We start from the raw sequence: 144,179 nt of genomic DNA, 5'->3' as shown, positions 1-144,179 counted from the left end.
AGACGACCGATCATTCCAGGTCTTTGAGGACAATTCCATTTCCAACAGTATGTTGTTGAGTTGTGGGGTTCCTCAGGGCTCGTCCCTTTGTCCCACCCTCTTTAACATTTATATGAGCCCTCTGGCCGAGATTGTAACGCCCTTTGGCATACACATCGTCACGTATGCAGACGATACCCAATTGATTGTCTCCCTTAATCAATCGGAGAACGGGGCAAATAATTTTGCTGACTGTTTTGAAAAAGTATCGGCAAGGATGGAAGGCTCATATCTACAATTGAATGGAGCAAAAACTGATCTGATGTTCTTGGGTAGTCCTTCCCCACTAGGCCCTAGCTCCCTATGGACTAAATGTTTGGATAGTATGCCCCTCCCAAAATAACAAATCAAAAGCCTTGGAGTCTGGCTGGACCATAATCTAGACATGAAGGAGCAATCCCGGAAGATAGCAGGAACCTGTTATAGAATACTTAAAATGGTTATGCCTTTCACTGCCAGGAAACTGTTGGTTCAAGCCTTAATTCTCTCACGTCTAGATTATGCAAATGCCCTATATCTGGGCTCCCTGTGATCAACGATAAAGAAGCTACAGATTGTGCAAAATTGTGCAGATCGCCTCCTTTTACAGACCCCCCATAGGGAATCTGTGCGATAATCAATAGCCTCCCTACAATGGCTCCCAGCTGCTGAGAGGATTCAGTTCAAGTCCCTATGCATTGTCCACAAGATTCTTTCTTCCAAGGGCCCACCAATGCTACACTCCATCATTTCTCCTTATTGTCCCAATAGGGCCCTGCGCTCTGGAAATAAGCGCATGGCAGTAGTCCCTAGAATATATAGGTCTAGGAGTGGGGGAAGACGTTTCTCCTACGTCACCTCCAAGAGCTGGAATTCTCTTCCAAACTACATTCGTCTTGAGGACGACTAAATGTCCTTCCATAGACAGCTTAAAACGTCCCTGTTCCCGGCCGCTTAATGCTTGTCATTTGTGTAGATTCTGTTCCTATGTGCTGGGAGGCCTTCTGGTACCCATGCGCTCTACCAATGCCAATTAATTTATTCATTCAGAATCCTCCATCACTTCCTTTATCCCTCTTACTATAGTCGAGGCAGAGACTGTCTTAATGGTTTCAAGAAAGAGATCAAGAGCTGTTCTTCTCCTAAAGGTCTACATCCACGAACCACTGTCTGACCCTTAGATATACTCTACTATCCACCATGTAAGATGTGACTAAAAGGTAGAAAGTAGAGCCACTCATCTGCATATATACTATGACAACGTAGAATATCTGGTGGGCAAGAAAACAGACACTCAAGAAAACTCATAGAAGGTGAACACATGTTTAATGCAAAAACACCTAACAAGCATCAAAAGCATTCTAAGTGCAATTTGCAATAAGAGACCTGCGCTACATTCTGATAAATTGGCGCACATAGTGCTGAGTTCTATACATTTTCACGCTAATTTTAGACTGTTTTCTCAAGCAGTAAGTCGGGGACAGAACCGGTGATCAAACTGAACTCCCAGGTAGATACTGACAAACAGTTGACTAGCTCTTCCCATGAGAAGAATGTGAGAAGGCCTTGAGAGAAAGACACAGGAAGCTACAGAAAAAAATATTTCACTAAATCTGTGGCTCTGTCTTGGCTATGCCCAACTTCAGAATGAATCATTAGGTGGTGACACGCCCTTTGCGTGTCACAGAAGGGTAGCACAGCCCGATCCACGTTTGTGATAGACATATTCACGTACTCGATTGCTTATCCAAATTCATCTAGTTTATTGACAGTTTTATTTCTTCTTAATCCGTCACGCCAAAGACACAAAGTTACATAATTTCTCACATCTTCACTTGCTCAGGAATTGCCCATCTGGGCCTATTCACGGGCACGTAAACGAACTTCATTGCTCCATATTATTAAAATCACCCAATGCATTTCGGTCTCTCAAAGACCTTCTTCAGGGGTATCTACAATAATTAAAAAATATACATCATACCACCGCAATTGACATTCTATAAAAGTGAAACTTATTATAAATGTCTTTTTGAACCTCTTTTAAATCAAAACAACGTGCGTAAATCACCCAGTTTGTATCCACAAATGACTGCCCACACAATTCCCTCATGCCCGCACTCTCCCCCGTGACAATCATACCCACACCCTGAACTTCAACTACAGAAAACCTCAAAACGACCCAAAACAGATGAACTAAACTTGCACCCTTAATAGTTGTACCGCCTGCATGCCAAGCGCTCAACCCCCCGCTTACTACTTCCCTAATCTTCCCTCTCCCTCGTGATAGAGTATTTCAATCCCCCTTATTTTCCTGACGGTCACTTGCAGCTTGATGAACGATTTACTTGCCCCAGAACTCGAACGCCATGCTCAACGCAGTCTCCTTGCGTGTTCCTATCTAAAATGAACTTCAGAATTAGGCAATTCTAACTTGAACAGTCAGAATAAATGTGTAATATGCATCTTTGGAAAACAAAATGACTGCATTTAAGATATGTATCAATGTACAGAACGGGTAAAGCTGAAGCAAGGCTTTAATCCGGTATTAAAGCAAATTCACATGTGTAAATACAAACAACTAGATATATATAAAATTGCAGGCTCACCGGGAACACCCCCTGAATTGAAGATAAAAACCTGTGACCTGAGCTAACAGTCTTAAATTCACCCAGTCCTTGTATATTTTTCTCTTGATCTTCTAAGCCTTTTAAAAGGTAATTTCTCTGTTGCACTCACCTCAAAATCCAGGAACTTGGTGGCATATTATCAAGGACCAGTGTTAAAATTATCGCCGTTTTATCGGCAGGAAACTGCCGATAAAACGGCGATAATGGACTTGATAATACACTCTTGTTAATTCCCATAGAAGCCATGTTAACATCAGAACATGGGCTTCTATGGGAATTAACAAGGGCGTATTATCAAGCCCATTATCGCCGTTTAATCTGCAGTTTCCTGCCGATAAAACAGCGATAATTTTAACACCGGTCCTTGATAATATGCCCCTTGGTCCTTACATCTGATTTCAAAACAGACTTTTCCATACTGACTGCAGCCGCGGTCCATGCAGGTAACAGCGGTGGGGCAGTGAGGCCGCGTGGGGGGATTTCGAGGGACGATGCAGAGGGGAATTTAATTATTTATTTAATTTTCCCTCGATATCGTCCTTCAAAATCCCCCCAACCAGGCCCCACAGCACCACCGCCGTTACCTGCATGGACCACGACTGACTGACTGTGAAACCAAGATCATCCAAAAACAGACAGTTCCTCTCTGTCGTTAGACGTTACCAATATATCATCCAGATACACAACCATCCACACTCCACAGCTATCTGACTCCCCCTTGCTGTGGGTACTGTGATGTGAGCATCTTTCAGATACAATTTCACCAATCAATATTTCTCCTTTAATAGGTCCCCATAAAAGTGGGTTGGCTCTATTTTGAAATGCCTGTACACCACATATCTGTTGAATGATTTCAATTGTATTATTGTTCTCCACTCCTTGACTTTTCTCCCGACTAAAACCTGCTTACTGCACCTATCTCTAAAAGTGTATCCCTTGATTTGCCTGCCACACTTGTTTTTTAGATACAAAAACAGAAAAAGGAAGAGAAGAAGGGAAGGATACAGCTAATATTAATTCTATGAATTAAATCAATTAATCATAGACACAGCTCGAAAATTATGAGATCTTTCTTTAATTGGATCTCTCCAAGTATTAAAATTGTATCCTGATAGATATATAGTTGCTGCAAATTGTGATACAACCAACATATAAATTATACTATGTACAAAAAATTAAACAAGGATAATGCAAAACATTACAAAAACTCAATATTACATAAATTAAAGTCCTTTTAGGAAGACTTCTATCTTCCACACATCTATCTATATGAGGTTGTGCATCCAATTCCTGCACAATTGCTCTCTGGGGTCCATGTATATGTGCAAAGCAAAAAGTCATTGACCTTAACACAACACACAGTGCATTTGATACATTCAATAATCCAGGCCTTCCTGAGACTTTGATATTGCAGTGTCAACGCGTTTCGGCCCTTCACTTATTGGCCTCTTCAGGACATAAGAAGGAGAACAAACATATCTAAAACTTGGAGCAAGCCAAGAAACGAAGCAGCAACAGCAAAGTCCTTAGCCATGGAAAGGGCAGGGATCAAATCCTCAGCCACGTAAGACACGGGGTGGTTTTTTATTTTCTTCAAAACCCTACGGCAGGTTTTACAGAGCTCTTCTGCCAGCGTGTGGTTGGTTTCCCGGGCACAGAGAAGTAATGTGGGCGGAGTGTAGCAGAACGAGCCTCTTGAAAATGGGCTTTGCTACTCTCAAAACAGTCCACTGCTGGGCTCTGTGACGGCACTGTCGGAGCATGCGTCCAGAATAGGGAGGCGATTTGCAACACGTCACCTTCCCGTTATGTCAGGCTTACGCCACATTAATGAAGAGCTTGCTTTTTTAGAGAATACTACATTTCTCAGTTCTCTTGAACCGGTAATGCCAACCACTCTATTCTTTATCATGAAATTGTCTCTAGTACCCATGTGTCTAAGAGTTTACTTTGTCACTTCTTACAGAATTTCCATAATCTTCTTCCTACCTTTAAATAGAAATAAAACAGAATGTGTCTCCATCTTCACCCTGGGGTACCATCTTGCATGTCAGCCTTTCATCTAAGCAGTCTGTCTCTGCTTTTTCTTCCTCTCCATTTAAAAACTGGATTTTCCAATAAATTCCTCTTCCTTTTGGCTGGTAGTGCGATCTTTTGGTAACCTGGGATGGCAAAACTCCCAATTTTCCAGCCCATCCAAAGACACCATGAGCTCAAACACACATTGTATAACATTTTGTGCCTTATCCACCTTTCTAAATGTTGACACAAACATACTTATAGATTTAACTAAATCATATCCACCCTTCCTCCCTCCATAGACAGCATGACACAATGCCTCTCTCTGCTAGTAACCCAGTTGGAAATCCTTGATTAGAGGCTTGAATGAAACTCTATCCAACCTATCCCTGACCCGAAGCCCACCCAGCCACCCATAGAGCTAGCTAGTCTCACCCAACCCAGCCTAGGTAAGGTATCTCCCCCCACTGAACCTCACGTCCCCCCAGACCTCAACCGGGGTCCCCCACGAAGGGGAAGGATAGCTCGTTTGAAAGACCTAGAAGATCAACCACCTCACTTTCCCCGCAGGAAACTACACACCCAGCCGCACCCTATGACCCTTCGATAAATTCCTCCCCTAAATCCGCTATCCAAGAAATCACGGGATTCAGAAGCAAACACCCTCCTCCGAGAGCCCCCAGACCCCCTGCCCACCTTGCCCTCCTACCAAAAGTCCAATCGAATGAATACAAAGAACAACCCCCCCATCAACTGCATGCTCATAAACTGCAGATCAGCCTCTAAACAGGCATCTGAACTAGCGGAAGCCATCTTCTCCCATGACATAGACATAGCATTCATAACAGAAACCTGGTTCAACAACCTCTATTACCCTTGAATGGACCTCTCTAACCCCCATGTTCTCCCATTCTCCTGTATCACATATTTGTACATTACTGTATATGCTGTGAAGCGCTCTGATACCCATGGGTCCGGCTAGCGCTATAAAAACTCCTAAAATTAAATAAAATATCCTAAAAAGGTCTATAGCATCTGTGCTAACCTCCTTACTAATCATATCACATCATTTAAGACTGATACGTAACAGAAAGGCTTATCGTCTTTCTGTATTTATAGCCGCAATAGCATTCCCTCAAAAACATAGAGCTCTTTCACACTAACATTGAGCAGTGAAACACTATATATATATATATATTTCACAAAACAACTGCCCAATGTAAGGAGGCCCTGTGGTGTTTGTTAGCACATAAATCAGGACTGTCAATATGCCCAAGGATGAGAGACTTGATAAAGCGCCACACTCGAACATGCGGGTTTTCACCTACTGAGGATTAATTCAGCGGTAAGACATGATGCGGCACCCACTGGGGCTAATAATTTGGACTGCATATACCAGCGCTCACTGGGGCAAGATAACCACGCCCATCGAGGCTTTAATGTTGAATAAAAGCAGAAATACTTTATCAGCCGCTCATTTGCCTTATTGAGCGCATGGCCCGTGAACAAGGAAGCAATTCCGCAACACGTAGGGCTTAAGCATTTGAAAAGAGGTGTTTTCGTGGCTGCATGCTCCATCGGATGAGGCAGTTCATTGACAGAGTGGGCCTCCTTACATCGGGCAGTTGTTTTGTGAAATATATATATATATATATATATATATATATATATATATATATATATATATATATTGCTTTTGTCGCCCTAAATGGGAACGGTATGCCCAGACATGGGTCCTGTGCTCACTGCGCCACTTGTTTCAAGTTAGCCTTTCTGATGAAAGTGGTCTCATGATGCTTGTATCCGCTCCAGGGAGGACCTGGCTTGGCAGTGCAGGCTGGACTGTTCCCATGAGGAGCTGGGTCAACAATGATTTTCATATGGCTGGGTTCAAACTGGGGTGGAGTGGTGAGCAAAAAAACAATGGTTAAAACCCAGATCTTTGTGACGGGGGGTTGAATGTTTGCATTGCTCAGCATTGCGTACATCACTTGTTCTTTTTGTCACCTTCTAAAAGTGGAATCTCTAAAATACTAATGTAAACTCCAACTACACCAGTAGGCAGGATTTATCACTACCATTATAAACATATCAAACATGGCAACACCACTTCTATTAGATCAGGAATTACCACTTAAATATAAATAAGGGAATTCCCAATGGTAGCATATGGAGGAGTAGGTATCACAGTGGTGAGAAACAAATAGGCTGTTTGTCACTACAAGGACATGCCACACATAAAGACACATGCCCTACCTTTTATTTACACAGCACCCTTCCCAAAGGACTACCTAGGGCCTACCTTAGGGGTGACTTGTGAAAAAAAGGGGAGTTTAAGTAGATTTAAATGGCAAGTTAAAGTTGAAGTAAACTGTGCGTACAGGCCCTGCAGTGGCAGGCCCGAGACAGGTTTGAAAGGCTACTTCTGTGGATGGCACAAGCAGTGCTGCAGGCCCACTATTAGATTTAATTTACAAGCCCTGGGTATATAGGATACCACCTTACAAGGGACTGATAAGTAAATCAAATATACCAAACAGGTGTAAACCAATCATACTTTGATTAGAGGAGAGGGCACATGCACGTTTGCACTGATTTCCAGTGGTAAAGTGCCCAGAGTACTTAAGTCAACCCAAAAGGTCAGAGAAATAGGTGGAGGAGGGCAAAATGTTTGGGGATAACCCTGCAAAAAGGGCCAGGTCCAACACTCAGAAGAGGCCCTACACAGGTTCATAGAGCAGATAAATATGTAATGTTATACGAATATTGCAGGTGCTGGCCTCCTGCTGTAGTCCTGGTGATAATGTCATAAAAAGCTGTAATAATATACATGATGACATGAGTCTACACGAATCATGAAATCACAGCAATATCAGCAAGTGCCCCTTGACAGAAATAGAAACAAGAAGTATATTCAGCTCAACATGAAATATTCCTTAATATCAACCAACTAAAATGGGAACTGCAATAAATTTGTCTCCAGGCACCAACCTAACAATTCTTACAAGAATGACATATTGGTTCCCAAATGGCAGCTTTTGATTAAATAAACCAAACTCTCTGAAACAAAATGCTTGTGTATTTTTCAATGTAACATTTTGACATCACCAGCTTTTCATTTATTGTAAATGCACTTGTTTTGTCCCCAAATAGTCAAGTCACGTAAAACTAAGCTTTATTCGAAGTTACACAGTGAGTCACAAAAGCTGCAAAATACATCCATGTCAAAATCTAAAAATCAGTTTAAAAGTATAAAAGAATAAAAACAGAGATCTAAAAATGGCCTTGAATAAAAACAGTTGTACCCTGCACAATCAATAGCATTTCTACAACTGCTTCCTATAATTAATAACAGCCAGCAAAAACCAAGACAATACAGCACATAAGTTTGGAAGCATTTGTGGGTACATAAAAGCTGGTTTAATAAAGTGTTTTCTCAAGCCACAATAGTATTTACAAAAAGGAACAGTGTGCATGGTACTCTGCATGGAAATATCATCACACAGGCATTTCACCAGGTTCAGACGACCAGTTGTCAATGGTGGGAAAGCTGGTTAGGTGATGAAAAGTATCCAGCCGAAACTGGGTCAACACAAACCTATGACGCAAGTTGTACACATTAGCTAAGTAAAATTGCATAGAGTAACTAGTCAGAATCATCTGATTCTTCAGCACAGTAGGTTTTGTAATCTCTAAGGATAATCGTGATTCCTCTAGTAATATTAGAGATTTCAATTTAAGGGCTTTTCTTTGAATGGTAATCAGGCACTCAGGATGGTAAAAAAACTCAGGATGACAAATGTCTGCCAAAAAATTGTGCACAAATATGAGCCAAGGGATTTTAAGTGCAGCCGTAGATCTAAGACAGTCTACAATGATGCATTGATTGAACTTAGTGTATTCAGAGGACCAGATTTTATGCCAGAGTAAGACTGGCTGAATCCTAATCAATGAAAAACACTACAGAACACAGGGAGTCTATGAGCCAAAACAGATGGCCCTGCTGCCAAAACAACTCTCAACGAGTCAAAAGGGTACCCTAGTCGCCCTTCAACAGCTTTGGAAGATTCTGGGAGCACCTTCATGCTTGAGGGGGAGTGCCCTGACATTCATTAAAGTAGTAGCTCTGAGGACACATCATCTTATTTTAAGTTACTAGGGGGCATATTATCAAGGGGGTTTATCTCCGCTTTTTTGGCTTTAAAAGCCAAGAAAGCGGAGATAAAATTATCTCCCTATTACCTAGCTGTCGCTAACACCAGTTAGCGACAGCTAGTAGGAGATAGCGACCATCTTGGGCCCCACTTTGCATGTCAGTGATATTTATCACTAATGACATGCAAAGTGGGCGTGCCAAGATGTTAGCGACTGGAAACAGTCGCTAACATCGCTATCTCCTATTACCAACTTTTGGAGATATTCGCGCTAAGCGCGAATATCTCCAAAAACTAACACCTGCCCTGAGCAGTTCTTAGCCATGTTATCCAATGAGAGGTGGATAACATGGCTAAGAGCATTAGCTCGGTAATGCATGAATATCGCTGACTTTTCAGCGATATTCATGCATTGCGGCCGTTTTTTATCGCATTTGCGATAAACCTTGATAATAGCAAGGTTTATCTGCGATAATTTCTGACGATGCTTAGCGTTAAAAAATTCGTTGCTAAGCATCGTTAGCGATAAATATCGCTTAACGTTGGTAATATGCCCCTAGGTTTGTTTATGTTGCACTGTATTTTCACTATACTCATAACCATCAAAAAAACAGCCATCAGAAGGCGGTTCATAGTTCTGTGTGGACCTGATCCAGTACCATGAATCAACTGTGTGGCATGTGGTCTCGATGATCAAGGGACCTGCCGATTCACAAGTAGGACGGCCAGATGATGGGACTGATCATTGAGTCTGTTTGATGGTTATCCACGTCTCGATGGTTTTGGATCTTGTCGACCAGTTTTTACTCTATTTAGAGATGGATTTATTCAAGCATGAAGGTGCTCCCAGAATCTTCCAAAGCTGTTGAGAGTTGTTTTGGCAGCAGGGCCATCTGTTTTGGCTCATAGACTCCCTGTGTTCTGTAGTGTTTTTCATTGTGTATAGTTGGGGATGTGAACCAGGTAAGGGCCTTTAAACTTTGTATCCCTTTGACCCTCTTTCCTCGGTTTGTTATGAATCCTAATCAAGCCTGCTACACAGGGAACTCCTACTTCCGAATGACAAACATAAGTTGAACTGCTTTTTGAAGGGCAAAGAGATTCCTTAGGAAGCATTTTCTGCTAGTTGAAGGGTATCAGCATTCGCACGTCCCCAAAGCTCAGATCCATACGTTGCAGTAGGTCTTCATTTGGCCTTGTAGATAGTCATCAGTTCCCTCGGATTTTTAATGCCTAGTTTTCTGGCAAAATTCAACAAGGCCATAGTGGGTTTAACAAAATGGAGCCGCCTTGATTTAATTGCTCTTGACCAATTTCCAGCTTGATTGAATATGATCCCTAAATATGAAATGTGGCTGAGAACTGAATTTTAGAGCCCTCGATAAAGATGTGACAACGAGGGGCCCTATTCCCAAGTTTCATTGCAAAAGTTTTGCTGATGTTAATTTTTAAACCACGGTTCTGCATGAACTGGGCAAATTCATCAACTAGTCGCTGGAGGCCAAGTGGAGTGCAAGCCATTAACATGGCATCATCTGCGTATAAAAGTGCTGGATTTGGACGATGTCCCACTTGAGGTAAATCTGCACACTTACTTGCTAATGTACCACCTATGCTGTTAAGGTAGAGGTTAAACAGAAAGGGGGCAAGCACGCAACTTTGAAGTACCCCTCTTCCTATTTTAAATGGATGGGTACAGATGCCGTTAAGGCTGTAGCATACTCTACCCTGTCCTAAGGCGTACAGATCTCTAAGAAAATTAACAATAGTACAGTCCACGCCCATGTTAGCCATGATTGACCATAGTTTGTCGTGTACCACAAAATCGAAGGCAGAAGATAGGTCTACAAATACTAAAAACATATTACCTTCTTTAATGTGCACGTTTTTCCCAATAAGTAGGTCCAGATGAATGGCCTGTTCTGTGGTCCCCAACCCTTGCCTAAAACCATACTGCAGATCTGAGATGACATTATTAGACTCTGCCCAGTCCTGCAGTCAGCCTAGAAGGATACGTACAGCCACCTTAACTAAAGAATCCAGAAGAGAAATAGGCCTGTACTGTGCTGGGCTGTTACTGTCTCCCTTCTTAAATATAGGGACAATAAGAGTCTCCGGCCAAGTAGACAAAAATCCTTGGTTCCGACAGGCTCTGAAGAGCAAGGTCCCCAAATACCAGCTTAATACTCTCCTCAATGTACTACCATTCTACATGGACAGGATCTATGTTACCTGCTCACGTGAGGAATGCCTCTCACATGCTGCGGAAAACCATCATATTTCAAGTCTGTCTTCCATGTCAGGATGCACAACAGAAGCCATGGGTGGTTAACCTAAAGAAAAGGCTTGAGATTGCAACAACAACGATACAGATACTGATATTTTGCAAGGCATCACCACCTGGTGCCACGGTAACCACTATGCCAAAGAGAGGTAATGGTCCATTGAGTAGATTACCCTTACATGGTGTAAGAGAGGAACAAAAGTGCACAGCTGGCCCGACAATTTGGTGTAACTTAGGTAGAAGCACACATAGTCGATTGAGTCTGTCCTCCATCGCTTGTGTACTTGAGATAGCGGTAATAATGGTCCATCGAGTCTGTCTCCATCACATTGGGTGATGGAAGAAAAGTACACATGGTCGATCAAATCTCTGGACCACCACATGGTGGAACCTGTTCAAGGGTACCCATGTTACATTGAGTCTTTCGCCCACCAAACGTTGTAATGAAGGCTAAAGAACCATTGGTGCATTAATTCTGTCCACGACTAAATGGTGCAGCAAAGACAGAAGTACCCATACACCCTGGGATTTCCACAATAGGCCAATGAGGGTCACCTTATGCCAAGACTACCACAGCGCCTTGAATGGCCAGAGTAGGCCTCAATAAAGTCTAGAATGGTAAGAGTATGCTGCGGACAGCCACTTCACGCCAGGGCCACCATTCGTTCTAGAATATCCAGATGCCAAGGACGACAACTATATGTCAAATCCACCATGATGTCTACAATGCCCACAGTATGCCAAGCAGTGCTAATGTAATGTCTAGAATGCACACAATATGCCACCGGAGTCATCAATGCCAAGACCAATATAGTGGCCAATCTCTGCTCGATCATTGTCACCTCATGAGTTCTTCTCTCATCTCTAACTGTCTTTTGTTCTCTCGACTCAATTCTCGCAGCTTCACCCTTCCCTGAAGTTGTACCCTTTTATGTCTCTAACTATCTCTTTCATTTATGTTGTCCACAACCAAACTCCTGATTCTGCCTCATATTTACTCTTCTTTGTATTCTTTTCATTGTTTTTATATATTAATCTTTCCCTTCTTAGTTTTCTTTTCTTTTCCTTTCATCAATCTCCCTGCTGGGCCATGGTGTCCTTCTGCCTCCTTTACACCATGTGGTGGGGAAGTAACTCAATTGGCCATGTTTACTTTTAGATCAATTCACACAATGTGGGGCCAGATGGGTACTTCTGCCTTTACTGCACCATTTACAACAGAGGCAGAAGTTGCCGGTTGACCATAGATATCACTATCTCTGGTACACGATGCAGTGGGAGTCAGACTGAATTAACCAAGTGCCCTTTTGCCTCGGTCACACCATGTTGTGAAGCCAGATGGCTACTTTTGCGTCTATCAAATGACAGACTCTATGGTCACTGGGTAACCTTGTCCCTGGTACACCAAGTGGCAGAGAAGAAATATGATGGACCATGTGCACTTCTTCCTTGGTCACTCCCTATATGGTCGTCCAAATGGGTACTTCTGTTTCTCTTGCACCATGATATGGGGATGCACTTCATGGACCATGTGTACTTCTGCCTCCATTCACCATATTGTTCCAGATGGGTACTTCTGCCTCCATTACCCCATGTGCTGGAGGACTATGGGCACCTCTGTCTCTGGTACACAATTTAATGCGGGACAAGCTTAATTGACCATGTGCACTTTCGCTTTGTATGGCCAGATGGTTACCATATCAGAAGGCCAAATGGGTACTACTTACTGTATTACACAATATGGGGGCGGTACTTCTGCCTCCTTCACACAATGAGATGGGAACAGTCTTGATGTAGCCCTCTCTCTGGTACATCTTTTGATAAGCAATATGCTCATTCAACTATGTGTACTTCTACCTCGGTGCCACCATATGGGGAGCCAGATGGCCATTTCTGTCCCTCTTACACACTGTGTTGCCGATTACACTTGGTGGAACATGGGAACTTCTGCTCCATTGTGCCGTGTGGTGAGGGACGGACTTGATGGACCATGGGTGCTTCTGTCTCCATAACACTATGTGGTGGGAGAAAGACTCATGTTGTTGGACCATGAATATTTCTATCCCTGGTATACCATGTGGTTGGAGAAAGATTTGATGGACCATGGTTACTCTTGGCTCCATTCCGTTAGGTAGTGAGGGACAGACTCACTGGACCATGAATAGTTAATTCTCCATAATACAATGTGGAGGGGACAGACTCACTGGACCATGCCTTGTTCTTTCTCCATAAAACAATGTGGAGGGGACAGACTCACTGGACCATGAATTGTTCTTTCTCCATAACACAATGTGGAGGGGGACAGGCTTGATGGACCATGAATAGTTCATTCTCCATAACACAATGTGGAGGGGGCAGGCTTGATGGACCATGAATAGTTCATTCTCTATAACATAATGTGGAGAGGGACAGACTTGATGGACCATGAATAGTTCATTCTCCATAACACAATGTTGAGGGGGATAGACTTGATGGACCATGAATAGTTCATTCTGCTTTACATGATGTGGAGAGGGACAGACTTGATGGACCATGAATAGTTTATTCTCCATAACACAATGTGGAGAGGGACAGACTTGATGGACCATGAATAGTTCATTCTCCATTACATAATGTGGAGAGGGACAGACTTGATGGACCATGAATAGTTCATTCTCCATAACACAATGTTGAGGGGGACAGACTTGATGGACCATGAATAGATAATTCTCCATAACACAATGTGCAGAGGGACAGACTTGATGAACCATGACTAGTTCATTCTCCATAACACAATGTGGAGAGGGACAGACTTGATGGACCATGAATAGTTCATTCTCTATAACACAATGTTGAGGGGGGTAGACTTGATGGACCATGAATAGTTCATTCTCCATGACATAATGTGGAGAGGGACAGACTTGATGGACCATGAATAGTTCATTCTCCATAACACAATGTTGAGGGGGACAGACTTGATGGACCATGAATAGTTCATTCTCCTTAACACAATATGGAGGGGGACAGATTTACTGGACGATGAATAGTTAATTCTCCATAACACAATGTGGAGAGGGACAGACTTGATGGACCATGAATAGTTCATTCTCCATAACACAATGTTGAGGGGGACAGACTTGATGGACCATGAATAGTTCATTCTCCTTAACACAATATGGAGGGGGACAGATTTACTGGACGATGAATAGTTAATTCTCCATAACACAATGTGGAGGGGGCAGACTTGATGGACCATGAATAGTTCTGTTTCTGTCACACCATACGGTGGGTGACACGCTTGGTGGACCCGAAGTATTTCTGTCTCCATTGTAGCATGTGGTGGGGAGAGACTCAATGAAATATGAGTATCTCTGCGTCTTTGCACCATGTGGTGGTAAAGAGACCATGATAGATCATGTGTAGTTGTACCTCAGCTCTGTGGGACCAGATATTTATTTCTCTCTTTCCTACAGCTTGAGGTGGGGGATCAGACTTGATGGACCTTGAGTGCTTGTGCGTCTTCCCACCTTATGATGGAGAAGAGATTTGATCATCTAAGAACACTCCTACCTCAAATATGCCATATTTGGGACCAGAGGGTTATTTTCTGCCTCTCTTAACCATGTGGCAGGGGTCTGATTCGATGGACCTTGAGTATTTCTGTCTCTTACATTATTTGATGGAAGAGAAGTAGACTAAGAACACTCCTACCTCGAATGTGCCATATTTGGGACCAGATTTTAGTTCTGTCTCTCTTCACCATATGGAGGAGGTCAAATTCCATGGACCTTGGGCACATCTGTCTCTTTACATCATTTAATGGAGGCGGGATAGACTAAGAACTCTTCTACATTGGATATGCCATAAGGAGGGAACAGATGAGTATTTTTTTTCTCTCTTACACCAGGTGGTAGGTGATACACTCAATGGACCATCGGAACTTCTGTCTCTCTTACACCATGACATAGGGACAAACCATTTAGAGCCTGTGCACCTCGTCCGGTCAGACATTATGTTGTGATGTTTATGATCATCTTCGGTCCAGCAGGATGCCTTATGCCCCTGTTTGACCATACACTTGTATAACATATTTTTGCTTGTTGCGTGGTTTCATTTCACAATGCCTGTCTGCGGCACAGCTGTTTTTCCACGTAACCACTTCTGAGCATGAATCTGGAGTCTGGCCTCATCGGACGGCGTTTATGTGTGAATTACACAAAGTCTGTAGATTGTGTTCCATGACGACGACTCAATATACTAAAATGGGAAAGGGCCTATTTTCTTGCTCCATAGCCCACTATTCAATGCATTCCTCCATTGTTTGCTAATGTCAACACCTCCTTTTAACCCGTTAACCGCGGCTGTTTTTTCGAGGCAGTGCGGCCGTTTTAAAGAACGGGCGGGGCTGCGTCGGCCGTTGAACGTGCGCAGCACCAGCCAGGTAGAGCTCCGAACGTTCAACGGCCGACGGCAGCACTTAACGGGTTAATACACACTACAAGTGCCATCTTAACACATGGGCACGCTGGGCAGCTGCCCGGGGGCCCCACATCAAAGGGGCCCCATGCAGACCCGAATTTTACTCTAATTTTCCTTGAAACATTTTTAATCCTGTGAGTGGTTGTGTAGGCAGGGCCCAGTGCACTGCTTTCCCCAGGGGGCTATAATGGTGTTAAGACTGTCCTGCACTCAATCTTTGTCCAAGGAGCCCCCCCAGTCCGTCCAGCTCACTTTTCGTGCCTCCCTTTCAGCCTCACCCATCTCCCTTAAGCCCAGACTTCTCACTGAGCCTCGGCGGAGCCAGGGGGAACGCACTTGGAAACAATGTCTGCCTGCAGCGCCTGGCTCCCCGGTCGGATGTGACCGAGGCGTGGGGCGAGGCAGGCCTCCGAGCTCTGCTCCAGGGCGGCGCCCCCGACTGCGGACGCCCCTGGCTCCGATCCCTCCTGGATCCGGCACGGGACGTCAGGACAGCTGCACATTCCAATGGCATTCATACCTTAAAAAATGACATTTTTATGAGCCAAACGCATAATTTAACTTCTCGGTCGTGCTTTTGAATGAACGGCAGAGCTGTTTTCCCACCTGCAGTTACTGATGCGTGTGTGTCTAATGTTACCCACAAAGAAGGCATTGTCCTTCGTCAATGTCAGTCACTGGAAGTAAATCAGAAAACAAGCATTGGCAAAGCCATTCGCTCTGGCTTGTTTTTTTTCTTTTAAAGAAAATGTTATTGTTGAATAAGCTGCCAGGTCTTCACCAATCTAAACTAATAAAAACATTGAACAAGAAATTGTCTAAAAAAGCTCATGTTGCCACAGTTGTCCCAGGCACTTGGGAAACGTCTTTGTTTGTTGATGTGGCCCTAGTGAAAGGGTGAAATGCTGTCACTCAGAGTGCAGTTAGGCAAAGTATGCTGTAGTGGGCGAAGAAAAATGTGAATGACACAATAACAGACCAATGGGTGAAGAGGGCTGCCCGAAAGCTGCTACATGTATACTGTATATTTAATTGTTGCGCCAGACCCCAAAAGAAGGGCCATAACACCTTTCCCCTATTCCCTCTAGCTATCTCATGTCACCCCACTCCTTAGTACTTTTTTTATAAATATGTCTCCCTCTAGCTATCCATCTATCTAACAGGCTCATTGTGTCTTTTCCCTATAACTGTCCTCTCGATACATCACTCTATTTCTATCAAAATTGTCTTTATCTATTTCTTTATTTCTAATAGTGCAATTGAGGGGTACAGGTGACATCATAAACCATGAGTTCGTAGGCCAAGTGGTTTGCAAATGGTGTCCGAATCCTGAGATTGCAATATAAGACCATATTACATATTACCTGTTATTCATCTTGTTTATTAGATGTATATATTATTAGCTTGGTAAAGCTGTTTTCTTCAAAGTGCAGCTAACAAAGGGCACTGATTGGAAATAAAAGGTAGGTATTATTCTATCCTTCGTTCTATCTTTCCCCACAGACATGTTCATCGATCTAGCTGTCATTTCACATTTTCTTTATCGCCTTGTCTCTCTTTAGCGTTCCACCTTAGCATCCCTTGCTGTTTCCCCTGTCTTCCACATTGGTTTTCCATATTTTCCCCCCTTTAAGCATTGCAACTTTATATAGTATCAAGCACTTGCTTGGTTAAAGTTGAAATAAATAATAAGTATTTTAAAAAAATTCTTTAATAGTCAGGTAGGTACCAGGGACCAAAAAAATGCAAGTATCATTTTGCTGCCTAGTGCTCTAGATAGTTGAGTCTGGTAATGTCTTAGAGCCTGATTTAGATTTTAGTGGATGGGTTATTCTGTCACAACGGTGACGGATCTTCTGTCTGCCGAAATATAAATCCCATTATATCCTATGGTATTTAAATTTCAGCGAATGGAATATCCGCCACCGCTGTGCCGAGTGACCCGTCCGCCAAGATCTAATCAGGCCCTTAGTGCTACAAAACACAAATATTGTTAAATTCCGTTAGTAACTTCAGAGGAAAACTAACGTAATTCCATAAGATAATAAATCAGAAAATTTAGTGCATAGTTACAAATAAACTTAAAAAGAAACTAGAGCATCTCTACAAGAAATGACCTGCCTTGCAGTAAGAAAGGAGTTTATAGGTAGATACAAGGTAGGGTGGATAAGCAAAGAGGATTGCAGATATGGTACTTGTTAGATTGCTAGTGCAGGAATAAATTGTGAAGGATGAACTTAAGTGAACTCATTGTTTTTCTTTAGTATAAGGATGGGTTGGGTTTTTGGGCATAGCTTTGAATGCAGGAAGGTAATGGAGCTCACAGAAGTTATGCTATGAATTGAAATGAGGGATTTATAAAGCTTTACACAGACCCAAGGGTATCTAGGCACTAGACAGACAGGCAGGCAGAGAGGTCGAATTGTCTGGAGAGTTAGTATAGCCAGGTTTTTAAGCGCTTCCTGAATTGCAACAAGTTGGGTTCAATTTTGAGAAGAGTAGGCATGTTAGGCTAATAAATTTGTAGTGCATGCTGATATCTTCCAAGTGTCCTGGCACTAAAAAGACCTTAACGAAAGGGCATTATTGCCTGTATAGACAGGTATTTAAAGCCACGGCGGTATAAAAGACCTAAAGTTTTTGGCAGCGTCACTGGAAGTGTATTCCACATCTTTGTGGCAGCTTAGGAAAAAGATCTTCCCCCAACCCGTGCGCACTTAAATCTTGTAACAACTCCATAGGAGGCATCAGCAGATCTTACATTTCGAGTAGGAATATATTGAGAACATTTATTTTTTAAAATACCCGGGTCCAGGCTCATATAGTGCTCTGTGTAGAAGGCACATAGATTTAAAGCTAATCCTTTTTTCCCACAGGAAGTCAATGTGAAGAGTCTATAGCTGCTGATGCTGAGGAGTGTCTTGGTAGGCCCAATGCAAGTCTTGCAGCAACATTTTGAATTCTCTGTAGTCTTGTCTGTCGCCCAGCTGGACACTAAAATTAGAGCGTTGGCGTAATACAGTCAACTAAGAATAGACCCCTGAACCACTACCAGGTGGACCACAAAGGGGATAAAGGATTCATCTTTCTCTGCAATTTGAGCAACAAAAATAGGTAGAAGAGAGATGGATAATCTGTTTACCAAGAGTCAACTTCTCATCCAGTAAGAAACCGAGGGGGATATTACCAAGGGCATTATCGCCGCATTAGCGGGACTTTTTCCCGCTAATGCGGCGATAATTTTATCGCCCTATTACCAAGCTGTCGCTAACACCAGTTAGCGACAACTTGTAGGCGATAGCGGGCATTTAGGGGCCCACTTTGCATGTCAGCGATAATTATCGCTAATGACATGCAAAGTGGGCGTGCCAAGATGTTAGCGACTGAAAACAGTCGCTAACATCTCTAACTCCTATTAACAACTTTTGGGAATATTCGCGCTAAGCGCGAATATCTCCAAAAGCTAACGCCTGCTAAAAGCAGTTCTTAGCCATGTTATCCAATGGAAGGTGGATAACATGGCTAAGAGCATTGTCACGATAATGCATGAATATCGCTGATTTTTCAGCGATATTCATGCATTTTGCAGGATTTTTACCGCTTTTGAGATAAACCTTGATAATATCAAGGTATCTCAGCGGTAAAAATCCTCGGTGCTCGGCGATATTTTTTTCCCGCTAACCAAGCAATAGCGATAATTATCGCTATTGCTTGGTAATATGCCCCCGAGATCCTTAACCATTTTAGTCAAGCCTGGGGGATTACCAAAGGTCTGCAGGAAAAGAACACATGGAAAGGTTGTCTCTATTCCACAGTATGTGTTTTATTTTCATTAACTTTTAGGGCATTTTCTCTTAACCAAACAGTGACTGCCATCATACCCTGATGAAAATTCTCAAAAGGAGCATTACCCAACTCAATAAAGATTGAAAATGATGTCCAGTGCCATATTCTGGTCGGAAGCAGATTGCACTTATTCAAGGACCTTGTGTTGCTCATGAAATTAGACTATTGACATGTTTTTTCAAAATTTGTATTGGAAAGGTAAAAGCAAGATTGGTCTAAAATTGGAGAGGACTGATTGGTTAGAATCACGTTTTTAATGGCTTTCTAACAGAAGTTTCATGGGTATGAGTTCTTGAAGATGGGGGGGGGGTTGAGACTCTGTGCTGTATAGAGAGGATTTATAGGGATAAGAAGGTTAGGATTGGGAGGTTGTAGGAGCCGGAGCATAAGAGGAAACGACTTCCAAGAGATAGTTGGTGTTGTGACATTTACCGATTTGAATAGTGATTCTGTCGCTTTTACAGCATCTTGTTTTTTGCTACCAGCAGTCTGCTCTAACAGCAAAAGAATGGGGTACATGTATTCCATGGACATTGTTTAGGATTCTCCTAGTGAACTTTGGCCGTATCCTGGGGAATAAGGAGTGGAGAGGGAGGCACACAAGAAACCTATATCAATAATCACATTTGTTATGTTACTGGGCACTGGTATATCATATCATTCCCCTAACTTTTTGTCTCTTTGTCGCTTTATGCAGAATGTGCGCCCAAATACATAAAGATGTTGTCTAGTACAAGAGCTAAATTCCCTTCCTGAATCCTGACTTTTCCATTCCTAGCAATGGGCTTCAGCCACTAATGATCTTCTGGTTGCAAACATCAACCTAGAAAGTCAAGAATGAGGTGGACGGTCTCGTCCATACTAAGACGTCTTAGTCATTTCCAAAGACGTTGTTCCAAAGGTGATCATACTTCAGTGCTCATTATTGCAGTTATTGACTCATAAGTCCTATAATGGGTTTTATGCCACAATATGGTTGACAAAAATATAATTTGACATAAACGTGCTTTAATATTGTTTACAAAAATATTATCCTATTGAGTGTGTTGTATGTTATGCGTATTTGTAGAGAGCGATATAACCTGTGATGATATCCTGGCGCTGAGCAGATGAACGGGGCTAGAACCGAGGTTGCGGGGGGTTACTTAAAAAACCAGGTCTTCAGCTTCGTGCAGAACTCAAAAAAGAGAGGAGGAGGTTGTTCTGATTTGTAGTTGGAGGTCGTTCCACGCTTTAGGAACGACCACTGAGACGGCTTAACTTCAGGCCTTGTTTCTGCATATATAGACTTTCTATTGGTAATTCAAAGGTGACCCTATTTTCTAAACAGTATTAGCATGATATCTTTGTCAGACAACAATACCAGGTTCTACACTCTAAAATGGGGCTTCAATAGCCACTGAGTAAATGGAAGGTTATGCGGCCTTTTTCACATAATATAAATGCCGCTCATTGTGTTAGCCTTTGCCTTTGCCTGCCGTGCCTGATTTGGAGGACACCGGAGGGACTTTGTTGTTACTGTTCACGGCCCCCGCTCCGCGGGAGCCGCTCACGGGGCTCAGACTTGTAAACTACCCACACCGAGGTACTGCGAGGACCAGCAGGCTATTCCACCCACAGCTGCAGCCTCTTCCCTCAGTGTCCACGCTCTCTGCCTGGAAGGTTTATAATTACCTCTATCATCCTGCGACGCGGGACGCTTGCGGGTGGGCGCCGGGCGAAGCCCGGGCAAAGGGCGGGCCGTCTGAGGCAGTCCGAGGTCGTTCGAGGCCGGGCTGGGCCCCCTCCCTAAATCCCGGGTTGTGCTGTGCTGAGTATTATCATTACATCTTAGGTTTTTACTCTATTTATACTGCTGTTTTTTGTGTCAAAGCTCTAGGTCTCCAGTTATCATGGCACTACGTTCTGGGAAAGATAGAACAGTACATGTTTCAACTACGAGCGGGGTGGTAATGGGAACCTTGGACCAATTCTTTAAACGGGCAACAGGAATCTTAGAAAAAGAAATAGCCCTCACCGAGAAGCATTTGTCCCTTGATCTCATAACGGGAAAACGCTCGTCCCTAGGTCAAATTGGGTCAGTAGTATCCCCCATTCCACCAAGTATAATAGTCCCCTTAGCTAATCAGGGTTCTTGTCCTAGCCTCATGCCGGTAACATCTGACAACGAGGCGGATCGCTCCACACTAAATACATCCATAATTAGTACGGTCTCGAGTGGTTAAAATCACAGAGTCTGTAATTCTCCTTTGCTACATAGACCCGTTTCAAAAGTACAAAATAAGGGTGCATCAAATAATTCCAAATCCAGTAAAAGTAAAAGAGGGGGTGGTACTCAGAAGGGGGGCACAGCTAAAATCTTCAAGAAAAATACCATAACTCAGACCTCACAAGTTATAATCCACCCCCCCCCCCCCAGTCCACCCACAAACTCCACCGACTTTGTCGAACAATATCCTATTTGCAGTGTAGATGTTGGGTTTCTGGGTAAAATGGAAATCTTAGTTAAATCTTTGATGTTACCCCTATTAGAACGAACGAGGATGATTAATTCTAAATTAGATCAGCTGGAGAAGTTAGTCACAACTAATTCCAATACGCTGGATAAACTAGTAAAGTGTATGGAAAACCCTAAGGGCCTAGGCATTGATTCCCAAGTTATAGGGACTGGTGATGGAACAAGGGTGGCTCTTCCAGCCACTTTTGATACACCTAATACCCAGTTAGGACGACCATGCTCGGAGAAACTCCCTGTATGTAAAAACTTCTCGCCCATTACCAGGGGCAGGGACCTGGTAGCAGGCGCGGTGCCTAGAACACAGTCCGCAGCCTGTGTACCAGTTACAGGTAGGCAGTTAAATGGGCATTGCTCATCGGGGAAGGAGGTTATCAAACAGCGTCTCCCATGTGTTAACCTACCCCCAGAGTCTGCCCCCTACACGATTATATTGGTGGGAGTTCCAGCCATTGAGGAGGAGAAATTGGAATCATACAGGGAGTTGAAAAATAAAGTCATTGTTTGGCCTAATAAGAACAGAACTCTCCCTCCCTCTTCCAATACGGAGATATTAAATGTCAGAAGGGTAAGCTGGGTGGGACATTGCCCAAAAGATTTAGAGGGAGATTGCATCATAATAAACTTTAGGGTCCCTTGGGTGGTCGATTTTGGGTGGGTGAAGTTCAATCACTAGCCCTCAACTACTTTTATCCTCCAAGAAATTGTGGTCCTTTTTATCCCCTACCTAACCCCTGAAGGAGAAGTCCTATTGGTGGATACCCCTTAGATCGGTTAGCGCACTTCCTTCCCTTGTTTAATCGGTTTAAGCCTCTTTTAGGCTTAGAGGGGGTTGACTGACTCTCGAAGTCGCCTGGTGGCAATACTCAGCCCAAGAGATCTGGAAGGGATTCCCTGGGGATATGTACATCTGATGTTGGAGTGGCTGTTGGTAGCGATTCTGCACATCGCAGATCTATAGGGGTGGTTAAGGTGGGACAGGATGTTGGCCATGGGGTGGGATGGTCTCCCCTGGGTTCCTAGTTAGAGAACCCCCAGTTAGAGAACTCCCGATAGAGGGTGGGTGGTCATTAGGATCTAACCTGGGGGTGCTAGATCAAGGACAATCAACCATTCAGGATACATTGCTCAAAATAGTCTTGTGGAACATTGCAGGGCTAAAAGGTAATATAGCCATAGAAGAGTGGGCTGATTTTGTAGATGACCACGATATTCTCATATTTCAAGAAAGTTGGGCGCCCGACCCCATTTATCGTCTGGGGTATCTCAACTTCCATAAACCCGCCATACGGGGTAGAAAAGGCAGAGCGTCTGGTGGCTTAACCATTTGGGTGAGGCAGTCCCTCAGCTATAGGTCTACAGAAGTCTTAATGCACAATTCTGTTATTCTTGAGATTAAGCTCAGTAGGAATAATCATCAGGAGATCTTTATTGTTAATATTTATGCACGTGGCCTCCCCGGAGGGCGGCGTCCAACGATTATTGACGAGCTCGATCTCTTCCTTAATTCGATTGGTAGAGATAAGTTCGTAGTCGTGGCTGGGGACCTCAACTGTACTTTTGAACCCCTTTTATGTGAGGGAGAGGACATTTATGCAGAAGAAGATGCATTATGGAACGTCCCACACCTTGATTTAAACCCAATAAAGAAGGGGACTGAGGCAGCACTTCATTGGTTGGGATTGTGCCTTGAGTGGGGGCTGAGAGCGGTTAATGGCCATTCACATTCTGATAAAATAGGCCGGGCAACATTCGATAATGGTATCAGCACAAGTCGAATTGATTATATTTTAATTAAAATTGAGTATTGGTCGCTACTTGAGGACATGTTAATTTCCGCTCGTCCCGAGAGTGACCATAACCCTCTGGTTCTAAGTTTAAAACTTGAGGATAGACCGGGAGCTTTAGAGCCACCGAGTGTGTCACAGCAGAGGCTATCCTAACTAATGATAGACGTAGGGTTCGGTGGGGTAGAGTAGTAGAAGACCCCGCTACCTAAGATAGGATTTCCCACGAAGTCTCATCTACCCTGGGTGCCATTCAGGCATTGGCCGATTCTCCGGGCCACTCAGTGCATATAAGTGCACTCCATGAGCAGCTTTTTGGTACCCTGAAAGCACTTTTTACCAAAATCCACAAACCCGGGAAAGTTTCGGTATTAAAACCAAGGAACAAATGGTACAATAAAGCGTGCCGACAGGCTCATAGTTCCCTGATTAAAGCCATAAAATCCAGAGTGGTTGTAGATATTAGGATGGCAAGGTTAGAGTACAAGAAGGTCCAAAGGGAGGCTAAGAGAAATTGGGACGACAGACGCTGGCAGGACTTATATGAGGCAAGTAGGTCTTCAAATCAGATCAAGTTCTGGCAGGTTGTCAAATGGGGTGGGAACCTGGACTCGCTAACCCCAGCGAACCATGTTTCTGCTGAGGATTGGGTTGATCATTTCGCAACCCAGTTTAGGGGCCCTGAGTTAGAACTCGCGTGTGTTTCAGTCAACCCTCCCCCAATGTTATTAACGTCATGCTCTCCCTTGGTGTTTGAGAACAAAGATGCACTGGGTCTGGTTCAAGCCGGTAAAGCTCCAGGTATGGACTGTATCCCGGCCGACTTATTTAAGTATGATTTGTTGATTTGGGTGCCTTATATTACGATACTAGCCAATGCCATCGCGAACGGGGCTCGGATCCCGGAATCCTGGAGAGGGGCCGAAATATTACCGATATTTAAAAAGGGGGATCATTCGGCCCCGGGGAACTATCGCCCCATCAGCTTAATAGATGCAATCCAGAAAATCATAGCTAGGATGGTGTTGGCTAAAATCCAGGTCTGGATGGATAATGAGAACATTCTATCCCCCATGCAGGCTGGTTTTAGATCTAGCGTCAGCACAATCGATCAGGTGTTCAGATTTATCCTGATATACTGGAAGGTGGTGTTCTTGGGTGGAGGAACTATTTATGCAGCGTTTGTAGACCTCAAGTCCGCCTTCGATCTCGTTCCAAGAGACAAATTATGGGCTGCCCTAGGAAACATGGGAATGCCGCGTGAACTTTTGGATTTAGTAATAAGATTACACAAGGCTAACTTTGCGAGGGTTAGATGGGGCAGGCAGGGGCAGGTCACTGAGCGATTCCCTGTTACTCGTGGTGTCCGCCAGGGGTGCGTTCTTGCACCGACTCTGTTTCTGTTATTTATCAATCGAGTCGTGCAGTACTTCGTAGACACACCAACTGATGCCCCTGTCCTGGGTGGCACAAAGTTCCCACTCCTTATCTTCGCGGATGACACCCTTATCCTATCTAAAACACAGAAGGGACTTCAAACAGCATTAAATAAGTTCGAGGATTTCTGTAAACATAATGACCTCCAGGTCAACGTGAGTAAAACCAAATTCATGGTACTAACCAAAAACAGGCCGTTGATGGGTCATGCCAGCATGAATGGTATCGAGCTAGAGCAGGTGGAAGTTATGACCTACTTAGGGGTTGTTTTAGAAAATAGGCTTGGATGGAAACCGCAGCTTGATGCAATCTGTTTAAAATTTGCCCAACTAACAGGGTGCCTAATTAAGGAACAAAGAACTTCACTAACTAAAAGGTGCCCGCACTAAAAATATATAATGCTAAAATAAGTTCAGAAATCCTGTACGGTGCAGACTTATGGGGCTTTTCGGACCTATCCTCGTTGGTCAGAGTTCAAAATAAATTCCTTCGCAACCTGGTCGGCCTTCCTCAATCTAGCCCTATAAAACCCCTGTTACTTGACCTGGGTTGTCATTCCATTGATGATGTAGCAAGGCTTAGGACGGTAGCATTGTGGAGGAGAATATGGACAACTCCGGAACTGGCACCTTTTGCCAATGAAATTTTAGATCTTAGATCTATTGTGGGATCAGGTAATCTTCCCTGGTTTAGAAATGTGAAATCTATATTGGGAAACATGGGCCTTAGTCAGCTGTGTTTGGCCCCTGGAAATAATGCTTTTCCTTCTAAAAAGGAATTTAAAGCACTTTATTGGGCGACCGTAAGACGCCAACTTGTTGTCCAGATAGATTCCGCCTCTCTGACTGGTAGCCAGGTACCTATATGAGAGTTGATAATTTGATTGTTTTTAATTGTATTAAATATTTAGTACGTCTTTAATTGCAAATTTAATCATGTTTTATGCTTCCTATTTATTTAGTTTGTATGATATGTTGAACACTCCACTTAGCGAAAATCTGAGTGTTGAAATTAATATATGTACACAAGGTTTTATTAATTAGTTTTAATGCTTTTATTATTAAGTAGGGCATATGTTGTATATAATCGAGCGTAGAGTGTTTTTATGATTGTCTTTTATGATGGAATATCTCGAAATAAAGACGTATGAAACCTGAAACCTGAAATAACAAATGGTCCACAACTCATTAGAGAGCACCAAGTCAGTGACTTTCAGAATTCAAATACACTTTGTTGCTTGAATGATCAACACATGGTAAATAATACATAGCGATAAAACATTTTAAAATATAATTTAATTAATTTTATTTATCAACTTTAATATAATTTAAGATTGTCGTTGGCCTTAGACCCCAGTATAGAGAACCTTGATTCCCAGGTGTCATGTCTGAAGAATGATAAAGTATAGGTCATCCTTTTTTTACTATGTCTGTAAGGTAAATGTTTTTAGGTAATTTATTTCGTTTCATAAACTTTTATCCGATTGCCATTTGTTTTTGCAACCATAAAAAGTACAAAAAGCAGCTAAAAACATTTTTATACATTTTAAAAAACATTTACAGAATAAAACAATCATGATTTAAGGAAGAAAATTATAATTACTCATGATTGCGTCGATATGTGATACAGGTTTTTAAAAAGTTTGCAATGTACTTTGCTATAAGACTTGACTCCAAGAATTGCAAGGACAGGTATGCAGATTTACAAGATCTGAGACCTACTAGTTTAAGAACAGGCAAAATCCAGACCTTTCTGGGGAAAGAATAAAATTTACAAAAGAATAAAACGTGCATTGTTGATTGGGATGAAAGATCGTCACAGGGACAGGGAATAAGTGTATGAGACCAGTCTTGAGTATTAGGGAAAGTAACTAACCTGAAAAAAAAGATTAAAACGAAACCTAGTTAGGAGATACTTTTCATAATTATTTAAATAAAAAGTCAAATATGGTTGTATACCCAGATGGGTCTGGACAGTAATAATTTGAGAGTTAGTAGGTTTTGCCAGTTCTGTTGCACTTCGGAGAGCTCTAAGGTGACTCAAACACAGTTTTTTTAGCTCTTTTCTTGAAATGTCACCCATTGAGGGAGGGTCTGAGAAGAAATTGCTGCGGTCCATATCTCGGCTAAAGTTCCGTATGTATACTAGCCAGGATATTTTTTCCCAGTTGTCAAGGGCAACGCAATCCAGGATCAAAGATCGTGTTAGGTGGCACTCCTCTTTGGTCCATATGCGGTGCCACAGGAGCATAGGATGACAGCGAATAGTGTCCGTAATGTAGTCCATACCTAGTTCGGCTAGTGAAGCATAGGTTGGGGCACTAGATGGTAAGGACAACAGGTATTTGGCGAACCCGTTTTCTACTATTTGTAGAGGGTTGATTGGACCATAACCCCAAACACCTGCACCATACGTGGCCACACTGTGGCATTTGGCATAATATATTTTGAGTAATTCCGGAGGAGCTGGTTTTCCCAGTTTCCTGGAAAAGGAAACTAGGGCAGATGTAGTTCTCTGGAAGAGCAATTTTTTGCTTGCCACCGACTGCCGCCAACTCAAAGATTCGTCCACCAGAATTCCAAGGTAAGGATAAGCACTAGTTCGTTCCAGCTTAGTTTTGTTAACAAAGATGGTTTTAGGATGTTTTAGTGTCGGACCAAAATGCATTACAAAAGTCTTTTTGATGTTAACTTTAAGGCCCAAAGAATCCATATAGGAACAATATTTGTTAAGTTGTACTTGCAACTGGGTCAAAGTCCTGGCAAAAATAACAGAGTCATCGGCATATAAAAGTGTTGGTATGGGACGGTGGTTGATTTGTGGGAGATCCTGGCTCCCCTCTAGTAACGCTGCCTCCAACCCGTTAGTATACAGGTTAAACAAGAAGGGAGCCAGTACACAGCCCTGTCTGACCCCCTGTCTGATTTGGATGTGGGAGGTAAGTTCTCCGTTGATCCCATACCGTACTCTCGCCGTTGCGTTCGCGTACAGTTCACGCAGAAATACAATAAGGGCAGAATCGACGCCCATTTCCTCGAGCAGGGTCCAAAGTTTACAATGCTGTACACAGTCAAACGCTGCACTTAAATAAACGTAGACTACAAATAGATGGCCCTTTTTGGCATTCACATACTTTCCGGTCAGAAGAACAAGATTTAAAGTCTGTTCCACGGTCCCAAGACCCGCCTGGAACCCAAATTGGAGGTCAGTCATAATTTTCTTAGATGTTGCCCACTCTTGAAGACGCACCAGTAGTATTCGACCTACTACCTTTCCAATGGAGTCCAGGAGGGAGATAGGTCTGTAACAGACCGGATCGTTCCGGTCACCCTTTTTGAAGATAGGGAGGAGAATAGATGATGACCATGAATCAATAAGGCCTACTGTTGTTACTGCTGCCAGGACTTGGGTGAGAAGTGGAGACCAAAGCTCGATGTTGTGAGTAAAAATGTCTACCGGCACCCCGTCCGGCCCAGGGGTAATTTATTTATTTATTAAGCACTTTGCACTTCCAGAGTATGGAGCATTATAGACAGCCATGAATCAATTCTTGCTTTTTGCACTTTCCCATGATAAATTAACTCGACGTGTATCTTTTTTTTTATTGCTATTGTTCCAAATTTAAAATGTATTTGCTATGTTCGGTGATTGTACTTTTGAGGTTATGTGAACCGAAATAAAGTCTTTTGAAATGAAATGAATGAAATGAATTATAGCAATATAATTGATGATAATTATTATTGTTACATTATTATTGTGGTATTGTTCTAGTTAATAATAATAAAAACAATAATAGTAATAATAACAAGGATGATAATAATAAGAATAATACATTTTATCATTATTAGTAGTTGCAGTAGTATTGACATTACTGTTACTGTTGTTATTATTGTTAATTATTAATGTTATTGTTGTTGGTTTTGGTAATGATGGTAATAATGGCAACATTATTAATGATAACTATTATTATTAAAATATTATTGTTGTATCGATCTTGTTAACACCTTAACCGCGGCAGCAATTCCGCCATGGTGTGTTCCATGAGTGGGCGGGGCCGCGTCGGCCAACGGACGTGCGCAGCACTACGGAGGTAGTGCTCGCCACGGGCGTTGGCAGATGGACGCAACTAAGGGATTATTAAAAATAACTTCAATAATTATAAAAAATAATAACAATAACAACAATAATAACAGCAATGTTAATAATATTGGTATGTGTTATTAGTATGATTAATATTGTTGTTATTATTATTAATATTGCTGGTGTTGTTCTTATTATTATTATGTTGTCGTTACTATTTCCCCAAATATGACAGCCGGATATCTTGCTGAATCTCTTAAACCAATAAAAATCTGGCCTGTGAGCAGATATCATCCCGGGCATATACTAAACGTGTGGTGTTAAAAAACACAAACCTGTGTGGGATACTCAATGTGAAGTTTAAGGCACAATATAAATTCAGTAAACCTTGTGATGTACCGTGAAATGTATATAGCGCGTCATAACCCTGACACGATACCAAAGCACAATGGTTGGGGAGCTGGACCTCTCATTTTACCCTGCAGAGGGAGCGCTGCGGGGTGGTGGGGTGGGGGAGGGGCAATGTGTGGAGGGTAGTGGAGTCGGACATACGACGGCCAGGAGTAAAATAAATAAATAAATTAATATTTACCTTGCGCTCGCTGCATCAACGAGTTGGCGGTGCATCGAGCGCAAGTTAAATAGTTTTATTTATTTATTTATTTATTTTACTCCTGGCTGTCGTACGTCCGACTCCACTAACCCCCCACCCTGCCCCTCCCCCGCCTCACCACCCCGCAGCACTCTCTCTGCGAGCCGCCACTGCTCACCCTTCAGACAGCACCCGTCTAATAGATCGTGTTTGCATGATCGATAGGTAGGTGATCGATAGTTACACCTCCCTGTGGTTTAACCGTGTGAGCGGAAAACTCTTCGGTAGGTTTTGGACACAATATGAGATGCAGGACTCAAAAAAAGAAGCGGCGTCCCAGACTTGCTAATACTTTGCGCCATTATAAAGTGACCGAAAGTGGTGCAAAGCAATGTATTGCGATTTGCTTTCTAACACAAAAAGTATTTTTTCCACTTGAAAGTCCCCTTTTTTTCAGTGCAAAAAGATCTTAGTGCTGGTTTGCATCACTTTGAATGAAGGGGCTATTACTGAGGCATTACAGAGATATTACAGTGCACATACCTATAGATGCTGATACTATCTGATCACTAGGATAGCAAGACTGTGTTTTCAGTCAAAAAATAACGCCGTCTCCTTGAAGTAAGCGTTAACAACAAATGTTTTCAATTCTCAAAAAACCTTGCATTCCATGTGTGCAGGAGTTCATAGCACATATCCATTGCGCGTGATCCTTATATGTTTGTCTAGACATCAACATATGTACTGGAAGGGTATGCTTCCAGTATAGATCCTATGGCGTACAATGCACACTCACCTTTGTGAGGCTTTTTGTGTGCAAGGCAGACTCCAAGAGACCCTGCACAAAGGAAAACAACAACAGGGAAATCTTATCAGATATGGTTCCAAGGGATGTATGTCATCATAACGCATGCTTTTACTACGCATGCCTTTACAACGCAGGTTCTACAACGCAAGTCGTTACAACGACTTGCGTTGGGGGGGGCGCTGGATAGTGGAATAGTTTCATTTACTATTCCAACTCCAGTCCCCGTGAATAGTAGGGAAGGTTTTGGATAGTAAATTAAACTATTCCCTATCCTGCAGCGCCCCCCAGCGCAATTCGTTGTACTGACTTTCGTTGTAAAAACTGCGTTGTAAAGGTACTGCGTAGTAAAAGTTGTGTTGTAAAGGATGTTTCCCGGTTCCAAGCATCATTGGGGTGGTGATTCACCATCTTGTGGACCAGTGCTATAAAAGGGAATAACACCCACATTGCAATATTCAGTATTGAGAGCATACCCTAAGTACCTGTCTCTTATAAAGTCCCCCCAAATCTTTGCACAAGGCCTGTTTCCAGGGCAGTAAAGCGATAGGCCATTGGTTGGCCCAGAGCAGTAGTTGCTACAAGAGATAATCAAGGGCCATCTGGCCATTGCATTACAGCTTTCATGCTGTGTCAGTCTTCTTGAGACCTGGCACAAATGTGAAGGAATAGGACTTGTGAACTCATAAACTAGTTGTGCACCAGAATACTGAAGTGCTTGCCTACATAGGTGGCATGGTTCGCGGTGTAGGGTGTACGTTGGAAGGTTGTTGTCTTTGTTCTGTTCCTATGTAGGAAGTGTTTCCATGTTATTCCTGAAAACCACCAAAGTGCAGTTATTGTTTGATGGAATGTAGCACTTACCAGTGTCAAGGATGTAGAAGTGTGAGAGACGTGCATTTTCCGTAAGGTGGAAGCTTTGAATCTACAGGTCCCTTTAGTCACAGTCCACAAAGCTGTTTACTGCACAGGGTTAGGTTTATGTTTCTAGGCCTGAGCATGCCTTGGCTGGAGGGAGAGACTGTCAGGAAATCTGATGGTATGTACTTTGTTAGTATTATCTCATACATGATTGTCATTGTGAGATGTCAAGAAGTGGTCATAATACTCAACTACTTGGGACCTGCAGTGGTGGATTCTCCCAGTGATATGTGGCAGTCCTCTTCAGTTATTACATGCCTGTTCAGTTGGTGATGGGTGGTTTATTTCTGTGGGCTGGTACAGTACTGGGGGATATACATGACACCTAGGGCTTGAGTCTTATGTGGGTTTAAGAGGTCGAGCAGTATAGGGGAATTACTATGCAGCATTTTTTAACTACAATCAGTATCGCGACTGCTGAGTGTCATGGTATAAACATTAGTCACAGTCAGGAAAATTAAACATGAATTGCTATTACTATATATTACCCAGGCTAGACACAGGTGAGACCTTCATAACTTCCCTGGACTTAGAAAGTTGTGTGCTAGTAGGGCGGTCCCATATCTGTGAACTGTAGACTGTAGTTTGTAATTTGAAGGAGAGTTTATTGTTCCTGGTTCTAGTTCATGAGTTTTATGGACTAGTGTAGTTAGATTGGAAACAGCAGTCTTTTCAACTCTCTTGTGAACTATAAAGGCTCCTGAATGCTTTGAATCTTGGCTGGTTATGAGTTCCAGAGCATTGTGGCTTGTACAGAGGTTAACCACAAACCCCAGCTTTCAGTGTGAGGTACACCAATGACCTTGGAGGCTGTGGCCCATGCAGAGTTCTAAGTATGTAAAGAAAAGATTATAGGAATGATGTGGGTGGAGGTGTGAGGATGCGGAGGTGGGGTCGGTGGGTGTGGGGTTGGTCAGAAGCATGGCGTTAAAGAGCAAAAAGTTCTAAAACTATTTTGTTGGTCTTTTACCAATAGGTATCTGCAGGTGAATGATCAGCACAGCTATATGTGTAGCTAATACACATGGTTAAATGATTTCTGGAGCATGGATTTTGGTCATTTAAACACATTCACATAAAGCGAGAAGCGTTCAATTAAATATTAGAACATTGGAATGTTGGGAGCTCCATTGAAAACAATGGAGTGCTACGGGCTTATAATGGCTGGTATAAACCTCGAGCTCCAACATTCCAATTAGTATTTGTTCACAGCTCTGGCTGTGAACAAAGGCTTCATGGACCCTGAGAGGATTCCAATCCCTTCACGCACCCATAAGGCTTTGTTCTTTTTTGTTGGAACATTCTGCCCTCTAGTGGCAGAATGTTCTAATAGCCTTATAGCTCTTCGTAGCTGGGCTATACCGGCTATTAAAGTCCCTCTCCCTTGTTAAAGGCCCTCGCCTTCAGCTCGGGGCCTTTAACGCTGGAGAGGGCCTTTGATAGCCGGTATAGCCCTCTACGCGGGCTATAAGGCTATAATAACTGGTCCTGTGGGCTAGGTCTGTGGAATGAGGTGTAGTGGTAGTTCACAGCCCATATAAACAGATCACAACATACATCCATTGGCAAGGCTGCACTTGTCTCCAGGGCATTAAGTGGGGCAGATTCTGTCGGGCCTCATATTCAACATTAATTAAAAAATGACTTTGAAATGGGTCCCTCTACGTCTATATATTCACCTCCTTACCGTTACTGGCAAAAACTATTTTAATTTTTTGTGACTGTAAGAATCCTTCAGATATTTCATGTCACTAATTCAGTCCCTATTTGCATTTTAAATGTTTTATTTCATCTCGTCTTCCCTGTGAGTATCTGCTTTACATGGTCTGGTTTGAAAGCTTAGCTGTCACCTGACAATTATGTCAGAATCACTAGAGGCGGGATTTGGCTCCACCCACATGTCGGGAGTCAGGAGTACATGTTTTGATTGGGCAGAAGTTGTGCATCCACAAAAAAAGTGCTTGCTCTCCACACAGCTATGATCATTGTGTTTATTTATCCAGTTGTCTGAGCTTGAACTTTCAGGGGCATGCTATTAAAGTGTCTTATATAACTAGATAATGTATAATGTTTTTCTCTGGCAGCAGCACAGATGGGAGATGGGCAGTCAGTAACCTACAAGGGTGTTTGGTCTGACTTAACAGTACAACTGTCACCTGACCTTTTAACCTACACCAATATTATTCTACAGTTTTTTTGCTTCCACTCAAATATATATCCATTCTCTTTCTACTTCTAATGCTTCACATTACCACACAACATTCACTTGAAGCCAGACCTATTGACATTGCCAATGCTTGTTTGAAGATGGGGTAACTCTGTTGTTGTTTTTAGCAACATATGAATTCTACTTAGTTAACACTTTGAAACAAGTCTCCTCCTGGTGACAGAGTGATTCCAGATTGTTTAAGACTGGTCTGGTGGCTCTGTTGACTAATGCGTCCACTGCAGCGGGCTGTGTTTGTCCTCATGGTCATAGTGTAAAATCCCGAAAGGTCCACTCAGCTTTTCATCCTTCTGAGGTCGATAAAATGTGTACCATTGAGTTAGGTAACACTTAATATCAGTTATTCAGTGCCAAGGTACCCTTTCAGTGACCGGGCGCTTTACACATACATATTATGAAAGGGTCTTTACTGGAGCGCATGATTGAAAGTTCTGAAATTGAGGCTGAAGGCCTTGCGAGATTCTTACAGTGCCTGTCAGCTTGTCAGAAAGGTAAGCAGGCTACATGCTCATCCAATCCTTGGACTCTCTGCAGGGTGCACAGAGCAATGGTTGCATATGTGCCATCTGTAATTGTGGAAGTGTATGAAGGAGGTACACGGCTGTCGAAATATGTCAGTGGGTGTGGTTGGGTGGTTAAGTGGAGGAGATGAAAGGAAGTTCAGAGGGAGAGAGTGAAAGGACAGTGCTGAAGAGGAAAGAGAGTGTGAGACGTACAGATGATGGAGGATTTCAGAAACTTGTGGGGAGGAAAGGCCTATGTGCCTAACAAGAAAGTGATATGAAAGGACCCTTTGAAGGCCTCCAATCCTTCCACAGCCTCATGTTTCTATAGCCGAAACGTTTTCAATTCTAATTATTCACAATGGAGTTCTTCTTGTTATTCATTTACCTTGTACTGCTAACAAGCATTGGCAAAGCCAACAGTTGAAGCTTATTTTCCGTATATGTTTCTTGTTGTGTAATATATACCGATACAAAAACATACACCTCCCAGAGCAGCACTGTAATACCGGTTAGGTGGCATGCTGTGGGAAGCACAGGATTTTAGTTTACATGTTTTAAGTCATGCCATTAATAACACAGGCCACCCTTCTTTGAAAATATTCCTAATTAGGCGTCATTCACCATGTCCCTTTAAGAGACCCCCCCTCGTCTTTTTCATCCCACTGCATGGCTCCAAGCAGGTGCATGTTATGATTTAGGTGTGGTGGCTCCTAACTGGAAGGATGGTCTGTGGATTGCAGTTATGCAATCTCAGTGGATTGAGTTGTCGGCACTGATGTGCATGGGTCTCATTCAGGATCAGTGGATCCAGCATTTCAGGACTGATGCACAGGCATGGCCGGAATTAGTGCGGGTGTTGCCCGATACGACAATCTTTTTTGGCACCCCCTCCCATATGACCTTTTCCTCAGATTCCCTAACTACCACCCCGCAAACATGCCCCTCATCTCTCCATAGCCCATCTCTCCAATACATTTCGGGGCATATTTACAATAACTGGCGCATCCCTGCATATCAGCAGGGATGCGCCAGTTATTATGCGCCACAGCTCCCCCATCATGGATGCGCCGCATTTACAATGCGTCGCACCATGGGGCAAAAACGGCACAGATGCGTGACGCATCTGTGCCGTAAAAGTGGCGCATTGCTGGAGTTGTGTTGCAAGCGCGACGCAGCTCCAGCGATGCTCTGGGGGCCCTATCGAGTTAATGCTGCGTGAATCCTTACGCCTGCTTCAGGCAGGCGCAGGGTTTTGACGCAGCATGGGCCTAAAAGTGACTGAGTGAAATCTTGTAGATTTCACTCAGTCACTTTTAGGAGGCGTTCCTGCGCCTTAACGCCCCCCCTGCGCAGGAACACCTCCTTCTGGTGCAGGGCATTACAAGGTGATGCATCTTCCAGATGGTCACGTTGTAAGTACCCCGCACCATGGCGCAGGATTTGCGCCACCGCTGCGTCAGAAAAGTGACGCACCGGCGGCGTAAATGAGGCACAATGGGCTTGTAAATCTGCCCCTTCATTTGTTTGAAAGTGCTGGTAAAGTCTGGCTTTACTAATTCACTCACTCTCCACCTAACATACAGATCTTTTCTTTGCATCATGTGCATTAATCCTCTGTGCTACTTTATGGAGAGTCAAAACTGCCCCTAGACAAAACTCTGATCTCTATCTCTAGCAGGAACATTAATCACAAGAGTTATCCTGACATTTCTATTGCTGCCTGAAAGCTGGACAAGGAACTCTGCAGTTTGTGCTTTTAAATGGTGAGCTATTCCTAAACACAGCTTCCCCTGTGAGGTCAGTGCCACACCTTCCAGGCCGCCCCCAGTGCAGCAGCACCTCTTGCAACGCCCTAAAACCAGGCCTGCCGACATGGAAGGAAAGAGAGGGTTTGTGCGCGTGCACGTGAATGCACTAGAGTGAGTTGTCTGACTGCAAATAAGGACTGCACTGCACGAAGAGGGCAGTGTTTGGGTGCTAGTTCTAGGGTAGGATGGGTTGAATCAGTGCTCAATTTGTGAAAGAAAGAGTGCCGGTACACAAACCTCTGCTCAATAGCCTGTGTTTGGAGCACTTAAACAAAGGCGCACCCAGGGCTTTGAGTGGGCCGGGTCTCACCGGGCCTGAGCACCGGCAGTTTTTTAAAGGGGGCCTCGAAACGGGTCTTTATCGGGCTCTGTTTTGTGCCCTGGCACAGAAGGTCAGATTTTTGTAGGGGAAGGGAAATCCTTTAAAGAGAGTCATTTTCTCTCTGGATTTCTCTTCTCTTTTCAGAACTAGGGAGCAGCAACATTGTCCTGGTGTCACCAGGGCTTTATGTGGAAGATTTTTCAATATTATTTACATGCCACAGTTGCTGCTTAATTATCTTATGCAACTAACAACCATTGACAAACCCAATAGTCCTGACTTGTTGTAAGTATGATGTGACTTGTATCATATATCTGGATGCAATGACAGAAACAACAAAATACCAGTCGGGCGGCACACTATTCTAAGCACAAACTTTTAGCTTACGTGTTTTTAAGCCATGCCCTCAATTACACAGGCCACGCCCCCTTGAGAGACCCCCAGTTTTTTCATCCCGCTTAAAACCCTGGGCGCACCGATTTCTTCCTTCACGATGATTTTTTCATCTTTCTCTTCCTCCGTTTTTCCGCTTTGTATGCTTTCCCTCGCTAGCGGTCAGGAAATGGCTAATGTAGACAAATAAGTGCTGGTCCCCAAAGATAAGTGCTGTGGTGCAGGGCCGTCTTGCCAGCACTATAGCCCCCCCCCCCCCTCCTCCCCCCGCAAACCAGTGCACCGGGCCCTGCATACACAACCACTCACAGGAATAATGTTTAAGACAAATATTTGTGTTAAATACTGCTGTGGCCCCCACCGGCAACCACTGGCTCTAATTAAGCACTAGGTAGAATGAACAGAGAGTGCGGTCAGGTGTGAGGTTCATTGAAAAAGATTTCTCCAAGTCCAACCACCAAGACAGCCAAGGTGTGAAGCTGCACTGGATGAGTGGGGTCTCTTCTGGTGCTGGGATGCTCCAGGCCAAGGCTGAGGTACATTTTTAGAGTCGTGTATGGGTATGAAAAAAAAAAAGAACATCAGAAAATGTTACCGGTCAGGGTTGAGATGCACTGAAAGAGCAAAACTGAGCATCAGTGTTGTCACATAGGCTAAGTGAGGAGTAAACCTGTCTGGCATACACCTGCACTCTCTAGCTAAGCGAGGGGATATTGTTATGTGTGTTGGCTTCATATGCTGACGTAAGACCATAGTTGACGTGAGCATGCTAAGAATGAGGTTGACTATGGTACGTAACTGTTACTACCATTTTCTTCCTCTTTACGGTCTCCCTTTCTCAGCAGCCAGATTCCTACTGCTCCTCCCCCATCATGGTGCAAGTCAATCACTCTGGGGCATATTACCAAGGCAGGCGAAATGAAATTGTCGCGGCTTTTGCGGCCATTTTCGACAATTTCATCGCCCTATTAGCAAGCTGTCGCTAACATCAGTTAGCGGCAGCTTTTAGGTGATAGCGAGCGGTTTGGGGCCCGCTTGCATGTCAGCGATATTTATCGCTAATGACATGCAAAGTGGGCGTACCCAACCTGTTAGCGACTGAAGGCAGTCGCTAACATCGCTATCGCCTATTATTAACGCAGGCGTAGCGATTAGAAAATTTGCGCTAAGGGCGAATATCGCTGAAAACTAACGCCTGCTCAGACCACTTCTTAACCTGTATAGTCAATGGGAGTTGGATATTCAGGTTAAGACCCTATTGGCGTTAATGCCTGAATATCGCTGGATTCCCAGCGATATTCACGCATTTTGCCGCTATCGCTGGATATTTTATCGCATTGGATATAAACGTTGCTAATAGCACGTTATCTCTGCTATAAAATCCGGCGATGCGTGGCGATCAAAATTTTTTCGCTGAGCTTATTTAGCGATAAATATCGCTAGTTGTTGATAATATGCCCCTCTGTCCTTTCACAGCTGGAGCTAATGCTGCCCAAAAGTGGACTTTTGAAAATGTTCAGCAATGGCTCCGACAGTCATCACCATTTACCAAACATGACCAGGGAATAAGGTAGACCACATTTGTTTTACCGCATCCACTGGCAACTGGGATATATCAACTTTTTCCAGCTACAATAATAGTTTTATAAAGAACTGACCCGGATTGTAGTATTATAAGCCACTGTCTCAAGGCAATGAGATACTGTCCTCCCTGGACAGATGCCAGTGTTAAAAACTTTCAGCACCATGGTCAGCTCCTGCGCTGTTCTGGGTGCTGAGGTCTAGAGGAATAACAATGGCACATGACAGCCTGTGAGAGTTGCCTGGGGTGAATCCAGTGCTTTAGATGGAAATATAGAAGTGCGGGTACTCACTATTTAAAGGACCTGTCTTCTCCTGCGAATTTCTGGTACTCTTCCATTAAAAGTATTGCAGGAGGGCTGAGAAGTGCAGCAACCCTCCCTCTGAAATTAAATAAGTGCAGGTACTCAGTAGCGGACAGCACCTGCCCATTTAAAGCACTGGGTGAAACGGAATAGGGAACAGACCTGAACTAGAGCGCAGAGGGTGGACCAAGGCCCTAGCCTGGACACTACTTCTTTTAATGTTGTTGGAATTCTTAGGGCTGGTGGCTTGAATTCCACACCTTTTTACGATTTGGCTCTAACTCTAACTTACTTCTTTTCTTTGTGTGTGTGATCCAAACTCGGTCCTCACAGTGTTGGTAAACCCAGTCAAAGCCAGACAAACGCCATCTTTGTGAGGTCCATTGCAATATGGGACCGGAGCAGTGTGTTTAGGTACCATGAGCGAGTGCATAAAAATACATTTAAAAAAGCTGTTATATGTGCTTTGATCCACTGTATAGTTTTAAGGTGGGCGTGGAGTTAGAATAGTAAATATAAGCTCCATTACAGTACCTGGCAGATCCTCGTATATTAATATGACAGTGTGTGTCTGTCTTAGACCAGTAACCCAGCAGCTTGGTCAGTAGGGAAAACATCCCATCTTACCTAGGACACGGCTAGCTGGTAAGCCACAGCCACATAGGGTAAAGCAGGGTTAAGCCACTACCATAACTGTGTAAAGCCAGAGGAGACCCAAAAAGACAGCTAAGATATCCAAAGAAAACCAGGTGAGTGAGTGGATACATTTGTAGAGCACACTGCAGCAGGAAATTGGCCTCACTGATACATCTGTGTTACTGGTAGAGTGTCCATTGCTTAATTTGAGCTGGTGTTTTCCAGTGCTCAGCACTGGCACTTAATTCTTAGCACCAGTGCTTGTGACAGTCTGCCACATGGTGGTGCTGTCTGCCACATTTGGGTATGCACTCAACAAAAGCTGTTTATTCATTTAATATGCATTAACAATCAGTAACATGTGATGCCCAAACCATTCTTACAGCTTTAACCGCCTTGAATAGCCTGAATTGTCACACTTGTAGCAGTGTGAGGGTTATTAGTTGTGTTGGTACTGTCATTGGCAGCGCTGGCAGTGGTAATGGGTGGTGCAAGCTGCCATGCCCTCCTGACAAGAGCCCTGGCACTTAATATTTTACAAATTAACCACTGGAGTTAACCTATGGCAAAGTAGCATATACATATCAAGATATGATTCGAGTAAGCGTATCAGTGTCAGTGCAAAAGGATCGAGGAGGTCAGTGATCACATAGAGTTGCAAGAAGCAACCTGGAGACAGGGCAAGACAATCAGTAAACTTTTAAACTCCCTATGTTTTGCTAAAATTCGGTGAACAACCGTTACAACGCGGTCATTACAACGCAAACTATTACAACGCATTGCTCTGGGGGGCGCTCTAGGATAGGGAATAGGTTAATGTACTATCCAATAACCTTCCCTAGTGTCCACGGGGACTGGAGTTGGAATAGTAAATTAAACTATTCACTATCCAGCACCCCAAAGCGCTATGCGTTGTAATGGACTGCGATGTAAAAACCGTGTTGTAAGGCAGGCGTTGTAATAGCCTGCGTTGTAACGTCATACATCCCTAAAATTCATCACTCTCTTGACAACCTGAGGTTCTGTGTCTCCTACATTTTCAATGTGGATTCTCTCCAAAACACTACACTGCTGGCCTGTCCTGAGTCCCTGCCTTCACCCAGTCCCTGGGCTGCCCACCTGCCACCACACCCAGCAGACTCCCATGCATGACATAGATGTTTCCATTCTTTTGTAAGTAGAAAACAATTTCCTTCTCTTGCAACAATCCCAACTTTGACATTTCCAATGTTCTCATTGAACTGATACACTCCTTCCTGCTCCTTCTCTGTTTTTTAATCGCTGGATAAATCCCATAAGTGCTCCTCGCGGAGCTACAACCGGCCAAAGAATATGTTATGTTGAAGGTGATCCCGGCCAAGAACTTCCAACAAAAGCGATCATCTACATCCTGAAGCGGTGACATCATGAGCTACTTGCACATGCTTTCCATCTCAAAGTTTGGCCATTGAAAAAGATTTCTAGAATAATGGTCCAACTAAATGAGAGGAAATAATGAAGTTATCCCTACTCAATCCTGCATCCACTACTGTTGCTACCAACAACCATCCCAGAATGTCCCTTTAATGAGGGGGGCTTGGGTTACACAGGCGATCATAACATCATCTGCGATGACCATTGTGATGAAAATGCTGAACATTGCAGACCCAGCTTTGAGGTTTAAGTGTTACACTCTTAGTCCCGGATAATTTTTGGATCATGTCTATGCTGGAGGTAATTTAGTTTTGTCTCGTTTACGTCTATACACAAGTGGCTCATGTCTGCGACTATAGGGCAAAGACATTCGAGCTTAAAATGGTAAAACTGTAGACGTGGACTTGCCTCAGATAGCATGGAAACATAAGGAATTTAACAAATTCTGTGAATATGGGCATGAAGATGAGACATATATTGGGCAAATTATGAAATTCTATTCTATTCTATGCACATTTGTAGAGCACATGGCTACTCTGGAGCATCCCAGCGTTAGCATCTGTAACACAGACTGACCATCACACACTGTAGGGGTTAGTTGTCAAACAGCCAAGTTTTTAGGGGGTTCCTGGAAAATCAATTCATTATCAATGAGCCGTACTGTATAGGGGAGGGAGTTCCACAGATTGGCCATAAGAAGCGTCCTCCACTGCTCGCTCTACGAATATGGGGAACTGCAGCCAATCGAACCTTAGTTGATCAAAGGGGTCTGCCAGGGGTGTAGGGTGAAAGCAGAGGCAGAAGTAAAGGGGGGCTTTTGTTTGAAGTGCCCTGTGTGCTATGCATAAAGCTTTGAATTTCACCCTCTGATCTACTGGGAGCCAATGGAGAGTGACCAAGGCCTACTGGGCTGATTTATGTCTAGGGACATTGAGCAGGATGCAGGCAGCCGCTTTCTGCACAACTTGAAGTTTCTTAGTTACGGATTTAGGCGCTCCTAAATAGAGCAAATTCCCATAGTCAAGCCAAGAGAGAATTAGTCCCTGGACCACGAGCAATCTGGATAGAAGGGGAAGGAAGCGTAACTCATGCTGGACTCTGCCTCTCTAGGGTACTCAATCAGGAAGGTGAAGAATTTCTGGGTCACCCACTCATTCGGATAGGCTCGATCATATACAACAGTGGTTCCCAAACTTTTTAGACCTGTGGCTCCCTTGACCTAATTGGCAGTTGGCCGTGGCTCCCCACCATTTTTTTTACAGGTGGGGGGATGTAAGCCCGACCTCGGGAGTACTTCCAGTTGTCTTCCTGAAATTAATTGGGATGCGATGAATGTATTATAATCATATTTATAACAAAATAAAAATCTAACAGTTGTTCAATAAGAACTAGTTAAGTGAGAAACGATACAATCACCTGTTGACTTTATTTAATTTACCAAATTGTTGTTGAATATGTAATTTCTTAAATTGGAAACAGGGTAAAATCGGTAATAGAATCATCATTTTTTTCAAGGGAAGACTAGGAAATAGAGAGCCCTAACTTTTTTGTTCAGCTCACAACTCTGAATATGTCTGTGAGTACTCTTTTTGATTTTCCAATTGATGACAAGCAGAGGAAGTCATGTTTTGGAGCATTTTGTGATCGTTAAAGGTTCCCCGCAGGCCAAAACAGGTCAGGTCAAGTCAAGTTACCACAAAGATGGGTTTATGCCAGGTGATGCAGTGACAGTTGCATGCCATGTCACTGTGCACGGGCAGAGTCAGTCACCTAGTAAAGGTAGTACAGTAGGGATGGAGTAGTCAGTTGGATGGCAGACTGGGAGGGCTGGTGAATAGCAAGTAATATACTGTCAGTGGGGCCAGGTCAGCGAGCATTGGTAGAGCTAGTAGGCAGACTGCAGGTCACAGGGGCTGAGGCAGAGCAGACAGTAAGGTTGGGGCCAGGACAAGATGAATGGCAGAAGACAGGGCTGCGTAAGATCCAGCCAGCTCAGTGGGGCTGGGGTAGAGCCAGTCTCATGGCAGGAAGAATGGACGGGCAAGAGGCAGTTTTGTAGCATGCTGGTATGAATAAGGTAGTCAGTTGCACAAGGTGGAGGTGGTAGACCCAGTTACATCCCAGGTCAGTGATGGTCAGTTTAAGTTATGCATGGCATGTCAGTTGGACTGACACTGAGACCGATTGTATGACAAGCAAGAAGGACTTGGCCAAAGTCAGTTGGAAGGCGAATAAGGGGGACCAAGCTAATTCTGTTTGTAGGGCAGACAAGTAGGTCTGGGATACAGCCAGGCACAAAGCAAGTTCATGTGGTGAGCCTGTCACATGCCACGTCTGCTGGATGGTAGGAGAAAAAGTCACTTTGCACACCTCCAGTCCATCTTAAGCGAGCAAGCCACATGGCAAGACAGCAGGGCAGCAGAAGATCAAGTGGCATGAGAGGCTAGTACAGTAGTAGTAGAGGCAGGTCTGGGCTTCTGCCAGTTGCTTCCGGGAGTAGAACAAGCCTAATTGTGCATTATATCCTGCAATACAAGAGCCCTAATTAAAAAATATTTATTACACTCCACATCCACATCTCTGGATTGCTCTGTATTCATGTGCATTGGGTACGGAGGGCACTGATATATTCCTGTCTTTTTAATTAGAGAGGCTTGTGTCCTTCAATTCTGGGTCACAGGCTGCTCCGGTTAATACAAGACACAATGCGTGCCTCTTAACAGTGAGGAAACAATCCTTTCACCCTCATTGAGTGGGGAGAATGACCACAAATTTCAGCGCTTGAAGCTAGTCAAGTGTAAGAAATAGGGACGGGTAGTACCAGTCCCAGAAAAAGTTTTGAAACATGGAAAAATGTATGGAAGGTTAGACTGGGGTCAGGAGTAGGGCTGTGAAATGAATCCTGGCTGCAATGTGGTCTATTTCCACAGCCACGAGTTTGCCCACTGGAGTTTCAGATTTATGAAATCAGGCCGGTGTAGGAAGGAAGGAACCTGAAGGAAGATCTCCCATTACTGAAAATTCTATTCTCCATGACTATGGAAGTGCCCACCCAGTGTGTTCTTGTGGTTTGAGAGCCTGCCATTTATTGCAGTATAATCCTTCTACCTGTGTTTGGTACTCTTTTGTAACATGCACACGTCACTTTTCTCTTGTAACACACTGTTTTCTACCTCTCACATGTTGTTTGCATTTGATACTTGCACAAGTGCCACCATTGCCTACGTAACGTTTGTTCTTGTGCCTGAGTGTCATATATTGCAGTATGATACCTCTAATTGTACTTTGTTTTCTCTTGTAACCTGCACATTTGTCACTTTTTCCTCCCGTAATGCACCGTTTGCTACCTCATGTATTTTGTTTGCTCACAATTGTCACTTTTACCTCATGTAACTTAACGTTTGCTTTTGTAATTTGTTCACTTGTAATTTACTCCTCATGTATCACTACGGTTTCTGTTTTGAAGCGCTCTGACGCCTTCAGGGAAAGTCCACGCTATATAAAAACGCATCAAATGAATAAATAAGTTTACATAAAGTGCAGGAACAGCAGCCAGCATATAATTATACAAGGGCTGTGTGAAGTAGCAATATTTGAAATCTTTATGTGCTGTGAGAAGCCTGCCCTACTTGTTCTTTAAGATGCTGACCTGTTTTCCGACGAGACTGTGGGCCACTGCACAGACATGTATTTAACACTTGTCCCGTTCAAACTCGACTTGACAGAATAAATAAGTTAATCATGAGAGAGCAGTGAATCTGCCCTCTTAACCTAAGTAACTTGAGAAGAGGGGCCCACAAGGCATGGCAGAACACGGCGGGCAGAAATAATGCTCAACAGTCTACTGAGCATTACGGGGTATGCGGAGGCTACGTCTGTGAATGAAAGCACGTATGTATGCACCTATGTACGTATGACAGCACTGCGCTCTTACTGTGCCAAACCATGTTCCTGCATTATGCAGGTGGCCTTTCTTACTCCCCGTTATGTTGCGCTGCGGCTGGAATAACATTCAATTGCTCACTACATTCAGGCCCTGGTAGAGCGTCTTGTTCAGCACATGGCCAGACGCTATTTTCCTACATCGTGCGCGGCGCCCCTGGCAACTCATAGCGGCGCACCAGGGCGCCGCGGCGCACAGTTTGGGAACCGCTGATATACAACAAGACTAGGTTTGAGTTAAAAACTCTGGTGGCTGATAAATCCTTGCAGAGGAGACCTCCGCGGCCCGCCTCTTTCGAAGTGATGACATTGACACTCACTAGCATTTCATTCTGTTTTATTTCACATTTAATAAATACATAATAAACAGTAGCAACATCTTTACAGACAGAAGCACCCGCTCGTCTCATTGATAAGTCTATGCACACACGCGATCGTCCATTCATTGTAGCAGGGACAATCTACTGATGGGTTGGAGGCAGCCTATCTCCAAAAGAAGTCATTGGGGAAGTCTCTCGCTGAAGGAATCCCTACTCTTAGGGATCAAGTTCTTGCATAATGGAAAATTGACTTCTTCGTGTGAGATCCTACCCCAAGTAACTGGAGGTATCATATGTGTGAGAGAGCACTTTATGGATGTGTATCAGACCATCACCGGTGGGGTGTCTAATAGGAGGGGATGGTCCCTCACTTATGGAGTTTCTTCATGTGTAATCACCACTTGTTGATGTACTCTCTACAGACGATGGTCTGTCCATCACTGGTGGGGTCATATAAGCCCCCAACCATCCCGAACACTTTTAGAATTCCCGCATGGAGGGGATTGACCATCAATGCTGGAGACTTCACTTTTTTCGGGACTCCTTACTTGTGCAAAATGTGCATGGGCAGGTTTGTCTGTCACTGGTGAAGAATTCATGTGTTTCTGTTCAAGCCTTACAGTTGGGATCTGCATATGTAGGGGATTGTCTATTCCTGGTGAAATCCATATCTCGCTGACCACTCTTCGTCTTGGAATATGTTCATGTGGTGGACTGCCCATGCCTGGTGGAATCCAATAGGCAATCACTTCCCAAAAACAGCTTTTTACATGTATGTCGGATATTACCCTATCACTCATGGGACGTATCAATGTGCACAGTCATCATGAACTGATGAGCCCTTTACATGTGTGTTAACATCCATCACTGATGGGACATTTACATTAGAGCAACAGTCTCAGAGCTTTGTGAGTCCAACTTTGCAGACGTGAAGGCGCCTTCCTCACCTCAGAGACAGAATCTTTGCAGGCCAAGGTTTTTCCCAAGCACGCAGACGTGATAAATAAACAAGACAAAAATAAAAAAATAAAAACAACAATTTACAATATTTACAAGGTGGCCTTAAGACATTTGTTGGGATTGGTCCACACAGCCTCACCAAATTTTTTGCCTTTCTCAGTATAAAATATGGTCCATAATTGAGTTTTTAAAGGATTTTTGAGGTAGGATCCAGCCTACATCCCTTTGTTTGATGTGAATGGCATTACAAACGTGCCTCTTTATGCGTTGGTTGGTGAAGATGCATCAGGGTTCCTTGCTTTATGGACAGCGTCCCTATACAATTCTATATACATCTGCTTATGTCTCATCGCATGTATACTAGGCGTATCATGCTTTTCCTTCATCCTTGGCCACTGTGTTAAAGCTTTCCCCAGTGCTACAGGAGAAAAAGTCTAAGTGGTACAGGCGGTGTGTGAATGGGCCTCTTTGTGTACAGGCAGCGATGTATCAGCGTATATGTGCGCTTGTGTTCAAGTGGGTGACAAACCGCGGGCAACAGAGTCTGAGAATGCAAGCAAGTCGATACCCATGATGTAACATGCCCTTTTGCAGTTCTTTGCTGAGATGGGCCCTCTAAACTAAACCTTTCAGTTGCAACTGTGTGCTATGACGAAGACCAAAAGCTGCCTCGGTGGAGTGGGGGGCAATTGCCGATACCTTGGGAGACAGAGAGACATCACTGTGTAGATGTACAACACCCTTGGTAAGAATGATATCGCTCCTTGAGCCTGAACGTAGAAGGCCGGTGACTGTTGCTTATGGCTGCCGTTTAACATGGCTGTGCATCCCTACTTCAGCATACACTGGTCCAATCATAGGCATAAATAGCCCATGCTGAGGTGGGTGAGGGTATCCGTGTATGAAATTATCATTCAAAGCACTAGTTGTCTCTTCCTAAGCACGATGAGGCCTTTTGACGCAAGTTCAGAGGGATAGTAGCCTACACACAGAAGTTGAGGCTCACAATAAGGCTGCATCAGGGAGCAAGTACTTGCCCCTAGGTTGAAGCAGGGATAAAATGTAACAATGAACCCCTAATGCATCTTGATTCAGTCCAAAAGAAGAACATCTCATAAACTACTAGTACTTCTTTGGCAAGTCTTGGTGCAGAGCTGAGGCCCACAAACACAACCACATCGCCCATCTTCCATTCTGCGGAAGTCCAACATTTTGTCCGGGCACCTCTTTTCCTTCAGACAAGATAAAGTACTCTGTAGCACCTCACTCTCTCAATTCAGAGGGAGTTCATCATCTTGAAATATCTCATCCTCCAATCAGAGGAGCTTTATATGAATCCAGTGTCTTGTCACCTATGTCCTCCTCCAATCAGAAAGGGTTAGAATGAGTGTAGAATCTCGTCACACTTCCTTCCCTCATCCATTCAAGAGGGTTCAAAGGAAGCTAGTGTCACATCATCCACCTCTTTCTCACGTGGGGTGGGTGCTCGCATGAGTCCAGTGTTGCATCACAGTTTCCCTCATGTGGGAAGTTTCAGGAGTCCAGTGTCTCGTCAATATGTTTCCAGGCTCAGGTTTAGAAGCAACAAATGTTGTGTTTGCTTCCGATTTTCATTCTTTCGTCGACTCCCTTGTTTGCAGCAATCCTCATTCTCCGACAACTTTCATCTCTAAGAGCTCCAGGTGGGTCTACGCACATCATCTCTGGCTTTATCACCTTCGTCATCCAATGAGCTTTCTGTAGGAAGTAGACAACAAGGTGCGTTGGTAAAAAACATATTACTCATATTAAGCCACAATTGAAAACTCGCGATAGTAAGAGACATATGAAGCAGCATTAAAGCATAATGTTAATGACACACGTCTCAAATGACTCATGAAATACACTATCACTATCCGGAGCAGGTGAGATGCCAAACACAACATCTGAAGCGAAGTGTAAAAAAAAGAGTTACAAATCTCATGCCACATATGAACAAGGACCTAGGGATTCACAACTCAAACCACAAAGCATCTGCTGTCTATGTTACTGAGATCAGGTGTGTACTATAAGTCTGTGAAGTTTAATGTCATGGAATGGACATGACATCGAATAGACAACAAGAAATGAGCATGACATGGAATGGACAACAAAAAATGGGCATTACATGGAATGGACAACAAGAAATGGGCATGACTTGGAATGGACAACAAAAAATGGGCATGACATGGAATGGACAACAAGAAATGGGCATTACATGGAATGGACAACAAGAAATGGGCATGACTTGAAATGAGCATGCAATGGAGTAGACAACAAGGAACTGGCATGACATGGAATGGGCATGACATGAAATGGACATGGCATTAAGGTTTTTCCTATTGTAAGGAATGCAAATGTTGTAAGGCTGAAGGCATGTAAATATGTACACATATATATATATATATGTATATATCGAGAGAGAGAGAAAGAGAAAGAGAGCGATCGATAGAACGACAGACACAGACAGACAGACAGATAGATAGATAGATAGATAGACTTATAGACAAATAGATAGATAGATAGATAAATAGATAGATAGATAGATAGATAGATAGATAGATAGATAGATAGATAGATAGATAGATAGACTTGCCACCAAACCTAGATTCAGATATACAAACACATAGACGAAGACAGTGCACTGCACAAATGTAAGGTACACATCACGGACTGCCATGAACATACTGACCTCTGCACTTGGAGCAGCACCTGTTCTCGCGCTTGTTGCTACTGCAGGACGCTGCAGTGCACTCCTGGCGTTTGCACTGAGGCACTCCATTCTACAGGGAGGAAGAGAGTGGGGAAGAGAGGTAGAGAAGGAAAGCACAAAGAGAAGAATAAGGGAAGAAAAGGCGATAGCGGGCGATAGAGGGGGAGAAAACGGGGACAAGGTGAGATGAGCAAAAATAGTGCATTAATACACCAACATTTATGAGGTATTTCAAAAGTAACCTTCCTAATGACTCTTTATCTGAATTTATTGATTTTTGTTTGGAGGCTCCGGATATTAGTTTACCTTGATCTTTAGTCGAATAACAAACATAAAGCGCATGTTCACCCCTTAGGGCATCTTGGGACTGAATACATTTTTTTTTATTTCTACCCAACTCAATGGTACTCATTTTATTGACCTCATTAGGATGAAATGCTGAGTGCCCTGCTGGGATTTCAACGGGTGACCATAAAGTCATACACAGATCCCTGGAGAGGAGCCCGGGACAGGACAGTCCATTGAGGCACCAAACCTGGCCGCAATTCACCGTTTCTCCCTGCGCGTCTCGAAGTTATATTTTTGTCCAATAAATTTAAAGGGACAGTTTGGAGTGAACAAGAATTTCAATGTCAAAATACCCCATTACAACAGTGAAACTATGGGGGTGAGTGCTAGAGATCGAACCATTCCCAACACAAGTTCACCTAATTCTACGGTACAGGAACCCTCTGATCGACAACGAGATACTTACCACACACCAGCAGGTGATACACTTCATCTCCCCAAAGGGAGGCACGGTGGGGTGCCAGCTTTCGTTGTTGGGGTACCAGTGCCTTCCAAACTTGCAGGCCCGGGGCCCATCTGACTGCATCATGTCAGTCATTTCAAATGGGCTCTTCTCGACCACTGGAAGAATGAGAAAAAAGTAAGGTAAGTATTGATGCACGACGTACGACATGTGAGCAGGATCAGGTGAGAGGACCTGGAGTGGAGGTTGTCGGTCAATATTCTGGTGCACTGATGCATCTGTACTGGAATATCAGTGGATGCTGCTAGTTAGAATTGGGTCATTTGGCAGAGCTCTGTGTAAATGAACAGCATCTTCACAGCACGTGGGGCCAGATTTACTACGGTAAGCGTTGGCGATTACCAAATAGCAAATGTTTGCGATTCACAATTTAGTCATCGCAAACGGCAATGCCCAAATGTATATTTAACACATTTTGCGCAACTCAGTTAGTCGCACATAGACCTACCTCATTAATATTCATGAAGTAGGTCCTGGTTTGCAACCCATTGGGAATTGCACAAATCACAGGGATGTTGCCCTGCTAGGGTCAGCAGACCACCATGTCTGTGATTGCTTTTCAATAGAGCAATTTGTTTTTTTGGGGAAATACAGCCAGGAATGGACTGGGAACCAAAACGGGCCCCGGCAAAGTGCTCGTCCGGCCCTCGGGGGGGAGGTCTGAACTCTTTGCCGGGGCCTGTTTTCAGCCGATTTTGTTGCAGGGCCGATTTTGCAGCTTTGCTGCATAAACGGCCCTGTAACAAAACTGGCCACTAGGGGCCCAAAACCGTCCCAACCCTTGCGGCGCACCGGGGGATTGCCCGGTGCCTGCAACGGTCAGTCCGGGCCTGAATACAGCCTGTTTTCCTTAAAGGATAATGGGATGTGTTTCAAAAAGAAAAATGAAAAGTTTTTTTTCATTTTTTATGAGTAGGCATTAGTCCATTGAACCACTGCCAGCTCTTAAAAAATGTTTTTCCAAACACTTTTAAAAGTGAAGGAGTCACTTAGTGACCCCTTCCCATTTGCGAATGAGTTACCACCTACCTGAAGATGGTCAAATGTAATCTTTTGCGCCCGCATTTTGTTCACAAAATATTCACATATACCACTGCGATTCGGTATTATGAAGGGACGCCCTAAACACACGGCTTCCTAATAATCAATCGCAAACCCAATTTGTTACCGAATCGCAAATTGGACCTTTGTACATTACAAAATGCTTTTTTAAGGTCGCAAGCGGCCCGGTTCTGTGAATCGGGCCATTTGCGAGCTCAAAAAAAGCTTTGTACATCTGTCCCTTAATGATTTACGTCCCAATTAAAGAGCACTCATAGGGCTGCATGTATGCCTTAGTATTGGAATAGCTGTAGATTCTGCAGGCCAGGTTTAATTGCTCCATCTCAGCAACTCTGTGCAATCGCAGGGGTTGCTTCGAGTTATTATCGGGAGCCCTGGTAGAGACTTGTCGGGCTGCAATACTACAATAACAGGGAGGGTTGTCTGTCAGAATATTGTAGACAGAAATAGATTCTGGCATTAATATGATGTCCTGAATATAATTTGCAAAAGTATTGTCACATGCAATGGAACGGATGTCACATTAAGGCTTTTCTTACTAAGGAATGCAAATCCCATAACTTTGGATGTACATTTTATAATGTTATCTTCGATTGGGTAATAATTTTGTAGACGATATTTAGCAGACAATATTTATGTCAGATGATATTCTAGTACCACACCAACAGGGGGCACTGCGGGTCAGGTTTGAGGATCCTCAGTAAAGCTGTCAATGGACTAGAGTCTAGAACAGCAGGAGGTTCTGCAGAGTGGAGAACACTGGGTGCATTAGTCCTGTGCAGGGCCGGACTGACGGTAGCGGGTGTCGGGCGTTACCCCGAGAGGCTGGAAGGTTTCGGAGCTTTGGGGATCGGTTTTGTTTGCAATATCGGCCCCCAGTAACAAAAGCAGCAGTGATTCATACTTCCACCCTCCGGGATGGTCTGACAATTTTGCCAGGGCTACTTTGAGTTCCCAGTCCGGCCCTGGTCCCGCAGATACCCACCTGGACATTGCTTGCAGCAGTCGGAGGGGGCAGCACGCACAGGGTTGGCACAGGTGAGACGCGGACATTGCACTTTCTCACAGTGGACTTCACCGGTAGATCCCTAAGGAAAAACAAATAGATAATTACACGAAGGAGTGAACAACAGCAAGAAGCGTGTGTACAGAGAGTGTGCCATGGGTAGTAAGTCACAGGGAGTGAGGTGCAGAAAGCACTCTACAGGGAGAATCTACACTGCATGCGTCAGGTGGATGCCACAGGCGGACGCCATTTGCATTGGGGCAATAGAACTACGGACGGCTTGGCAGATATAGATTTAAGAAGAAGGGTAAGCGAGGGTAACTATATACCTCTTAGGTACACTTTTTAGAGGGTCTTAGGGATCGTGAGGGGGTCTCATTGAAGTTAACGTTTTTCTGACGGGCCAATAGAGGCGAAAGACCCAATGATAATTAGACTTACTTGCAGGACATCAATATGCACATAGGGCAATTTTGGGCTGTTACACGTTTCTTACCTTGCAAGTACATATGGCACATTTAATTAGTCCAAAAGGTGGTACCACTGGGTGCCAGCGGGTGCCAGCTGGCCGCCAGCTCTTGTCTCCATCAAAGTAGCATCCTGAAATGCAAGCGAAGGCGAAATATTACTCATTTACTGAACGAGAATTCATAATATTACATTAGTATTGTCAATATCATTATCACAACTTTATCAAGATTATAGCAGTATATACAGTATTATTTCTAACAATGTTAAAAGAGTGTTTCTAAAGTGTGCTGTTATAAAGCCATAGAAGCAATCATAAGGACAAGCTAACACAAGAAACTCAAATGTGTGATGCCTTTAGATTGTTTACTTCTTTGTGTGCTATAAGGCAAAGGCCACTGCTTAACCAGGGAGAAAACAATTCCTTAAAGTGGGATATCACCTGGAAGTGCTTTTGAACCCATCACCCAGGAGATGACAAGGCACGTGATATTCAAGTAGCAATCTAGGGTGGACCAGGCTCGTGAGAATGAGAAAGGGGTTTGTAGATAATCATGAATTTAAGATTAGTAAAAGAAACTGGTTTGACCAGGTTCCTAATTTTGGAGAAGGGTTCTGGCGCTGACCACACTCATGGTATTGGAAGAAGATTGTAGAGTGGTGCAGAACCAGGGTACCCGACTGCAAATTAATGACGTGACCAAAACAAAAATACGGTAAACGTTTCCTGCATATTGTCCAGACATGTCAGACCTTGTACGTGTAGTTTTGAAAAGAAAATTTGGATTCGCCGACCTACAAACTTCTCATTGATTGATTGACATAATTTGAACAGTGCTTACCCTCATTTGTCATTGTTGGTTTCTCCACTTTCTTCAGTTCTTTTTTCTCTGAGGGGGAGAGAGAAGAAGACTGTCAGGAAAGGAATATCAATCCCCAGACAAAAGGTGGCATGGTGGAGCATGAGAGGAAATTGACTAGGGTGATGGGAGATGAACAAGCACCACTTGGTCTATGACAATTAGCATCCTATAAGAGGCGGTCCTATATCCCCCATTCTCTAGGAAAGCAAGAACCCAGAAAGAACAGGCACGATGCAGCCTTGACCTAAAGCAACTCGAAGACCAGGATTACAAGGAGCAGATAAAAAAGAACATAGTAAACCAGGTGAACAAGAACCACCTAAATCAGGGTTCCAGACAATGACCGGAAGATGGACATTATGATGCAGGCTTAGATGACGACACAAGCCAAGGCACCAATAACCCCAAGAGCTAGGGGAAATGGATGTGCACTCTTGAGTTACTGCAAGATGGCCAAATGGACTTCTCAATCGATCTTTGGAATCCCTTAATCTATGATCCCAAACATTCAATTATCCAACAGAACAATCCCTGCGTAAGTCAGGAGAATTTGTCCTTGAAAGAAGGTCATCGCACAGCCTAGAGAACCTGCACTGTTCTGGAAGACACCTGGGTTCAGTCTCTTGAGAATGTACCCCTTTCGCGACCTCTGACCTGCAAGAGAGCCCTTACCTTCACAGACTGGACAGCAGCGACCTTCAGGTTGGACCACATGGGTGCAGTTCAGGGGCTGGCAGATGATGGGGTCGCAAATCACAGTCCGTTTCTGTAAGAGGAACAAGGGAGGGATGGCATGGGAGGGGGGTAGAGAGAGAGAGAGAGAGAGAGACAGAGACAGAGAGAGAGAGAGAGAGAGAGAGAGAGAGAGAGAGAGAGAGGGAGAGAGAGAGAGAGAGAGAGAGGGAGGGAGATAGAGGAGAGAGGCAGAGACAGTGAAAGAGCAGCAAGTTAAAGAGGAGAAAAAAAGGGGGCAAATGATGAAATAGGAGGAACAGAGAAGAAATGAAAATGAAAGGTGTGGATCAGTGAAAAAGAAAGATGGGATGGTGGAAGGGACGGAAGAGAGAAAATTATCAGTTAAAATTCCATACCCTCGCATTGACAGACACTTCTTTCTGGTCTCTCATGCCCTGCATTTCACCACCAGCATATGCTACATCGTTTAACCCCTCCCATGCTGGTGACGGATCCGCTCCGTCGCCAGCCACAGATGCCCTGTGCTGATGACGGAGCGGTTCCGTCACGGGCCGCTCGGCGCGCCTGCGTGGCGCGGATTCCGCGCCTGCGCTGGACGTTCCATTGAGCGAGCGGGGCCGTGACGGAACCGCTCCGTCATAAGCACAGCGCACCCGAGGCACGTGACGGAGCGGTTCCGTCACGAGCATGGGAGCGCCGCGCGGCCGCCCCACCCCCTAGCGCTGCGGCGGAATTGCCACCGCAGCGAAGGGGTTAATTATGTGGTGCAGAGCATGTGGCTAAATGCCCTTCTGCAGCAAGGATGCGGCACAAAGGCTGCATAGCAACACACTATTATCTGCATACATTTCTGTGTCTGTTACAGCATTCAATAGAACAAGGGCCCCGTTGAATACATTGGGGGCCCCGGACTGAGATGGTCTCCCAGCAGGTCACGCGCTTACCTGGCAGCTGCACACTGAGCACTTCCTGTCATATTCGGGGGCCCATCTGGATCCATGGGCCCTAGTCTGGCCTTCGAAGAAACAGGAGTTGGGGTCCTTGTTCAGATCCTCGGGGTCCCTTTGCTTCCCTTCGTCCAGAACTTCGAACTCAGAATCGGGGCCCCCGGGAGACACAGCCAGGCGGCCGGACTCGCAGGTGTTGGGAATGTGCACCTGCAAGAGAAGGCGAGAAGGTGAGAACATGGCGGCAACATGGGTGCTCAGAGAGGGAAATTCAAAATGGAGGAACCCTGACGGTGACACAGCTCAGCCTTTTGGGCCATCAGTTTACACTTAGAATCACAAGGTACTCTAGGAAATTTGAGGTCACCCATAATGACATCACAACACCCTTAATGAGATCACAACACTCTTAATGGCATCTCAACACCCTTAATGGCATTACAACACCCTTAATGGCATCACAACACCCTTAATGGCATCACAACACCCTTAATGACATCACATCACCCATAATGACATCACAACACCCTTTATGACATCACAGCTCCATCTTCCCATAGGAAGTATCTGAGGCCAACATTGATCCCTAGGGTCCAGGTGAGGTCAAACAAATGCCCATATTAATTAAATCAGGGAGGCAGGGATAGATCTCATTTGCTTTGAGTGAGTTCTCCCATTATGTTCTACAAAAAGGCTCGTGAAAGATAAGAGCAGCCTTTGGACAGCCTTTTGAGGTCCTAAATATGTTGGTTGTATGTCAATACAACGCGGGCTTTTACCCCACATGCAATTACAACGCGGGGATTACAACGAAAGTCGTTACAACGACTTTCGCTGGAGGGCGCTGGATAGTGGAATACTTTAATTTTCTATTCCAACTCCAGCCCACGTTGACAGTAGGGAAGGTGTTGGATAGAAAATTCAACTATTCCCTATCCAACAGCGCCCTCCAGCGAAAGTCGTTGTAACGACTTTCGTTGTAATCCCCGCGTTGTAATGGCAGTGCGGGGTAATCCCCGCGCTGTTATGGCTGTTCTCCAAATAGGTTAATAACTCATTCACCAAAAAATTGTAGTGAATGTCGTCTACTCAGATGGACGGTCAGTGACAAGCGGGGCTCAAGACACTTCTTTTTTGGGATTGAACTCATTGAGTGTCCTCACAAGTGAGATTGAGGAAGTTCTGCAAGGGAGGAGTTGCCTGTCTGCAAAAATCTTAAGAGCTGCAGCAGGGCAGAGGCATGGCTGCATGGTTGGAAGAGGATGTTACAGATGCCTTCTACTTTAGGTTCTTGCAAAAATCAAATCCTAACTTTAAATTCTGCCTAAAAACGATTAACGAGTAAAAAAGTAGAATACGCCAGCAGGGAAAGGCAGGTAGGTGCTCGTGTACATTGAGAACCAGCAGGGATGTTGTGGTTTTGAATCTTGTCCAAGTCATTAGCAATATCCGGTCTGGAGCACTTTGTCCATCTCAGGGGTTGCGATCCAGGAGAAGAGAGAAAATGGCTCAAAATGCTGCAGGCCAAGAAATGGTGACCCAACAGTGAAATATGTAAGGAGCCATCATGCTCGCCGACAAGGGCGCTTTGATGAAAATATCCACATACCTCAATGGTTTAATTCAATCCTTATATTAAAACTTGTGCATGAAAACTGCAAACAAATTTCCACTCAATGTTTCACAAAAAGCACAATTTCACAATCGATGATCGGTTGCGGGATAGGTCAGATAAATTCATACGTTTTCCTAAGCTTGTGATAATTTAAAAGTGATGCTGCTGGTAAAATGTGGATGGGAAAGACCTTCTCTGAGCACAGAGGGTGGATAGAAAATCTTGTTCTGCTTTAGGAACAGCTCGCCATTTCTGGTCCGCTGAATACAATGTATGCGTTGGCTAATGTAGACCAGCTCAGTTGGCCAAGCATAAAGGGGTTTTGCCTTTCAGGCATGTAGAGGTCAAACCCAAGACTTTATATGTGATTTTAATTCCAGGTGCTAGCAGATATAAATTCCTTTGAAATGCAGTTAGCGAATGTGTGACAGACCGTATATCAAGCCTACATCTGCAGCCCGGGACCCTTGAAGATGTTGTACTTCGTGTCTGGTATCTGGCCAACAGAACATTCCCTTTATCAAGCCTGAGTTGACCAGTGCATGAACAACAATCGCTGCTTAGGAGGGGAGGAAGCATTAGCACATGTGGGGGGAGGGGTGCACGGAGTCATGGCAACCAGAGCTAGTGAAGACTCAGGTGACCACTCCTAGCAGAGGAGGTAGCCATGAAGCAATCCCGGCATTGGTCAATTCACTGAACAGCCACAGCGAAGGTGCTTATAAGTCCAGAATTTATGAAGGACTAATATTGAGGTCCATTTAAGGGGGAGGATGTGGCACAGGGGCCAGAGCTGCCGACTCGGGAGTTGGGGCTCCGGGTTTAAGTCTCAGCGTTGGCGCAACATCCTGTGATTCTGGACAAGTCACTTGATCTCCCCGTGCCCATGGACAGTGCCTGGATACCTTCACGGGTGATAAGCCGTGCTATATAAAATCTCCAAATTTCAAACTTTTGTGGGGAAACAGGGTAACATCTGTGGATTAGCACGAAGTAGGCAACTGGGTGGGCGACCAGAACTTGCCATTCATTGTTATTGCCCCTACGGGCACCTTATAGTCTGCTTTCCTGGAACACAGCAAAAAATGACATTAAATGAACAGCCTGGGGCCTCAGTCGCCAAGGTGTGATGTCGCTGTGCGTCTTGGTGTCCGTCAGCCTCTGAGGTCCCTAGGGATGAGGGAAGCCCAGCTTACAACCCCAGCGGGTAGATGTGTGGTACTTACTCTGCCTCGGATCTCGCCCAGGGGGTTCACTTTGGTGCTGACTTGGATGAAGGCGGAGCCCTTGGCCAGGTGAGTCAGGAGGTCTTTGTCCAGGTCCTTCACGATGCCTTGAGTCTGCGAAAATGAAGGTGAGGAATGAGTGCGCGGTTTATCTCCAACACCTCCCACTCTGCCCAGAGAGCCCTCCACCCCTCTCCAGGATCTGCCCTGCTCTCATTCTGAGGGTCCTTCATTCACCCGTGCTCTATGGATGTATGACGGTACAACGCGTGCTTTCACAATGGGTACCGTTACCACGCAGGTTTTACAACGCAAGTCGTTACGACGACTTGCGTTGGGGGGCGCTGGATAGTGAATAGTTTAATTTACTATTCCAACTCCAGTCCCCGTGGATAGTAGGGAAGGTGTTGGATAGTAAATTAAACTATTCCCTATCCTACAGCGCCCTCTAGCGCAAGTCGTTGTAACGACTTGCGTTGTAAAACCTGCGTGGTAATGGTGCCGCGTTGTGAAAGTTGCGTTCTAAAGGATGTTTCCCGTGCTCTATCCAGATAATTTCCCACATGGCCTCTCGTGTCTACGACCATCTATTGTCCTTACTATTTGCTTCTTTCTCATTTGCCTCCAGGTCTCCCCTGTCCTGAGTTCCCTTCTCTTGCTCTTCTACCTTTTTTTAATTGAAATGTGTATTTTTCCCTCTATGGCTACCTACCCTGTGCTCCCATTCTTTCACTCTCATACTCCCCATCGCCTCTCCTCCTTTCCCCCTTTACTTCATCACTCTCCCATCTCCTTATGTTACTCTTTGCGCCTCTTCGTTCTTTTTTCTGGCGCACCTATCTCTCTGTTTCATTTCCCTTTCGTTTTCTCTCTCCCTCAATCCCTACATGCATCTTTCTCTCTTTCCTCTCCCCTCTCCTCCTGTCCCCCTCGTGTTTCTCTTCTTCCTCCATATCTTTCCCCCTTCATCATCTTCACTTTAATTGGCACGTCAGGCCTCCCAGGCCCTGCCAGAGTTTGCTTTGAATTATGTAAACAGGCATTAAAGAAGTCAGAATTGACTATAATTTATATCTGTACATTCCAGGCTGTTTCTCCCTGTACTAAGCCCTCTTCGACTCTTTCCACTTCACCCCCTCCCCTACTTTCTCTACACTCGTCTTGCATGTTACTTCCTTCGCTCTCTCCTGTCCTATTTTAGTTTCATCCTCCACCCCCTCCTCATTTCATCTGCCCCCACTGTCCCTCCTTTCATCGTACCGTTCCTCCTCTACCTCGAATCTCTTGTCTTCCTTGCCCTCCTACCCTACTGTTTCTTTTAACTTTTTGCCCTCTTCTTTTTAGGTCTGCCCTTACCTCTCCACCTCCACCCCCCTTGTTTCTTCGCCACTCTCTTTGCTTCTCTCTCTTTTTTTCATCACTCTTCACCTCTGTCCAAAGCCCCTCCATTCATCTCTGCCTTCACCCACCCCTCCTCCCTCCCTCCAGGTGTCCCTCCATCTACTTGCTCTTCCTCCCTCTCTCCCATCTCCCCTGTCTCACTACCATCTCATCTCCACCCGTATTTGTTCTCAGTGTCGGCCCCCCATTAGGGCGGAGAGGCGTCGCCCTCCTGATGCCAGTGCCGCAAAGGTGAAAAATAAAAAGGCAAAAAAATTAATGACCATTTTATTTTTCACTGCTCCCAACCCGAGCAGTGTTTGGGGGCGGGCATTGCTGCTGACTGGCAGCAGGAGAGTGGTGCTCACTCCCCAGTTTATGTCACTTTGGCCGGCTGCCTTGCGATGGTCAGCCTGACATGCGCAGTGTAAACCTCTCCACCTAGCTGTCTCAGACAGCTGGGTGGAGAGCAGGCACAGGCCCCCTATGCCTGTTGGAGCGTCAAGGCAGCCCGCCCCAACCAATCCTGGTGCAGCTCTCATGCTGCTCATCTGCAGCATGAGAGCAGCATCGGGATTTGGAGAAAGGGGTTGGCTGAGGCTCCGTGAGGTTCCATTGCTTCAAGAAGGAAGAAGAAAAGACGGAGGAGGAAACCTAGGTAAGTACATTTTCACATTGTTGTTATGATCTTTTTGCCCCACTGATAGGCACTGTGAGAAACCCGCATTGCCTTGAGTCTTAACTCCAGAGCTCTCATTCATGGCCCAACCAGTCATTTATTTTATTTATTTATTTTAAAAGTTTTATATAGCGCAAACAAGATCCCGAAGGATATCAGAGCGCTTTACAATATGATGGGAGGAAGAACATAAATGCAATATCAACATCCAGTAGAGAGAGAGAGAAAAAAAATGATTGAGAGATTTGGCATTTGAGCCTAATCGGGTCCCATTTCTCTCTTAAACCCCTACTCCCAACCGCCCCAATTCCCTTGAAACCTTCACCGCCCCTTTCCCTGCTTTCCTCTCTCATCCACCCAACTCTCCACTACCCTTTATTTCCTCTCTCACTCCACCTCCTCGCGCCTCATTCTCTCAGGGTTCCTCCCCTGCCCCTCGCTTCACCCTCCACTCCTTCACTGTGTTTATTTCTCTGCACACAGACAGCTGTGCTGGGAATGCCAAAGCACACATGTTTCCCAGGGTTTGCTGTGTCATGGTGGAGACTTGTTTTCCAGAAGGGAATCCTGTCTCTCCCCCCTGTGGAGTTACCGGCACTGACGGGGCTGGAGCCCAGCCCCACCGCTGCCAGCCTGCCCGAGACACCCTGCCAGAAGGCCTGTTAATGTCCAAGGTGAGAGTGGCCAGCTCCCGCGACACCAATCACCCTTCCTATGCCCTTTCACCACCACCCTTGAGCCACCCTCTATTAGGGCTCATCTTCATCACCCTTTCAGTCCTAACTGGCTACGGTACACTCTTTGCAGGCCCTCCGGCTGCACAGCTGTGCCCACTGGCAGCCCTGGCAACCCACTTTCTGTACCACAGGGCTCCTCCTCCACTTGAACCACCCATTGCCACTGCCAGCGCTGCCAATGACAGTACCAGCACAACTACAGACCATCACACTGCTACAAGTCTGACAATTCAGACTGTTTGAGGCCCCCAAAGCTATAAGAATGGCTTGGCCGGCTATTATTATTTATTTTTAATGTATATTGAATTAATGAACAAATGTGGCTCTGCTCGTCTTTGAATTGTACAAACAGCGCCACCATGTGGCAGCTGTCATATGTGCTGGTGTTGACAAATAAGCGCTGTTGCCCAGTACCGGAAACCACTGGCTCAAATTAGGCACTGCTCCCTTCAGTGCATACCCCCTCACCTCGGAGCCGTAGAAGCCCTTCAGCAGGCGCTTGTACTCCTGTCTGTTCTCGTCCGTCTCTCCGATCTCGGCGAAGCCGTGCAGGTGGGCATTCAGCGTGGCATCGTCGGGCTTGCCCAGGCCTGTGACCACAATCTCGTAATGCAGGTGGCAGTGCTCATCCAGGGAGATCCAGGCGTGGCCGGCCGAGGCAGTGCGGATAGGGGGGATGACGAACTGGCCTGCCAGGGGGATGGGCAGTTCTGTGGAGAGACATAAAACAGAGAAGGTGAGACACACATCACGGGCACGGTGAGGGCAGGAGGTGTGGGTGAGAGGCCTCTCAATGAGAGACAGGACAGGACTGGACCACACACCTGGAGTGGTGACAAAACAGCGTCTCTGACAGTGTCATCTTTGAGAAATGACCAACGCTGCTAGCTTGAAAAGGAAGGGAACCTCAGTATTGCGAATCTACATTCACACAGGACGCCATTGACTGCCAACCAGAAGTCATAAGGGTTTACCTCCCACTGCCAGCATCTAGTTAAAGAAAGCCCTATTACTTCCTACATGAATTCAGAAGAGGGTCCCACGACAGCCCACTCCACGACTGCCCATATGTATTCAGAATGGGCCCCACCCCTGACCACTCCATGACTGCCCACACTAGTTAAGAAATGTAATTCACTCTCTTTTATCTGAAGGAAGACCTTCCATTATAGAAAATTCTATTCTCCATGACTATGGAAGTGCCTTCCCAGTGTGTTCTTGTGGTTTCAGTGTCTGCCATTTATTGCAGTATTATCCTTCTACCTGTGTTTGGTACTCTCTTGTAACATGCACACGTCACTTTTCTCTTGTAACACACTATTTGCTACCGCTTACATTTTGTTTGCTTTAGATACTTGCACAAGTGCCACCATTACCTACGTAACATGTGTTCTTGTGTTTGAGTGTCTGCCATTTATTGCAGTACTATCCCTCTACTTGTACTTTGCACGCTTGTGTAACCTGCACACATGTCACTTTTTCCTCCTGTAATGTACCGTTTGCTACCTCTTGTATTTGTTTGCTCACGATTGTCTCTTTTGCCTCATGTAACGTTTGTTTTTGTAATTTGTTCACTTGTAATTTTCTCCTCATGCATCAGTACTGTTCCTACTGTGAAGCGCTCGGACACTTTCGGGTAAAGTCCGCGCTATATAAAAACGCATTAAATAAATAAATAAATAAATAAATGAAGGGGCCCCACCACTGCTAAACTCGGGTGTGTCCATCCTGACAGAGGGCGTGTCAATAAAGTTCCCTGTCGAAGGATACCCCTGAGGGGCTGTTTTCGGGGACGAGTGCCCTGCTAACGGATAGGACTTGTTACAGGCCCTGCTGTTTTGGAATGCCTTCCTCTTTTATCCCGGGAGCCCGTCTTTCCATCACCCCTACAGTATCCGGCTCTGTGGTACCCTGGCCCACGTTGCCATGGCGACGGCTTGACGCCGCAGCCAGTGACAGCTCTGCTGGTCAGCCGCACTCTCTGACAGAGCCGGAGCCGCGGCCAAGGATTTCAAACAAGGAATTTCAAAGAATAATTTGAACATCTCGGAAAACTTCAGCCAAGAATGCGACCATCTGTGCCAGCAAATAGGATCAGCGTGTCAGGACGGAAAATGAAGGCCAGATGTGATGCGCGCGCGCTCAGCCTGCCTGTCTCTGCTGCGCCCCGCGCTGCTCCGGCTGTCTAACGCTCTAATCCACCCGTACCTTCTCTGTCTTGTAGCATCTTGACTTCTCTTTCTCTTCATTTCCCCTTGTCTCTTTCTTTCTTTCTCTCTCGTTCCTTCTCTCTCTTTCAATCTCTCTGTGCCTGCGCGATTTCTCTTCCACTTTGGCTCTTATGACTTTCCCTTTCTCCCCCATCTTTCCCACCCCTCTCCCCCTGTCTCGTCTCTCTTCTGTTATTTCTCCCATTTCATATGTACTCGGTCGTCCTCCCGCTCTCTCTGACATTCAGTTCTTTCAGAGAATTTTCTCTTTCACTCAGGCCTTCCTCACCTCCCCTCTCTTGTGCATCTTCCAGCTTTCTTTTTCTCGATTCGACTTCTTTAGTCCTCTTTGTATCTGCCTGCTTCTCTCTCCCTATCTTACTCCCCTTGTGTTTTTTTCTTCTTTCCTTTCCTGCTTTAATTCTCCCAGCCCTCTCTTTCTCTAAAAGTATCTGTTTGTTTCCCTTCCTTTTCATTTTACTCCTCTAGTTTCCATGTTTCTCTCCTCAGGATATAACTCTCTCTCTACCTCAACCTCTCCTTCATTTGTTCTACCTTTCCAGAATCTCTCTTCCATGCTCTGTACGTACTTTCATCTGTTGTCTCTTCCTCCCCTTTTTTTCAGGTTTTGCCTTTTTAAATTCTATCTTATAATGTACCTGTCTGTTTCTGTCTGTTTCTGTCTGTTTCTTTCTATGCTGCTACCTTCTCTCTGCGTTTTTACCTCCCTCCTTCTCTTCATCTTTTCTCCACTCAGCCTGGACCTCCTCCATGTCTGCATGTCCTCTCCCCTCCTCCAGGCTGGTTACCCCACTTTACCTCTGACATGATCCGGATGGAGCTAAGAACTGCCCCCCTAAGACCGTCCGGCGCAGCTGTGTCTCTCCGGGACACTGACTGCTTTCCGGGACCGTCTCGGCGCTGACAGCTCTAGGATGCTTCATCTGCTCTCGGGGGTCCAACTCTCTCCAAAAGAGCAGCCCAGGTCTCTCCCTGCACCCAGGGCCCTCCTCATCCTCAGCAGAGCCAGGGTCACTGTCAGTCTTCACAACATCCAAACCTTCCTCACCTCTCACTGAGGGCCGTGATTATACCCTGAACATCACCAGCACCCCTCCTCATCCTCAGTGGGAAACAACCTTTACAACGCAACTTTTACAACGCACTACCATTACAACAAAACTTTTACAACGCAACATCTATTACATCGCATGCCATTACAACGCAACCATTACAACGCATGACACTACAACGCATACCACTACAACGCATGTCATTACAACGCATACCATTACAATGCATAACATTACAACGCATAACATTACAACGCATACTACCCTTACACTATCCAACACTCACCCTACTGTTGCACCCCCTGGAGTTAGAATAGTAATTTTTACCCCTACACTATCCGACACTTACCCTACTGTTGCACCCCCTGGAGTTAGAATACTATTTTTTACCCCTACACTATACAATACTTACCATACATGCAATGTAATGTTATGCGTTGTAATGGTATGCGTTGTAAAGGTAGTATGCGTTGTAATGGAATGCGTTGTAAAAGTAGTTTTTAAAAATTCATTGTAATGGCATGCATTGTAATGGAATGCGTTGTAATGGATGTTGCGTTGTAGAAAAATGCGTTGTAAAGGTATGTGTTGTAAAAGTATGCGTTGTAATGTCATACAACCTCCTCAGCAGAGCCAGGGACATTGCCAGACTCCACAATATCTGAGCCTTCCTCACCTCTCACTGAGGGCCATGATTATCCCCCTGAACACCAACAAGAGCCCTCCTCATCCTTCTACAGGCATGTGATGCTACAGGTGAGTCGAAGGTTCTCCCTATCCCTCGTGTTAGGGTACCGATATAAAATAAAGTTTGACCACTAATCAATTTACCTTGATATCGGGCCCACAGCCCGCTGTAGGGAAGAGATGTGATCTGGCCCCTCAGTTCTCCTTCCTCGTAGTTTTTGGTCGCCACGTTGATGAAAAGTTCGCTTTGGAGTAACATGTGCAGATCCCGCGCATTCATCTCCTCCCACACGCCGGAGGCCTAAAAAGACAAATGGACAACCATGCACTTGGTCAACTGGGCAACATTGACTCATCTTTGCAGCATTCGCTCCAGAGTTGTCCTCATCCAGACATAAAAAGGTTAGCGACATCCATCAGCTAACTTGGTAAACAATGTCCTCATGAAAGGTGTTCTAGAAATGTGTGTTGTTACGAGCTAGTGGGGGCAGTGGGTGTGTCAAATGATGGAACATTGACCTTGTCTAAAAGTACATCAGCAGATATCCAGTCTTCTCTGCTAAATGTTTGCAGTTTCTAATGCATGTTAAAGATGATAAACTATCTATATCCCTCCTAGATACTGAGAAACAATTAGCTGAGATCACCAATGCACTCTTGAAAATCAGTACATATATAAACCACAATGAGGTGCAACAGTCATGTGTTTATCTACACAAAGGATATAATCTGGGCCCGAATGGTGGCCTCCAGCTCAAATTCACTAGTATGACTTCTCTTTCCAGATCTGAACAGAAGACTGTGGAATTTGTTGCACTGATTAATAAATGTGTCTACTGTAGACCAAGTACATGAGAATTGAAAAAGTGGAAAAAGAAGGGATCAATATAAAGATAAACTACTCTAATTAAATTACAATAACCGTCACTACTGTATGAAGACGTGATTACATACTTAATTTATTGTAATCACACGGAATTAATCTCTATAGATTTTTGCATCAAATTTTACAATATACAGACATATATATACACATATGTACACAAATATATACAAAAGACTAAACACAAAAACGCATAAAGTTTATACAAAAAAAACACAAATTCATGACTATTTTCTTCTTCACCCAGAAAAAAATATGTTTAGCAACAGCTAGGTGTCCTCCTATCAAGTCTAGGAGGTACAACCCGAGGAAGTCAGACACAAAAGATTCATGGAGTAACTCAAAGGAACCTAAATCAGAACAATGTGTCAATGGCATTAGTTCCCATCATATTTCAATATTAAGACTCCTCTATATTGAAAGTGTCAGACCAAGAGGCGGCTTTGCAGATGTCAGCTCCTTCGCGGTTGATGAATTACTAAACATATCTAGAAGTAGTGTGGGTTGGCCACATGAGCATCATTACAGCATCAGTTGAGCCGGCCCTGGTCCTTAAGGGAAACAGATAAAGTTGTGAGCCAGAGAGTAACATACATACTCAGTATTAAGAATCCTGAAACAGACCTGGCTCAGAGAGGCCAGATTTGGTGAGTGGACACAGAGGGAGGCTGTTGTCTGTCTCCCCGGGCTGCTTCTTTGCAGACAGTGAAACGAATCCTTCTCGTAGCGGGTTCTCTCACTTCTACTAGCATGTGATTCATTGTATTTGTAGAGCACGCAATGTACAATCTAATGGCTTTCAGATACTTGAGACTGTTACCTTTTATGGCATAGGCTGCTGTGTCTATTTCAGGAAATGACCTTAAATGTTTTCATTGCATTCCAACAATTCACACATCACCCCAGCGGTAATTTTTCACACAGCCACACTTTCATTCCCTGGTCCCTTCCCAACATTCTCTCAACATTCTCTTAGGACCACCCCCAGTGTGCATCCTTGTGCCACCCTATTGTTTCTGCCCTCATAAGTGCTCACCAGCCCATTGCTGTAGTCTCCGCTTATGTCATGCAGGACGTTGCGTCTGGTTTTCCTCCTGGGTTTAGTCTCCAGAGTGATCCCGGTTACTTCGGACTTCGTCCCGGCCACTTGCACCTGTCAAAGAGAAAACATAATTAGACACATGGGAAAGGGAGAACTGGAGACCCCATGTGATATCACTGGACTGGCATAAACCAGAAAGCATAATTAGACACTTGGGAAAGGGAGAACTGGAGACCCCATGTGATGTCACTGGAGTGGCATAAACCAGAAAGCATCATTAGACACATGGGAAAGGGAGAACTGGAGACCCCATGTGACGTCACTGGACTGGCATAAACCAGAAAGCATCATTAGACACTTGGGAAAGGGAGAACTGGAGACCCCATGTGACGTCACTGGACTGGCATAGACTAGAAAGCATTGTTAGACACATGGGAAAGGGAGAACTGGAGACCCCATTTGACGTCACTGGACTGGCATAAACCAGAAAGCATCGTTAGACACTTGGGAAAGGGAGAACTGGAGACCCCATGTGACGCACTGGACTGGCATAAACCAGAAAGCATCATTAGACACATGGGAAAGGGAGAACTGGAGACCCCATGTGACGTCACTGGACTGGCATAGACCAGAAAGCATCATTAGACACATGGGAACGGGAGAACTGGAGACCCCATGTGACGTCACTGGACTGGCATAGACCAGAAAGCATCATTAGACACATGGGAACGGGAGAACTGGAGACCCCATGTGACGTCACTGGACTGGCATAAACCAGAAAGCATCATTAGACACATGGGAAAGGGAGAACTGGAGACCCCATGTGACGTCACTGGACTGGCATAGACCAGAAAGCATCATTAGACACATGGGAAAGGGAGAACTGGAGACCCCATGTGACGTCACTGGACTGGCATAGACCAGAAAGCATCGTTAGACACTTGGGAAAGGGAGAACTAGAGACCCCATGTGACGTCACTGGACTGGCATAAATCAGAAAGCATCGTTAGACACTTGGGAAAGGGAGAACTGGAGACCCCATGTGACGTCACTGGACTGGCATAGACTAGAAAGCATTGTTAGACACATGGGAAAGGGAGAACTGGAGACCCCATTTGACGTCACTGGACTGGCATAAACCAGAAAGCATCGTTAGACACTTGGGAAAGGGAGAACTGGAGACCCCATGTGACGCACTGGACTGGCATAAACCAGAAAGCATCATTAGACACATGGGAAAGGGAGAACTGGAGACCCCATGTGACGTCACTGGACTGGCATAGACCAGAAAGCATCATTAGACACATGGGAACGGGAGAACTGGAGACCCCATGTGACGTCACTGGACTGGCATAGACCAGAAAGCATCATTAGACACATGGGAACGGGAGAACTGGAGACCCCATGTGACGTCACTGGACTGGCATAAACCAGAAAGCATCATTAGACACATGGGAAAGGGAGAACTGGAGACCCCATGTGACGTCACTGGACTGGCATAGACCAGAAAGCATCATTAGACACATGGGAAAGGGCGAACTGGAGACCCCATGTGACGTCACTGGACTGGCATAGACCAGAAAGCATTGTTAGACACATGGGAAAGGGCGAACTGGAGACCCCATGTGACGTCACTGGACTGGCATAGACCAGAAAGCATTGTTAGACACATGGGAAAGGGAGAACTGGAGACCCCATGTGACGTCACTGGACTGGCATAAACTCACCGTCAGAGAGGAGAGCCCGCTAACCCTTGCCAATGTGTGGCACCTCGAAGAGCATCAGTTGAAAGGCTCAGGTCTCAGGGGCCCAAAGAACATACAAACTACTGCTTGTATCTACTTATAGACACATATGTGTGGCGTCTAATACACAGTATCCAAACACCCTGGGATGGGTGCTGTCGAATGCTCAGATACCCATAGGCAGACGGTGAAGGCACAGGCACCTCGCAAGACTTAGGTAACCAGAGGCAGAGGTTAAAGGGATTGGCGCTCCCCAATGTTCAGATATCCAGTGGCATATGATGAAGAAACTGGCATTGCCAAATGTGCAAATACCCAATGGCACACAAAGAAAGTATTGGTACTACTCATTGCGTGTGTACAGTGAGCGCACTGTCCGGTGTTTAGATACCCACTGAGGCACAATGAAGTATGTGGCACTGCCCATTTCCCAGATCTCCATAGGCACAGAACGAAGGCACTTCCAGCTCACTGCTCATATATGCAGGGGACCACAATGAAGGTATTGGCCCTAGCCAATGCTTGTATGAAATGAAGGTATTGGCACAGCACAAAGAGAGGGCACCCATTGGCACAGGCTGCAGCTGTGATCTAGTGTTGACCATGCAGCGACCATGTGCTACACCAAGGTGTGCCGCACGCATACCTGGTACTCCAGCGTCCCGTTGTCGTATAGAGTGAACTTGGCAGACCCCACAGCTCCGGTTCTGGTGGCACTCAGGGCATCTCCTCCAGATAAAACACTCTGGATGGCTGAAAGAGGAAGACAGAAACGTGATGATGATGATGTCAGCAGCAGAGCGATGAAGTAAAACCCACCACCTTGACGTAGCCCTCCACCTTCAACATGGAGGACTCCATTCACACCGCACAGTACCTTCGGTGTGCAACACAACTCCCAATCCTGAGCCTCCCTGTGTGCAGCCCCTCAAACCCCCCCTTTATGCAGCTCCAACCCCCTCCAAGTGCAGTTCATTCTCCCTGCATACATTCTATCCAATCATGACATCCTATTCCCTACATGCAACTTTTCTCTCCCTCCGGAAAGTTGGACTGTCTCAATTTGCACTTGTATCATGCCGGCATGGAGCTCCTCTCGTACTATACGAAGACATTCTATAAACTCCACTCCCGTCATATGCATCTTCTTTCTCCCAGTCTATTGGTATTATATTTCTTCAATGTACAGATTTATAAAAATCTATTGTATTGTAGTGTAATTGCATTTATATAGTGCTTACTACCCCTGACAAGGCGTCAAAGCGCTTTTTCGGCGAGTAGCACGCTACTCTGGAACCCATAAAGGATAAGTGGTGAATTAGTATAGTGAAACATGCAAGTATGTCATTTTAAGTGGTGGATAGGTTAGTCAGTTATTTGGATTTGGAATGATAGCAGAAGGATAGAAGAGGGAAAAAAAGGCTTGTATTTATATAGCGCTTGTTACCCCTGACGGGGTGTGACGGACACTATTCAGGAAGCCCATAAAGGATTAGTGGTGAATTAATATGGTGAAATATGAAGTAATTTCAGTGGTGGATATTAGTCAGTTATTTGGAGTGAGAAGGATAGCGGAGGGATAAAAGGGGAAGAAAGGTTTGCATTCATATAGCACTTGTTACCCCTGATTTATAAAAATCTATCACAGAACATCAGATACATCTCTAGGCAGCCCCAGTATGTCCTTGCAAAATTCCACATCTCCTTTCTGCAATCTTCCAACTCAGCTCTTGAAATATAACCCACAGCGCCCCCTGTCTGCTGGGCCCTCACGTGCACTCCCTCAGCAAGTTCCGCCACGGACGTGACAGTGTTTTGTGACGTAGCCACGCTCCCAGCCGCCAGCGCGCCGCCACTTACTGTCACAGGTCTTCTTCCCCGTGATGTAACCGGATATCCGGTGGCTCTGCTTCCCCTCCGTTTCCAGGGTGATCCGAAGCTGACGGTGGGCCAGCAGGTACATCTCCCGCGCAGACAGGTCCATCAGCACCTCGGCAAAGTCCTGGTCCTGAGGTTAAGGGGGAGAGAGGAAGGTTGAGGTGGAGAAGCACATACAAGGCCGCCAGGATGCATAGAGAAGGTGGACAGCAGCCAGGGTGAGCCCGAGGCCCATCTTCACTGCCATCCCGAACTTAGGCAGAGTAACCCTAGACATCAAACTATCAAGCAGTGCTTAATTTGTAAAAACAATAAGTGCTAGATCCCTTGGCAGGAGGCCGCTAAATTTTGAGACTCATAGCCAGCCACCGCTGCCAATGACTACCTACACAACTACTAATCAATCAATCAGACATTTGTAGAGCGCACTACTCACCCGTGAGGGTCTCTAGGTGTGTGTGGGGGGGGGGGGGACGTTTAGAGCTGCTACTGCTCAAACAACCAGGTTTTGAGAAGTCTCCTGTAGGTCACACTGCTACAGGTGTGACAAATTCAGACTGTTCAAGGCCCCTGAAACTATAAGATTGGCTTGGGTGGCTGGTATTAGTTGTTTTTAATGTATATTGTATTAATAAACAACTGTCATTTTGCTCATCTTTCAATTGCTCTAACGGCGCCACCATGTGGCAGCTGTCATAAGTGCAGGTGCTGACAATTAAGTGCCGGTGCAGAGCACCGGAAACCACTGGCTCAAATTAAGCACTGATCAAGGGCCATGGCAGCCTCCCCTGGGTCACCCACAGGCACAGTCTTGACGTCAGTTGTAGGAAGTGTGCATGCACTCAATGTTATTTTGGCGGAATTAGTGTGTGCACTGATTCCAACAGCGAGTGTTGTTGTGCACAAACTGACTTTAGTGGTGAGATGCTGGCTCCAATGGTGCTAATAAGGATTTAAATATCAGGCGTTGTTGTGCAAACACACATTCCAAAGAAGAGAGGTTCTGTGCACTCCTGATTCCATAGTGAGCAGTTCTGCGCGCCGATTTTCTGAAACGCTGATTCTTTTTGTGTAATGATTCCAGCTTTGAGTTGTGTGTGCACTGATACCATGAAGAGTGCATTAGTGTGTGCACTGATAGCATGGAGAGTACATTAGTGTGTGAACTGTTTTACAGCCTTCGGAGGTTCTCGGTGCGTATTGAATCAACCAGTGGATGGTTTTGCGCGAGTTGCATTACAACGCCAAAGGCGTTTTGTGTCTGCACTGGTTCAAATCGTGAATTGCTTAGTGTGCACACGGATTCCATTAGTGAACAGCGTTGTATGCAGGGCTCGAGTCGGGGTACCACGCGGGTGGACGGCGTCCCCCCACTTATTTTACCGGGAGCTCGATTACTGGAGCAAATGGAGCCACACATTCACTCTTTGGCCTCTCTGGGGCGAGATCGGAGCTCATTCAGAACGCTGCTCATGCGCTGGCTTCTCTGATGCAATCGCATCTAAGTGGTGAGCGAGGGGAGGTAATGAGTCTGATGGTGCAATCACCTTTCGTGATGTCACTTCCTGTCATGACATCAGCGTCCCACCCACTTCTTTTTTTAGGACTTGTGTCCTGGTTGTATGTGTGCACCTGTTCGACTAGTTTGACATACTGCGTGTTCTGGTTCCACTGTTTCATGGTGATGTGTGCAAACAGACTGTTCAATGGTGAGGGGTTCAGCGCGCAATTAATGGGGGTTGTTTTGTCTGCACATAGATTGTGTTGGTGAATGGTGTTGTGTGTGCTATCCTGTTCCAAAAGTAAGACACGATTTGCTTATATGGGTACCACTGGTTATCTGTGTTGGTCGCACATGTACCAATGGGGAGTTGTTTTGCCTGTGCACGATTTAATTTGTGAATGGTGCTCTGTGCCCCCAAATATTCCCAGGGTGAAACGTATTGTGTGGGTACCGGTTACACTGGTTAGTGGTGCTCTGTGTGCAGTTACTGCAGCCCTAGACGGTCCTGTGCATGCATTATGCACTTATTCCCACAGTGAGTGGTTTATGTGAGGTTGCATTGGTGAATAGTGTCGTGTGCACACATCTGTTCCAGTTGTGACACGTACCCTCCGTGCACTAGTTCCACAGTGCAGCGCTGCGGTTTGCGCCCTGGTACCGGTGACACCGCACCCCCTGCACTTCCCGACAGCCCCCAGCAGCCGGTGCGGATGCGGGGGTTGCACCGCGCCCAGGGAAGGTGCAGCCAGGGGGGACGTGTCATGCTCCCCTCCACCGGCTCCAGACTTCAAAGCCAACCCCCGACACAATGCAAGGGCCTTCCTGCTCCCCCGCCAAGCCAATTACAGTACAGGGGGGTGCAGTCAGGCAGAGCCCGCCAGATGCGGAACAGCTGCACACATGTGGGAACCGCTGCACGGCCGCACATGGGAGGTAGAGGGTCTCCGGAGTGCGTGAAGGGGACCACTCCGGTCTTGAAACGGGGTCTCTGGATGGGGCCACGTGGGGCCCCTTTGATCTGAGAGTAGGGCCCCTCCAGTGTTAGGCAACGGTCACCCCGATAGTAGGCGAGGGTCCCGCCAAGTGTTACCCGGGCGTTTCCATCGTCAGACTGTGACCCCGCCCTATTGATCACTGCGGATGTCTTTCGCGAGTGTTTAACTCGCTGAGCCGCCCTGCAGGCTTAAAAGAAGGTACTGGGCTCACTCAGGCCAAAAATCCTCGTGTGATCTATGTTGTCGGGAGCTATCTGCTAGTGAACTTTGGGGAGGGGGGAGGGGACAACAAATTGTGGGACCCAAGTCGACCTTGTTCAGATGAACTGGGAATATTTTTTTGTTTTCAATTTCTGCCTAAAATTACACAATTAGCACAAACAGTCCTTGATAACATCTCAACTCGCTGTTCTCGCTGTGAATAACTCTTCTTAAAGCTTCGGTTGAACTTCTTTTTACCCTAAAAGCAGGGGATGTCCCACTTTAGGGGCAGGAAAGCAACATTACTCTTTAGCAATTCTGAGTATACACATAACATCCATATATTTTGCAGATAGTCTAAATTAAATGTATTTACATAACCACTGGTTACCCTGAAAGTTTGACCAGGGTCAAGCCCTTCTGAGACTAAGTGGGACACACCCGGCTTAAAAGAACCCACACTTTGTTTTAATGTTACCCCCCATTTCCACAAGTCTGTGCATTTAATTGGGTATGTGTTTCAAATTCCATGGTTGTTCTTCGTGGGCAGAAGCAGATGTGGAAATGGTATGGATATTTGGGGTGGCTTAAAGCACTTACTGCGTGGGCAGTAAGCGTACAAATAAATGTATGACACACTTATTCTAAGTCACAGGTGTGCAACATGGCTCCAGGTAAGCAGAGGGATCCCAGCATTGCAGGATTTGGACATGATACTTCTACACATTATGAACCCCTTAACACAGTGGTCATGTTTAAAATCTAGCAAGTTAAGAACTTTGGGAAAGCCCTGCACCCCGAAAAGCATCTTAACCCCTTGTGTGCTCATGACGGCTCCATGCCGTCATGAGTCAAGGTAGGCGTGTGCTCATGATGGCGTGGAGCCATCATGCCGCTGCCGCTTCGCCCACACGGCACTAATTCCCCGCCTATGCAGGCGAATTGATGAGTGGGCGGGGTCATGGCGGCACCACGCCATCATGAGCACACGCCGCCCATGACACTTGATGGTGTGGAGCCATCATGAGCACCGAAGCACCACGCCCTAGCCCCCCCCCTGTGCCGCGGTGGAATATGTGGCGCAGAGAAGTGGTTAACGCCCCGTTTCCCTGAACGCAGTGCACTAGCAATGGCACCAGCGCGGCTCTCCGCATTAAAAGTAGACCTGGGTGTAAAATTCCGCTCCGCTCACTGAGTTTTTTCCATTTCGCGTTCCGCGTAGCGCCCAGAGTTCCCAAAAAACTCTGTGGCGCGCAGTATTTTCCTTGTTCGCTAACGTTAATTTGGCGATAGAGGAAGTCTTACTCCAGACCACCTCCCCGTGAGATTTCTCGACGTGGGCGGTCGCTGCCACTTGCGTTAAAAAACCTTCAGTTCGCGTTGAGGAAGCTGCCACCTGGGTAGAACATCTACTTGAGCGTCAGAAAGAAGCAGCACTCTCTTACACTGTGCATGGTGCCGTTTGTGCTGATTTTACTGTTAGGGACAAACACCCGGCACTATAAATCGGCACAACCGGCACTACGTAATACACTTCGCCACTTGCGGAACTCCACGTAGCGCGGCAACGTTTTTAGGGCACTCAATACTTGAATTGTGACACCACTGCAACATTTTCACTGAAATAGTGTAGAGCATTTTTCTGGACAGGCCCCCTAAGTGAAAGGAATGCTATTTCTCTAGTGACTAAACCCTCTCCAAAGGGATAATGTCTCACTGAACAGTGATGCTCACCTGGGCAGTGATGTTGGCATTCACCTCGCGCAGCACCTGGTCCTGGTGAAGGATCTGGAGTTGGACCGGAATCATCATGCGACCTGTAATGGTAATAGAAAAGGATCACTTGATGTCCTGGTGGCTGTCCATCCCAGGGCAGGGACAAGCTCCAACTAACGATCAGTGAAAATGGATCAGAAATACAGTGCAAGCATCCCTCACATGCGTAGGTCAGGTTCACGTGTAGACTCATAAGCTACACAGAGTCTTTGGGTGCCCAACCAAGAAATATTTTAGGGGCCTCTGTTAGGAACAACTTTGAATTATATTACCCATGTTATGCTAATTCAAGCTCTATGGTGCCAAACAATATATAATTCTATATCAAAGGTTGAGACAGAGTAATAGGCAGGAGTGAGATAGAGAGAAAGTTCAATTTCCCTGGGGCCCCTTGGATGGCCATAGCACTACTACCCTTCTAGTGTTTCAACAAATGAGGTGGCTACCTCTTGACTCGGAACTGGACCGAGGCCACGTTCTCCCCTGGCACGGGCATCAGAACAAACTTTCACAAAACAGCAACTTATGTAGTCTGGAAGTCCGGACTATAATTGAACCATCAGCTTAAGGAGAAGGACCGTATGCCAACCGTAGATACATTACCCTATGACAACCCGTTGATACATAACCCCGCGCCATCCCACATACCCCGTGTCATCCCATATATGCATGACCCTGTGCCAACCCATTGATACATGACCCTGTGCCAACCCATTGATACTTGACCCTGTGCCAAACCATTGATACATGACCCTGTGCCAACTCATATATCCATGACCTTGTGCCAACCCATTGATACTTGACCCTGTGTCAACCCTTTGATGCATGACCCTGTGCCCACCATTCTTACATGACTCCTTGCTAACCCACTGATACATGGCCCTGTGCCAACCCATTGATACATGACCCCATGCCAACTCATTGATACATGACTCTGTGCCAACCCATTGATACTTGACCCTGTGCCAACCCATAGATACATGGCCCTGTGCCAACCCGTTGGTACATGACCCTCAGTCAGGATAGGACAGAATGCAGAGATGCCCTCCAAGGAGCAGGTCTACCTTCCATCAGACACCACCACCTCATCAAGACGTACCTTTCCCTCCGCGGTCCAGCAGCCCCTTGGACATGAGGATGAAGTGCAAATTGTCGTCCACATCGCTCAACGTCAGCATGGCAATGCCCCCAGTGCCCGGGAGCTCTTGGTCCTCAGGGGTCAGGATGGCACTGAAGGTTTCTGTGTGGAACAAAGAGAAACTTCAGCCACCACTTCCAGAAAGAGACAAGTAAGATGATCAGAGAGGGGGGGGGGCACAGGCGATACACTCAAGGTGAGATGAATTGCCCTTAGTGTAGGTCTGGCTACAATAAAAATTTACTCTTCGACAAAGTAGTGCTACACTAACAAAGGGACAGAAACAGGGGGTAGTACTGTGTCCCAGACATAGATGGCCTATATTTCACTTAGCAGGGAGTCCTCCTGTCTACACTCATTCCTGGCTGCCTACACTGTTCACATGAAACAACGTAGGTCATATTTACAGCACCCTCAGGGTGATTAGCACACTCTACAAATACTGATTGGTTGATTTATTGATTGACAGCCAGCCTAAGAGTGTGGCTGCATTAGGAATATGATGCAAATTGTACTCAGTTCCGTACGAAGACAAGCCAGGTGTTTTGATTCTATAAATGTTTTATCAGTTATTAATACATTCTCAGGTTCCTATCACAGCCTGGTTGAAGCAGGGGCTCTGCAGAGTCCAAGAGATCAAGTATTCTGAAGTAAGAGTCTTCGTAATCTGGACACCAGTGCTTAATTTGAGCAGGTGCTTTCCGGTGCTCGGCACCAGCACCTAACTGTTCTTAGTGTGCTGTTGACAGTCTACCACATGGTGGCGCTGCTAATCTAATTTAGAGATGAGCAGAACAACAGTTATTTAGGAATACAATATACATTAAAATAGTGCTAATACCTGCCTCCTCAGCCATTCCTTTAACTTTTGGGATCTAGAATAATCTGAATTGTCGCATATACATGCAAGAGTGATGGTTAGTAGTTGTTTTGGCAGCGATGACAAGGACAATGTGTGGTGCAAGCTGCAGTGGCATCCTCATCAGAGCCCTGGCAATTCATATTTTACAAATTAAGCACTGTTGGACACTTTGTTATATCTCGACCCCACATCTCTTCCTAAAGTTCCTCTGCTCAGGGAAGCAGGCTTGACTTCCATGTTGGGTCTCTTGAGGAGTTCATCGGACCCTCTCTTACCTGCGAAGAGTGCGCGGTGCTTGATGATCCGGCCCCCAATCTCACCCTCCGAGCGGGCCGCCATCACCAGGGTAACCTGGATCTGAGCCGTCTTCAGCAGGTGCAGGGAAGATTTGTGGACATTCCGCCACATCCCACAGATCTACAGGAAGCAAAGAGAGGAGGTGGGCTTACTGGCGTGGAAAAGGGAGGAGAAGGCTGTTCAAGGGTGTAGGGGCAGGAGGAAGGGGGAGCAAAAGCAGCTATGTGGTTGCAAGAAACATAAAGGAAAAGGAAATGCTGAGTGAGAAAGGAAGAAAACCAGAAAGATCGAAAGTGATAAGAAAGAAAAAATAGAGAATAAGAAAAGGAATTTGAGAGAAGTTAGAGAGAGACAAATAAACAAAGAAAGAACAGTAAAAGTGGATTGGAATAATGAAGAGAGTAATTGATAAAGTAAGAAAGACTGAAGCAGTTAAATAAAAGTTTAAAGTATGGCAGAGAGAGAGTGGAATAAAAGGGGAGATAAAAAGACATATTAAGAGAGAGAATATGGCAGATACAGAAGCTCTGAGAGGCTGAGAAATTATGGAGGAATAGAAAGAGAAGATGGAAGCTTTGTTCGGTCCAAATTTAGTCCTGGACTATTTATAAAGGACTTTCACTGAAATATAACTACTATACCTTTTCACCTTAGCTCAGCCCTTCCAACCCACCCATATTTACTCTTCGCTGGGTGGTACCCAGCATTCCACGGTGCACCCACTCTCCTATGCATACCAATTTGAACTTTTGGCATGTCCACTCTCTTTCATCCAGGGACCCCCACTCACCATGTTGGCCTGTGGAGAGGCCATTCTGTTAACCGGATGTTCAAAAAGCACTGTGCCGTCCAGGTCGGTGAAACGGACGCGGGCAGGTCTTCCCAGCCTGTCAAAGAAACACACAGTTCCATCAACCACAAAAACTGAAAGATCCAGGGATGTCAGAGCTCAGCAGGGCTGACAGCAGCTAAGGGTATCAGTGGCAACTAGGCCGTAGAATGTTTTGTCAGCTAGGTTCTTCAAAGACAAAGTTGGCTACTACCTAAATGGATCAATTTCACAGGTCAGTTCAGGAAGTAAACAGCCCTACTTCTGCTGTTGTAGTTTAAGTAAGTTTTTGAGTGGTTGGGAAATTTAGTTGTAGCTGGGAAGAAATGCTGAGTGATCACAGATTTGAGATTGTCAATCGGTCCAGCCTAAATCTGGGCAATGAGCTGGGGAATTGATTCTGAATCAATAAATGATCTTAGGGCAGAGGTTAAATGAGTGAACAGTGGACTGTAGGAGGTCAGTGTGTGCATCTTAACAAGGAAAACTCAGTTAGTCCAAAAAAGGTATTAAAACCCCTGGAGGATCTTGGGATCAACATAGTTCGAAAAAGGTTCTGGGTGGCTTGGTCTTCAATGTCGAATTGAACCACTTTGTAAATTAACGCAAATGTTCAAAAAATTGACCCACTGCCTTAAAGATGAGCGAATCCGGTCAAATTAAGACATTTGGGGCCAGATGTAGGAAGGGTATTACCAGTCGGTAATGGCTGAAATCGGCCGTTACCGACCGGTAATAGGCTTTTGTGATGTAGGGAGCCAATTTACAGATTCGGTAAATACCGAATCGGTATTTACCGATTCGGAATTTACCGAATCATCATTTACTGATTCGGTATTTACCGAATCGGTAAATGACATGTAGGAAGCACTTTAAACAGTGCTCATGTGCTTTAAGGATTCGTTATTTACCACCAACTATTAGTTGGTTTCGTAATCGGTATTCACTGATTCGGTAATTGACATTCATTCCTATGGGCCTACAGGCCCATAGGAATGAATGTCAATTACCGAATCGGTAAATACCGATTCGGTAATTACCGAATCTTAACGATTCGGTAATTTTTACCGATTTTTTATCTACATAGCAATTACCGATTCGAAAATACCGAATCGGTAAAATTCTGTATTTTCGAATCGGTAATTTACAATTACCTACATCTAGCCCTAAGTGCTCCATATCATCCATTTATTGTTTTGTTTAGAGACATGAAATAGGCATTAAACCTAAGCCTTTTAGATTACTGTAGACTTGTCACATGTTAGAATGGAGTTGAGGTTCAATCTTTCATATGAAATGCCATTTCATTTTTTTACTGGAATTAATTCTGGTGGACTATATTCATGTCATATTTCATATGATGAGTCCTATCCTGGGTACAATTGATTCGCAGTTCGAACTAATGCAGAAGGCGGTCTTACCTTTCGTAGCTGATCGAGAAGAGGAGGTTGGCGCGGAGCAGGGTGAAGCGAGCCTTGGCCACGCCACTGGTTGCCGGCAGCCAGGACTGCACGGGGCTGGTCAGGAGAGCCACAAACTCTGCGAAGAGAGACAGAAGGATCAGCAAAGAGACACTACTGCTCTTCAGTAACACAACCTAGATCATCTGTAGGCACCATACCACCTCCCAACATCCCTACCAACCATGATCAGTTCCAGCCCAGCCCGCATCCCCAAATCGAGGAAGGAATTACCAGTGCGGCTGTCGTCCTGCGACACATCTTCTGAACTCAGGTAAGAGCGATCGTTGTAGGACTTGTGCAGGTCGTCGTCCTTCTCCTGGAAGTACTCGAAGCCATCGAAGGTGAACTCAGACTTCTTCTCATTGGTGCTAGCAGGGGCTGTACCAGTGAAAGAAAAGAGGGTGAGTGTGTGTGGCAAAGTGGCGGAGCCATCACTGAAGGATAGCGGATGTAAAGGTGGGGAAGAAAAATACTACAAGTTGGTTAGAAATAAAAGAGACACAGAATGAGTCAAACTAGAAAGTAAAGAAATGTCATGCTGAGGAAAACCGAGATTAGAAAAAAAGGTGAAGACAAAGAGGAAGAGAGAGAAAATTTTAAATTGAGAAAAAAGGAAGGAAAGAGTGAAAAAGAGTGATAAAAGCGAAAGTGTGTATATGTATATATATGTGTATAAAAAAAACGAGTACATCTCTCCTTTCGGACCCTCTCTGTGAGCAAGTAAAAGTCTGTCTTTGCTGCCTATTGAAAACACTGTGTCATGTGACCACGCTACTCTGCTTTTAAAAATGAATTGTGTTCATGGCGACTGTTGTGTGATCAAGGCAGGTGGGCCGAAACTCGTAACAGCGTATATGGAATAAAGCGAGAGATGGAACTGCCAACTCTACCCCTTTGTCGGTATCCAATTCTTTAGGGGGATTCGGAGGTGGTGCTTATATATATATATATATATATATATATATATATATATATATATATATATATATATATATATATATATATATATATATATATATATATATATATATATATATATATATATATGTAAAGGATAAATGTTATAAATTGTGTGTATATATATGAATTATGAATTTTAACCAGATCAAATGTATTTATTCATTCATTTATTATGGTTTTTCCGGAAACCAAGTGATAGTATGTCTTTTATGTTGATTACTACTGCCGTGGCGTCAATCTGTTTTTGCACTGTATTTAAGCACCAGCATTGGTTCCTTCTGGTCATGTGATCAAGGCTACCGTGTTGTAGCCGAAACGCGTCATGCTGGAGACTTGGGAGCATTAAAACTACCTTGAAAGAATGTCTTTGCGTTGCTGTGGTCTGTACCTGCGTTGTTGGATCGGCGTCCAGAGCCGATCAGTGGGTGTGGCGAACGGATATATATATATATATATATATATATATATATATATATTTTTTTTTTTTTTTTTTTTTTTTTTTTATTTATTTATCTTGAAGAGGGAAAGAGTGAAAAAAGCGACAAAGGCAAAAAAAGCTAATACATGTACATGTATATGTTTGGGGGTGGGGGGGTAGAGGTGTAGTGAGAGAAAGTAAGACATAAAATGGCAAGAGAGTTATCGGCAATAGGAATGCACCCATCCCAAAAACACAAAATGAGATTGGGAGGAGTGAACATGCAGCTCGCATACAAATATAGGGATAACAGTAACGAAAGAACAATAAATAAACCTAAAACGGGTCAAACTCAACAGGGCTCAGAAAACATTGACTTCAAAACAGAACAGAAGGCTACAGTGGCCTGGCCGCACAGTAGCCTGGGTCACAGCTGGGGTTAACCACTTCCTGCCCCTTGATTTCAATAAACAAATCAGCGTGTGCAGTTAGAAGGGACGTGGGGCCTAATGAATTGAACCAATTAGACTTAAGCATCTGATAATAATGATTAGTGAAAGCAATGAAAGGGCGTCTTGATAACGTGGGTCAATCTAATCACACCTATGGTGTGTTGTATCTGTGTCAAACTGTACAATGTCAAATTATTTTACAATTCAGAGCCTCGTTTCCAAAGACGACTACAATATATACTGGGCCGATTTACAAGGCCCTGGCGCCACTTTTGCGTCATTTTTAACATGGGAAAAGTGACGCAAAAGTGGCGCAAGGGGCTTGTAAATCTGCCCCTACGTGTTTACGCCTCTTTCTGGCCCAGCGCCTAGTGCACTAGACTTTGTTCAAGCGATTTGTGACGGAGCCACGTCGCCAGGAGGATGACAGGTTATTATGGCCGTCTTTAGAGTATTCGCTGCACAGAAATAGAGGTTTACGGGCGGGTGCGGGGACCGGATGAGTTGAAGCGACCCCTCCAGGAGTGACCTCTCCTGTATTCTTACCCTTGGGGCAGGTTCTGCAGCAGTGACCCGGAAGTAGAACGGGGTGGGCACAGGTTGGGGTCGGACAGTCATGCTTGATATTCTTGCAGCTGACTTTGCCCACGGGTTTTCCTCTCCGATTCCGTTGCTGCGGAGAAACAAAAAAATATATTAATTCGAAGATGTTATGAACTTTTTTTATAGCGCCTTCTGTCTTGGGTCTGGTTCTGAAGCGCTGCGCATTTAAATACAAACTGAGCCATTTACACCACACAAGGGGAGGAAGGGAACGAGGAAAGATACGTGGGGGAGCCTGTCAAGGAACAATGTGTGGGTGTGGGGGGGCTTGTTTTTATTGCCATTGTCCAGGCGCTATGGAAGGAGGCCTCTCGGCGCGCCCCCGCGTGCCTCTGATGGAGAATAGGCCCTGGCAGTGATGACCTCCCAGGGTGGGGGGCACGGAGAGCCCGCGCGGCAGGAATGTGGATTCTCGCCCCACGCTGACTAATTGTTCCTAATTGGGAGAGAATGGGGCCCGTCACGTCGGACCCGACTAATTTGAAGAGGGAAGCGCCCGGCGAGAGGCCTTTGTTCGAGGCTCGCTCTGTTCACCCTTTTCATGGAGCATTAAACGCCGGCCGGGCTGGGCGCGCGAGGCTCCGGGGCTCTGGAGCTCGAGTGAGGGGAGAGGTCGGTGCATGTCCAGAGCCATAGGACATGTCTGCGAGGAGGAAGGCCGGGGTATGGCCAGGCACATGAGGGGTGTCTGTGAGGGGAAAACAGTGCATCTGTAGGCCCCTGCGAGGTGTCGATGAGTGGAGAGGCCGGTGTATCTCCAGACACCTGAGGGGTGTCTGTGTGAGAGAGGCCGGTGTATCTCCAGACACCTTAGGGGTGTCTGTGAGGGAAGAGGCCGGTGTATCTCCAGACACCTTAGGGGTGAGAGAGCGCAAACTGAGATAAATATATGAGTACATCACACTTACCTATAGTGAGCACAAGTCATGATGAGAAATGCCATGAGTGCTAATAGTATCTGAAATTATATTCTAAATGTATAGCTAATATAGAGATTTAAGTAGAAGTGGAACTAATACAGAAATGTGTGACTTTATATGATTTTATTAGACGTGATTATTTTGAATCTATGTCGTGTAGCTGTTAAACATATAAGATGGTCTGTGGTAAAACGCAGAACGTGGTAGGCCTCAGGGCCAGAGCTGGAGCTAAAAGGGAAGGTGTTTCTTTTCACGACACAGATTGTTTAACGTTTTTGGTCATTGCATTAATGGGCCGTGATTTAGAGTAATGTTTTCTAAATAATAGAATAAGAGTTTAACATGCTTTAATTAAATGAAGAATTTGAATGCTATAATCATAATGTGAAATATTGTAGGCCTGAAATGTTTTAGCAGTGATTTACACGTACATGTCTGGGCTGAGAAATGTTGCAAGCCTTTTTAGAAGTCTATGAGAGTTGGGTTCTTGGCGGCAGATATCTGTCTGCAACAGGAAAGGGGGGATCCAATTATAAGTGAATGAATAGAGGTCTGTTCAGTAGACGGCCCAGACATGGAGGAGGGTTCTGGAATGTTTAAGGGGTATCAGCGGGCCGGAGAAGAGACTGAGAAGCAAGGTCAACTCTAACGTCTGAGGCCCAATACAAAGCATCATGGAAAAAGCCTGAAGTTGCACCACGTGAGAGGCGTTTCGCAAGGGGCGTCTCAAATGTTGTTGACTGTTTTGTATTAGGGACAGCACCCCTGGGTGGAGTTAGAGCAGAGACCTGAGGACCCTTTAGAGAGCGGATGGGTAGGCAGTGAGGGGTCATGACTGGAGAACTTTAGGTTTTCACCAAGAGACTTAGAGTGGGTGACTTCCCTTGGGGGTCATTCATTGCTGACACCTTTGTTAGGTTGGGATTTGGTTAAGTAGGGATACCATCTAGAACAGGGTAGGGACGCCTAACCTGTGTTTGTTTTCCTCCAACCTAAATGAAGGAGAGATATGCGTCTATGCTGATAGCTTTGCTATTTTTAGAACTTGTGTTAGTGATTTCTGTTGCTCGTCTGAGGGCTTTTCGAGAGCACATGTATGTAATTGGACCTGTGTATCTCGTGAATCTCATTCTGAGATGCTTGTATTTGCAGCTCATTATATCTTTACAATAAACTTTTGAAACCAAGAAGTTGTCCGTGATCTTTGAGAGTAGAGTCCTTTCTTGGGTGAACTAATTTGCTGATAGGTGTACTGTTTCCTTCCAAGACAGGCAATAAAGGTTCAGTCGACCAGATCGAGGTTTGGATCAATAGATATAAGGTATCGATCAAAATCTCGCCCTTTCAGTTGGTAGCAGAGGATGGTTGCCTTCTTGAGGACGGTGACCTAGGCCAGGTTAGCTTACCCCAAGGCCCCTAGAAATCGATGATCGGAAGAACAGCCCGCAGATGAAGATCCGGATGACGTGAGACAGAAAAAGCAGCAGTATCAGAGAGAGTGAGTATAAAGGGTTATGCGTGTTAGATTGCGGTGTTTTGTATTGTATCTATGTTGTAATGTCTGGCGGAGTTGAATGTCTGTAGAGTGACTGTGGAACAGGTTGTGAGCGCGCGCAACCGGTGGAAATCTTAAGTTCAAGGAGAGCTTAAGTGGTTCGGGTGTATCGGACACCCAGAGTAATTGTCAACTAGTGTGAAGGGGGTCATGAGGTACCATTGATCACCCGAGAGACCGAGATAGGGGGAACGTAAGAGTGAGTGCGTGAGTAACGGACGCTGGTCGGAAGTTACTGTGTGTGTAAGTAACCTATCAGAAAGACGATAGACATCTCGTCAGTTGTGTTGACAATTACAGATAGACTGTGGACGTACAGTCGAGAGAAGTGACCGCTTGGTCGGAAGTAGTCATTTTTCAGTGTATGAATGGGACGCATGCATAACCGGGAGACGAGTTGAGAAAGGAGGGGTGCTGCTGCGAAGCGGAGAAAAGAGACGTCAGGTGGTGTCGCGCAGTGATTGGCTGACCGGAGAAAGACCGCGCTGTGATAGGCCAGCTAGCGAACACGTCATACAGGGTCGCGACGTGATTGGCCGACAGGAGAAAGACCGCGCTGTGATAGGCCAAGCTAGCAAAGCCGCGACAGGATTGGTGGAGTGTCATCAGGAAGTAAACAGAGTAGCGAGGCTGGATTTTGTGCGCATAATTATGAAGTGTTTTAAATGGTTGAAAGCGCTGTTTAAGAAAGAGAGGGGAGGATCGTATGAAGGGGAAGAAGCCCCGCCGGAGGGTACGCCAGCTCGTTATATGGCAGTAAATGTTGGGTTGCATACGATCCTTTGGATATCAGAGTGGAGTAAGATTACTGAAGGAAATGAGGAACTGACGTTCCCGAAGTACGGGACGTTCAGATTAGAGGTGTTACATCGATTGAAATCAGTCATGACCTCAAAGAGACCCTTGCCTAGACCAACCCAGTTTGAAGCCCTTGAAGCATGGCTTAGGGCAGCGCATGAAAGGAATATGAACAGACGGCAAGAAAGGGTGAAACGCTCGGTAAGGGCAGTGCAGGATGCCAGGTGGGATGCGGATGCTAAAAGATGGAGAGTGCATAATTTGGAAATAAATAAACTGTACCCAGTGTTAGAGGCGCCAGTAAATAAAAGCCCCATAGAAGAAGATGACGAGAGCGAAACAGAGGACAGCCTGATAAACAGATTACTGACAGACAGGCCACCCCCGTATAATAGAGCAGGGGGAGAGGTCGAGAATACTGAAGGAGAAAAGGGGGGCAATGCAGGAGAGCATAGACTGCTTCCCAGTTCAGAGTGGGATCCTGAGCCAAAGAAAGAGTTGCTCCAGCCTAGTCAGGTGCAACAGGTAGTCGGTAGGTTTGTGGTACAAAGAGCGCCGGAAACGGAAAGCGCCACATCCTACCCATTACCAGATGCACTACAGGTACCTGTTACCATAGGTCCTATAATATCGATATATGACCAAGAGAGAGCAAAAGGGGAAGAACGGAAACGGAAAGACAGAGAAAGAGCAGAGCAGGCAAGGAGGAACGATACCACTAATTCCCCAAGTCAGATGCCAATACCCAGAGAGTGGAGTACCCCGATGCACACAGCAGGGGACCCAGGAGGAGATCCTGGGGGCCCTAGATGGCCAAAGGATCTGAGGGGATCTGGACGAAAATCCTTTCAAGAGCTAAATGAGTACATGAAGCAGTGGGATGAGGCAGTGAAGGCTCAAAAGTGCATCAATGCTGCAGAAGCAGAAAGGGAAAGTCAGGACAGCAGAGCACGAACTCACTGCGGGGCTGGGGAGAGTAGCCCGGAGTGGGACTGTAGAGGGAGTAGGGGAGTCACCCATTGGGCCCGAAATGGAGGTAGAACAGACCTGGAGAACGGGGGCCCCGGGAATGGAGGGGTGGCGTGCCCAATACTCAGTGAAGGGGAGAGGAGAGCGCAAGAGTACAGGAACAGCTTTAAGTGTCCACACTGTGTGCCTGGCACCAGAGAACAGAATGGGAGTTGTGAGAGGTCGCACCATAGTCCCTGTGATGACAGAAATGAGCGCAGCCCAGGGAATATGGGGAACCAGGAAGGATCGTATCGGATACTGAGCGATACGAGGCAAAGGGAGTGTAGCGACCAGAGGGAAAATAACAGAGAGATGTGCGGTGAGAGGAGAGAAGAAGACGAGAGTGGGCAGAGAGAGAGTAGGGATAAAAGGCCCGTGTTCCATCACCTTCCAAGATTGGATGGCCGAGCATGGGACCTGGAGAGATGGGAGCAAGGGAGGCCACCCATTAATTCTCCTGAGCCCAAACGCAGAGCTCGAAGTTGGGATGGGAGGGAGACCAGTGAGCCCCCTTCAAAAGACATATTGCGAGCTGAGATAAAAGCCAAGAGACTTGATGTCTCCAGCTTAAGGTCAGATCTGGATGACATGGTAGATGGTACCCTGCCTTTAGAAAGAATGGAAATGTATGAACAGGATGAAATACTGTATATGGCAAAGGACATCACACGAAAGGCGAGAGCAGTCCATGAGAAGTTAGTCGAACTAGCAGGCAAATATATGGTGGACTTGTCAAGAACCAAAGCATTACAGGGTAACCACAGGCTACATTACTCAGATCGAGATCTAGATGAGAGGAGAACGATTGGACTGAAAACACACATAAGGGAACTGATTACTGGAATAAGGACATGGAGGGCACTAGATAAATGGGAAGAGAGGTGGTCCAAGAAAGGGACCGGCAGAAGAAGCATGATTGGTATAACACCAGGACAGCAGGGAATAGAAGCTTACCCTTTGCGTGAAGTTGCCAATGGGAGCTATGTACATGTCCCTTGGAGTAGGGGAGATTTAGCTGCTTTTACCACATCTTTCCCCAAGTTACGAGAGAGCCCCGTGGAGTGGTACAAGCAGGTCGAGAGGTTTGTAAAGATCTCAAAAGTCCTATGGATAGATCTGAACACGCTGTTTGACATTGTAGTACCAGGAGATCTGTGGACAGCATGCAAGGTTAGCGCTGAGTGGCCCACAACGGAGCCAGAGAGAGATGCTAGGACTAATGGGCCGTCCGAGATCGTGATGGCAAAATTCGAGAGAGTGATGACTTGGCTGAAAGAAAAAGTGCCAATGCAAGACATAGATTGGGTCAGAATAGACAGGACGAGACAGGAACCCAAAGAGACAGTCCATGAATATTACGAGAGATTGCTGAAGGCGTTTAAACAGTATAGCGGCTTGGATGTAATGGATCCAAAGGACATAGGGCAATTCGTGTCCAAGTTCGTCCTGGGACTGAGACCGGATATTAGTTTAATGATTCAGCAACACTCGATTTGTTGGCAAAGTAGACCCCTAGATGAAATACTGAGATATGCTAGGTACTGCTGTGATGAGGTAGACTCCAAGGCTAAGAAACTAAAAGAGAAGCTGATGGTGGTACAATTGCAGGCAGCAGGAAAGGGGGGACCGCAACAACAGCAGCAAGGGACAGGTACAGGAGGTAAGAAGCAGTACAGTCAGAACAAGGGTAATGAGGAGAGTACTACCTTCAGACCCAGAGTAGACATAGCTACCTTGAAGAAAACGACTAGGTGTCACCAGTGCAACGAGTTGGGGCATTGGAAACGCGAGTGCCCTTACAATGTAGAGATAGGAGAGCAAGAGATAGAGGAGGAAGAGGTCCAGAGCGCACCTATGAGAGGGGCGACGCCATACCAAGGAAAGGTGCTCAAAGGGGGGGGGGCTCCTCCCCGAGCCCAGTTCCCGCAACCTCCTCGAGTAGGGAGTATGGGTAAGACCTATAGACAAATGCCCCTGTTTGTGGAAGGTGAAGAATGCTATTATGTGGACCCATTAACCGGACAGAGAGTGGAAAAAGAAGACTGCATCCTTGGGGCAGCCTTAGAGGTAGATCAGAGGGGACCCTATGTGGAAGCAGAAGTAGCAGGGTGCCCTACGACATTTCTGGTGGACACAGGAGCCACTAGATCCACGATCAGATCAGCTGCAGTTCCAGACCTGCCCATGTCTGGAGAGACCATACAGGTGGTAGGGGTCGCAAACAGGAGAATAACCAGCCAATTGACAGAACCGGTACAGGTGAAAATAGGGAAGTACAGCGATGAGCACCAATTTGTGGTTTGCGATTCAAGCCCTGTGTGTCTGCTAGGAAGAGACCTGTTGTGCAAATTGAATTGTACTATATATTGTACACCCCAGGGAGTGGAGGTATTGACTAATGATGATGATGCAGATTTCAAAGTTGCAAACTCAAGAATATGTGTGGAGCTGTACCCTACTTTGACAGTGGACGAGCTTCCCTGGGATTTGAGAGAGACAGTGGCATCAGAGGTATGGGATTTCACTGGGGAAGAGATTGGATTGGTCAAAGGGGTGGACCCAGTGAAAATTGTAGTGAAACCGCATGCTGAGTTCCCAAGAACACCCCAGTATAAATTGACTCCAGAAACGATTGCAGGCATAAAACCCGTGATCGAGTCCATGATTAAACAGGGAATACTGAAAGAAATCGTGGGTAGTCCATGTAACTCCCCGATTATGGGTCTGCAGAAACCAAATGGGAAATTTCGGATAGTGCAGGATCTTCGAAAGATTAATAACATAGTCGTTTCATGTTGTCCAGTGGTACCGAATCCATCAGTGATACTGTTTCAGATTCCATTCCAAGCTGAGTGGTTCACTGTGATAGATCTTTGTCAGGCTTTCTTTTCGATCCCTTTGGACGAAGATAGCCATTTTCTTTTCGCATTTAAGCTGGAAAATCGCGTCCTAACATGGTGTCGTATCCCTCAGGGGTATACAGAGAGTCCATCGATCTTTAACCAGCTTCTGAAGAAAAATCTTGAAAGTCTAGTGCTGCCCCAGAAGTCAGTTCTGGTCCAGTACATAGACGACCTCCTTGTGGCGTCAGAAACAGAAGAAGCTTGCAGGGAAGATTCCATTGCTTTGTTAAATCACCTAGCTGCCAATGGGCACAAGGTGTCCCCGGGAAAATTGCAGTACTGCCTGACAGAAGTGCAGTACTTGGGACACAGAATTGAGAAAGGCAAACGAAAGGTGTCACCAGACAGGATAGAGGCGATCATGAAAATGAACGCGCCTCAGACACAGAGAGAGGTCAGGATGTTCCTAGGGATGGTGGGTTATTGCCGACAGTGGATCGTGAACTTTTCACTGAAAGCAAAGCCCTTGCAAAAACTGACGCACAAAGAGGTGAGTGATCCGGTACCATGGGACAAAGACTGTTTGATGGCGTTCCTACAGTTGCGAGAGGACCTGTGTCGTGCTCCGGCATTGGGAATGCCTGATTACAATAAACAATTCTTTCTTTACTGTTGTGAGAGAGAAGGTTGTGCGTTGTCTGTGTTGGTCCAAATCCATGGGAATGCCCGTAGACCAGTTGCTTATTTTTCAGCTACTTTAGACCCAGTAGCCGCAGCGTTGCCCGGATGTCTCAAATCCGTTGCTGCAACGGGTGTCAGCATTGAGAGATGTGAAAATATCGTTATGGGGCACCCGTTAGAGGTGTGCGTGCCACATTCTGTTGAACTGTTGATGACCAGGACCAAAACACAGCATCTGACCAATAGCAGGCTCACGCGCTATGAGCAAGTTATTCTTGCTGCAGAGAACGTGACCCTCAAGAGATGCTCTGTTTTGAACCCTGCTACCTTAATGCCACTTCCAAATGATATTGATGATGATGATGAATATACAGACCATGACTGTCTCGATGTGACTGAACTATGCACCAAACCCAGACCCGACATCGTAGATGAGCCACTGACCGACCCAGACGAAGTTTTCTTTGTCGATGGCTCATGTGTAAGAGACGAAGTTGGGCAGTTGAGAGCAGCTTATGCTGTTTGTACAATTGAAGGAGTTGTGGAAGCAGGGTGCCTGGAAGGAGTACACTCCGCTCAGGTAGCCGAGATTATTGCCCTAACACGTGCTTGCTTAGCAGGCAATCAAATTCGAGTCACCATCTACACCGACAGCCAATACGGGTTTGGGGTAGTTCATGATTACGGGCAGTTATGGTCTCAAAGAGGGTTCATGACTTCTTCAGGCTCTCCCATTCGCAATGGAGAGTTTGTGCGCTTGTTGTTAGAAGCATTGCAATGTCCAGCAAGTATCGCAGTTGTAAAGTGCATCGCACATACCAAAAATGAGGACTTTGTTTCGAAAGGCAATAGATATGCTGATGAAGTTGCGCGGTATTGCGCAGAGCAAGGTTACTCTTTCACAGAGGTGGAGGTGGGTGGAATAAATGTGAGAACTGAATTAGCCATGATACTGGAAACTGTTGATACTTGGGATGAACTGTCAACCATGCAAGAAAATGCTCCTGATTCAGAAAAGGAAACATGGGAAAAGGCAGGATGTGTAATGGGTGAGACTCATTTTTGGGTCTCAGCAGACGGCAGAGCAGTGTTGCCCAATGAGATGGTGAGTCCAATGGCTAGACTCATACATGGTCCAGTACACTTAGGGAGAGATGCTATGCTGAGAGTGTTTAGACAGACTTGGTACAATCCTAAGTTTAGAATAGCAGCAGAAGCAGTGTGCCAGCGTTGTGTGACCTGCCAGCAGCTGAATGTAGGGAAAAGAACACCAGTTGCACTAAGTCACATAGGAAGGTCTGGAGGTCCATTCAACAGAATGCAGATAGATTTCATTGAAATGCCAAGATGCAACCGCCTCCGCTATGTCTTGGTGGTTGTTTGTGTGTTCTCCAGGTGGGTTGAGGCATACCCTACACGTAGGTGCGACACCCTCACAGTGGCTAAGTTACTGCTTAGAGAACTTATCCCTCGGTTCGGGGTGCCGGCCTTTTTGGAATCAGATAGGGGAACACATTTTAACAGCGAGCTTGTGAAGATGATTTGTGTTGCACTGAATATCGACCAAAAGCTCCATTGCAGTTACCGACCAGAAGCCTCAGGAATTGTGGAACAAATTAATGGCACGATCAAGTCCAGAATAGCGAAAGTTTGCTCCTCAACGACCCTGAATTGGCCTGACGCCCTGCCATTAGTACTCATGAGCCTTCGTAGTACCCCAGACAGAAGAACAGGGTTGTCACCACATGAGGTGTTAATGGGGAGAGCAATGAGACTGCCATCTATTCCAGCTACTGCACTGTTAAATATCACAGATGATATGATCCTGGACTATTGTAAGGGGCTGTCTGACGCCATGCGTTCTGTGTCCCTTCAGGTGCAGGCTGCAGAGGTTCCAGCGTGCCAGGGCCCTTGCCATGACCTGTATCCTGGGGACTGGGTCCTGGTGAAGAAACATGTGAGAAGAAGCTGCTTGGATATTCGTTGGCGTGGGCCCTACCAGGTCATCCTGATCACAAGTACAGCTGTAAAGGTGGGAGGCCTGCCCAACTGGATACACGTGTCGCATACGAAAAGGGTTCCAGCACCTCTGGAAACAGCTCCTCTCTCGGATGGACGTCCAGCTGAGGGCCAAGAAGCCATAGAGGGGGCTAGCCAAGCTGTAGAGGTGCCAGTGGAAGCAGGGAACGAGTCTGACCAAGCTGAGGACGGTCAGTACAACAGCGAAACAGAAGACGCTACAGAAGGAGAAGACAGCTGGGAGTACGAGTCTGACCCTGACAGGTCTGAAAGAGAGCGAGAACAGACCAGAAGGAGAAGGAGTAGAAGGGCACGTGGAGAAGCAAATTGGCCACAAAGAAGAAGTTCTAGCCTGAGGTCAACTCCAGAAGCAACCCTTCCTCCGATATCAGAAGACTCAGACCCAGAAGAAGGTGCTCAGGGCGCTGAAGCACCAGACCGAAGGAGGTCAAGAAGAGTGCGTGTGCCTAACAGAAGATACTCCACACCTGAGTGGACATATCTGGCGACAAATGTCTGTGAAACCGGAGACAGGGAGGATCCGAGCGGTGGTGGTGTCCAGTTCTGAGCCCATTATCACCGTGGAAATACAACTGTTGGTACCCGGTGTCGAACAAGAAGGGTCACTAACATTCGTGCTCCCCAGACCTCCCCGCCTCAGCAAGTTAAAACACATGTTTCTTACAGAATTGAAATTCCCCGACTTTGGTACCACGATAACAGCACATGAAGAGCATACTCTTCGCATGGAAATATTGAACTATGCTATTGAAGCTGCAACCACAAATCTAATAGTCGATTGTTAAAGGACTTTGTAAATAAAGCAAGCAGAAGAAAAGAAGATTACCTAGCGCCCAGGAAGCAGAGAATTTTAGGGAACCCCTTGAGTGGATGGAGAAGGGCTAGGGTTGTCTTTTTGAACTGTGAAAGGACTTTTTGCGAAAAAGGCTGTCAGCCTCCAGCTGTGTGGATTCTAAAGACAAAAAAAGGATTGAAAGAGACTGTAAAGGAACGAGAGGAAAAGAACTTTTTTTGCAAAGAGAAAGGGAAAAGCTAGATTGTCTGACGAAATGGAGGCCGGCACCCCGAATCGCAGAGCTAAATGTATAATAGGTACACTAATAGTAGGAGTGATAATATTAATAGCTTTAGTGGTAACAATTTCTTATGTAAAGGGACATGAGGAAGAGGTAAAGGTAACTGATGCGAATTCTGTAGTAACACTTACACCCACTGTTGCAGGTGAGAAAAGGGAAAACACTCAAGAGAAAGCGTTATTGGCTGCAGAAGCCCGCAGGTTACATGTAGACGAGTCCCAAGGAGACTTTAGGTCAAATGCTTATGCTAAACTTTTGTATGAATACGTGGATGCCATGGGGGTTAAGGATTGCTACGTCTGCATGCAGTTGCCTGCGTCTGTAGATGAAGGAATTCGATATCATCACCTCCCTCTGACATATGGCATTACATGTAGCTTATTGCTTAGTATATTTTATGAGAGAGATAGTTTTGAATACTATTTCTCCAATTATGATTCTGTGTTGCCAGAAGTCCCGAATTATAAGCAGATGAATAAATGGGACTACTGGAAGAGTGAAGACAGATTGGCCAAGTTCTTCATTCCTTGGATTACCTTAGATACTTCACATGCCCGTAGAAATAATCTGACATGCAAGGTGTCAGAAGTCGAGAAAAAGTTCATAGGGCAGGTGGATGATCGTTACAGGAGACAAAAGATTTTGAAAAAATCAGGACAAGGGAAATTAGATTGGACCGAGGAAGAGAAGTCACACAAGAGAAAGGGTAGTAGTGGTCCAATAGCTTTAGATAAAGCGCAGAAAGGAAAGTTATGTCTTCACCGAGCCAAAACGTATTATGAAAATGTATACGTGGGTGAAGTTGACTGTGAACATGCTTTTAATTTAGAGTACTACACTAAGGATTTCCTGAAGGGAATGCAAGTGATTCCAAATGTGTATTTTGTATGTGGAAGAAATGCTTACGTGAGACTACCTGACAACTGGTATGGATCATGTTACTTGGCAATTGTCTTCCCCAAAATATATCATGCACAAGACTTATTGATCATTGAGGGCCAGACATCATCGAGGGGAAGGAGAGATTTAGGCGATGCAGAAATGGTTGGAGATGTCTTTGGAGCTATGTTCCCTCTTTTGGGAATAATCCTTAATGATGTTAAAATTAGACGACTGGCAACAGTTGTCGACAGGTTGTCTGCCAGCACTGCTCAGTCCTTAATGCTGGTAGAAGGAGAGATGCAATCGATAAGGGCTATGGTTCTTCAAAATCGGCTTGCATTAGATGTCTTATTAGCAAAAGAGGGCGGAGTCTGTAAGGCTTTGAAGGTTCAGGAATGTTGCACTTACATTCCAGACCTTTCAAAACCCCTTGAGAAAGTTATTAAGAACATAACTAATATACACAAAGAGATCGAAGACTTGAGTAGAGAAAATGTCTGGGAAAAGGTGGGCCATGGAATGAGTACAGTTGGAGGGTGGTTTTCCACCTTAGGCAAAAGCTTTATTTGGTATATCCTAAAGCCTATCATCATAATATTGATCTGTGGGATAATATTGTGGGGATTGGTGAGGGTATTCAAATGGTACAGAGCAAGAAGGTCAGAAAGGGCCCAAAGAGAACAGTTGCGGAGATTGGCTGCCATACAAGATAATCAGTACAGGAGCCTGAGAGCTCTGGAAGCACAGAGAATGCCAGCAATAACTGCAGTTTAAATGTTAGTGATGACCCCGAGAGGTCATCAAAGGGGGGAACTGAGAGAGCGCAAACTGAGATAAATATATGAGTACATCACACTTACCTATAGTGAGCACAAGTCATGATGAGAAATGCCATGAGTGCTAATAGTATCTGAAATTATATTCTAAATGTATAGCTAATATAGAGATTTAAGTAGAAGTGGAACTAATACAGAAATGTGTGACTTTATATGATTTTATTAGACGTGATTATTTTGAATCTATGTCGTGTAGCTGTTAAACATATAAGATGGTCTGTGGTAAAACGCAGAACGTGGTAGGCCTCAGGGCCAGAGCTGGAGCTAAAAGGGAAGGTGTTTCTTTTCACGACACAGATTGTTTAACGTTTTTGGTCATTGCATTAATGGGCCGTGATTTAGAGTAATGTTTTCTAAATAATAGAATAAGAGTTTAACATGCTTTAATTAAATGAAGAATTTGAATGCTATAATCATAATGTGAAATATTGTAGGCCTGAAATGTTTTAGCAGTGATTTACACGTACATGTCTGGGCTGAGAAATGTTGCAAGCCTTTTTAGAAGTCTATGAGAGTTGGGTTCTTGGCGGCAGATATCTGTCTGCAACAGGAAAGGGGGGATCCAATTATAAGTGAATGAATAGAGGTCTGTTCAGTAGACGGCCCAGACATGGAGGAGGGTTCTGGAATGTTTAAGGGGTATCAGCGGGCCGGAGAAGAGACTGAGAAGCAAGGTCAACTCTAACGTCTGAGGCCCAATACAAAGCATCATGGAAAAAGCCTGAAGTTGCACCACGTGAGAGGCGTTTCGCAAGGGGCGTCTCAAATGTTGTTGACTGTTTTGTATTAGGGACAGCACCCCTGGGTGGAGTTAGAGCAGAGACCTGAGGACCCTTTAGAGAGCGGATGGGTAGGCAGTGAGGGGTCATGACTGGAGAACTTTAGGTTTTCACCAAGAGACTTAGAGTGGGTGACTTCCCTTGGGGGTCATTCATTGCTGACACCTTTGTTAGGTTGGGATTTGGTTAAGTAGGGATACCATCTAGAACAGGGTAGGGACGCCTAACCTGTGTTTGTTTTCCTCCAACCTAAATGAAGGAGAGATATGCGTCTATGCTGATAGCTTTGCTATTTTTAGAACTTGTGTTAGTGATTTCTGTTGCTCGTCTGAGGGCTTTTCGAGAGCACATGTATGTAATTGGACCTGTGTATCTCGTGAATCTCATTCTGAGATGCTTGTATTTGCAGCTCATTATATCTTTACAATAAACTTTTGAAACCAAGAAGTTGTCCGTGATCTTTGAGAGTAGAGTCCTTTCTTGGGTGAACTAATTTGCTGATAGGTGTACTGTTTCCTTCCAAGACAGGCAATAAAGGTTCAGTCGACCAGATCGAGGTTTGGATCAATAGATATAAGGTATCGATCAAAATCTCGCCCTTTCAGGGGTGTCTGTGAGGGAAGAGGCAGGTGTATCTCCAGACCCCTGAGGGGTGTCTGTGTGAGAGAGGCCGGTGTATCTCCAGACACCTTAGGGGTGTCTGTGAGGGGAGAGAGTGGTGTATCCAAAGACCCCTGAGATGTGAGGGGAGAGGGCGGTGTATCTCCAGACACCTGAGGGGTGTCTGTGAGGGAGAGGCCGGTGTATCTCCAGACACCTGAGGGGTGTCTGTGAGGGGAGAGGCCGGTGTATCTCCAGACACCTGAGGGGTGTCTGTGAGGGGAGAGGCCGGTGTATCTCCAGACACCTGAGGGGTGTCTGTGAGGGGAGAGGCCGGTGTATCTCCAGACACCTGAGGGGTGTCTGTGAGGGGAGAGGCAGGTGTATCTCCAGACACCTGAGGGGTGTCTGTGAGGGGAGAGGCAGGTGTATACAAAGACCCCTGAGACGTGTCTGTGAGGGGAGAGTCCAGTGTATCTCCAGACACCTGAGGGGTGTCTGTGAGGGAAGAGGCCGGTGTATCTCCAGACACCTGAAGGGTGTCTGTGAGGGGAGAGGCAGGTGTATCTCCAGACACCTGAGGGGTGTCTGTGAGGGGAGAGGCAGGTGTATCTCCAGACACCTGAGGGGTGTCTGTGAGGGGAGAGGCAGGTGTATACAAAGACCCCTGAGACGTGTCTGTGAGGGGAGAGTCCAGTGTATCTCCAGACACCTGAGGGGTGTCTGTGAGGGGAGAGGCAGGTGTATACAAAGACCCCTGGGGTGTGTCTGTGAGAGGAGAGTCCAGTGTATCTCCAGACACCTGAGGGGTGTCTGTGAGGGAAGAGGCCGGTGTATCTCCAGACACCTGAGGGGTGTCTGTGAGGGGAGAGGCAGGTGTGTACAAAGACCCCTGGGGTGTGTCTGTGAGAGGAGAGTCCAGTGTATCTCCAGACACCTGAGGGGTGTCTGTGAGGGAAGAGGCCGGTGTATCTCCAGACACCTGAGGGGTGTCTGTGAGGGGAGAGGCAGGTGTGTACAAAGACCCCTGAGACGTGTCTGTGAGGGGAGAGTCCAGTGTATCTTCACACACCTGAGGGGTGTCTGTGAGAGAGAGGTCGGCTACTAGCTCTACCATTGCACAACAAGGAAGAAAGAAAGGCAAGTGCGGGTTTGCGGTACTTACCGGCTCGCAGTAGCACACCACGCAGTGCATCACCCCAAAGGGCTCTCCAAGATCGGGGTGCCATGAGTCTTCAATGGCATAGTACCGGCCTCCAAACGAGCAGCCTGTGAACAGACACACAGTTTATTAAAACCAGCAAAAGACAAGGATTAGCACTTCCCAAAGCTTAATGACCCCATGGACACCCTACCTTCAATCCACTTGCACCCTGTCTTCAATTCAAACCAATCCATTGGCTACCTTATCTTCAATTCAAGCCAGCCCATTGGCTACCCTATCTTCAATTCAAGCCTGTCCATTGGCTACCCTATCTTTAATTCAAGCCAGTTCATTGGCTACCCTATCTTCAATTCAAGCCGGTCCATTGGCTACCCTATCTTCAATTCAAGCCAGTCCATTGGCTACCCTATCTTTAATTCAAGCCAGTCCATTTGCTGCCCTGTCTTCAATTCAAACCAGTCCATTGGCTACCCTATCTTCAATTCAAGCAAGTCCATTAGCTACCCTATCCTCAATTCAAGCCAGTCCATTGGCAACCGTATGGTCAATTCAAGCCAGTCCATTGGCTCCCGTATGGTCAATTCAAGCCAGTCCATTGGCTACCCTATTTTTAATTCAAGCCATTCCATTGGCTACCCTATCTTTAATTCAAGCCAGTCCATTTGCTGCCCTGTCTTCAATTCAAACCAGTCCATTGGCTACCCTATCTTCAATTCAAGCAAGTCCATTTGCTACCCTATCCTCAATTCAAGCCAGTCCATTGGCAACCGTATGGTCAATTCAAGCCAGTCCATTGGCTCCCGTATGGTCAATTCAAGCCAGTCCATTGGCTACTCTATTTTTAATTCAAGTCATTCCATTGGCTACCCTATCCTCAATTCAAGCCTGTCCATTGGCTACCGTATGGTCAATTCAAGCCAGTCCATTGGCTACCCTATTTTCAATTCAAGCCATTCCACTGGCTACCCTATCTTCAATTCAAGCCTGTCCATTGGCTACCCTATCTTCAATTCAAGCCAGTCCATTGGCTACCCTATCTTCAATTCAAACCAACCATTGGGCACTCGATCTTCAAAATCAAACAAATCCACTGGCACCCTATCTTCAACCCAAACCAATATATAGGCTACCCTATCTTCAATGCCACATAATGCAGAGGGTGCCCTTCACACAATGTTAACAAACCAGGTGCTACTTCAGCCCCAACATACCATTGAAGGGGAGGCTCTTTTTTAAATGCAGACTAATGCAAGGGCCACCACACCCGCAACACCAAACAGTGCAGGGACCGCTATATGTTCAAAGCAAACCAATCCTTGAACTACCAAGCCTCAGTGCATCCTATTGCAAGAGACCCAGCCTGGACTTGCATCAAAGACACTCTAAGGCACACACTGGAGCCTCCTCTGACATCAGGCCCAATCCAGACAAACTCAGTGGGGTTCAATCTTGGTGGCACTACATGACTCTTCTCCTACTGTGTGGCCCTTTGGCAGAAGGGTGGGGTATGACCTTTTACATTTGCTTGGGATTGTCCACACTGGGAAAGTTGCATGGATGGAATCTGTCTGTTTGCACTTTGTTTGGCAGGGGTGTGGGAGAAACTGGCAAGTGTGTTTGTCATTAGCTCCCAAGCGTGCTAGTTTGCTGTCTCTCTGATGATGTGACATGCAAATCCTGCTGCGGCGAGTGTGGGTCACCCCTAAACAGATCCCTTCCCTCCCACCATGTTAGAATCCCAGAGCCAGCATTTCTGCAAATTTCGACACAATAGCAGGCCTTTCGTACACGTGGAATGTAGATGTCCGCTTCCAAGGGTGGTGTCTTAGCCAAAGTTGGATCAAGCCAAGGCAGGATGGAGGAACCCTGACTGAGGCCCAGTCTTTCAGCTGCACATGCTCTACTCTCAGAATCCTGACAACCTGATGCTTCATTCAAGCAGCTTCCCTCAGTCCTGATCAGAACTTGCACCCATGTTCCCTTAGTGAGCTTCAACCGCTTGAACTCCACCACACCAAGTACCTTCTGCATCCAGAGCCAGCACAAATTTACATTTTCCTGGAGGTTAGAGACCCCTCCCGCCCCCCAGAAATCATTTCTCACCAGATCTAGCTGATATCTGCCAACCAAAGGTCCTGCAGCACCCACTGACCTTTGACCCTACATGGTACACAAGAGATTGGCCGCCACACCATTGTTCAGCAAACCCTTTTTAAAACCAATGGGCTTTTCCAGAGCGCCCTCTGGCTTTCATGTCATGACAGAGTATTGTTGGGCAAAAAAAAAAATACACATATATATATAACTTGAAAAGGACAATATCTCTCTGTGAACCATAAGAACACTTTCCGAAAATTTAAATTGTAAATATAAAAACTCTATGTCCCATAATCCACTATTAGACTAAATGCAAAGTAACAGGAAATGATGTAATGATGTGAAAATTACAAAAAACGCTGTTTATTGTGAACATACCAACCGTGATCAAGGTATAAGCATACCGAAACGCGTAGGTTGTTCGCCTGTATCGTTATTTTGATTTTGATTGGAGCAATAAATCAATACACTGCTGCTGCGAATTGGAAAGTGAGAGTGCAACTTCATTTGGGATCCTGTGGGTGACACAGGATTGGAGAGGAAATATATAGCAAAATATCATGCCACTAGGTGAAGATTATCTGTTATTTACACCAGTAGGGTAAAATATTTGTAAACGGTATTTAAACACAATATTTTGTCATTCCGCCCTCTGAGAGTTATCTTCAAATACCGGTGTCCAGCATAAGGTTTTCCACTTTGTGGGTCGCCACTGTAATATGGTGTAAATGGGCAAGCCTTTCAGCCTAGTACAGTATTATGCTTTATTCCTAGATTTCTCACTTGATGTTCTCCGCATTTCTAAACTCATAGGTACCTTACGTAGCATAGATTTACTCCTTTCTTTACCTCGGCTTTCTTTCTTTATTTTAATGTATTGCAGACAGCCAGGGTGCCTAATACCTCTTTTTACGGTATTTAAGCGGCGTGTCCCTTTAGTCTGTGATGTCAAGCCTCTTGAGGGGGCAGCCCCTCGGCGTTTTTGCTGATCCCCGGTAAATGTGAGCTTCAATGGATTGTGCTGAATGGTATCTCCGGGATACGGGGTGTCTGCCCCTGTGGTATTCGCCCCATGCTGCCCTGGGCGGGGAAACTCTTTACACCAAAAACATCCGACTAATTGCCTGCACAGCTGGCCTAACCTCCGTGCGCGCGGGCACAGTGAGAAGTGCAAACACCGCTTCCGGGTGCTGGGCACCGCAGTGTATGCTCAGCCTGATTGGCTGGGACGCAGGGGCCTTGGCATGGGCCCTCGGCATTTAACCCTCACAGCCAGGGGCGTTGCTAGGGCTCGGAGGTCAAAAGCGGAAGTGCACGAGCTCAGGGGTGCAAAGGGATTGTGTGACACAACACAGGCTCCTAATGCATACGTGTAACAGCACAAGGGTGCATAGGTACCCTATGCATCTAATGCATACACTGGCACAAGGGTGCATAGCTAATGTGTGACACAACACAGGCTCCTAATGCATACCTGTAACAGCACAGGGTGCATAGGTACCCTATGCGTCGAATGCATACGTGCACTGGCACATGGGTGCATAGGGACTGTGTGACACAACACAAGCTCCTAATGCATACGTGTAACAGCACATGGGTGCATAGCTACTGTGTGACACAACACAGGCTCCTAATGCATACGTGTAACAGCACATGGGTGCATAGCTACTGTGTGACACAACACAGGCTCCTAATGCATACGTGTAACAGCACATGGGTGCATAGCTACTGTGTGACACAACACAGGCTCCTAATGCCTACGTGTAACAGCACAAGTGTGCATAGGTACCCTGTGCATCTAATGGATAAGTGTACTGGCACATGGCATGGACGCATAGCTACTGTGTGACACACCACAGGCTCCTAATGCATAAGTATACAAGCACAAGGGTGCATATGTACTGTGTGATAAAACACAGGCATCTATTGCAAAAGTGTACAAACACAAGGGTGCATAGGTACCGTATGACACAATGAAGGCATCTAATACATAAGTGTACAAGCACACAGGGGCATAGCTGCTGTGTGACACAACACAGACATCTAATGCATAAGTGTTCAGGCACAAGGGTGCTGAGTTACTGTGTGACACAATACATTAATATTATGTATAAGTGTACAAGCACATGGGTGCATAGGTACTATGTGACAGGTTTTAATGTATAAACATTGTACCTGTGAAGGGTGCATGGGTACTATGTGACACAGATTTCTAATGCATATGTGCAACAGCACAAGCGTGCACAGTTATTCTCGAAGGTGTGACAACAAGGCCTGGGGATGTGTTGATGTGACATAAGTGCTGATAATGTACTTATGTGACGTCACAGAGGCAAGCACCTCGCAAGAGTGACTTGGAATATATTGATGTGACATCATAACGGCTTGGAGTGTCTTGATGTGACACCAAAGAGTCACCTGACTCACAAGTGTGGCACCAAAGGCCTGGAATGTTGATGTGACATCACAGGGGCATGTATCTCGCAGGTGTAAAAATACAACCTTGTAACGAATTAAAGTGATATCACGTATGTAACCTCGCAATGAACATGCACATTGCACAGGTGTCACGTGAAAGTCTCAGAACGCATTAAGGAGTTTCACTGGTTGCCCGGGGCCGAATACACCGCGCTGAACTTTGACCCCCTCCTGGGTTCGGGATCAGATGCGGTCCAATGTGTTGGTAAAGGAAACGGACTGTATGCCTGTGTGTGAGTGTAACGGAATGTATACATCTGTGTGCAAGTGTGTGTATGCGTGCAGGTACATATACATATGATTATGACTGTATTTAGCGTGTTATGCATGTGTGTGTGTTTGCATGCATGCATCGAGATGTATACATATATATGCATTGTATTTATGTATGTTTGTTCATGTATATGTGTATGCTAAAAGAAGGGGTCGCGGAGGTGTCATTAGACCGACTGACGCGTCCCTTCGGCCTGTGTGCGAGCTGGGAGGTCAGATTCGGACGAACTTCCGGGTCACGTGGACATGATGGAGTGGGCGCTGTCCAGCTAGCATCAAACGGCTCCCCCACTCCACACCTCAGCTACCATAGCAGGCCGTGGGTGCGCGTGGCATCCCTTTACTGACACCTGCATTACCGAGAACCGTATAATTGTACAATGACCTCTGATAATCAAGGGAGGCGAGAAAGCGGCGCCTCCCCTCTTGTCAAAGCTCTGTTACACGTGGCCTGAAATTGGCAGGGGCGATCTCTACGTCGAGGCCAGTCATTGAATGGTCATGACGCACCAAACGCTCTCCTAAACTGGTTCTGTTGGCATCTGTGGGCAGGGATGGAAGCTCGCCCTGCTGTGGGGGGCCTTAGACTCCCAGCTCGCCTTAAAAACTCTGTACAAAGTAACCCACGTGCCTAGAGTCACCCAGACAAATCTAACACACATCCGAGGTTTCCCGGTCAGAGGTTCACAGGAGATTCTGTCTGCATTTTAAAGTCAAAATTAGTTAATTTAAGGTGGTTCCCCGTTCTGTAAGATACAACAGTTCTGTTGTTTGTCTGCGAAGGGTTTCGCCGGAAGGACAGAGATGGAAACGGGGCAGGGGGAAGGGGTTAACGGGGAGGGGTATGTCGCATGGCACCAGTAAATATACACACTGCGCATCGACAGCCGCTGTGTGTGCAGACTGGTTTCTGTAAGGAGCGGGGCTCTTGGGTGTTTAAAGCTTAAATGTCGGCCGGAGAAACACACATTTAGGGAGGGTGCGTGTGCACGCTCCACAGACCACTGGCCCCAGACTCCTTAGTCCCCATGTCTCACAAAGGGCCCGCGAGTTTTGCCCAATGTACTACCACAAACCCTCTGCGCCTCACTCTCACCTCGTCCTCTGGGGTACACCACATATTCCACAGACCCACCACCGTCCAGAGGCCATTACATACCTGAGGAACCCCACTGACTCGCTAGTATTACCACAATGCACCTTCACAGACCTCTTTAGCCTCTGTTCAATGCATCACCACAGACCTCCTGAGTCTCTTTTCAATGCAACACCACAGACCTCCTTAGCCTCTGTTCAGGGCATCACCACAGACCTCATGAGCCCACCACAGACCCCCGGATGCATCCCAATGTACTCTTTCAGATGCATACGTCTCTGTTCAATACATCACCAAAGACCTCCTTAGCATCTGTTCAGTGCATCACCACAGACCTCCTTAGCCTCTGTTCAGTGCATCACCACAGACCCCATGAGCCCACCACAGACCCCAGTTGCATCCCAATGTACTCTTAAATGCATGAGTCTCTGTTCAATGTATCACCGGCACAGACCTCCTTAGCCTCTGTTCAATGCATCACCACTGACCTCACGAGCCCACCACAGACCCCCAGTTACATCCCAATGTACTCTTTCACATGCCATGAACCTCCGTAAGGCACTAATGCCGACCCACCAAACATGCGCCAAATAAACCAGCAGATACCCGTTTAAGCTGGCACCCTGACATACCAGAACAGACCCTTTAAGTCTCCCACATGCCACCACACAGCCATAGTCTCCTTACCTGACGCCCCTTTGGAGGGCTGCGCGTCGAGCTCGGGCTGGATGGGCAGGAAGGCTTTAGGGCGCGGGTGCCCCCCCTCCACCAGCCAGAGGCAGGCGAGGACAAGGCAGAGCCTGAAGCCCAAGTGGGGCATCACCGGCGAGGGGCAGAGGAGGCCTGGCCGCAGACCCACGGGGCACCACGGGCAGCCGGAGCGGGCACCGGGGCAGAGGGGCAAGGACTCCGCACCCAGCAGCAGAGAGGATACTTCAGTGGCGACGAGTGTCAGAGAGGATATTTCAGTGGAGACGAGTGTGAGAGAGCGCAAACTGAGATAAATATATGAGTACATCACACTTACCTATAGTGAGCACAAGTCATGATGAGAAATGCCATGAGTGCTAATAGTATCTGAAATTATATTCTAAATGTATAGCTAATATAGAGATTTAAGTAGAAGTGGAACTAATACAGAAATGTGTGACTTTATATGATTTTATTAGACGTGATTATTTTGAATCTATGTCGTGTAGCTGTTAAACATATAAGATGGTCTGTGGTAAAACGCAGAACGTGGTAGGCCTCAGGGCCAGAGCTGGAGCTAAAAGGGAAGGTGTTTCTTTTCACGACACAGATTGTTTAACGTTTTTGGTCATTGCATTAATGGGCCGTGATTTAGAGTAATGTTTTCTAAATAATAGAATAAGAGTTTAACATGCTTTAATTAAATGAAGAATTTGAATGCTATAATCATAATGTGAAATATTGTAGGCCTGAAATGTTTTAGCAGTGATTTACACGTACATGTCTGGGCTGAGAAATGTTGCAAGCCTTTTTAGAAGTCTATGAGAGTTGGGTTCTTGGCGGCAGATATCTGTCTGCAACAGGAAAGGGGGGATCCAATTATAAGTGAATGAATAGAGGTCTGTTCAGTAGACGGCCCAGACATGGAGGAGGGTTCTGGAATGTTTAAGGGGTATCAGCGGGCCGGAGAAGAGACTGAGAAGCAAGGTCAACTCTAACGTCTGAGGCCCAATACAAAGCATCATGGAAAAAGCCTGAAGTTGCACCACGTGAGAGGCGTTTCGCAAGGGGCGTCTCAAATGTTGTTGACTGTTTTGTATTAGGGACAGCACCCCTGGGTGGAGTTAGAGCAGAGACCTGAGGACCCTTTAGAGAGCGGATGGGTAGGCAGTGAGGGGTCATGACTGGAGAACTTTAGGTTTTCACCAAGAGACTTAGAGTGGGTGACTTCCCTTGGGGGTCATTCATTGCTGACACCTTTGTTAGGTTGGGATTTGGTTAAGTAGGGATACCATCTAGAACAGGGTAGGGACGCCTAACCTGTGTTTGTTTTCCTCCAACCTAAATGAAGGAGAGATATGCGTCTATGCTGATAGCTTTGCTATTTTTAGAACTTGTGTTAGTGATTTCTGTTGCTCGTCTGAGGGCTTTTCGAGAGCACATGTATGTAATTGGACCTGTGTATCTCGTGAATCTCATTCTGAGATGCTTGTATTTGCAGCTCATTATATCTTTACAATAAACTTTTGAAACCAAGAAGTTGTCCGTGATCTTTGAGAGTAGAGTCCTTTCTTGGGTGAACTAATTTGCTGATAGGTGTACTGTTTCCTTCCAAGACAGGCAATAAAGGTTCAGTCGACCAGATCGAGGTTTGGATCAATAGATATAAGGTATCGATCAAAATCTCGCCCTTTCAGTTGGTAGCTATAGAGGATGGTTGCCTTCTTGAGGACGGTGACCTAGGCCAGGTTAGCTTACCCCAAGGCCCCTAGAAATCGATGATCGGAAGAACAGCCCGCAGATGAAGATCCGGATGACGTGAGACAGAAAAAGCAGCAGTATCAGAGAGAGTGAGTATAAAGGGTTATGCGTGTTAGATTGCGGTGTTTTGTATTGTATCTATGTTGTAATGTCTGGCGGAGTTGAATGTCTGTAGAGTGACTGTGGAACAGGTTGTGAGCGCGCGCAACCGGTGGAAATCTTAAGTTCAAGGAGAGCTTAAGTGGTTCGGGTGTATCGGACACCCAGAGTAATTGTCAACTAGTGTGAAGGGGGTCATGAGGTACCATTGATCACCCGAGAGACCGAGATAGGGGGAACGTAAGAGTGAGTGCGTGAGTAACGGACGCTGGTCGGAAGTTACTGTGTGTGTAAGTAACCTATCAGAAAGACGATAGACATCTCGTCAGTTGTGTTGACAATTACAGATAGACTGTGGACGTACAGTCGAGAGAAGTGACCGCTTGGTCGGAAGTAGTCATTTTTCAGTGTATGAATGGGACGCATGCATAACCGGGAGACGAGTTGAGAAAGGAGGGGTGCTGCTGCGAAGCGGAGAAAAGAGACGTCAGGTGGTGTCGCGCAGTGATTGGCTGACCGGAGAAAGACCGCGCTGTGATAGGCCAGCTAGCGAACACGTCATACAGGGTCGCGACGTGATTGGCCGACAGGAGAAAGACCGCGCTGTGATAGGCCAAGCTAGCAAAGCCGCGACAGGATTGGTGGAGTGTCATCAGGAAGTAAACAGAGTAGCGAGGCTGGATTTTGTGCGCATAATTATGAAGTGTTTTAAATGGTTGAAAGCGCTGTTTAAGAAAGAGAGGGGAGGATCGTATGAAGGGGAAGAAGCCCCGCCGGAGGGTACGCCAGCTCGTTATATGGCAGTAAATGTTGGGTTGCATACGATCCTTTGGATATCAGAGTGGAGTAAGATTACTGAAGGAAATGAGGAACTGACGTTCCCGAAGTACGGGACGTTCAGATTAGAGGTGTTACATCGATTGAAATCAGTCATGACCTCAAAGAGACCCTTGCCTAGACCAACCCAGTTTGAAGCCCTTGAAGCATGGCTTAGGGCAGCGCATGAAAGGAATATGAACAGACGGCAAGAAAGGGTGAAACGCTCGGTAAGGGCAGTGCAGGATGCCAGGTGGGATGCGGATGCTAAAAGATGGAGAGTGCATAATTTGGAAATAAATAAACTGTACCCAGTGTTAGAGGCGCCAGTAAATAAAAGCCCCATAGAAGAAGATGACGAGAGCGAAACAGAGGACAGCCTGATAAACAGATTACTGACAGACAGGCCACCCCCGTATAATAGAGCAGGGGGAGAGGTCGAGAATACTGAAGGAGAAAAGGGGGGCAATGCAGGAGAGCATAGACTGCTTCCCAGTTCAGAGTGGGATCCTGAGCCAAAGAAAGAGTTGCTCCAGCCTAGTCAGGTGCAACAGGTAGTCGGTAGGTTTGTGGTACAAAGAGCGCCGGAAACGGAAAGCGCCACATCCTACCCATTACCAGATGCACTACAGGTACCTGTTACCATAGGTCCTATAATATCGATATATGACCAAGAGAGAGCAAAAGGGGAAGAACGGAAACGGAAAGACAGAGAAAGAGCAGAGCAGGCAAGGAGGAACGATACCACTAATTCCCCAAGTCAGATGCCAATACCCAGAGAGTGGAGTACCCCGATGCACACAGCAGGGGACCCAGGAGGAGATCCTGGGGGCCCTAGATGGCCAAAGGATCTGAGGGGATCTGGACGAAAATCCTTTCAAGAGCTAAATGAGTACATGAAGCAGTGGGATGAGGCAGTGAAGGCTCAAAAGTGCATCAATGCTGCAGAAGCAGAAAGGGAAAGTCAGGACAGCAGAGCACGAACTCACTGCGGGGCTGGGGAGAGTAGCCCGGAGTGGGACTGTAGAGGGAGTAGGGGAGTCACCCATTGGGCCCGAAATGGAGGTAGAACAGACCTGGAAAACGGGGGCCCCGGGAGTGAAGGGGTGGCGTGCCCAATACTCAGTGAAGGGGAGAGGAGAGCGCAAGAGTACAGGAACAGCTTTAAGTGTCCACACTGTGTGCCTGGCACCAGAGAACAGAATGGGAGTTGTGAGAGGTCGCACCATAGTCCCTGTGATGACAGAAATGAGCGCAGCCCAGGGAATATGGGGAACCAGGAAGGATCGTATCGGATACTGAGCGATACGAGGCAAAGGGAGTGTAGCGACCAGAGGGAAAATAACAGAGAGATGTGCGGTGAGAGGAGAGAAGAAGACGAGAGTGGGCAGAGAGAGAGTAGGGATAAAAGGCCCGTGTTCCATCACCTTCCAAGATTGGATGGCCGAGCATGGGACCTGGAGAGATGGGAGCAAGGGAGGCCACCCATTAATTCTCCTGAGCCCAAACGCAGAGCTCGAAGTTGGGATGGGAGGGAGACCAGTGAGCCCCCTTCAAAAGACATATTGCGAGCTGAGATAAAAGCCAAGAGACTTGATGTCTCCAGCTTAAGGTCAGATCTGGATGACATGGTAGATGGTACCCTGCCTTTAGAAAGAATGGAAATGTATGAACAGGATGAAATACTGTATATGGCAAAGGACATCACACGAAAGGCGAGAGCAGTCCATGAGAAGTTAGTCGAACTAGCAGGCAAATATATGGTGGACTTGTCAAGAACCAAAGCATTACAGGGTAACCACAGGCTACATTACTCAGATCGAGATCTAGATGAGAGGAGAACGATTGGACTGAAAACACACATAAGGGAACTGATTACTGGAATAAGGACATGGAGGGCACTAGATAAATGGGAAGAGAGGTGGTCCAAGAAAGGGACCGGCAGAAGAAGCATGATTGGTATAACACCAGGACAGCAGGGAATAGAAGCTTACCCTTTGCGTGAAGTTGCCAATGGGAGCTATGTACATGTCCCTTGGAGTAGGGGAGATTTAGCTGCTTTTACCACATCTTTCCCCAAGTTACGAGAGAGCCCCGTGGAGTGGTACAAGCAGGTCGAGAGGTTTGTAAAGATCTCAAAAGTCCTATGGATAGATCTGAACACGCTGTTTGACATTGTAGTACCAGGAGATCTGTGGACAGCATGCAAGGTTAGCGCTGAGTGGCCCACAACGGAGCCAGAGAGAGATGCTAGGACTAATGGGCCGTCCGAGATCGTGATGGCAAAATTCGAGAGAGTGATGACTTGGCTGAAAGAAAAAGTGCCAATGCAAGACATAGATTGGGTCAGAATAGACAGGACGAGACAGGAACCCAAAGAGACAGTCCATGAATATTACGAGAGATTGCTGAAGGCGTTTAAACAGTATAGCGGCTTGGATGTAATGGATCCAAAGGACATAGGGCAATTCGTGTCCAAGTTCGTCCTGGGACTGAGACCGGATATTAGTTTAATGATTCAGCAACACTCGATTTGTTGGCAAAGTAGACCCCTAGATGAAATACTGAGATATGCTAGGTACTGCTGTGATGAGGTAGACTCCAAGGCTAAGAAACTAAAAGAGAAGCTGATGGTGGTACAATTGCAGGCAGCAGGAAAGGGGGGACCGCAACAACAGCAGCAAGGGACAGGTACAGGAGGTAAGAAGCAGTACAGTCAGAACAAGGGTAATGAGGAGAGTACTACCTTCAGACCCAGAGTAGACATAGCTACCTTGAAGAAAACGACTAGGTGTCACCAGTGCAACGAGTTGGGGCATTGGAAACGCGAGTGCCCTTACAATGTAGAGATAGGAGAGCAAGAGATAGAGGAGGAAGAGGTCCAGAGCGCACCTATGAGAGGGGCGACGCCATACCAAGGAAAGGTGCTCAAAGGGGGGGGGGCTCCTCCCCGAGCCCAGTTCCCGCAACCTCCTCGAGTAGGGAGTATGGGTAAGACCTATAGACAAATGCCCCTGTTTGTGGAAGGTGAAGAATGCTATTATGTGGACCCATTAACCGGACAGAGAGTGGAAAAAGAAGACTGCATCCTTGGGGCAGCCTTAGAGGTAGATCAGAGGGGACCCTATGTGGAAGCAGAAGTAGCAGGGTGCCCTACGACATTTCTGGTGGACACAGGAGCCACTAGATCCACGATCAGATCAGCTGCAGTTCCAGACCTGCCCATGTCTGGAGAGACCATACAGGTGGTAGGGGTCGCAAACAGGAGAATAACCAGCCAATTGACAGAACCGGTACAGGTGAAAATAGGGAAGTACAGCGATGAGCACCAATTTGTGGTTTGCGATTCAAGCCCTGTGTGTCTGCTAGGAAGAGACCTGTTGTGCAAATTGAATTGTACTATATATTGTACACCCCAGGGAGTGGAGGTATTGACTAATGATGATGATGCAGATTTCAAAGTTGCAAACTCAAGAATATGTGTGGAGCTGTACCCTACTTTGACAGTGGACGAGCTTCCCTGGGATTTGAGAGAGACAGTGGCATCAGAGGTATGGGATTTCACTGGGGAAGAGATTGGATTGGTCAAAGGGGTGGACCCAGTGAAAATTGTAGTGAAACCGCATGCTGAGTTCCCAAGAACACCCCAGTATAAATTGACTCCAGAAACGATTGCAGGCATAAAACCCGTGATCGAGTCCATGATTAAACAGGGAATACTGAAAGAAATCGTGGGTAGTCCATGTAACTCCCCGATTATGGGTCTGCAGAAACCAAATGGGAAATTTCGGATAGTGCAGGACCTTCGAAAGATTAATAACATAGTCGTTTCATGTTGTCCAGTGGTACCGAATCCATCAGTGATACTGTTTCAGATTCCATTCCAAGCTGAGTGGTTCACTGTGATAGATCTTTGTCAGGCTTTCTTTTCGATCCCTTTGGACGAAGATAGCCATTTTCTTTTCGCATTTAAGCTGGAAAATCGCGTCCTAACATGGTGTCGTATCCCTCAGGGGTATACAGAGAGTCCATCGATCTTTAACCAGCTTCTGAAGAAAAATCTTGAAAGTCTAGTGCTGCCCCAGAAGTCAGTTCTGGTCCAGTACATAGACGACCTCCTTGTGGCGTCAGAAACAGAAGAAGCTTGCAGGGAAGATTCCATTGCTTTGTTAAATCACCTAGCTGCCAATGGGCACAAGGTGTCCCCGGGAAAATTGCAGTACTGCCTGACAGAAGTGCAGTACTTGGGACACAGAATTGAGAAAGGCAAACGAAAGGTGTCACCAGACAGGATAGAGGCGATCATGAAAATGAACGCGCCTCAGACACAGAGAGAGGTCAGGATGTTCCTAGGGATGGTGGGTTATTGCCGACAGTGGATCGTGAACTTTTCACTGAAAGCAAAGCCCTTGCAAAAACTGACGCACAAAGAGGTGAGTGATCCGGTACCATGGGACAAAGACTGTTTGATGGCGTTCCTACAGTTGCGAGAGGACCTGTGTCGTGCTCCGGCATTGGGAATGCCTGATTACAATAAACAATTCTTTCTTTACTGTTGTGAGAGAGAAGGTTGTGCGTTGTCTGTGTTGGTCCAAATCCATGGGAATGCCCGTAGACCAGTTGCTTATTTTTCAGCTACTTTAGACCCAGTAGCCGCAGCGTTGCCCGGATGTCTCAAATCCGTTGCTGCAACGGGTGTCAGCATTGAGAGATGTGAAAATATCGTCATGGGGCACCCGTTAGAGGTGTGCGTGCCACATTCTGTTGAACTGTTGATGACCAGGACCAAAACACAGCATCTGACCAATAGCAGGCTCACGCGCTATGAGCAAGTTATTCTTGCTGCAGAGAACGTGACCCTCAAGAGATGCTCTGTTTTGAACCCTGCTACCTTAATGCCACTTCCAAATGATATTGATGATGATGATGAATATACAGACCATGACTGTCTCGATGTGACTGAACTATGCACCAAACCCAGACCCGACATCGTAGATGAGCCACTGACCGACCCAGACGAAGTTTTCTTTGTCGATGGCTCATGTGTAAGAGACGAAGTTGGGCAGTTGAGAGCAGCTTATGCTGTTTGTACAATTGAAGGAGTTGTGGAAGCTGGGTGCCTGGAAGGAGTACACTCCGCTCAGGTAGCCGAGATTATTGCCCTAACACGTGCTTGCTTAGCAGGCAATCAAATTCGAGTCACCATCTACACCGACAGCCAATACGGGTTTGGGGTAGTTCATGATTACGGGCAGTTATGGTCTCAAAGAGGGTTCATGACTTCTTCAGGCTCTCCCATTCGCAATGGAGAGTTTGTGCGCTTGTTGTTAGAAGCATTGCAATGTCCAGCAAGTATCGCAGTTGTAAAGTGCATCGCACATACCAAAAATGAGGACTTTGTTTCGAAAGGCAATAGATATGCTGATGAAGTTGCGCGGTATTGCGCAGAGCAAGGTTACTCTTTCACAGAGGTGGAGGTGGGTGGAATAAATGTGAGAACTGAATTAGCCATGATACTGGAAACTGTTGATACTTGGGATGAACTGTCAACCATGCAAGAAAATGCTCCTGATTCAGAAAAGGAAACATGGGAAAAGGCAGGATGTGTAATGGGTGAGACTCATTTTTGGGTCTCAGCAGACGGCAGAGCAGTGTTGCCCAATGAGATGGTGAGTCCAATGGCTAGACTCATACATGGTCCAGTACACTTAGGGAGAGATGCTATGCTGAGAGTGTTTAGACAGACTTGGTACAATCCTAAGTTTAGAATAGCAGCAGAAGCAGTGTGCCAGCGTTGTGTGACCTGCCAGCAGCTGAATGTAGGGAAAAGAACACCAGTTGCACTAAGTCACATAGGAAGGTCTGGAGGTCCATTCAACAGAATGCAGATAGATTTCATTGAAATGCCAAGATGCAACCGCCTCCGCTATGTCTTGGTGGTTGTTTGTGTGTTCTCCAGGTGGGTTGAGGCATACCCTACACGTAGGTGCGACACCCTCACAGTGGCTAAGTTACTGCTTAGAGAACTTATCCCTCGGTTCGGGGTGCCGGCCTTTTTGGAATCAGATAGGGGAACACATTTTAACAGCGAGCTTGTGAAGATGATTTGTGTTGCACTGAATATAGACCAAAAACTCCATTGCAGTTACCGACCAGAAGCCTCAGGAATTGTGGAACAAATTAATGGCACGATCAAGTCCAGAATAGCGAAAGTTTGCTCCTCAACGACCCTGAGTTGGCCTGACGCCCTGCCATTGGTACTCATGAGCCTTCGTAGTACCCCAGACAGAAGAACAGGGTTGTCACCACATGAGGTGTTAATGGGGAGAGCAATGAGACTGCCATCTATTCCAGCTACTGCACTGTTAAATATCACAGATGATATGATCCTGGACTATTGTAAGGGGCTGTCTGACGCCATGCGTTCTGTGTCCCTTCAGGTGCAGGCTGCAGAGGTTCCAGCGTGCCAGGGCCCTTGCCATGACCTGTATCCTGGGGACTGGGTCCTGGTGAAGAAACATGTGAGAAGAAGCTGCTTGGATATTCGTTGGCGTGGGCCCTACCAGGTCATCCTGATCACAAGTACAGCTGTAAAGGTGGGAGGCCTGCCCAACTGGATACACGTGTCGCATACGAAAAGGGTTCCAGCACCTCTGGAAACAGCTCCTCTCTCGGATGGACGTCCAGCTGAGGGCCAAGAAGCCATAGAGGGGGCTAGCCAAGCTGTAGAGGTGCCAGTGGAAGCAGGGAACGAGTCTGACCAAGCTGAGGACGGTCAGTACAACAGCGAAACAGAAGACGCTACAGAAGGAGAAGACAGCTGGGAGTACGAGTCTGACCCTGACAGGTCTGAAAGAGAGCGAGAACAGACCAGAAGGAGAAGGAGTAGAAGGGCACGTGGAGAAGCAAATTGGCCGCAAAGAAGAAGTTCTAGCCTGAGGTCAACTCCAGAAGCAACCCTTCCTCCGATATCAGAAGACTCAGACCCAGAAGAAGGTGCTCAGGGCGCTGAAGCACCAGACCGAAGGAGGTCAAGAAGAGTGCGTGTGCCTAACAGAAGATACTCCACACCTGAGTGGACATATCTGGCGACAAATGTCTGTGAAACCGGAGACAGGGAGGATCCGAGCGGTGGTGGTGTCCAGTTCTGAGCCCATTATCACCGTGGAAATACAACTGTTGGTACCCGGTGTCGAACAAGAAGGGTCACTAACATTCGTGCTCCCCAGACCTCCCCGCCTCAGCAAGTTAAAACACATGTTTCTTACAGAATTGAAATTCCCCGACTTTGGTACCACGATAACAGCACATGAAGAGCATACTCTTCGCATGGAAATATTGAACTATGCTATTGAAGCTGCAACCACAAATCTAATAGTCGATTGTTAAAGGACTTTGTAAATAAAGCAAGCAGAAGAAAAGAAGATTACCTAGCGCCCAGGAAGCAGAGAATTTTAGGGAACCCCTTGAGTGGATGGAGAAGGGCTAGGGTTGTCTTTTTGAACTGTGAAAGGACTTTTTGCGAAAAAGGCTGTCAGCCTCCAGCTGTGTGGATTCTAAAGACAAAAAAAGGATTGAAAGAGACTGTAAAGGAACGAGAGGAAAAGAACTTTTTTTGCAAAGAGAAAGGGAAAAGCTAGATTGTCTGACGAAATGGAGGCCGGCACCCCGAATCGCAGAGCTAAATGTATAATAGGTACACTAATAGTAGGAGTGATAATATTAATAGCTTTAGTGGTAACAATTTCTTATGTAAAGGGACATGAGGAAGAGGTAAAGGTAACTGATGCGAATTCTGTAGTAACACTTACACCCACTGTTGCAGGTGAGAAAAGGGAAAACACTCAAGAGAAAGCGTTATTGGCTGCAGAAGCCCGCAGGTTACATGTAGACGAGTCCCAAGGAGACTTTAGGTCAAATGCTTATGCTAAACTTTTGTATGAATACGTGGATGCCATGGGGGTTAAGGATTGCTACGTCTGCATGCAGTTGCCTGCGTCTGTAGATGAAGGAATTCGATATCATCACCTCCCTCTGACATATGGCATTACATGTAGCTTATTGCTTAGTATATTTTATGAGAGAGATAGTTTTGAATACTATTTCTCCAATTATGATTCTGTGTTGCCAGAAGTCCCGAATTATAAGCAGATGAATAAATGGGACTACTGGAAGAGTGAAGACAGATTGGCCAAGTTCTTCATTCCTTGGATTACCTTAGATACTTCACATGCCCGTAGAAATAATCTGACATGCAAGGTGTCAGAAGTCGAGAAAAAGTTCATAGGGCAGGTGGATGATCGTTACAGGAGACAAAAGATTTTGAAAAAATCAGGACAAGGGAAATTAGATTGGACCGAGGAAGAGAAGTCACACAAGAGAAAGGGTAGTAGTGGTCCAATAGCTTTAGATAAAGCGCAGAAAGGAAAGTTATGTCTTCACCGAGCCAAAACGTATTATGAAAATGTATACGTGGGTGAAGTTGACTGTGAACATGCTTTTAATTTAGAGTACTACACTAAGGATTTCCTGAAGGGAATGCAAGTGATTCCAAATGTGTATTTTGTATGTGGAAGAAATGCTTACGTGAGACTACCTGACAACTGGTATGGATCATGTTACTTGGCAATTGTCTTCCCCAAAATATATCATGCACAAGACTTATTGATCATTGAGGGCCAGACATCATCGAGGGGAAGGAGAGATTTAGGCGATGCAGAAATGGTTGGAGATGTCTTTGGAGCTATGTTCCCTCTTTTGGGAATAATCCTTAATGATGTTAAAATTAGACGACTGGCAACAGTTGTCGACAGGTTGTCTGCCAGCACTGCTCAGTCCTTAATGCTGGTAGAAGGAGAGATGCAATCGATAAGGGCTATGGTTCTTCAAAATCGGCTTGCATTAGATGTCTTATTAGCAAAAGAGGGCGGAGTCTGTAAGGCTTTGAAGGTTCAGGAATGTTGCACTTACATTCCAGACCTTTCAAAACCCCTTGAGAAAGTTATTAAGAACATAACTAATATACACAAAGAGATCGAAGACTTGAGTAGAGAAAATGTCTGGGAAAAGGTGGGCCATGGAATGAGTACAGTTGGAGGGTGGTTTTCCACCTTAGGCAAAAGCTTTATTTGGTATATCCTAAAGCCTATCATCATAATATTGATCTGTGGGATAATATTGTGGGGATTGGTGAGGGTATTCAAATGGTACAGAGCAAGAAGGTCAGAAAGGGCCCAAAGAGAACAGTTGCGGAGATTGGCTGCCATACAAGATAATCAGTACAGGAGCCTGAGAGCTCTGGAAGCACAGAGAATGCCAGCAATAACTGCAGTTTAAATGTTAGTGATGACCCCGAGAGGTCATCAAAGGGGGGAACTGAGAGAGCGCAAACTGAGATAAATATATGAGTACATCACACTTACCTATAGTGAGCACAAGTCATGATGAGAAATGCCATGAGTGCTAATAGTATCTGAAATTATATTCTAAATGTATAGCTAATATAGAGATTTAAGTAGAAGTGGAACTAATACAGAAATGTGTGACTTTATATGATTTTATTAGACGTGATTATTTTGAATCTATGTCGTGTAGCTGTTAAACATATAAGATGGTCTGTGGTAAAACGCAGAACGTGGTAGGCCTCAGGGCCAGAGCTGGAGCTAAAAGGGAAGGTGTTTCTTTTCACGACACAGATTGTTTAACGTTTTTGGTCATTGCATTAATGGGCCGTGATTTAGAGTAATGTTTTCTAAATAATAGAATAAGAGTTTAACATGCTTTAATTAAATGAAGAATTTGAATGCTATAATCATAATGTGAAATATTGTAGGCCTGAAATGTTTTAGCAGTGATTTACACGTACATGTCTGGGCTGAGAAATGTTGCAAGCCTTTTTAGAAGTCTATGAGAGTTGGGTTCTTGGCGGCAGATATCTGTCTGCAACAGGAAAGGGGGGATCCAATTATAAGTGAATGAATAGAGGTCTGTTCAGTAGACGGCCCAGACATGGAGGAGGGTTCTGGAATGTTTAAGGGGTATCAGCGGGCCGGAGAAGAGACTGAGAAGCAAGGTCAACTCTAACGTCTGAGGCCCAATACAAAGCATCATGGAAAAAGCCTGAAGTTGCACCACGTGAGAGGCGTTTCGCAAGGGGCGTCTCAAATGTTGTTGACTGTTTTGTATTAGGGACAGCACCCCTGGGTGGAGTTAGAGCAGAGACCTGAGGACCCTTTAGAGAGCGGATGGGTAGGCAGTGAGGGGTCATGACTGGAGAACTTTAGGTTTTCACCAAGAGACTTAGAGTGGGTGACTTCCCTTGGGGGTCATTCATTGCTGACACCTTTGTTAGGTTGGGATTTGGTTAAGTAGGGATACCATCTAGAACAGGGTAGGGACGCCTAACCTGTGTTTGTTTTCCTCCAACCTAAATGAAGGAGAGATATGCGTCTATGCTGATAGCTTTGCTATTTTTAGAACTTGTGTTAGTGATTTCTGTTGCTCGTCTGAGGGCTTTTCGAGAGCACATGTATGTAATTGGACCTGTGTATCTCGTGAATCTCATTCTGAGATGCTTGTATTTGCAGCTCATTATATCTTTACAATAAACTTTTGAAACCAAGAAGTTGTCCGTGATCTTTGAGAGTAGAGTCCTTTCTTGGGTGAACTAATTTGCTGATAGGTGTACTGTTTCCTTCCAAGACAGGCAATAAAGGTTCAGTCGACCAGATCGAGGTTTGGATCAATAGATATAAGGTATCGATCAAAATCTCGCCCTTTCAAGTGTCAGAGAGGATACTGCAGTGGCGACGAGTCAACTCGGGCGGCGGGCGAGGGACACGTCCTGCGGCACTCGGCGAGGTGCACCTCCGGCACTCGGAGAGGGACACTCCAGAATTCAGGAAGGGACGCCTCAGTCGGTCGGAGAGGGGCGCTCCAGGCACTCTGAGAGGGACAGCCTCTGGCACTCTGATGGGGACAACCTCTGGCACTCAGCCTCAGGGCACTCTGCGAGGAACAGCCTGCGGGAGGAAGTTCTCGGTGGGCACTCAGTCTTCTTATGCCGCAGGGCAGGGGCAGCGGGTCTTTATACCCCGCTGCAGGCGGGAGGAGGGAAAGGCAGGGGTAGGAAGCAAACACAACAGCCCCCTCCCCGGCCTTTCATCCCACACCTAATCAGGCGACGCGTATTGGAGTCACTCAGAGAAAGATGATTAGAGGCGCCGCGGGGCGCCGCGCTCGGCAAACTCCGCACCAAAGTGAGTGCTAAGGGGGGGGGGGATGAAAGGCGGCCAGCGGGGAGTGCCCGCTCCGGGGAGGGAGCTCCGCTCCGTAGCCCCCTGCAGCAGGCAAGCTGAGCCCACCGGGCGCAGGGGGGGCCGGGAGAGGAGGGAGGTGGGCTGGGATGAAGAGAGGGAAGCAGGGGAGAGGAGGAGGGACGAGAGATGAGTCGCGGAGAGGGGAGAGAGAGAGGGCAGGGAAGAGGAGGGGGGGGGACACGACTTGGAGAAAGAGATAGAGATTAGAGGGAAACGGAGCACAGCCGAGAGAGATAATGAGTATTAGAAAGAAGGTTTAGTACCCAAAAGACAGGCGGAAAGTGTGGTGAGGCAGAGAAGCAGGGAAAAGGGAAATAGCCAGGCGAGGAGAGAAAAGAGCAACGAGAGAGAAGGGAGACCGACAGCGGAGGTACCGAAGGAGAGGCGTAACGAGGCCAGGGAGAGATTGGAAGCAAGAAAGATGGGGAGGAAGTAGGGGCAGATGGGAAGTAAGGAAGAAAGGGATACGAGTGAGGGTAGTGAAAATATTACTTTTTGGCAGACGGGAAGGAAAAGAGATGGGGAAGAATGAGAAAGAAAAGAAAGAACGAAAGAAAGCAAGAGAAAGAAAGAGGAGAGAAAGAAAGAAAACCAAAGAAATAAAGAAAGAAACAGGAGAGAGAGAAAGAAAGAAAGAAAGAAAGAAAGAAAGAAAGAAAGGAAGAAAGAAAGAAAGAAAGGAAGAAAGAAAGAAAGGAAGAAAGAAAGAAAGAAAGAAAGAAAGAAAGAAAGAAAACGAGAGAAAGAAAGAAAGAAAGAAAGAAAGAAAGAAAGAAAGAAAGAAAGAAAGAAAGAAAGAAAGAAAGAAAGAAAGAAAGAAAGAGGAGAGAAAGAATAACCAAGACAGGATGAAGAGGAAATGCAGAGTGGCGGAGAGACACAAATTGAGGGATGGGGAGAGAGAGAGAGTAAGAGAGGGCTAACAGCACTGAGACTGGACAGAAAAAATTTCTCAGGGAGATGGAGACACGAATGGAAAAATTAAGAAAGGAATGAGTTCTTTACAAATAACAGATAAGGTCAATATAGAGCCAGAGCGGCTGAAAGAAGGCCCCAGAGTGTTGGAATAACAGGCACCGAGAGACGCCTGTCCCTGTACATCCAATACACAGATGTGACTGAACACAGTGTTCAAAACTTCCTAAATGTAAACTACCTCAGCAGAAGCACCGACGAGACAGTGTGGGTCGTATGGAAATAACTAGACACACAAGATGTGTTGTGTCAGTAGTGTGACGTCAGCAAGAGCATTCTTGCCAATCATGTTCATCCAATAAACATTTCATGGCTGTATATGTGAGTAGATGTACTTATATGTACATTGGTATGTTTATGAATGTGGGTACATATATATGTGTGCAAGTTGATAAGTGTACATGGTTACATGTATGGATATGCATGTGGTTCGAGCCATCAGTCTTGTCAGACACTCAGCTACCCTCTGAAAACACCAATACACATCGTGGGCGTGGCCTCACGGGCTGGGCAAGCACTGTAGAAATATACCAGGGGGCAGATTTACAAGCCCCATGCGTCACCATTACGTCACTTTTTTTGATGCAACGGCGGCGCAAACAATTCGGCCAATTTACAACTGACGCATCTAAGGAGATGCGTCATGTTGTAAAGCCCTGCGTCACATACCTGCACCGGGAATAATGTATGTAGGGTGGGCGTTCCCACGCAAAAAGCCATGTAAAACTGGTGCAGTGAAATTTACAACATTTCACGGCATCACTCTACGCCTTCACTGCATCAAAATCCCGATGCCTGCTCAGACCAGGCATAAGAAATGACTCAGGGCTTTTTGTATGGAACTCACCTATCTGTTGTGGCACATTGTTGGGGTTTCGTCACTTTCATGAGCAACTCCAGCAATGCGGCACTTTTGTGCCAACAGATGCGTCTGCATTCATGACGCATCTGTTAATCCTTGCACCATGGAGCACTGTATTGTAAATACCGCGCATCCATGATGGTGCAAGGACATTACCAAGGGCGAGGCTAGACGAGCCCGCCTTTAGGGCCCGGCCCCCCGGCCCACACCGCGCCGCCATTGGTTCTTAGGTCCCAGGAGGCTGCCCTATGGGCAGCCATCCTGGGAAGTACTTCCGGGTCAGGGGGCGGGTGACGCACGTCCGGTGGGGGCGTGGGGCAGAGGCCATGACCTATTTAGGTCTGGGTCACGGTCAACTCGGCCTCTTTCCCCGCCTGCGCCGGACCTGATCGCCCACTCCCTGTCCGTTAGTCAGTTGTTTTAATCTTAAATTTTAAAAAACTTAGGTGGCCCAGTAGCTTCCCCGCCCCATAGTCTGACCCCCGGAGAAGGACAAAGACGGAGTGCCGACGAACCTCGACGGGCGGCGGAGGAGAGAGCGCCGACCGGGTCGCCAGGTGAGGTGCCGGGGTTAGCTGAGGCTGGGGGCGGGCGCGGGTCCGGGGCTTGTTTGTCGCTTCCTCCTGCTGCATCCTGGTGAGGTGTTGGGAGCAGAGAGCGTGGTGCGGGCCCGTGCTCGCCTGCAGCTGCCTTAGAGAAGGGCAGCAGAGCTCCGGCGCCGTCGCCTGGCGGCAGGGTGGGTGTGGGGCGAGGGAGAGGGGTAGCGGGATCCGGAGTGGTAGTTAGCGGTGCAAAGAAGGTACCATGGCATCCAGGGGGCAGAGCCATAAGCGCAAGGGCAAAGACCCTGAGATTGCGCAGTTACTGGCCTTGCTCCTCCAAAAGTTTAACAGGGACGACGAGAGCAGTGAAGGAGAGTCCGATGGGCCCCATTCCGACCCGGAGGGGGAGACCCCGAACATTGTTGAGCGCCCACGCAGGCAGGGGGTCCCGCCCAAAGCGGCGTTCCCTCCCCTGCCCAAGAAACCGAGGGCACAGAATCCTAGGGGCAAACGTGTGCAGAAGAAGAAAGGGAGCGGTGGGGGCTCGGGGCCGCCCCCCCTTCCGAGGGTTCCTTTGGAACCGTTAGTAACGATTGCCCCCCCATTGGCGCCGCATGCACCAGTAGCTCCTCTTCCTGCGCCCCAGGCGCCAGTAACTCCGTTGGCGGCGCCCCTAGCTCCAGTAATTCCTGTTTCTGCGCCACAAGCGCCTGTAACTCCTTCGCCTGCTCCACTAGCGCCAGGGGCCCCTCTACCTGCGCCACAAGCGCCTGTGGTTCCCCCAGAGGCACCAGGTGCTCCGGCGATACCCCCGGCCTCTGAGCCTACAGGTGGCATCTTGAAAGAAATCTTGGGTGCAATAGCGGCGCTGGGATCCCCCCCGGTGCTTCCTGAGAAGGTGGCAGTGCCCCCGCCAGTGGTAGTAAGCCCGACCGCCCCGCCCCAACTCGAGGGCGCTGGGACTGGTGGCGCTTTGGGGGAGATCTTAAATGCCCTGAAGGCGCTCACCCGGGTGCAGCGCCCCCTCCTCCTCCAATAGCCGTGGCACCGACCTTGGTCCCGGCAGTCACGCCTTGGGTCCCTGGGAATAAGGATGAGGGCCCCCTGGGCGAGATCAAGGAACAATTGGCGCTGTTAGCTAGGGCTCAGTCTCTGAACGCTCCGGTGGCACCATCAGTGGTGGCGGCCCCTGCTTGCGCCCTAGTACTCCAGGAGGTAAGCCTGAGATGAAGGGCCTGGAGCCCGGTGGGGGAGCAATTGCGGGGGGTGGCCAGGGATATGTCTTGTCTAAACCAGGCCGCCTGGCTACACACGTATCTCCCGATATGAAGGAAAAAATTTGGAATGGGGAATTCGTAGATATATTTGCATTGATTAGGCCCAAGAGAATGGAAGTGGAGAGTAAGGACAAGGAGGGTAAGGATAACTCCTCTAAGGATAGGAGACCTAGGGTGGAAGAATCTATCACGAATTGGCTCTTTGGTTTCCAGGTGTTTATAACAGTAGTTATTGAGAAGAAGCCAGAGTTGGCGGGGCCATTGGTGTACTATATGCATAGGATTTTGAAGGCGCACACGACGCATGGAGGGACAGCCTGGCTGGACTATGATAGGGATTTCAGATGGGAGAAGGTGCAGGACCCAGACATGGGTTGGGACCAGGTGGAGGTCAATGTATGGTTGGAAAGTGTGAATGCCAAAGCATGTGGGTCGCAAAACAATAGACAGCCCTTTCGGACATCCCAGGGGGGACCTGGGGAGAAGCGGGGGACATGTTGGCAATTTAACAGGAAGGTGTGCACCTGGCCGCCGGACAAGTGCAAGTTCAAGCACGCATGCTCCTTTTGCGGGCACCCCTCACATCCCGAATTCAAGTGCATTAAAAAATCCAAGGAACGGGGAGGGGGGGGCAAAGAGGTTAAGCCCTCCCAGCCATAAGCTGCCCACCCCGGTGGACATTGGGAAACTGGTTTTTTGGCTGAATCAGTATCCAGACCGGTCAGCAGCCAAACTCTTGTACTCAGGGTTCTCAGAGGGGTTTCGCATTCCAGCACTTGGGGTCCCCCCGGTTCAGTTTTGCAATAATCTTTTATCTGCAAGGGCGATGCCTGCGGTGGTTGAGTTGAAGGTAAGGAAGGAGCTTAGTGCGGGGCGTGTAGCGGGCCCGTTCGGGGCCCCCCCGCTTCCAGGCTTTGTCTGCTCACCTCTAGGGGTAGTACCGAAGAAGGAACCGGGGCAATTCAGGATGATCCATAACTTATCTGCCCCCAAGGGAGAGTCTGTGAACGATGCTATCGACCCAACTTTGTGTTCAGTATCGTACTCGTCCTTCGACGTAGCTTTGAATAAAGTGAGGTCACTAGGGCCTGGCGCCATCATGGCCAAGACAGACATAGAATCCGCTTTTCGCCTGTTGCCTGTTCACCCGGAGGATTATCACCTGTTGGGATTCCAACTGAACCAACAGTTTTACTATGATAAGTGTATGCCCATGGGTTGTGCTGTCTCCTGCAAGTATTTTGAGACCTTTAGTTGCATGCTCCAATGGTTGTTTTCTCATAAGACAGGGTGCAGGGAGGTTGTGCATTATTTAGATGACTTCATGGTCATGGGACCAGCCGCCTCAACAGCTTGTAATCAGGCGTTGGACCAACTGGTGGCCTTGTTCAGGGAATTTAATATTCCGTTGGCCCCGGGCAAGACAGTGGGCCCCGATACATGCATGACTTTTCTGGGGATTGAAATTGACACGGTGGCGGGGGAATGCAGGTTACCACAAGACAAAGTGAAGGCTTTTTCCCAGGCCATTGATGCGGTCTTGGCTTGTACAAAGGTGACTTTACACCAGCTTCAGGTTGTGGTTGGACAGCTAAACTTCGCCCTCAGGATCATCCCCATGGGTCGCCCCTTTTCTAGATCTATTGCCAGGGCGATGGTGGGCCTAACGCAGAAGCACCACAGAGTGCGCCTACGGGCCGAGGTGAAGGGAGATTTGAGAGTGTGGCGAGATTTCTTAGCGAATTTCAATGGCACAGTTGTCTGGCCGTCCGCCCCGGTGTCCAACTCTGAGTTGGGATTATTCACGGATGCGGCAGGCAGCGTCGGCTTTGGGGCTATCCTCGGGCCTAAGTGGTGCGGGGCGGAGTGGCCGGAAGAGTGGCACAAAACAGGTTTGACAAGAAATGTAGCCTTTTTGGAGTTGTTCCCCATACTGGTGGCGGTGTCTGTTTGGGCAGAGCACTTCAGGAACAGATCAGTGATATTTTGGTCAGACAACATGTCTGTGGTTGAAGCCATTAACCGACAGGGGGCCACGTGTAAGAATGTCCTGAGATTGTTGAAACAGTTGGTGTTGGCATGTTTGAGGTTGAATTTAACGTTTAAGGCAGCACACATTCCAGGGGTCGACAATCATGCTGCTGATGCTTTGTCTCGTTCCAAGCTGCAGGAATTTCGGAGGTTCCATCCTGGAGCGGAGGATCAGAGGACGGTGTTCCCACCATCACTGTGGAGGATTGGAGCCCCGCTTTAGCGGGGCTGGTAGGTGCCTCATTGAGTGACCGCACTCGGAAAACGTATCAGCAGAGTTTTTTGTATTACAGGACATTGGTGCAAGAGGCGGGTTTCTCATGTTGGCATTCTGATCAAGCTATGTTTCACTTTCTTCAGCACATCTGTGACCAGGGCAGGTCACTCTCTTATGCCAGAACGCACGTCACTTCTGTGGGATTCTTTGCCAGATTGGCGGGCTTGTATGATCCGGGGATGTCTTATGTAGTCAAGAGAGCATTAACTGGGTGGGCTAGGAGGGAAGGCCCTAAGCGAGACAGTAGACGGCCCTTGGACGTGGGGACTTTGAAGAGTATGCTAGACGCCCTCCCTAGACGGTGCACCTCTGCCTTTGAGAGCACTTTATTCTCTGCAGTCTTCTCGTTAGCCTTTTATGGGGTGTTTCGTCTGGGGGAGATCGTGGGGTCCTCTCGCAATGATCATAATGGGGGGCTGCAGTTCAGGGATCTCAATTTTAGAGCAGGGACCATGGAGGTATTCCTCAGAAAGTCTAAGACCGACCAGCTGGGAAAAGGGGCCTGGATCCAGTTGGGCCCTGCGCCTGATGCGCCTGTGTGCCCGGTAGCCTGTATGCAGGCATACCTGGCCATCCGCCCTGGGGAGAAGAGTCAGGCCTTGTTCATTCATGAGGGGGGGGAGTGTGTCTCGCAATACCAATTCAAGGCTGTACTTCGGGTGGCTCTGGGTGACCTGGGCCTTGGGGATTCGGGTTATTCGTCCCATTCATTCAGGATAGGCGCTGCCACATTGGCGGCAGGGGCAGGGTTTTCTTCCAAGGCTGTGAAGAAGGTGGGCCGTTGGTCGTCCGACTGCTTTAAACGATATGTAAGGCCCGAATTGCTATGACGTCGTGTATTGCCATGCCCATGTCTGACTTTTCTATTTCCTCTCCGATTACTAGTATGCCAGGGAAGGTGGTGTGGGTATTGGGACACTCGTTCGTTCGACGGGCAGCGGTGCGACTGCGGCAACGGCGAGTGCGGAAGCCACCCGGGCTGGAAGGGACGGAGTTTTTGTGGCATGGTGTGGGAGGAATGCGGATTTGGCACCTGCGGCGGTTGGTGGAAGACATCAAGGGGCGCGAGAGGCAGTCTCCCGCATTGGTCATCTTACACTTGGGCGGCAACGACATGGTCGACAGGGGCCGCCTCGCAGTCAAAGAGGCACTACTTACAGAATTTGCTTGGCTGGGGCGAACCTTCCCCCATGCCAGGATAGCATGGTCATGCATGATCCCACGACGATGGTGGGGCAATGGGATCCGGCCGTACCCGGTGAATGTGTCTGTGAGGCGTCTCAACGGAGAATTGGCAAAGATGTGCTCAGGAAAGGGCCGCTTGCTACATCTCCCGCACAGGATGATCTCGGGATCTGAAATGTTTCACCAGGATGGGGTGCATCTGTCGGACATTGGTATGGATGCTTGGATTCAAGGCATTTGGTCATTTGTGCTGAACTTGGCGGCAGGGGGGAAGGGCGACGGACCTGAGGGCCCTAGTCTCCCTTGTGGCGGAAAAGAGACATTTGAACACTGATAGACTGGAAAAATGGAGTGGAGTCCGCCTTGCGCACTCCCTACGCCAGCACTGAGGGGAGAGAGGGTAAGCTCTCCGCAGGGGGATGGAGACCACCGGCTGGGGAGGCAAGGGCGTCAGGTACGAGCCTCCTAGCAGCGTGGTGGATGAGAGGTGGGGCCCTGGAAATGGCGGACAAGGACCCGAGGGCTGGGGCCCATCGCTCGGGGGGCGCAGGTGGGTTGCACCTGGCGCGGGCATCGTTACTTGGGGGATGCGAACCTGAAGGCCCCTTGGTGCTGGGGGAAGCAAGAAGTTATGAGCAAAATAAATACAAGTTGAAACGTATAATAAAGTTGATGAAGAAGAGTTGATAATAAAGGAGGGATGTTGCTCATAATTTGAGAAATGTATAAACGATTTACATGTCATGTTTATGAAGTGTAATTAAACATGGCCTTTTAAACCCACCTGTTCCCAAGTGCTTGTTTCGGTGGGTAGGCGGGTGTGGAGCATGCTGGGGGATCCGGGGCCTATACCAAGGGCGAGGCTAGACGAGCCCGCCTTTAGGGCCCGGCCCCCCGGCCCACACCGCGCCGCCATTGGTTCTTAGGTCCCAGGAGGCTGCCCTATGGGCAGCCATCCTGGGAAGTACTTCCGGGTCAGGGGGCGGGTGACGCACGTCCGGTGGGGGCGTGGGGCAGAGGCCATGACCTATTTAGGTCTGGGTCACGGTCAACTCGGCCTCTTTCCCCGCCTGCGCCGGACCTGATCGCCCACTCCCTGTCCGTTAGTCAGTTGTTTTAATCTCCCACCCACCCGTCCCTTGAGGCAGTGATTTGGAGGGTGCGTTGCGGAAAAGAGACATTTGAACACTGATAGACTGGAAAAATGGAGTGGAGTCCGCCTTGCGCACTCCCTACGCCAGCACTGAGGGGAGAGAGGGTAAGCTCTCCGCAGGGGGATGGAGACCACCGGCTGGGGAGGCAAGGGCGTCAGGTACGAGCCTCCTAGCAGCGTGGTGGATGAGAGGTGGGGCCCTGGAAATGGCGGACAAGGACCCGAGGGCTGGGGCCCATCGCTCGGGGGGCGCAGGTGGGTTGCACCTGGCGCGGGCATCGTTACTTGGGGGATGCGAACCTGAAGGCCCCTTGGTGCTGGGGGAAGCAAGAAGTTATGAGCAAAATAAATACAAGTTGAAACGTATAATAAAGTTGATGAAGAAGAGTTGATAATAAAGGAGGGATGTTGCTCATAATTTGAGAAATGTATAAACGATTTACATGTCATGTTTATGAAGTGTAATTAAACATGGCCTTTTAAACCCACCTGTTCCCAAGTGCTTGTTTCGGTGGGTAGGCGGGTGTGGAGCATGCTGGGGGATCCGGGGCCTATAGGCACTGGAGCAAGGAAACTGATGCATCTATGCAGATGCGTCTATTCCTTGTAAATCTGCCCCCAGGGGTTTACTTTCTCTGCAGTGAGATGGACACCCCTCTCCCATGAAATCAGACAGGGGCTCCCAGAGGGCTGGAGCCGAGAATGACTTGTCTCCAAGTGTCGACCTGTCAATGCAAGGACCAGAGGGACGCTCAGTGAGTGGCTGCTGCATTGCAGCCACTCACGCATTCATACAGTCAGTTATTCACTCACCCATAAATCCACGGGATGAAGCTATCAAGGTCCACAGTGGACGCTAGTGCAAGAACGTAGACTCCAGAAAGGAAAACACTTCAAAAGATAACATTTAGTGGTATATGCATACACCTGTTAACAACAATGCACTTGTCAACAGACAGTCAATTAAGTTACTGATGATAGGAAAGTTGGCCTTTTCATCCATCCACCTCCTGAGTCATGAAGCATTCGTACTGTGAATAGGCCTCAAGCCCCAAACCAGGCACCATCAGATACACATAGCTGTCGCGATCAAGATTATGGACAGACCGCCCTCCCTTGAGGGGAGGGGCACGACTCATAGGACCTGGGGCTTCCGTGGCCCGAGCCCCTTCCCGAACCAGCAACATATCAGCCAAGTGCTGGTTTGGCCAGGGGCAGTTTCCTGTTGCTTCACCTCGAGAGAGGTGTGGTGTGGTGGGGTGACAGGAAGTGCGCCGTATGAGAGACTCCCAAGGACAGCACTAAGGTGTAGTCAAGGAAAGCTTTATTCGGCTGCTATATAAAACAGTCATAAAAGCACAAAAAATTAAATGCACAACATATTATTTACACAATATAAATAGTACAATTGATTTAAAATGTAATGGAAAGCAAAACTTTGTACATACTGAGCTATTCCAATAAAATACTTTTCCTTAAGTAAAGTGCAGCTTTTAAGAACTGGGCTACCCTCCATGCTATGTGCTCATTCGCTATTAGTTGGAGTAACAGCATGGCTTGTCGACACTGTCTAAGCCCAAGTTGCACTAAGGGGTAGGGCCCCAGCACTCCTGAGCCAACCAGAGGAGGTACACCCCAACTTGTGGGCTAGGGCGCACAGGTCGATCATCGGGGGTGGGCACAGGGTTGCTGCTCCTGCCCACTTCCTCGCAGCCCCTTGGGGAGCTTGGTGTTTGGGGGCAGTGCCCATAATGAGGACAAGGGTACAGTCTGGACCGCCCCTCACGGATGCAGGTGGTTGCACCAGTGTGGCCCGATGGCGTTCGAGATTGTGGAATGGCCTTGGTGTTGATGATGCTTCACATAATCCAATGCTATTTCTTGTGATGTTTTCGTTCCTCACGTGCTTTTATCACTTTGAATATTTTATGACTGTTTTTCCATGAGTGTGGTTTGCCAATTATGAATAAAACTGCTCCATCAAAAAACACAAATTTCTCCCTGTGAGTTCTGTTGGTGCCCCGTTTGGGTGGTGTAGGGGTGCGGGCCAATCCGGGGGTATCCGGGTCCTATGGTTCATTATGAATGCAGTCATAATATTTGGCAGGCCCGAGTGGGAGGACCTTGTCTAAAACCTCAGGATGGATGAAGGAAGCAATAACAAAGCGGGGCGACCCGGTGTCCCTCAGAACCTGGTTATAACGTTTATTAACAAAAATGGTTCTGTCTGGTACTCAAAGATTATTTCGTCAGAGCATTAGGTGTGGCATAACCCAAATATTCATAGGGCATGAATATCACACACGCCTAGACACATGTGAATAGTTATCAGGAATAATCACAATAACACAGTCTGTGCATATCCACTTTGCATTTTATCTGAATTACTTCATTCAAATATATTCATCTTTTCAAGAATACAAAAAGGCTGTCTGCAATAGGTGAAATATATACAGTGCTCACGTGACATATGTGCTTAGTGAAAAAATTGGTGCAGTATATACAAGGTGGTTCAGGATTTAAGTACAAGGAAAAGGGCAACGTTTCTGATGGCCAGATTCATAACCATGAGCCCTGGTGGCTACTAATGCTCCTTTTGGTATGCATGGCTTGGTTGGTCTGAGCCTTGTTCTATCGTCAACGTTTCAACCCACGGTGTGCTCCCTTCGGTAGTCACTATGGGTCTTCATCTGGACATGGTGCGGGGGGGATGATTTGGTTACAGCCTAGTCCAGACCAGAACGTGTTCTGGCTGCGTGTGCCCTTAAGTGGCGCCTGGCGAAAGAATCTGCAAGGACCTTGGCGATTGGTTAGCTGAAGTCTAAGTTGATGGGTGGGTTAAGTCAGCAACGGAAGAGCAGGCATCAATCCTGCTACAACACTGTGGATAAAACCACAGTCAACGAGAGAACATGCCCTAGGGATGAAGGAACCAGGCAATTTCTATTGCAATTCACTGAGTTTTAAAGGCGAGATGTTTACTGGAAATAAAGAACATCATTTTCTCTTGACGTTCCCAGAATAGGGCTTATATCCAATGATGGGTTTTGCCAAAGCATTGAGGATGAATCTATGTTGAATGGTAAAAATGTAAAGTTTGAAAAGGCGAAAGAACTAATCCAATGGAGGGGAATATACATTTATAATTTCAATGCAGCCTATATGTTTAGTCGTTATTTGAAAGTTGAAGAGTTGGCAATTTTCCATTTTGCAAACTTATAATTTTTTTGTTTAAGGTGCACACCTGTGTTCTAAAATACCCCATCCTGCTCTTCTAGCATGAATACTACCCCCTTGCAGTTAAGTGCTCCAGACCTAACCCTCATCCCTAATACTATCTCCTAAGTACTTACCAGATATGTAACCCTAACTAAAGTACACACACACCTAACCCTTATTGTCACCCTCTGCCTAACCCTTATGATAACTCTTAACCTAGTCTGAAGCTTAACTCCAATCTTAACTTTATCCCTGCCCTTAATCCGAGCTCATATCCTTACCCTTACTTTAATCCCTACTCTTACCTTTACACTAAAGGTAACTTTACCACAGTTAATGCTATCCCCAGCGTTCACACTATAACTATCCATAAGCCTAACCATAGTGCTACGCCTAACCATAAGCAAGTAGTCGAAATATTCTTGACTTTGTCCAAGCAGCCATATTTCACTACACCCAATCCATCACTTCAGCTGGATGGTCCACCTGAAATGGGGAGGACATCAGGCTGCTGGCAGAAGTTTGGGCTCCCTCTTCTTTTGACGATGACTGGCATCACAAGGAGGAGACAGAGTAAGGCAATGGCGGGACGAGCAGTGGTTCCACACAGTTATATGGCACACGCAGAGAAACAATGGCCAAGACAGGGTCTTCTCATCTCCTGTGTCGCTCCTAGATGTCCCACCGTGTGCTTTCATCAGCACGGAGGGGAGTGGTAGCGCTGTACCGCCTGCTTAGAAGGTACGTTTCTTCTGATCATATCCCTGCGTGGCAGGGGCATAGATCCTGCTGCAATGCTCAGCCCCTTCTTTTATGTTTTGATGTACTCAGGAAACCTAACAAACTTTTGAAAAGATAAGCAAAGCTGCAAGTCTTCACAATTGTGCATAGTACATGCATAGCCAGAATTTTAGGATCTTTCTAAACTTCAAGTGATCACTATATGCACAAAGGATTTCAGGCAAAGTATTCCTGATACATGTGTCTTGATCAGAAAAAGACTTGCCTTCAACATAAGTTTGCCTGAAAGCTGGAACAGCCATGTGCATGGCAACTAAGTAATGAAGAGCTTTATCAGGGTGGTACATTCAAAATCAGGCTTCTGGAAAAGAAGGATGTCTATGGTACTATGCCTTATGAAGCTGGCAGACACCTTTACTTATAACTTATTGGGCACCAGAAGGCAGTGCAAGGGCTCTAGGCTTTGCTGTGTATAGTCCCTACATTAATTTAAGAAGCAGTGTCAGCACTCCGTTTTGGATCAGCAAAGTTAGGGCCATATGTATGAACACATTTTCCCATAGACACAGAGGGGTCGATTCCGATCCCGTAAAAATCGCTCCGAATCGTCGTACGGAGCATTTTTTTCTGTACGAATCGTCCCCGTTACCGTCCCCGTACGAACGACGTAGTACGATCCACACCCGATGCAGCTATCCGTCCGAATCGTACCAGGGACCGTACAAATGAAATTCCCGTACGAATCGCCCTCGGAAGCCGCTGTACACGATGTTCATACGTTTCGCGGCTGCTTTTTATGACCCGGCAAGTACGATCCGTGTTGTGTACGCTCCGTACGACCCTTTTTCTACGGGAGCTGGAAACTGTCGTACAGTCAGAGTTTGACCCGAAACAGGTACGGAACGCCCCCCCCGGGTACGGTGCGTACCCCCCATGATCGCAGGGGTACGCGCCGTACCCCTACGATCATGGGGGTACGTGCCGTACACCCAGCGTACATGGGGTACGTGCCGTACCCCATGTACGCTGGGTGTACGGCACGTACCCCCCATGTACGCTGGGTGTACGACACGTACCCCCATGATCGTAGGGGTACGGCACGTACCCCTGCGATCATGGGGGGTACGCGCCGTACGGTGTGTAGGTGATCGTGCGCTTTTCCGTACAAATCGACGTGGACCGTACGAATCGCGTCCTGCTCGCCTGATCGGGATTGGAATCATCCGGTCGTACGGCGTCCGTACGAGTCATACGGAAACGGCTCTGGATGCGAGTCGTACGGACGGTGATTTTAACGGATCGGAATCGAGCCCAGAATGGGTAAAACCCTTTGATACATCTGGCCCTAAGTGTATTATTCTATTTGCAGGGAGAAGTGTTGGTGAATATATATTTAAGGGTAGCAAGACATAATATCGAAGTAAAAATATAGAATGGACATAATATCGAAGTAAAAATATAGAATGGACAAAATATCGAATGGACAAAATGTAGTGGTTAAAAATATCTAATTGAAGGTAAGTAATATAATATCGATTGTCAAATATAGAAGTTTAAAATATCGAAGTATATAATATAGGCATTAAAATATATTGAATTTTTAATAATATCGAATTTTTAAAATTGTTTTGTATGTTAGTATAAGTGTGGAAAGTGTATATTATTTTTGTAATGTATGTTTAATTTATTTTAAGCAATTAATTTTATGTTATTTAATTTTTGCGTAATTTAATTCTCTAGTGGGCTGTGGGTTTATAGGGGAATAGGGTGGGAAGTAATTTAATTATATTAAATTAAATATTATTTTTTAGCAATTATAATTTTATTTTAAATTTAATTTTGCTTTTTAGTTCTGTAGCGGGTTGTGCGTTTTTAGGGGAATAGGGTGGGAAGTAATTTAATTGTAATTAATTAAATATTGTTATTTATTTATTGGTATTCATTTTGAATTGATTGTTAATTAATTTTAATTTGGTAATTAATGTTTATTAATTGGTAGTTAATTTTTATTATTTGATTAATTGATAATTATGTTAATTTTATGAATTTATTTTCTGTAGTGGGTTGTGGGTTTATAGGGCAATAGGGTGGGAAGTAATTTAATTGTAATTAAGTAACTAATTTATTTGTATTTATTGGTATCGTTTTTTAATTTATTGTTAATTAATTTTTAATTGGTAATTATTTTTTATTATTTGGTAATTAATTTTTATTAATTAATTATTTGATAATTATGATAATGTTATTAATTTATTTTCTGTAGCGGGTTGTGGGTTTATAGGAGAATAAGGTGGGAAGTAATGTAATTGTAATTAATTACATATTAAAAATACTTTTTGTGTATTAATAATTAATTTAGTGTTAATTATTAATTGGTATTCATTTTTATTATTACATTATTTTTTGTTATTGAAAATTAAATCGTTTTTAATTAATTAGGAATAGGTAATTAATTTTTAATAACTACTATTTATTTGTATTTCTAATTAACTTATTATTATATAATATTAAATTGGCAATTAAATGTAATTAATGTTTTATTGGTATTGATATTTAATTTATTTGTATTAATATAATAAATCATTACTTTCCCTACTGTTGCACTCTCTGGAGCGGGAATAGTAATTTTTACCCTCCCGCTATCCAACGCTTTCCCTACTGTTGCACTCTCTGGAGTGGGAATAGTATTTTTTACCCTCCCGCTATCCAACGCATTCCCTACTGTTGCACTCACTGGAGTGGTAATAGTAAATTTTATCCTCCCACTATTTTACAGTAAAAGTATTGTATATTTTGTATTAATATTATGTCAATATATATATATATATATGTAATAAAAATAAAATTGTATGTTTTTTTAACTTAAATTAATTATTTATTAATTTTAAAGTTATTTAAGTATTTTTAAGTATGTTTCAGTTAATTACATTTATTATTTCATTAATTTTAAATTACTTTTAAGACATTTTAAAAAATTCGATATTTTGACTAACTATATTTTTTACAACAATATTTTTGATTCGATATTTTTGTGCTTACCTGTTTGTAGATAGGAATTAGATATTTTTGCATTCTATATTTTGTCAATGATATTTTGGTAAGTCTATATTTTTGTGTTCAATATTATGTCAGTGATCCATATTTAAGGCTACTCTTTCGTTATATGTTTAGTTTCAGGACTTACAAGACCCACATCAAAGTACAGAGAGTTGGTGACACAGAGATATTGCTACGTTATGTCCATTTGCTATTACATTTATGCAAAGAATCTTCATGGCAAAATATGAAAGATTTCTGTTTGCCTTTAGATGCCCACGGCATCCTCAGACATCATTGACCAGCAGAAGCGATAACAACATACCAGCTATATTTCAGGGATATGCTTCCACACTATTGGTCTCCTTCGTAAGGTCTTTCCTCTTCTACCTGACTCAGTAAGGAAAACCCTTGTTCAAGCACTGATCCTTAGTCGGATTGATTACTGTAACGGTTTGCTACTATCGGCCAATGAAGGAGTGTTGGATAAGCTACAAGTCATCCAGAACACGGCAGCTCGCCTTGTTCTGAATGCCCCTCCTAGAACTGCTTCCAAACCTCTCCTTAAACAACTTCATTGGCTTCCAATCCGACAAAGGGCAAAGTTCAAAATATGCTGCCTGATCCATAAGATAAGATAACGCTATTCCTCCTGAGGCACAGCCGGGAGTGTTTGTTTTTGTGTATCTGATGTGCTTTTAACTTTGAAAAAATTGTTTTTTAATTATCACTCACCCCCTTCCTGACACACGACTGCTGTGTGCAGGGACCTGCTTCCCACGCTGAAACGAGCGTTAGGAAAGGCGAAATCGCCGCTTTTGAGAAACTCCATTATCCTCACGGAGTAGGACACGCCCACTACGAGGCCACGCCCCCCCTTCCACAAACACCATTTAAAGCGCTCTGAACTGCGAGGGCGCTGATAACGCTATTCCTCCTGAGGCACAGCCGGGAGTGTTTGTTTTTGTGTATCTGATGTGCTTTTAACTTTGAAAAAAATTGTTTTTTAATTATCACTCACCCCCTTCCTGACACACGACTGCTGTGTGCAGGGACCTGCTTCTCACGCTGAAACGAGCGTTAGGAAAGGCGAAATCGCCGCTTTTGAGAAACTCCATTATCCTCACGGAGTAGGACACGCCCACTACGAGGCCACGCCCCCCCTTCCACAAACACCATTTAAAGCGCTCTGAACTGCGAGGGCGCTGATAACGCTATTCCTCCTGAGGCACAGCCGGGAGTGTTTGTTTTTGTGTATCTGATGTGCTTTTAACTTTGAAAAAATTGTTTTTTAATTATCACTCACCCCCTTCCTGACACACGACTGCTGTGTGCAGGGACCTGCTTCCCACACTGAAACGAGCGTTAGGAAAGGCGAAAATCGCCGCTTTTGAGAAACTCCATTATCCTCACGGAGTAGGACACGCCCACTACGAGGCCACGCCCCCCTTCCACAAACACCATTTAAAGCGCTCTGAACTGCGAGGGCGCTGATAACGCTATTCCTCCTGAGGCACAGCCGGGAGTGTTTGTTTTTGTGTATCTGATGTGCTTTTAACTTTGAAAAAATTGTTTTTTAATTATCACTCACCCCCTTCCTGACACACGACTGCTGTGTGCAGGGACCTGCTTCCCACGCTGAAACGAGCGTTAGGAAAGGCGAAATCGCCGCTTTTGAGAAACTCCATTATCCTCACGGAGTAGGACACGCCCACTACGAGGCCACGCCCCCCCCTTCCACAAACACCATTTAAAGCGCTCTGAACTGCGAGGGCGCTGATAACGCTATTCCTCCTGAGGCACAGCCGGGAGTGTTTGTTTTTGTGTATCTGATGTGCTTTTAACTTTGGCCACGCCCACTCGCTTGCGGCCACGCCCACTTGCCCTACATAAACATGTGCGCCCCACGTACGCGCAGCGGATGGGCGCAGCGGGCGCGCCGTCAGCGCGCCGCAGGCGCGCCAAAGGCAAGCCCGTCTGGGCCCGTCCGGGCCCAGACGGACCCAGGCCCAGAAATGCTGCCGGAAATCCCATGTGAGCGCGTGGTATATACTGGAGACATGCTCCGCGCACTTCAACCGAGAACAATCTTGGCCTGTCACCATACGCATACCGAAGGTAAACCTTTCTACTACTGTACGCGCTGCGCTCCATCCCCTACTGCATCTACAAAACCCGGACTTAAGATTGGACTTCTTAACTGTCGCTCCCTCCCTAAACACGCAATTGAAACAAATTTGTTAATTCTAGACCATGACTTTGACTTGCTCTTTCTTACCGAAACGTGGCTATCAGACAGCACCGACTCGGACATTGTCACGGCCTTGCCTTCTGGGTACCTCTGTCAAGCCCTACACAGACCCAAAGGGAGGGGAGGGGGGGTAGCCATAATCTTTAAGGAGCATCTCACTTGTAGAATTACTGATGCTCAAATCAAGGACTGTGAAAGCTGCCAATTCTCCATCCAATCCTCCCCAGCTCACTCTCTGTCGGGGTTACTGATCTACCGCCCTCCGGGCTCCCCGGGAAAATTCCTTAACGCCCTCATTGAATCAGTTGCACAACTAGCATCTTCTGTCAGCAATTTTCTCATTTTAGGCGATCTAAACTTACACTTGAAAGACCCTACAGATCGGACAGCCGCTGGCCTTCTCCAAGACCTGTCGTCATTCAATATCCGACTGGTAAACAATGAACCCACCCATGAGAAGGGACACCTATTGGATCCCGTCCTCACTAATGCGACAGCCATCACCACTAAGCCTCCCCTGATCCTCCCTTGGACGGACCACTTTCTTGTCCCAATCTCCTGGGATACACCCCCCATCAATCCTCAAACCCCTAAAATTCAGATCACTGACAGACGGTGGCATAAACTTGCACCTGAGGAATGGGCCGCCGCTTTAGCAAAGTCCACTCCTGAGCTCTCCAGCAACCCTGCTATTGCTGATAAGCAGGTCAATGAATGGATCACCTCCTCTCTTGATGTACTCATCCCTAAAACCTCCTCCCTTAAACACCCCAAAAGGGTAGCCTCGGCTCTATGGTACACACCAGAGCTTAAAGCCCTGCGCCAAGAGTGCAAGAGGACGGATCGATCCTGGAGGAAAGTCAAATCGGAAACAAATAAAGAGATCTACTCTGTTTCTCTCCTCAATTACAAAACCACCATCCGTAAAACCAAAACTGCGTTTTTTCAGGAGAGAATAGAGAAAGCAGTATGCTCCAGCAAGGAATCCTATGCCATCCTAAAAGACCTTCTGAAAACCCCAGCACCCGGACCTAAACATTCCATTGACCCTACAGCTGACCAGACCAAATGCCAACAATTGGCGGATTTCTTTCACGGGAAAATCCTAAAAATCCTCGAGTCTATTCCCTCCGCGCCTCTGTGCGAGGGACACGATCCCCTGCAACCTTCAACACCCTGCCGTCTTTCTTCGTGGGGTCAAGTCACGACTGAAGAAGTGGAAAACACGTTAACTTCTATAAAAAGCGGCTCTCCTAAGGATCCCGCCCCACTCCGAATCCTTAAAAAGGTTGCCCCCACGATCATCCCCCCCGTGACCCACCTGATTAACACCTCACTCCAACAGGGAGTTGTACCCCTAAGCTGGAAGGCGGCGGTCGTGAAAGCTCTGTTAAAAAAACCCTCCCTTGACCCCGAAAACCTGGCGAACTATAGGCCCATCTCCTTACTCCCAGGAATCAGCAAGATTGCCGAAAAACTGGTTAATAGAAAACTTTAAAGTTTTCCACAAGGTTTATCTTTCAATTCTCTGAGGTATTTTATTCATACTCGTAGAATTTTTCATAAGTAGATGTGAGTTTTTCCATATTGTAATTATATACATTCACCATGTACATTTTTCATCCGATTTGTTTTTGACATATGCAAGAATTACATTCCAATGCATTTCGGCCAAAAGGCCTTCATCAGGGAAATCTGTGGAAAATCTATTAGCTTATCAGAGTTTCCACCCTACTCCCCTCAAACAACACCTTCCCTATTCTCAACTCCTTCGAGTAAAAAGAATCGTCTCAGACCCAGAAGAATCAAAGACGCAAACACAAATCATGCTTGATAAATTCAAAAAAAGAGGATATCCACATGAAGTATTACAAGGAGCCTTAGAAAGATCTCATTCTAAAGATAGGAAAACTTTACTCTCAACACAGAAAAGTAGAAAGGCCGACAGAACCACATGCGTAAGCAAATACTCCACAGCAAGCCCGCAGTTTAAGAACATCGTTAAAAGACATTGGCGGATGCTACAAATTGAACCTGATTTTAACAATATCTTTTCTGAAGAACCACTATTTGCATTCACTAGAGCCAAAAATATAGGAGAAATCATCAAACAAACAACAGTGACAAAACTTAAAACAACGTTCAAGGGCACAATTCCATGCAGAAATTGCAGTAACTGCAACAACATTATGGAAGGTAATACCATTACCCACCCAATGAGAGGTAATAAAATCAAACTACACGTTAATGGTACATGTGATACAAAAAACATTGTCTACATGATAAAATGCCCATGTGGTCACGCCTATGTTGGCCAGACAGAACGGAAACTCAAAATCAGGTTAACTGAACATAAGAGTAATATCAGAACTAAAGTGTTAAAATCAGCGCTGGCCAGCCATTTCATTGAACAAAACCATCAAATCAATCAAATTAAAGCTTGCATATTAGAAGTGGTGCAAAAAAACGAAGAGACGGACAACAGAAAGGCCCTACTAAAACGAGAAAACTATTGGATATACCACCTACAGACCTTGCGCCCGCATGGAATTAATGAAAGGACAGAATTTAATTGCTATTTATAAATTGTGTTTTTCAACCAGATTGAAAGTATCATTGCAGTGCTGAGCATGTTTTTATCACGTTACTTTACACACCCCTTTATTCGTTTCTTGAACACTACATATGTACCGTGATCCCTTAACATCACTTGTAACTCTGGCCCTTTAATGGCAGCGCGCGTAATCACATAACTCAACCCAGCAAACACACGTCACACGCCAACTTTCCAGCAGCGAGATCGGACCCGATTGCTGGTTTGAATCCTGAATACATTGTATCCCGGTAAGAACAACCATCGCGCTGAGTGCATTGCAGCTATAGCTAAACTTTAACCGTGATTTATCCGTCAGTTAGTGCCGCTCATGAAACAGTAAAACGAACTACCGCATTGAATGTTTTTGCTAAACCATAGCTAACTCTTAACTGTAAGCCCTACTAATGAAACGCTAATGCGAGCAGCCACTTTAACGGAAAGCCGTTCATGTTACCATCGGCAGAATTTTATCGCGCTTGAATTCATTATAACCACGGTTCACTTTTGTATGAGATGCACATTGTATAACACCAGGTTTCTGCTTGAATAATCAAAGGTATCACATAAACAATAAGCATACAGTTGATAATTATAAACGGGTATATGAAGGACCATGATTAATATCATCACACCTTAGTAACAAGATCACCAATATTTAAAAACTGATGAAGTATGTCATTTATTATGTTAGTTGATTGTTATGCTTTAACATTAAAACACATAGTGATGGATACAATTTTCGTTGTTCCACAGATTTCCCTGATGAAGGCCTTTTGGCCGAAATGCATTGGAATGTAATTCTTGCATATGTCAAAAACAAATCGGATGAAAAATGTACATGGTGAATGTATATAATTACAATATGGAAAAACTCACATCTACTTATGAAAAATTCTACGAGTATGAATAAAATACCTCAGAGAATTGAAAGATAAACCTTGTGGATAACTTTATTGTTCATAACTTGGCTGACAAATTCAGCACATAATTATCAGTGCCCTAGGAGACACTCGCACCATCTGGTGCCAGTGCAACCATATGTTATCCTATACACTCTCAAGCGGGGAGTATCCAGAGGAGCACGATTCACACTAGAATATTGAAAAACTTTAAGCAGTGCACAGCCACTTTCCTACATTAATAGAAAACTTTCCCAGTTCCTGGAAGTCAATAACATACTAAAAAGCTCCCAGACGGGCTTTCGCCCAGGGCAGGGCACAGACATCGACCTCCTAGCAGCGGTTGAGGAGGCCAGAACGCTACTGGACGGAGGAGGATCAGTGGCAGTGATCCTCCTCGACCTAAGCGCGGCCTTCGATACCGTCGACCACCGACTTCTTATTAAAAGACTCAAGGGAGCCGGTGTAGAGGGTTCCGCCTTAGCCTGGCTCACATCTTTCCTGGCTCAACGGACCTACCAAATCTGGGAGAACAACGCCCGCTCCTCCGAAATTCCCCTCCAATGTGGCGTGCCTCAGGGCTCCTCCCTGAGCCCCACATTATTCAATATCTATATGTCCACATTGGAGGAGGTCATCACTCCATTCGGAGTGAGTGTCGTCAGTTACGCTGACGACACACAATTGGTTGTGTCATTATCCCACCCCAAACAACAACCAGCAGACCTATTCAATTGCCTTGCGCAGGTCCATCACTGGATGAACACCTCTGCCCTAAAACTAAATGGGTCAAAAACTGAGGTTCTGCTCCTTGGCCCACCAGGATTCACACTGTCCCCGAACATCTGGCCAGCCTGTCTGGGCCCTCTTCCCGCACCCAGAGAGGAAGTAAAGAGTCTGGGAGTGTGGCTTGATACTGACCTCTCGTTCACTGTGCAGGCAAAGAAAGTGGCCGGGACCGCTTTGGACTTCTGAAATCATTGAGGAAAGTCCTGCCCCTCCTGCCCACCGACTCCCAAAAGTTGCTTATTCAAGGCCTAATAATCTCGAGGCTTGATTATAGCAACGTGATATACCTAGGCGCCCCAGAGGTGACTCTGAACAAACTTCAGAGAATTCAGAATACCGCGGCCCGGATTCTCACAAATACCCCTGCCAGAGCATCGGCCAAACCGGCCTTAAAACTCCTCCACTGGCTTCCCATAAGGGAGCGGGTCAAATTCAAGGCCCTGTGTCTGGCCTACAAACTACGACGAAATCAAGGCCCCCCTGTTCTCAAGAAATTCATTACACCTTACAAATCCTCAAGACCCCTCCGCTCTGACACAGAAAATCTCATTGTTGCCCCCAAATTCAAGAGAGCCCGGTCTGGAGGAAGGCGTTTCTCAGTCCAGACTGCACGACTTTGGAACACACTTCCCCGAGTCCTTCGCCTCGAACCTCAATACCTCCGCTTTAGGAAACAGCTCAAAACCCACCTCTTTCCATAGTGAATCACTCTTGGCCCCTCTCTTGTTCCTTCGTTCCACCCTCCCTGTCCTTTTTCCCTTTTCCCCTTCCCTTGTCCCACTGTACTCAGGAGATAGGATTTTCTAGCGCTGGGATACCTCCGGTGACTACGCGCTCTACAAAATAAAATAATAATAATAATAATAATAATAATAATAATAAGTGCTTGAATGGACAGGGACCGATCTATCTAGAGCGGAAATTTGTTCCTTATGTTCCAACACGATCTCTTAGATCAAGTAACAATCTCCTTCTCGTGGTCCCTCATGTCAAAAAAGTCAGACATGGAGGTAGAGCTTTGTCTATCACTGGTCCTAAGCTGTGGAACAAATTACCTTTGGCTTTAAGACAATGCACAGAGCACCTAACATTCCGTAAACTTTTAAAAACCATTCTTTTCAAAAATGAAGTTTAATTTCATCCTCACATTTTGCTGCTGATTTTCCGGTCAAAAAAGCGCGGAGATACTCCTGCCGGAGTGATTCAAGCGCTATACAAACCTATAAATAAATAAATAAATAAAGCGATGAGAGAGATTGGTGGGGACCAGCAACTCTGTTTTCTCTTTATTCCATTGCTCTCTTTCCATTTCCACTATCAGTCCTCCTATGCCTGTGTTTTTGGTCATTGGTGAGGGAGGTAAGAGACGAAAGTGTACATCGAATTCTCCTTTGGTGTTAAACTCAATGTTAGTGAATCCTGACACCATAGCCAATAAGCTTCATAATTGGGCAATGTCCCTTTGACAGAACACAGCAAAGCCTGGGGACTGTGGTCATGGGGCCATGCTGAATGGCAGTTCACTTCTGGCCCTAGTGGCTGCCCCTTGATCATCGTGGTGTGGGTGGGAAGTCTTTCATCTTTTTTCTGGTGCCTGGTGGACAGAGAGATGATTGGCTATAAAGCCACCTGCCTGGAGCTAGCCTCATTTTTTCTGTGGGCTGCGTAAAAAGACTTACACATGTGAGCTTTGTTCACAGGAAGTTTTTTTTCTCAGCCACCCAGCCCTTTAGTTAGTCAGTTGATGAGGTGCTTTTTCTTTTGTTTTAAATAGGAATGAGTTGGATGTGACCCTTTTCCTTCCTTCTACCTTTGGCCCTACTAGGCAGTGACCCTTGGCATATGGGGCCATAGCACTCTATGTGTACCTTTTTGTTTTGAACATTATGATATTTATGTATGTGAAGGTTAATCAGCATCCTAATTTTCCAGGTGTGGGCTATAGGCCTGGGTGATGTTTGCAGACTTTTATTCTGCGTAACTCAGCAGAATGCCAGAAAACTCTGCTGCGCTCTGCGGAGTTCAGCCAGTGGCGGAGTCTTTAAGTTGCGCTGTTGCACTGATTTTTAGCACCGTAAGTTTGACCCACGCCTTAAAATCAGCGTGAACAGACCTACATATCACACCAGAGGGCGCTGCTGCTTTCAGTCACTCAAGTAGACATTCTACTAGAGCGGAAGCTTCCTCATTGTGAGTGGCAGATTTCTCAACGTGAGCGATCGCGACCTGCCGCGACCAGCCGCATTGAGAAATCTCGCCAGGAGTAGGTCTAAAGCGTGATTTGTTTCTCATGAGCGTTCACCAATGTTACTTTGGTGAGCCAACGAAAAGAAAAAGCTCCACTTCACGTTACTTTGCATAGTTTTTCGGAACTCAGCGCTGCAGGCAGAGAGGGCAAAACTCTGCAAACTCCACTGGCAGAGCAGAATTCTTTGCCCACCCCTAGTGGGCTATGGGGATTACAATCTTCTTTTAGGGTTTTCTCCTCTCTTTGATAGTAATCTTTACAGTCCGTGGGATGGGCGGGGTAGGATTGAGATAGCACATCCTGAGCGGTTGCCCAGCATTGGCCACAAAATGGATGCTAGGGGTAGTCATCTTGTGCCCAAAGGTACAATGTGAGTTGTTATCTTCAATGTCACCATGTGGTTTCATCTGGCCTCTTTGGCTATTAATCAATGTACTGAGAAATATCAGTACTAACCTTTAATTTTATGCAATTGAATGTTAGATTGTAATAAGCACAGCACTTTCTATATCCACATTTGAGTTATGTGTGTATTCTTCAGCCAGGGAGTGGCTACGAAGCCTCGGCAGGTCCTCTGCCTACTGTCTTATTTTCATTAAACTTAAATGAGTTGTAAGACATCCAAATATCAATTGTACATAGGAAATCTTGAAAAGTACATAATGTTGGATTTTCTTCCCTCACCACTTAGAGCCCAACCTGGAGGTGAGGTCATCAGGGCCTATATTACATATAGGGCACACTTTACCTTTTTGTGCTATGGCACAGCTTTACATAGGTGTGCTGAGTGCAAACAGGGAAAGTGAGCCCTGTTATAGAGAATGCACTGCCCTCAGGGCAGCCGTGTACATGGTGCTGCTCTAGGAACAGCCCATTCAAGTGAAATACAGAGCGCTGGTTCAAAGCCACTCTATGTTTCACTGTGCAAGCAGCAACCTGCCTGCACTTTCAGGAGGGATTAGCGATCCCTATGCAGGCGGATGCAGTGAGTGAGTGCACACGCCTGGAAGGGGATGTCTGCTGGATCCATGGGACTCCCTTTCCCCCTCCAGAGGGCTACCATCAGGGGACCAATATTTTGTGGCACACTTTCAATGCTCCTCCTGACAATTTGTTTGGCTTTGCAACCCCATCCAAATCCATAATATCTATATCTATATATATATATATATATTCACCAGCGGTCTTCACCACCTCCGAACAAACGGCGAAATGAAGACACGGACCCCAGGCTATCGGCAAGGCAGATTTATTGAAGACCTCTCGACGGGCGACGCGTTTCGAGCAACAAGTGCTCTTGTTCACAGACCGTACACCCGGTCAGCTGACCGATTATATACTCATTTTTTAAAGTGATGCTCCTCCTCACTAGTGAATCACATGGTCACGTAATAAACATAAAGAACATACTTAATGATATACCACAAAGCATTCACTGTGAAGACATGGTACAATGATATAACAGCATAAATGCCTGATCTCACAAGAACTATACAATACCATAATACTGAATGAATAGTTGGGCCAAAATAATTTTCGTTACAGGGAAAAATAGAATGATTTTTCTTAGAATAGTTCGTTATAATATATACAAATAAATATATATCATTCTTCTACACTATCTACAAAACATTTCATTTATATACATAATCCTATAAACTTTCTATGCCATAATTAAACCTATTACTGTACAAATACTTTTCAATAATGTCAGATTTTGATATGGCTGTCCTTAATCCTGTATTCGAAACTTAATTCCCTATTGAATGGGATAACTATAATGGGCCCCTTGTGCATTTATTGTACCTGAAACATATTTTGATGTAAAATTAGTTTCACAGTTGTAATTGAAGTTAAACGTGAACTGTGCCGGGAAGTAAATTTAAGTGATTTTTGTCAAAAAAAAGTCATTATTCAAAAAAACACCAGTCTTCTTAAAGCACATTGTCAAAGAAACAACGAATGTCATTGATTTGATCAGTTACACCCTGTGCCATACTACTGACCCAAATGATTGATCATTGAAGAGCATAAATGTCCGTGAAAATTAAGGTGTATAGATACAATATACAAAAGTGAAGAGAAAAAAATACTGGACAAATATAAACAATATTTACAAAATACAGTTTGGTTTGAAGTAATGACGGGTGAATAGATTCAGCTCATATTTCTTTCCTGGTTGTGTTAAATCCAACCTGTTCACCAGTGATGCGCCGGGTCTCCAAACAATCCTCCCATATATACACATTATTATTATTCGCCCCCTGTAGTTGAAAACAAAAGTTGAATAATTCGTTCAGAAAAGAATTCCCTAAATATAAATATTCAACTTTACAGCGTGATGTTTTACAGAAAGTGATGTAAGTCCTCTGTGGTATTGAGCCCATTGGGATGTTTACTGTCTAGCTCCACAATATATTGCGTCTCCTTCTTTCGTAAAAGTTTTTCTCTGTCACCCCCTCGTTTGGGGGGAGCCACTGCATCAATGACAAAATAGGTCAGATTACTCAGATCATTGTTATGAGTATATTTAAAGTGGCGAGCTACTGGGTATGTCTTGTCATTATTGACTATTGCTCGAAGGTGTTGTAAAATTCTGACGTGCACCTGTAATTTTGTGCTGCCTATGTATCGTAGGCCACAGGTGCACGTCAGAACATAGATGGCAAAGTCACTGTGACAGTTATAATTACCTCTAATAGCTTTACTGACTTGACTGAAGGGGGTGTTGTAATGCGTGGTATTTATACCAAATTTGCAGGCTCGACAAGTTGAGCATTTAAAAAAAACATCTTTCTGTTTGAGCCAGCTACTGCCACTACCTAGCTCTGGACTTGATTTAACTAAGCTGTTGTGCATGCTTCTTGCTCTTCTGTATGTTATTATTGGCATTTCTGGAAGTATGTCACTCAGAAACCCATCAGTCATAAGAATCGGCCAGTGTCTCTTGACAATTGATTTAATTTGTCTTTCTAGTTTGCTGTATGCTAAAATTAGGTGAGGAGTAGCATTATCATTTGTGGTATCTTGAATCCCCGATTTTAATAGAGACTCTCTGGATCTTTCCCGGCTCTGAGCCAGAGCCCTTTGC

At 45.9% G+C, this 144,179-nt stretch overlaps 1 protein-coding gene across 1 annotated transcript; it reads right to left on the bottom strand.

Annotated features, from left to right (window-relative positions):
* Positions 1-44,996: 44,996 nt before the first annotated feature.
* CHRD (chordin) lies at positions 44,997-103,179 on the bottom strand. Its single transcript, XM_078665778.1, has 23 exons — positions 103,011-103,179; positions 96,380-96,483; positions 81,137-81,263; positions 78,992-79,138; positions 78,719-78,836; positions 77,259-77,355; positions 76,447-76,588; positions 75,271-75,411; positions 74,130-74,212; positions 69,678-69,825; positions 68,464-68,570; positions 66,067-66,183; positions 64,292-64,448; positions 60,646-60,887; positions 57,382-57,495; positions 54,538-54,750; positions 53,570-53,663; positions 52,877-52,924; positions 52,063-52,166; positions 51,546-51,648; positions 49,442-49,596; positions 48,667-48,757; positions 44,997-47,693 (listed from the first exon to the last, which is right to left on the bottom strand). Exons 1-23 carry the CDS (start codon positions 103,141-103,143, stop codon positions 47,626-47,628), a joined length of 2,853 nt encoding a protein of 950 aa, XP_078521904.1. The 5' UTR covers positions 103,144-103,179; the 3' UTR covers positions 44,997-47,625.
* Positions 103,180-144,179: the final 41,000 nt, after the last annotated feature.

The sequence above is a fragment of the Lissotriton helveticus genome, chromosome 11 (assembly GCF_964261635.1).
Source record: "Lissotriton helveticus chromosome 11, aLisHel1.1, whole genome shotgun sequence".
In the NCBI taxonomy this organism is placed as follows: Eukaryota; Metazoa; Chordata; class Amphibia; order Caudata; family Salamandridae; genus Lissotriton; species Lissotriton helveticus.
The sequence above is the reverse complement of the archived record's forward strand: the minus strand, read 5'-3'. Positions and strand labels throughout refer to the sequence as shown.

Bases quoted from the DNA above. Each gene is read 5' to 3' on its own strand.
- CHRD (XM_078665778.1), bottom strand. From the start codon at position 103,143: ATGCCCCACTTGGGCTTCAGGCTCTGCCTTGTCCTCGCCTGCCTCTGG. The intron at 81,264-96,379 runs GTAAGTACCGCA...GTTTCTCCGCAG, and splicing joins TGGTGTGCTACTGCGAGCCG to CAACGGAATCGGAGAGGAAA. The intron at 77,356-78,718 runs GTAAGACCGCCT...TTTCTTTGACAG, and splicing joins TTCTCGATCAGCTACGAAAG to GCTGGGAAGACCTGCCCGCG.